Genomic DNA, 122,013 nt, shown 5'->3' with positions numbered 1-122,013 from the left:
ATCCCTCGACACCGCTGCGGATTGACCCGACTCCGAGGCACGATCGACGCCGACCTCGACGCCGACATCTCGACGCCGTGGATCCTCGTTTTCTTCGTTTCTCAAGGTACTGTACTTGTGGGGTCTGTTGCGACTCCAGGCTCGACGTAGCGCTCCTCGCGGTCGACGCCGAACCTTGGGAATCTTGTAGACTCGACGTCGTGTGACTCCTGTGGGGGTTACGTTGTTGCCAAAGAACTGTGCTCAGAAGAATACTTTGCTAAAGAACTATTTGCCAAGAAGAAACCTTACTTGAACTATTATTTTTCCTTCCAAAGAGTATTTATTAAGACTGTGGTATATTTTTGTCGTTATTTGGTCTTGTGCTAAGCCTTATATAAAAATACTATTTTTATAATAACTTCTGTGTCGTGTCCATCTGTAGGGTATTCACTTTATTACTGTATGTGGTCATAAATGCTTAACACACTGCCTCTGAGATAAGCCTGTCTGCTCTGCCAAGCTACCAAGGGGGTAGCAGGGGTTATCTGAGTGTGTAATCCCCTTTCCCTGACTAGAGTTGGTTGGTCCCTATTTGTCAGAAGTGTATACCTCTGCCAACTAGAGACCGCCGGTTCTAACATTGGTGGTCAGCGGTGAGGATTTGAACTTTGCATTTATGACTCATGTGCAGTGATTAGTGTACGCTACATAGTGAAAGCAGACCATAACGCAGCCACATTCGGTTTTGGTAGGATTGCCTATTTTTGTTCTCCGCTTTCCTGGATCTGATTTTTTTTAAACACTGCCAGTTTTGACCATGGAGAATGCCGGAGCTGCTACACCTGTGGAGAATGTTGTGGGGGAATTTGATAAGGAGAAGATAGATTCCTACACGCTAAAAGATCTAAAAGGATTTTGCAAGCAGTTTAAAGTTCCTACCACAGGTGTCTCAAAGAAAGAGGGCTTCCTCAAAGCGCTGAAGGCCTGGTTAGAGGCCAGAAATCCCTCTGATCCGGTGGTGGTACCGGAAGAGGAAGAAGAAGAGGAAGAGGAAGAGCCCACAGGTGGGCCAGTGTCATCTCCAGGCAGTAGTGCGTCCTCTAGGAGCCTTTCCCCCGAAGAATTAGAAGACAGGGAGAAGGAGAGGGGGTACAAGTTAGAAATGGCAAAACTTAAATTAGGAGGGCAGTTGGAATTAGAGAATGCAAGAAGCAAGAGAGAAGCTGAAATGGAGAGCAAAAGATTAGATTTTGAGAGAGAGAAATTAGCGTTTGAACGTGAGAAGATGGTGAGGGAGATGGAGCTTAAAACTAAGAGTTTAGAGTTGAATCCCTCTGGTGGCAGCACTCCATCTGTGCCTGCAGAAAGTAGGTTTTATTTTCCTAAAGATGTGATCAAGGATTACAGTAAGAATGAAGATATTAGCCAATGGTTTAAAGCATATGAGTTAGCATTGTTGGCCCACCGGGTCCCTGAGAAGGATTGGGGAACGGGGTTGTGGAGCCGCTTTACAAACGAGGGGAGAGATACCTTGTTGAGCCTTCCTGCTGAGGATAGGATGTCTTATACTCATATGAAAGATGCTTTAATGCTGAGATATGGCTTAACTCCAGAAAAGTACAGACAAACCTTTAGAGAATGTAAGAAGTTGCCTGGTACTACGTGGGTTGAATATGTGTCTTTTTTCTGCAGAACCATGGATGGTTGGATAAAGGGTAGCAAGGTTGATAGTTATGATGCTCTTTATGATTTGTTTGCTTGGGAGCACTTGTCTAATAACTGTTTTCCAGAGCTACGCCAGCACCTTGTTGATAGCAAGCTATCTAACCCTAGAAAACTTGCTGAGGAGGCGGACCGCTGGGTCAGTACCAGGGTCCACAAGGGTCCAGTGGGAGACTCAGCCAAGGGTGGGCAGGGTCCCCAGCAGAAGAGTGGGGGGGACAGGGGTAAACAGAGGGAGTTTCAGAAAGGGCCCCAAAGTAGTCCCCAAGGGAACCAAGGGAAGGGTTCCCAGCCTCCCCCTGTAAAGAAGCCAGAGGCCCCGACAGGTAAACCTGTTCACAGGGGCCCCATGACCTGCTATGCCTGTAAGCAGGTGGGACACCGTTATTATGATCCCCAGTGTCCCATGAAGGATTCGAATGCACCGCCGCGTGCACCCCCTCGTCAGGTAGCGAGTGTAGCCCTGGGAGGGGATGAGATGGGTGCCCCCGGTGGGTGGGGTCCCGCAGAAATGTCCCTGGTCTCTTTAGGAGACGTGGAAATGGTCCCTCCAACCCCTCTGCCTAGTAACACTAAGAAATATAGGCAGTGGGTGACCATTAATGGCCATAGGGTGGAAGCTCTCAGAGACACCGGAGCGAGTGTGACAGCTGTCAAGTGTCACTTGGTGTCCAGAGAGCAGGTGGTCCCTCATGCATTCTACCCCGTTGTAGCTGCTGACAACTCACAGAGTCAGTGTGAGGTAGCTCAAGTTCCCTTTGAGTGGGGAGGGGTCTCGGGTACTCTTCAGGTTGCTGTGAGGCCCGCCATGCCTGTTGATTGTCTCTTGGGCAATGATTTGGAGGACTCCCCTTGGGCTAAGGTGGAGAGAAAAGCGCATCTGGAAATGTTGGGTCTGCCTGAGTGGGTGTGTGCGACCACCCGGTCCATGTCAGTCAGTAAGGGTGTTGATGGGGGCCCGGAGCCTGAAAGTATGGCCCAGGTCCCAACCGTGAAGAGAAGAGGCAGGGGGCGCGGGAAACCGTCCCCCATCGTTCCCGCGGTCCAGGAGGGAGCAGACCCTGAGGGGGATGCCCTGGAACCGACAGGAGAACAAGTGGCCGAACTGGGAGACCTGCCCGAGCTGACCCATTGGCAGCAGGATGGTGGTCCCTCCAGGGAGGAATTTTGTGCTGAACAGAAAGTGTGCCCTTCTCTTGTGGGTATGAGGCAGCAGGCCTCAGCCCAAACGACAGGTGATCAGTCAGGATCACATTGGGTCTACTGGGAGAACGGCCTCCTGTATAGCGAGCCTAAGGCTGCTGAGCCTGGGTCAGCCCGTGTGCTGGTGGTACCCCAGCGCTTCAGAGCCTTCCTACTGGGGTTGGCTCATGACGTTCCGTTAGCTGGACATCTGGGGCAGGACAAGACCTATGACAGGCTTGTCACCCATTTTTATTGGCCTCAGATGAGAAGGGATTCAGATATCCATTGTAGGACCTGTCAAACTTGCCAGGCAAGTGGGAAAAGTGGGCGGAAGCAGAAGGCTCCCCTCCAACCTTTTCCCGTCGTCAGTACCCCCTTTGAGCGAGTGGGAATTGACATTGTGGGGCCCCTGGACCCCAAGACAGCCATGGGCAACAGGTTTATCCTGGTCTTGGTGGACCATGCCACCCGGTACCCGGAAGCCATCCCTCTCCGAACAGTGACGGCCCCCGTGGTGGGACGGGCACTGATGGGTGTTTTCTCCCGCATGGGGTTCCCCAGAGAGGTGGTGTCAGACCGGGGCACCAACTTCATTTCGAATTATATGAAGTCTCTGTGGAAGGAGTGTGGGGTAACCTACAAGTTTACCACTCCTTACCACCCTCAAGGTAATGGGCTGGTTGAGAGATTCAACCGGACCCTAAAAGGCATGATCATGGGTCTTGAAGAACCAATGAGTCGTAAATGGGACGTCCTCTTGCCATGCCTGCTGTTTGCTTACCGTGAGGTGCCACAGAAGTCTCTAGGGTTCAGCCCCTTTGAGCTTTTGTATGGTCACCCGGTAAGAGGACCTTTGAGTCTGGTCAAAGAAGGCTGGGAGCAATCTCCCAGGAAACCTCCCCAGGATGTATATAGTTACATGCTGGCCTTTAGGAACCAGACTCGGCGCTTCAGAGATCTTGCTCAGGCAAATCTGGAGGCCAGCCAGGAAGAGATGAAGCGGTGGTACGATCAGAATGCCACTCTGGTTGAGCTTCAACCTGGTCAGAAAGTTTGGGTCATGGCCCCTGTGGAACCTTGTGCGCTCAAGGACAGGTGGACTGGACCATTTGAGGTTGTGGAGAAAAAGAGCGATGTCACCTACTTGGTGGACTTGAAGTCTCCCAGGAACCCCTTAAGGGTCCTGCATGTCAACCGGTTAAAGCCCCACTTAGAAAGGTCCGAAGTGGGCATGCTCCTTGCCACAGATGCTGGGATGGAGGAGGAGAGTGAGCCTCTTCCTGACCTCCTGTGTGCAAAAGAAAAAGATGGGTCAGTGGATGGTGTTGTCCTCTCTGACACACTGACCCCTGAGCAGCAGCAAGATTGTCGCCATCTGTTGGTACAGTTCCCTGATCTGTTCTCCTTAATCCCTGGTGTCACTCAGTGGTGTGTCCATGATGTGGACACTGGGGACAGCACTCCTGTGAGGCACAAGGCCTACAGGGTGACTGAAAAGGTCAGAGCATATATCAAGGAGGAGGTCTCCAAGATGTTTGCCTTAGGGGTGGTTGAGTCCTCTAGCAGTCCTTGGGCCAGCCCAGTGGTCTTGGTCCCAAAGGCTGCAGCGCCTGGTGCTTCACCAGAACTTCGGTTCTGTGTGGATTACCGAGGACTCAATTCGGTCACCAAGACTGACGCGCACCCCATCCCCAGAGCTGATGAGCTCATCGATCGGTTGGGAGCTGCCCGGTACCTTAGTACGTTTGATCTAACGTCTGGGTACTGGCAGATCGCCTTGACTGATGGGGCAAAAGAGAGGTCTGCATTCTCCACACCAGATGGGCACTACCAGTTCCGTGTGATGCCCTTTGGGATGAAGAATGCCCCTGCCACATTCCAGAGGTTGGTTAACCAGGTATTGGCCGGGCTGGAAGATTTCAGCGCCGCCTACCTGGACGATATAGCAGTGTTCAGCGCCAGCTGGGAGGAACACTTGCGCCACCTCCAGGAAGTGTTGTTGGCCCTGCGCAGAGCCGGCCTCACAATCAAGGCTAGTAAGTGCCAGATTGGGCAGGGTTCAGTGGTGTACTTGGGGCACCAAGTAGGGAGCGGCAAGGTGGCCCCCCTGCAACCCAAGATAGATACCATCCTGGCTTGGGAACCGCCCAAAACCCAGACTCAGGTGAGAGCCTTCTTGGGTCTCACGGGTTACTACAGGAGGTTTGTCAAGGGGTATGGCAACATTGTGCACCCCTTGACCTCGCTGACTTCCAGGAAGCAGCCGAGACTTGTGATCTGGACTGACGCCTGTCAGAAAGCCTTTGACACCCTGAAAACTGCAATGTGTACAGCACCGGTCCTCCAGGCACCCGACTTTTCAAAAGAATTCATTGTCCAGACGGACGCTTCAGAGCATGGTGTGGGGGCTGTTCTAGCACAGATGAATGAGGAGGGCCGAGACTTACCTGTAGCCTTCATCAGCCGGAGGTTACTTCCCAGGGAACAAAGGTGGAGTGCGATAGAGCGTGAGGCATTTGCTGTGGTCTGGGCGCTGAAGAAGCTAAGACCCTACTTGTTTGGGTCTCACTTCCGGGTTCAGACGGACCACAGGCCCCTCAGATGGTTAATGCAGATGAGGGGTGAGAACCCAAAGCTGTTGAGGTGGTCCATTTCCCTACAGGGGATGGACTTTACGGTGGAACACCGCCCTGGTACAGATCACGCCAATGCTGATGGTCTGTCCAGATTTTTCCGCCTTAGTGATGAGGACTCCCTGGGTGAAGGGTAGTTCTCCCCACATTTCAGCTGGAGGGGACACGTGTTAGACCTGGCATCATTGGCATGAGTCTCTCCTCCATTTTTTTCTGTTTGCCTCCTCTGTTTACGATGTTTTTGCTGGATTATTGCTTTGGGCACTGTGCCACTGCTGATCAGTGCCACAGTGCAAGTGCTCCCTATGTTAAATTGTTACATTGATTGGTGTTACCATGATTGGCTTGGTTGACTTACTGTTCAGACCCTAGTCTAGTGCACTGCGCGTGCCAAGGGCGTGTAAGTTAACTGCTGCTGGTGGGCTTGCAGCACTGGTTGTGCCACCCACAGAAGCAGCGTGCAAAATGTGTCTCAGGCCTGCCACCGCGGCGCCTGCGTGCAGTCCCCGACTGCCCTGTCGACTTGGTAAGGAAACCTACTTACCAGTCTCTAAAACCTTCACTTTGCCACATTTCAGACACCTCTATGGTAGGCCCTAGGGCAGGGTGCATTGTTGGTAAAAGGTAGGTCATGCCCTGATGTGTGTGGCATGACCTAATAGTGAATTACAGCCATTTTCGTTTTTCACTATTGAAGGGCTACCTGCCTCCAATAGGCCAGACTGGGCAGACTGATTATTAACTCCATTATAATCTATCTGACTCAGGGAGCATGGTAGCAAGTCGAGTTTAGTATCCCTGAACTCAGAATTTAATAACACACCCTTTAGGATGGATGGTTTTTAAATTCTATGTTTGAAAATAGCACTTTTAGAAAGCGGCTATTTTCTTGTCCAACTATCTACCGGTCTCTGCTGGTTTGGTGTGTGTCAGGGGCTGGGTGGCTCCAGAGGTCTGAGTGAGTCAGTGTGGGGTGAATGGGGCGTTTACACGTAGAGTGAGGGAAGAGTAGCCTGCCCTGCCTGACACAATACTGGCTCCGCCTCCTGCTGGGCGACTGATAGCCCTGCTCCTGCCAGTGACAATACTGGCTCCGCCTCCTGCTGGGCGGCTGAGGACTCTGCCCTGCTCAGTGAATAGGCCAGGTGCCTCTGCCTGGCAACACCCACAACAAACCTGAGATGGGGGGAATCGCCCTGCTTGGACAAAGGGAACAAAGGATAAAAGGGGTATAAGAGAAGGACCCCTGAACCAAGAACTGAGATCACTCCTGACAAGGAAACCTGTACCAAGGACAAGAAGCCTGCTGATCTAAGGACTTGCCTCCCCTTTCTGCCAGAGTGCTGTTTTGCTGTGGAGGAACCTGAAAGCTGCTTCTTTATTTTTGCCAAGGAACAAGGAGAGAGGAACTGGGTGTGTACTCTCTGAACACTTGCTAGGAAATCTCCAAGGACTGGAAGAGTGCCAGTCTCCTGTTGAAGTCACAGGGCCAAAGGACTTCACCATCTACTGAATTGCTGAATTACTGGAAAGTGTTGTTTCCAGTACACAAGGGAAAATCTGCAGTCTCGACGCCAGCAGCAACGCCAGTGAGCAGTGGGTATCGGCCCCGGCTCCAAGTGACCCCGTCTCGACGCCGGTATCGACGCCAGTGAGGAGTGAGTATCGGCTCTACCTCCAAGCGACCCCGTCCCGACGCCGCTGCTGATCGCATCGACTCGACGCCCTTCACGACGCCGTGAGCGCTGCTCCGGCCCGACATCCCTCGACACCGCTGCGGATTGACCCGACTCCGAGGCACGATCGACGCCGACCTCGACGCCGACATCTCGACGCCGTGGATCCTCGTTTTCTTCGTTTCTCAAGGTACTGTACTTGTGGGGTCTGTTGCGACTCCAGGCTCGACGTAGCGCTCCTCGCGGTCGACGCCGAACCTTGGGAATCTTGTAGACTCGACGTCGTGTGACTCCTGTGGGGGTTACGTTGTTGCCAAAGAACTGTGCTCAGAAGAATACTTTGCTAAAGAACTATTTGCCAAGAAGAAACCTTACTTGAACTATTATTTTTCCTTCCAAAGAGTATTTATTAAGACTGTGGTATATTTTTGTCGTTATTTGGTCTTGTGCTAAGCCTTATATAAAAATACTATTTTTATAATAACTTCTGTGTCGTGTCCATCTGTAGGGTATTCACTTTATTACTGTATGTGGTCATAAATGCTTAACACACTGCCTCTGAGATAAGCCTGTCTGCTCTGCCAAGCTACCAAGGGGGTAGCAGGGGTTATCTGAGTGTGTAATCCCCTTTCCCTGACTAGAGTTGGTTGGTCCCTATTTGTCAGAAGTGTATACCTCTGCCAACTAGAGACCGCCGGTTCTAACAGTAAGGAATTAAAATCAGGACCCTTATATAAAACTTAGGGTAAACGTAGTTTTACACTCTATGGTTTGAGGAAATATTTTTTTTTATTGGGCAAAGTGTAAAATGTTTAATTTTGCAAATGGCAAAAACAAAACAGAATGCCAAATATGTTTTCTAAAACGCATTGCGCGATATATAGAGGAGCCGAATCCCAGTGAAAATAACACAAGCTTTGTTTATTTAACCACCATAGTGCTGGGAAAGTTTCAGTAAGGTGGGGTCTAATGAGCTTTGTATACCAAACATGTTTTATGGCTGGCGTCCGCAAACTCTGCGAGCCGAACCCGTATTTGCAGTGACCAGGCCATCTTTAGAAGCACGTCTGCAGGTCTGGTTATGTGGCATATGGTTTACTATCGGCATGTCTCACCCAAATCTAGCCAGGTCCGGGACTTCACTGAAGCTCACAACAGCCACGATCGAGAATGGAAGTGCACACCAATTTCCAGGTAGACTTCTCGGCAGAACACAATCACAAAGTGGAGCTTTCTCTGCTTCCAAGAAATGCTCACCGCTGACATGGAGGTGCAGGAGAGGAAGGGGCAAGAGGACACGGGCTGCTACTGGCAGGAGCGGTGTGAATGCTGTCAGCAACAACAAGCACTGAAACACAAGCGCAGCCAAATTAAAGGGCAGGAGAAAAACATGAACGGAACCTGTTACCACTACTGGGGAGTCTTTATGAGGTCACGGAAGTCAAAAGCTATTCCACAGGCAAGTTTCAGAGGGGTACTGAGTCGAGATGAGGCTGCTGGGGTAGGGATGCAATTTGAACAAGCATTGGCTGCGCGGCCGTGAAAGTGACGCGGCCGCGAAAGTGAACGCAAGGGTGCCCGCGAGGGATGCAAATTCAACGCGCGAAAGTGAAAGCAGCTGCAGCGAGTGGTGTGCGATGTGCGTGCACCATGACGAGAGAGGAAAGCCAGATGGTGCCTCTGCTCATCATTGTGCGCGTAACCGCACGCTCTATGCCACCCAAAAAGCTGTGGTAGGACTTTTAAAAGCCCACACACTAAATGTCTTGCAGAGCAGCGCATGCTCTTGCGAGACCTAATGAGGCTTACACAGCTGCAGAGGTCCTTGGGGACCGGACTGTGGGAATTGACCTAATTTGCACTAAAGGATCTTCCATCCATGAGTCTCCAATTGCAGTAGATTATATTCAAGGATGGTCATGTGGGTTTATAGCCACATGTGAAAAACTCTTTCAAAATTTGCTGTGCTTAAACCATGTCCCCTTGAGCCTCAACTGTGCAGATTTCTTCATGGAGATTTTAATTTGGCCATATTGAATTACCTTTTCTTTCAGGATCATATACACACCACTATGGAGGAGCTGGGACATAATCTGGCGAGAGGCATTGAAAGCATACACGTAGGGTGTGGGGAGTTCTGTATCTATTATTAAGCAGATCAATAAGAACACTTGCTGCAAAAGAATAGACAACAAATGACTTTCAAGTGACACATGCAAGGCCCGATGAGTGTTGGATAGGACAATGGCACTCCCAAAAGAAATAATGGCAGCCGGGATGGAATATTAGATGTTGAAAAGTACACAGTCATTCTTTGAAGGGGGAGATAGGCCCATGAGACTGTTGTACTCTCTCAAGGGTCTGCAGCAAGCTAGGCTTATTCACTGCATCCTAATTCCATTGGGAAAAACTGTCACGTATGGACAAAATACTAATTTGTATGTTGTTTATTAGAATCTTCATACAGAACCCACACTCGTACACCCATTAGCTAAGGAGAAAGTCTTGGGTAGTAGTGACCTACACCGACTAACAGAAGAGAATAATAACATTCTAAATGCCCCTATAACAACCATTGATTTTATGGTGGCATTAGAACGCTTACAGAAAGGAACCACTTGGGCCACATGGCATCCCAGTGGGCTTTTTCAATAAATTCATGGAGGTTCTTGTCCCAAAACGTGAGCAGGTATTTAATGCAGTGAGACATACCCACATCAATGTATGAAGCTACACTGACTGCATTCCATAATCAGGGTAAGGACAAAATGTAATTTTGCTTCAAATGGACAATGTTACAAATTACAGATGCAAACATCTTGGCAAAATGTCTTGCTTTTGGATTAGACAAGACATTGCACTGGTCTAATGCATGAAGACCAGCCTGGATTTGTTCAGGGTGGACAATCTACGGATAATATTCGGACATTCCTCGACCCGTTATCAAAATATGGTGACTGTCTCTCGATGTTGATAAATCATTTGATAGGGCAAAATTGAACTTTGGGTTTAAAGGTGAATCCAGAAAGTTGGTCAGGGTGCTGTATGCATTTCTTACAGCAATGATGCTGACTAAATGGGACATGCCTGCTTCATTCCAGATTAAAAGGGGCACCAGTTAAAGTGTCCATTATTCAAGTCATAGGACCACTCGTGTAGTATTGGGCACAATTACGAAATTGAAGGTATACAAATTAGAGACCATAATAAGATTTCCTTATAAGTAGATGATGCTTTGCCTTTTAATACCAAGCCAGAGACAATTCCTTAATTATGCAAAGAAATGGATATCTAGGCGAATGTTGCTAGGTACAGGATACTATGCCAGAAATCTAATTTATACCTGTGGTGATGATGTTCCAGCAGGAACATTTCTGGACATGCTCCTGCATTTCACGAACTCGAGGTAAGATATTTGCATATCAATCTAGAAAATAATGCCCAAACTAGGGTTAAACAACCAATGTTGTTGCCCACATCATCAAAGCTGACCTCATCAGGGAATTCTACCAGAATAAATGCCATTATCAGTGCTGGCTGTTCACCCCCTGAGACGTGATGGCATTTAGTTCTCATGCCTGGTGATGGACAGTTAGAGTGACCATTTAATAGAATTGGACTCCATGTTCTGCTCTCCACTGAGTGAGCTATTTGTGCTGCCCTTCGAAGCCCAAGGAGTCGTCCTTAGACTTCATTACTTTCTCTGATTGACAGTCATTTTGATTGTTGTTCCACAGCTGGATCTTGGTGGTGTTATTAGGAAAGTTGAATCAGTTTCTGTTCGGAATTCTGGGCTAATTAAATCCTTTGTCTGGGATGGCACCAGGCATGATTACTGCTTATTGATGAGAAGCCCATGTTATTGAAGTGGGCTTACATATCCTCCTAATATCGCTGGATTACTGACAGATGGGAGCATGGACCAGCTGCCTAAGTAGCTTGCACCAAGAACCCTTTTTAAATGTAGAAAGCCACTTCCCTGACTAATTCCACTTCTTGGTCTGTTGCTGCTAGAAGTTCAGAACAGACTGCTTCCTACATGGATGGGTGAGGTCCTCTGGATCACTCCATTCCCTCGTGATGATATCCTGCAGCAACCAATGAACCGACAGCGGAGAGGGGGAGGAACAGTTTAGGAAATTGTCCTTTTTGGGCTCATTTTCTACTGGTCAAAGTTGAGTCTCGCATTCTATCTGAGACACTATAACACTTGTACTCATTACCTTGCCTTTTGCCACTTCTCATCCAGATACAAAATAAGGGGATTAAGCACATTGCCTGCAAAACATTTTCCTATGTCACGTTTCGAGGCGCTTATACCTGAAGAATAGACCACACAGCACTGATGTCTGCACCCTGCACGTAGACACACCCATCACCGAGCATCACTGTACCGCTCTTCTCTACTACTAGACTGCCCTTCAGCCAGGGGCGTATTGAAGAGGGAAATTACAATATGGACAGTGTGTATATCTTTTCATTTTGTGGCAATAAAGTGCCTGTATGTGTTACTTATAGGTAGTGTTTTTGATATGACGAGGCAGGCACATTTCTTTGCGTCCAGATGAACGGATGATCTATGGAAATAGGGGTCCAACAGCATAAAAGAAATCACCAGCGGCTGGTAAAATGGTTCCCATTTGTCATAATACAAGATAGAGGTGCTCAATTGTTCTACATCTCAGAGCATACATTTCTTTAAGGTGACCGCATCTTTTACTTTAGTGAGAGCCAGGTAGGTGAGCATCTGTTAACACACACATAAACATACACACAAAATGTATGTCTATTATGAATTTCAACAGTGCATAGATTTATGTTGGTGATGCATAACGCCCTATACGCTTGATCAATGTCACTAACATTTACGAAATAAAGCCTGCTTACTTTAAATTTATTGGCAAGTTTAAAGAACAATAGCTCAAGGGTGCCAATAAATATTGGATGGAGGAGAAGTTGTGCCACAGTATTGTTTCCAATTAAAACCACCATAAACCTCAAATTGTGAGGAGTAATTTTTGAGATATTTAACAAATATTACTATCTTATTTGATGCATCTTAATCAGCAATTATTTCCCTGGCCTATTCTATACTTGTAACCAAGATTGCAGCAGGTGTCTATAGAACAAATGATCTTAAATTACATTTTTAAGCAATTGAAGCAACTTAACTGCCACGTTGGGTACACCACACCCATCCGTAAAACAGCAGTGATTTGTCACAGATCCACCGTTATGTAGGAGGGGTTTGACATAGGTTAGGAGGTATCGTCACAGGTGTACTCCAGGTCTTTTGAGGTTTTGCAATCTCATATTTTTAAACGTAATCATTAATGTTTCTTTAATTTAATTATACTGATATTTATTTATTTCTGGTAAATATTCTTCTAATTGCACATTGTGGGATTGTCTTTCAGAGCCTCAACATGACCTTTGGAATGACACTTCATATGCCTTTAAATTTTAACACGGATTCAAGTAAAAATTGAAAATATTTTTATTATCAGCTATTCTCTTTCTGTTATTTTTGGCTACAAAATGTGACAATAAAAACTTTTGCAAAGGAGACTGTGAGAGAGAAGACAGCCCAGAATGTTGTATAAAATCATCCCACTCCCCATAAAAACTTCCTAGTCCAGAAGATGGAGAAAATTAGCAGAAGAGTCACACTGAGGATTGTTGCCATCACGTATGCAAAGAGGTGGAACTGAGGGTTGCGAAAGCAGTTGTGGTCTGAGGACTCACTCGGGATGCTGGGGATCTGGGGCTGCTCCGTGTTGTTGGGGGTCTCCACCCTGCTCCCTGGTTCCATCCCTAGTGTGAGTGTATACACTGTGGGCGGGCGTGAATGGAACCGGGATTTGCGCTCATCCTTGAAGCAGAGCTGCCGGCCTTCTAGGATTATCTGGTTGGGCTCCAGTCTCAAGTGGTTGAGGACCGCCTCGTTGTGGGGCAGGTCGGTGATGAGCTGGTCCGGCTGGAGCACTGTCTGGTGGCGGCATAGTGGGCACTGCAATCGGTTCCTGAATTGTGATAATAGGCTTAACCTGGCCAGGCATTCCAGGCAGAAGGAGTGTTGGCAGTCGAGCAGTTTTGGGATACGAAAAGTGTTGTTGAAAGGGTTCCAGCAGACGGGACAGTCTAATTCCGGCTCCCTCATTGTCACTTCTTCTTCCATTGTGTAAAAATGAGTGGTTATCAGTCCTCAAGTCTGAGAGTCAGGGACTCTGAGGAATAACAGCACCATATTCCAGGGGGTCGATAAACAAATCAGCTCTTGCCATGACAGAACATATCCTATCCCTGGAAGAACAAAAAACAGGAGTTGTTAGCAGATTAATAAATGTATTGCTGAATGTGACGTGTTCTCTCACACAAGTAAACTCTTGACCTTGAGGAATTTTAAGCATGTAAATCAAACAACTGGCCACATGGTAATCAGGTACTACCCAAGTGTTAGGTTGTGAGAAACCTATATTCACCCATAATCACCTATCGTTTGCTGCAGTTCCCACATTGTGCCACTGGAGGACACTTGCTAACATTGACATAATCCCTGGAAACACATCATCACTCCCATGTCACTGCCATCATCACTTCCATGTTGGACCACAACATCGAAGTTTTAGTATTGAACTGCACTTATATCGACTTCTCAAAATTAATCTCTCTATAATATCAAGGTAATCACATGTGAATTAGTATAGTAAATGTATTCTTCCCTATAAATGCTTTTCTTGACAATATAGCGGTAGTCAGTATTGTGAGCTCGCATATGAGAAGGTTAATATTACTGACCTCATTATTATGAGGGTTACTTGAGTCTTAATTGCAGAAAAACATTTTCTTTAAACAGAAGTCTGAGGTGTGTGTAAGAATGGTATAGAGCACCTCTTTCTGATGTGTCGGCCTCGAGGAATGCTTCACGCATAAGGTGGGTATGCTGTAGCTCACTGTGCTCAGGAGAGGAACTCGACCAGGGCTCTTCATCCCACATTTCTGCATCCTTTTCTAGACCCCTCACTCCCCTGGAACTCATTTTCTATGATGGTAGGGCTTTTGCACACTTGTGGCCAGGCTCCAGATCGAACTCTCCATGAGTGTGGGATTCACAGCCATTGTAGATCTAGGAATGGACAGTCTAGCTGAGGGTCCTGGAACACTAATGAACAGTCTGGGAAATCTGTGGAATGGATAGTCTGGGAGAGCTGAGGAAGACAAAGGCTCTTTGAGTGAGAGAGCTACATACCGTGGATGGGCTATGCCTTCATGCCCTTGTAATCGGCACAGATCACCTCACCTGGCAATGGTGCACCTCCAGCGCCACTTTATCGGTTGTACTGAGGTCATGATTTGAGAATGACAGGGAGAAAATGTGGGTCTTAAGATATACAGGTGGATTGGTTTTCTTCCCCAGAGTGCCTGAGGCATTTGAGTGACAGGAAGTGGCAACAAATGGATTTGTTGTTCATGATCTGAGCTCTTCAATTTGTTTATGGATGTGCTGCTAGTGTGGCCAGAAGACTCATCTCTGTGTTTCATTACAATTAGGACTCTCCTTCAAGTACTTCTTGAAAAGTCTTCAGTGTACAGTGACCACGAGGATCAAAGTAGTATTGGTGCTGCGAGAGTTTGTACTTTAAAGTCATTGTTGCAATCAACAGTAAACCCTCCCTCACACAGGCTTCAGTCTGCTTTTATCTGACAACAGATCTACAGCATCACAGAGATTTAAACTTTATTCTGTTAGTGACTGACCATCCCACCCATTCAAAGCCACACCGTTGAGCTCTTCTGCATTTATTTGTTGACCTGCCTGGTCAATGATCCAAAAGTAAATATCACTCGGCAAGCTCACTCATAGTTCAGAGTGGACACGGGCAAATTCAACACCGCGTGGAGGGCTCCAGCACAAGGGCATCAGTAATTCCTCAGTTACTGGAATTAGTAAACCAGTGTACCGGGGGATATTAACATGACCCTAGATGACCTAAGGCCAGGCACTCCATGCCACTCATTGCATCTATAGTTAATCTGATTGTACTCTCACTTCATTCAACCGGGTCACACAAGCAATCTATCCACAGAGCACAGACCTCTCACCATACAACCCTCACATATTACCCCACAGCTACGTGCTGTGCGCCATACTGGAGTGTGGAATGTATATTTGAACCCTTTAGCCGAAAAATGTTTGTCCCCGTGACTCCACCCCTGGATCTATTCATGGGTCCTCTTCATTACTTCAAAATGGTGGAACCCTCCTATGTTTTTTCCATATGCAGCAATGTTTCCACAGTGTTCTCTAAAACTAGCACATTTCTCAGTATACCTACGAAAACGTTTTCCTGTGGTATCTAGTTTGACTGGCACCCAACATATGCCTTTTTTAAGTGGTAACACATTATTTTTAAACAAATGTAATTATATACAGGGCACTTTTTAAAAAATGTGTCAAGTATTAAAATACAGAAACAGAAATTATACTATACAAAGGAACACTTTGGAATGTCATACATAGATAATTACGTCTGTGTAAACACATTTTAGGAAGTAAACAAATTAAGGCCATTGACCACCACAACAATAACCGTTATCATATGGATTATTCCAGCTTTTCCAAGACAATGAACTGCCTTTCAATTATACATGTTTGACAATCAGCCCTTAGAGTTTTCTAAAATAACTTCTTGGCCCTGGGTCTTGAAGGTAACTCAGTCCACAGTACTTAGCCATTTTAGGTAACACATCTATTGTATTGTAATTGCATTTATATAGCGCTTACTACCCTGGACGAGATGTTTAAATTTAAATGTAGAATTCCATTCACAAATAATTAATTTGTTGAGCTGTACTTTCCGAATCCCATTATAACGTGTTGTCTTTCTGCAGCCTGACAGATCACTGAATAACAAGCTAGCAGGGTCTTTACTAATCTCATAACCGCAGACTAATGGAATTCTTCACAACACATTTACACGGACTCATCATATGAAAGGGGGCCCTTTTGGGTATTTACACTTTTAGCATAGGTTAGCTAACAGGACTTTTAAAATATCGACTTCTCAAAATACATATCTATTGTTCTGAAATACCAAATTCTGTAATTGTGGTGCCTGCCGGAATTCTCTCCCAATGTTTCTGATTCAAATCACACTTCTGTTGCTCCTTCCAGTCATTCAGACATTTCGAGAAAGGAATAATCGACTTTGGAGTTTTAAAATTCACATGCTTTACTCACATCATTCACATGCAGAATAGATTTACATTCTTATTTAAGTGATGATGACATACTGCCCATTGATCACCTAAGCTTTACATGAGAAGAGTTTTCAGAGTCTTCCAAGCCATGCTTTTGCTTGAAGAAATTAAAGAGATATTAAGCCTTTGCATCTTACCGCCTGAAACCTATTTAGTCCAACATTTAGATGCAAATTTGTCATCCTTGTGTAAGCAAAGGATTATATCAGATTGTTGTTCATTTTTCTAGCACAGGATATATTTCCAGAGGAAATAGACTTCCTACTGCCATGTTGAGAAACAAAAAGAAAAAGACATCAACTGAGACCCCATACAAAGAAGAGCTCTCCATTTCCACTCAACTAGGTGACCACTTTCCAAAATGTTTCAAATCTTAAGTAGAATTTACCAACACAAAACTTTCAAGAGAAGCCTTAAATTTAGGTGCCTGTTGAGTTTGCAAACTATTAAACAAATATATAGTTTTATTATCTTCCCACAGACACATGTACATTTTTGCCCTGCACACATTTAACTTTGCCCACAAACTCAACATTAAGGGGTTCTATCTGCCAGTATCTAAATTACTTATGATCATATTCTCCTCTTTTGTAAAATAGATCACTACGTATATGCATTTTCTCCCACTCTGAAAGATTACAGATACTATCCCCCCTTAAAATGACCATCAAACTAGTTTGTGCAAATTAACGTTATATTCTCCCACTTGCACAAAGTTTTCAATTGCCCACGTAGTACCATTTTCAGGGTCTGTTAGCGTCATCATCACATCATTAGCATAAAGCTGCATTTTATGAAATGTGATTTATATAGTATCCATTATATATTATAAACTCTCTCAGAATTAACAATGAACAATTTACTTAAATTTGAGTCTTGCAACATCAGAGAGGGCCAGTGGTCCAGTTATGGATTTAGACCTGAACCCTGTTTTTTTCCAATATATGTTCTAAGAATTTGTAATTAACATTATCAAAACTCACCATTAGTGTCCAAAAAGTTTGCAAATTCTTCCTTCCTACCAGCATGTGTGAAAATATTACCTCTAGTATTGCTATCGTATTGGCAACCTTTAATAACAAAGAAATTTGTTCTACATCAACAGCTTATAAACATTGATGAATTATATAGGCCTATAATCTCCTCATTATAGTGGTCTTAATGTTATGGTTACACATGCGGTTCAGGTCTCACCATAATTTTTAGTTGAGGAAAAACAATATAAATGCGCAAAATGTTCTCTCTCTTTAGGAGAAAATAAATGCCTTCATTTGCAAGAGGGCCTTTATCCCAAACTCAAGGAGCAGGTTTGAAGCGGAACAAAGGTCAAGTAGGACCAACAGCTACGAAATAAATCTAATTTTATCATTTGCAGGGGAAGACCCTGAAACATTTTTAATTAAACCAACATAGATGCCTTTTTTAGGTCTCGCATAGGCAGCGCATGCTCTGCCTCTACGATGCATGAAGTAATCTACATGTGTTGGCAAGCAGCCGGTAGTTTCTCCTGCCGCTTGCCATTTGGTGAATGTTGGCACAGCTCCTGTTAGCTGGCTTTTTACTGGCTGTTGATGACAAACTGACTTTCGTGTAGTCCGGAAGCAGCGGTCACTAACTACCGTTTCCGTCCGCGAGATCGCACTTTTTTTGTCGCGCATCTCTGCCTGACGTAAACATGGCAGCGGCGCATGCGCAAGGCTGCAGCAGGAGCCGGTGTGCGCGAGGGGTGGGCAGCACATGCTGCTCATTTTTTATGCAGATTTCTATAGCTCGAATTCTAGCTGAAGGTATTGGAGCGCTTTACATGAGCTCTGCTTACGTTACACAAGGGCACATTCAGGCACGGGGAGATTATGTGATCGGCAGGCAGGGCTCCTCGGGAAGAGCAGGCTGGCACTGTTTTTTTTCTTATGTATGGCGCCGCCCCTAACTCCTTTGGAGACCTCATCTCCAGACCTTCTTCGTGACAGTGGAATCCACTCTAATTCTCAGGTGTGAACAGCATGAGACTTGCCTCAATTTGGGACCTTCATGCCACAGCTTTAGATCATCAGCGTGCAACTTAGCCTCCCCAAGTTGATGCGCTTAAACTTTTTTTATTCATTGCTTCTCCTTTCGACCTCGTTGTTTGCGTCTCACGTTCCTGACTTATATTTCAAAACTAAATTGTGTGTCCCGTATATCGTGTAGAATCTGCATTCAGGACCTGGACACTGTAACCGTGACCAATAGGAACAATCATTAAAAATGCAATAGGTCTCACCTTTCATTAAGTTAAAGCCATTTGCTTTGCTATACAATACCATTAGCAAAGCAAATTACTTTAACTTTATCAAAGGCGAGACCTATTGCATTTCTAATGCTTGTTTAAATTTGTCATGCTGCATTCAGAGTGGTTAAAAACATATTCTAGCTGTTCAGTCAACCAGTACACAGAGGGTCTGAGCTCTTACTGTGAGAAGTAAACCTCATTCACCATTGGAAATTAACAGTATATTACCCTTCCATTTGTAGAATACGGCCGGCAATCATTACCCTCCACTCCATGATGCTCTGTCACACTGGTCAAAGAGCAAAAGGTAGATTCAGGAAGGAAAAGCGCTCTACTCACCAGCCGCGGCCCGTGCAGGCAAGAGTGGTGGGGGCAGTGGGGCCAGGTGGGGGGAGGTGATTTCGACAGTAGACGACGAGGGAAAATGAATTATTTATTTAATTTTCCCTCATGGTCATCTGTCGAATTCCCCCTCCAACCCGGCCCCACCGCTCTTACCTGCACGGGCCGCTCCTGCTACTCACTAGTCCAACATGGCTGTTCTCGTTCTCTCTGTCCTGTGGTAATCAACTCAACAAATTAATCCTTCTAAGCAATGAGAGATCTGCTCGAAGTCAAGATTCTGCTATCCTACTCTTGGAAGAGACAGACCACCCAGATTCTTGCCTAGAACACAAAATAATTTTGGGGCCAAACTCCTTGTTAAAAAGAAGAAAAAGTGGCTGACTTGCATTCAAAGTATGGACATCATGATGAGTTTGGGCGGTCTTCCTAAACATACCGGAAGAACACACAAATTGTGAACCAGAGGCAGAGCTGGTCTTTTCTTTTCTTGCAATAATTAATGAACACTACAATTTCCTGCCACTGTTAATTAGTTAAACCCCACTATTGCAAGGGCCCTGCTCTGTAGAGGGAGAAACAACAGAAGGCCAGATTCTACTCGAAATTCCGTGGGTCTCAGCTGTGACACCATTTCTTTCTCCAGATGGAAAGAGGATTTCAGGTATGAGGTTTGAGAGGAAAAAGTTAAGTTCGTTTCTCCATTGGTAAGAACTCACCATGGTGGCTCATCCTTCAGTTTTTGTTTGTTATGTAACCCAGTAGTAGTAAATGTCTACTTTACATCCTTTTTAACCCCATGTTATTCGCACCAATGCATTTTAGTCAACCATGCTTAAGAATACACATTGTAAGTATAAACACTTTCTATGATGGGGAGACCAGGAACTGATCTAGGAAGAACTGAACAAGCTAAAAACAATTGAACGGTACAGAGGGAGAAGGAAGGCAACTACACTGGGGCAGGTAACATACAAACAATAGAACAGAGAACTCCATAGGTACCAGGATAAGAAGACAATTACATGGTGATAGCTGAAACATTTAATAACTGTGAGCGAGAACTCAACGTCAGTGGGGTGTGGACAATGTATACACTGGTGCAGTACTCACACACTCAAAGCATCAGTGACTCAACACTCTGGCACAGATGTATGAAACTCTGTGTCGCCATTGTGTCACGCAAGGGCTTAAATGACATTTACTAAGCCACGAAAAGCCACCTTGTGTGGCTCTGCATGGCTTAGTAAATCTATGGTAACGCAAGGCAGCGCAAGTCACTGCCTTGCATTACCCTGCCCTGGGAAGGCGTTTCAGGGGTGGAGCGTGGGTTTTCCCACGCATCCACCCACAGATTTTGGCGCATTCCCAGACTTACTAAGAATAGTAAACCTGGAAATGCGTCAAAAGGGAACGTCATCCCAACAGAGGCACAGCAAACATGTTTATCGCACGCTGAAAGAGGAAAATGTCTCAGGATTGTTTTTGTGCAGGAAGGTGGCCCTTCCGGCACAAAAACAATCTTGCCTGTATCGCACAAACCTTTGCACCACGACACAAGGGTGCCTACATTGGCACTAGGCTGCACTATGTGCACCAGCGCAGAAAGAGAGAGCAGGAATGCGCCATATCTTAGGACATGTGGCTCATTCCTGCTCTCTCCATTTGACGCAGCAAGTGGTGTGGTTGCGTTGAGCTGCATCAAATGCTAGTATGTTTGGTTCTCTGGGTTAGATGAAGTGTTGCATAAGTGCAGTTATTCTTTTGGAATAGGAGCATTCTATGGTAATCAGTTACAAATTGAGCATTAGCTTTCTCTGAACCTTCTCAGGTTTACTACATATAAAAAATCCCAAATCCGAGAGTCATCATCACCTGGGCCAAGACTTTTCTCTGAATTAATTTAGGTATTGTATAACAGCGGTTCCTAATCATTTGACTTCTGTGGACCACCCTAAATCTTTACTGGAAGCCAAGGAACCCATCCTAAGCATCTTTTGCCATCTGAATCTCAAAACAATACAGATAAATACAGCAAAAAGAAAATATACAACAATTGAAATTTTAATAGGAAGGTTGGAGCGGTTTTAAATGTGGTTTAATTTCTAAAAGAAGCAATGTTCTAGCTATATCACTTTGTAATTGTTGTTCCTAATGCATGCCCTTTTTAGTCCGTGTATACAGTGCTTCAATTGAGTCTCCTAAACATCTATACTCGATTATATTTGCTCTCCCTACGCTGCTCCCACAAATCAGGAGAAGGATACCAACTTAAGGGGCATATTTACTAAATGTTCATGCAACACAGGACACCAAGCAAAGTTGCTGCGCTGCGTGACTGGGCGAGAGCTAAGCTCGACGCTCTACCTACACTGGCGCACTTCAGCCTGTCTAGCATCAACATAGACACCCATGTTCCGTGCTGCAAGGGAGCCTCTGCTACAGGCAGAATCGTTCTTGTACCAGAAGGTATACCTTCCTCTACAAAAAGAATGCTAAGAGGCAACTTCCTCTTCCTATGCTTGAAGCAGAATGCATCATGCATAGAGAGAGAAAGCTACAAGGAGATATAAACATATTTCGCCTCCTTAGGCCTCACTGTGGTAGGCGCACCATTTTGGTGCAATCAGTGCTTTAAATGGGCGGTACTCACAAGTACTGAGTACCAGCACTTCTTATTTTTATCACTCTGAGTACCGGCACTTCTCTGCTGCCAAGGAGAGTACCGGTACTCATAAACAGTAGGCGCATTGGCTGCTAGCGCTGGTGACCTGTCTGACAGCCAAGGCACTTCTGTATCAGTGACTGGTGAGCTGGGTCCCCGCTGAACTATTCAGCATAGGCTCATTGCATAACGTCTGGTGTTCACCTTCATGCTGCGTTGCAAACACAGGATCGAGGCAGCCATGTGACAGTGCAATTAAGAAAGCAAAAGAAGGTAACCAGGTTAAAATGGCTTTAAGCTTTCCTGAGTCTTTTGCATGAGTGTCTTCTTATGTTTGCCTGTTTGCCTGTGGGCGTTTTTGTGTGAGGGAAAAAGTGGGAGAGAGGGAGAGAGATTCGAGACACTCTTGGGAGGTATATTAAAGAAAATGTCTGGAATGCTTTGTGTGTGCACGTCTGCTTGTGCCTTTCTGTGTGTGTGTGTGCACACTCGAGTGTATATATAGTGTTGTGCCAAGCAACAGCAAGTACCAGTATGGAAACTTCAAATATTCTAAAACAAGGAAATGTTAAAACATCACCGCGTTTGGCTTTTGTTTTGTTTAATGGGTTAACTTGTTTTGTTTATAGAAACGCATTTCTCATGTGTTTTGGTATGTACTGTAACTAGTACTGAAGTCAATAAGTATCAGCATGTCTTACTTGTAGTCCCACCCCTAGCCCGCCCACTCGCCCCATTTAAATGAGTAGCTGCACTATTTTTCCCCATTTAAAGCACTGGGTGCAATTGCAGGTTTACTACCACCCATGGAACTCCCACCACAAAGAAATGCAGCGTAAGGCAGCACAAGCCGATGTGTTGCATTTCTTTACAAAGTCACGCAAGGCAGCACAAGCAGGCCCGTGCGTGGCTTTGTAAATTCCATTGAAGGACTTGTGTTGCCTTGCGACAACATATGTCACACAAGGACGACGCAAGTCTTCAATAAATCTGGGCCTTACTCTTTAGCCACCCACTTCAAATTCCTTCACATTTACTCAGCATTTCAACATTTTTATTTTTGATTTTTTATGTATATATAGTTTATTAACTTCTTTTTTTTTTAGGTTTCTAAACAGGCACGTGTGTATGACCACATATTGTGATTTGAGACCTCCTGCAACACAGATGATGAAGTTCACTGACAGCTCCCAAGAAAAAACAGACTTTTCTTGTGGAGGTATAGCTTAAAAGATCAAGCTTCCAGGCAGGCACAGTTGTTCCTTGCACTTCTGGATTTCTGTTATTTGCATTAACATTTAGGAAAAACATTTGGTACATAGTATCCATAAAAAAAATTAAATGATCTGCCACTTTATTTTGACAGTTAAGAAAGCTAAGCAAAATGCATAGGTCAAGCTCTAAACTGTATATAATTTATATATGACCTTTTGATAGCAGATTAGTCACTGTGCCTCTTATGGTGTTCATAAATACATATAGCCACACCAATCTGTCGGCATAACGTTATTTAAAGCTACTATTTTTATAAAATCAGATTTTTCTGTGTTGGACTCGTTTATATTATAAAAACATTTTAGGAATAGGAATATCCCTAGGACACACTTGTATTTGTTCAATTAACTCAGAATTGGTTTGAGGCTTCTTGTTGCCAAGTGTTTATTCTGCAGCAGCCCAGACTGTTAAAGAGAAGGTAAATGAGGGCGCGGCTACGACGCACAGGGGATATTACGCGCTCTCGCGGGACCTCCATAAGCAAGCAGTGTTAGGTAGGCCTCAGGTGAACGGCGTGGAGCCTGTGCTGGGCGTTTGTACGGGCAAAATGTGGTTTATAAAGGCCTTGGCTGCGTTTAATATGTGTAAAGACTATTCGGAGGCTGGAGGTAGGTTCAAAGTCTTTATTCAATAGTATGCCACTGACACCAAGGGCACGTCTTCAACAGCTAGTAACCGCAACTGCCACTCCAACCGTCGCCCATAGAACATAAGGACGTCATAGATCACTTGGGCATAGGCACGCGGCAGGAGAAGCAGCGCGAGGACAGAGCACAATAAAGGACAAAGCGTAACAGAAAACAAAGAGCATAAAGGATGTGTAGTAAAGTTGTTAAGGTAAATAAGGCCTCCGACACAATTTACGTTACATGCACGTTTATTTCTATCCCGAGCGCCGGGAATGCGTCCACTCGTTAACATTCCCCAGCGGCATCTAAAATGGCCGCTCGCATTCCCGACAGCCTCAACGCGCTAAAACAACTAGAGCGCATCACCACATATCTCCCCCCTTTGGACACCCACCAATTAACAAGTAAAGAACAGTGCGCATAATTACTTTACAGTCTTACTTGACTCTCATTTCCACGTCTTCAAACCTCTTGGGCACTTTGACCAGTCTGTCCAGCCTTGTTCGGGAGTGTATAGGGAGGATGGCCGCGCTCTGATCACCTACTGGAAGTCCTCCTCCTACCTTTGCTTCTCCTTGCGGCTCTCTCTCACTCATTCTGCCGTATGGGTTCCTCGGTGTGAGCTGACTCATTGTTTCTATGCCTCCACTCTCCCCTGGAGGTGTATTGGTCTTCACAACCTCTTTTTGGAGTGGTGTTCCCTTGCACTGTGTGCAGTACTTCCAGGATGACATCCTCATCATGGGAAAATCAAAGGAAGACCCTGATGCAAAGCTGCACACGGTTCTGACCATACTGGCACAAAATGGTCTCACCGCAGAATGGGAAAAGTGCAGGTTCGGCGTGGAAGCGATGACCTACTTAGGCCACGAGATCAGCGGAAAGGGATTGTGAGAAGTTGGCCTGGCATATGCTGTTCCTAGTTATAGGGACACCTTGCACCAGTCCAATTTGACTCCTATTGATGGTAGGTTTAAGACAACCTTTAAAGAAAGCTATCCTAGTGGTAGCTGTGGAGAGCAGCCTTCAGGCTAAGTCTTGAAGGAGTGTTAAGCTTATTGTTTCACCATAATAACCTCTTGAATAACCAAATGAAAGAGTAGCCCACACAGGTATATATATAAAATATATGTATTTATTCTAGACAGAATCCCACAGTCACTTTATGTGGCTAGTGGCAAAGTTACACTTCAAACAAGCATTTATAAACACAATAAATAGCACAGAAATCAATGGGCCCCAGGGGGGGACCAAACCATATACTAAAATAGTGGTATAAGAACCACGACAATTCTACAGGCAATGCCTAGGGCATTCAGGATCGCTGGCCCCTTCAGAATCCACCCACAGTTAAGAGGAAGGGGACCCACGGGAGGCGTGTGCAGTGCGAGAAGTTGCTATCGGGATCGCAATGTTAGCCTATGGAGAATGTCGCGGTTGAATAATTAAGGTTTAAGGACACTTCTAACAACAGTACAAAGTTAAGGCTTAAGACTTAAGGCTTTGGAGAGCCCACCACCACGGAGGTACCGAAGTACCACTGTTACCTGCCCCAGGGAAGCCGGGTGCATAGGTCGATTCTGGTGTCGGGTTGCGGGCTGATTTTCTATGGAAAAGTAGTCCAAACTGCTGCTAGCTGAAAGTGTAGTTGAAGTCGTGAAGATTAAAGTTGAAGAGAAGACAAAGATGAACCTGAAAGCAGAGGGGACAGAGTCTGGGTCACAGCACAGTGACCAGGGAGCTCACAGGAAGGAACTCGTGGATGTCGGGTGCTTCAGGTGTGGAAGGTACAGCTGGGCTCTGCAGTCACGGGCTCCGGGAGGCTTCAAGGAAGGCCAGCTTCTGGAGGGCGACTGTCCCACGTCGGCTGAGGGTCGCTGCGGTGTTAGTGTCCCGATTGGATCCACTAAGCATTGGCAACCGCAACCCACGCAAGATGAACAAAGCAGCTGCTGGTGCAGACCCACGAGGTCTGAGGGTGCTCTCCTTTGCAGGGAGCGTAGAGCAGGCCTGGAGCAACCAGGGGAACTCTTGGAAACGAAGATTGTCCTCCGTCAGGGCCCACAAGTCGAGAGACAAGGGACCGCGGAAGGCAGCAAAATGGAGTGCATAAAAGGGCTCCCACGGGCCACCGGAGCGGGCCAGGGAGCTGAGGGTCGGCACAAATGCTGCTTGATGGTTGGCTCAAGAATGGGCCAAAGCACAACTTCCCCACTGGTCGGGGTCGTGTGCTGGACAAGAGGTGGCCGGTGTCTCGGGGTATGCGGGGATCTCGACACCCACGTGGTCCAGGGTGCTCAGACTTGCTGGGCACACTCACAGGACGCTGGGATGCACTGGAGACCCACCTCGAGGTTGCTGGAAGGCGTCGAAGGTTGTGAGAGCAACGAAGTTCCAACCGGGTATCTTGTAGTCTTTTAGGTGCCTGCCAAGCAGGGGGATAACTCCTTTATCCCAAGGGAGATTTCTTCAGTCAGCTGGGCAGCAGCTCGTCGAAGGTCAGTTCTGTGAAGTCCTGTACGAATCTAAGGCTCTAGGGCAAAGTTATTCCCATATATCCCCAAGATTAGGGGATGGTCCAAAAGAGAGCCTACCAATCAGAGTAGAGGCGGGAAAGGGTGGCTACACCCACTCCCCTTTGTGTGTTTCCCGCCTGGGCGAGGGGCAGGACGCCCCTGAACCGGTTCCAGGCGGTGTATGCAGAATTGGGGCTCTGCAGCTGCATACGTGCAACTCTGAAAGGACATTTGGTGCACCCACCCTGTTCCAATCCACATATCCTGTCTGGGGAGGTGCTGGCACCTCCCTGCCACAGGAGCCCTATTGTCCAGATGGCGAGGCTGGGGTTTTCCCCAGCAACAGCCAGCCAGAGTCGTGTAGGTGGCGAACAGTAGCCATTTTGTGGTACATGTGCACTTTTAAATTGGTGTCCAAATTCTACCGCTTTTCCCATATCACCCTCCTAGCAAGGGGGAATCGTGCCCCCATGCCCATGGCTGGACTGGCGGTATGATTCCTTCATGTTTGACACCAAACACGATATGGTTCTGTGTAGCCATTCCTAAGTTACAGCGATGACGCAATAACTTATAATGCGGTTAAGAGTATATGGTATGGCTACACTACAAACAACCCAGTAACGATTTTACGAAGGTTGCAGAGAGGTCCTACTCACGTAGGGGTCCCCCCTCACACATACCTCAGCACCCAGCCCTGTAGGATTACCAGGGCCTGCTATAGGGGTGACCTATGAGAGTATATGTGTTGTATGGTATGGGACATAGGGTACCTACATCCCTGTAAGGGGTGCTAGCACCACCATACCCAGGCTACAGTAGTGGCCTGGTGGTGTCAGTTTGGGTGGCTGTCCCAGGGTGGCACAAGAAGTGCTGCAGCCCTGGTAGGCCTACTGGGGGACCCATGCCCTGGGTACCTAGGGTACCATCTACAAGGGACTGGTAGGGCATGCCCAGCATCCAATTATGTTTGTACCTAGAGTACTCACAACAGTTTTAGGGAGAAAGCAGATAGGCTGGGGTCCTGGATAGCAGTATCCCAGCCAGACTAGTCAAAAACCACTTAAATACCAGGCAAAAAGTTGGGGGCAACCATTAGTCAGATTCCACTCTCCTACACAACCCCCCCCCCCCCCAAACGAAAGGAGATAAGGCAAACCTTGTCCAGATAAGCCTTTATTTCCTGAGTGGCCATATAAGGAAGAACCTGTACTAACATGGTTGCTCCCTGTGTCATGGTCCACTTGGGAAATCCTACCCCAAGGGGTTCTAGAGTTTCTCCAAAGTCTAGGGAAATTACCTGTATTGGTTTTTGGGTCATAGGTGGGCTGGTGGGGTGTCTGAGTCTGGAAGTGAGACCCTACTTGGGTTGGTCTCAACCTCCTCAGATCACTGGCCACTATGGAAGCCTTTCTGCCCATGACTGTGTCATATCTGGCCCTAAGGGTCAACCTCTGGCTGCCTACAGCTGGGGGTTGGATCCCTTTGGCTGGAATAGTGGAGGGCACTGGAAGGTTTGGGGCAGCTAGGCCCCAGGTTTCCCTGTGCTCAACAACATCCATTTGAGGGGTGCCTATACCTAGTGGTAAGGGGGATCCCTCCGTTTGTAGAGGAATATTCACCTGGCTGAAACTACTCTGCTGGGTGTCCCTAATCTGTTGATGAGGGGGTTCCTCTGGGCAGGGGCCCAATAAGGGTCCACTGACCTCCCTGACCTCTGCAGCCCTGGGCTGACTGAGGCAGGGTAGAGAGGGGCAGGATACCTGCTCCAGACTGGGTACCACCTTGGAAGGATCCCCTGCCATCAGAGAGGTGGGCAGGTCAGGCCTGTCCACTTCTGGGGCAGTTACTTCACAAGGGGCAGGATCAGTTCCCTGAGAAACTTGACCCTTACCTGTAGTCTGGTGGGGGAGGACTGTTCCTCTTCCCCTATGCTCTCTGTTTGGGTAGAGTGATCCATAGTTTCAGGCTTCACTCTTTCTATTTCCTCCTGGGGTGGAGGTGAGGCCCTCAGGGTCTCATCCACTTTCTCAGGGATTCCTACCATTTTCAAATGGGCCTTGTGGTCAACCTCAGCCCAGGCTGAGATTTCTAGATCATTCCCCAGTAGACAATCTACAGGCAAGTTTGGGGACACTGCCACTCTCTTGGGGCCAGTGACCCCTTCCCAGCTGAGATTTATCACTGCCATGGGATGATCTGTCCTGATTCCATCTATGTTGGTCACCTGGTAGCTAAACCCAGGTAAAAGCTGATCTAGGGGCACTAGCCTCTTGGTCACCATGGTGACACTGGCCCCTGTGTCCTTATAGGCCACAGCCTTCTGACCATTGATTATTGGTTCTTGTCTGTACCTGCCCAGAATACTGGGGCTCATGGTAAAGTTGGCAAACCCCATGCCACCATCACAGACCATAGTTGCTTGAGTAGGGGACCTGGATAGGCCAGAGTCCCCCTGTGTTCCCCAAGAAATCCCAACTAAGTTTTTGGGTGCACTCCCACCACCTGGGGGATTACTACTAGTAGTAACAGGAGGTGTTGGAGCTGATTTTGGAGGAACATTCTCTTTATTGCCATTCTTTGGACAGCTGGAGTCAGTTTTCCAGTGGCCAGGTTCCTAACACATGGCAATATGGTTTCTTGTTATTAGAGGAAGTATTTTGGGACCCACCCCCAGCACTGGGTTTTTGGGGCCCTTCAGAGGACTTTTCTTGTTTATCATCCCCACCTTTCTCTTTGGGCTTAGTGGAATCCTTCTTCTGGTCACCAACTTGGTTCTTAGGCCTAATCCTGGTTCTGACCCATTTGTCTGCCTTCTTTCCCAATTCTTGGGGAGAGGTCAGATCAGAGTCCACCAGGTGCTGGTGTAAAAGTTGGTTCTGACAATTATTAAGAATCTGCTCCCTCATTATGAGATTATACAACCCTTGATAATCATTAACTTTACTGCCATTTAACCAACCTTCCAGTGCCTTGGTTGCACAATCCACAAAGTCTACCCAATCTTGATTCTGTGCTTTCTGGGTGTCTCTGAACTTAAGTCTGTATTGATCAGTGGTTAAGCCAAACCCATCTATTAAAGCAGCTTTCAAGATATAATAATCATCAGCATCCTCTTCTCTTACAGAGAGGAGCTTGTCTCTTCCTTTATCTGAAAAGGAGAGCCACAGGATTGCTGCCCACTGCTCTACTGGGACCCTCTGTACTCTACAGGCCCTTTCAAGAGCAGATATCCATTTGTGGATATCATCCCCATTCTGATAGGGGGGCACAATCTTGTGGAGGTTCCTATTGTCAGGGACTTTCTCTCTAACTCTAGGGGTTTCATTACTGCCACCAGGGATCTCTAGACCCCACTTTCTTGAAGCTTTCTGAAGCTCCAGGGTTTCCCTGTCCAATGCTAACTGTTCTCTTTTAAGCTCAAGCTTAGCCTGCTCAAATTTGATCAGTCTGCATTTCCTCTCATGAGAGGATTCTCTTCTCTGAGAAGAGGCAGAGGACCCTTTGGATCTCCTAGAATGGTTGGATCCCACTGAGGGGGATCTGTTCCTTCTTGGATCCACCACTCTCCTTTTAAGGGTGGAGGGAGTGCCTCTTGAGCCATCACCTCCATGTTGTGAGTGGTTTGTTTCTTCCAGGTCAGGATTTTCATCCTCTTCCTGTTCCTCATCAGAGTCCACTCTGGGAGTGTCCTCTTCTGAAGGATGCCCACCCACTCTGTCTGTCCCTCTGGACCCTATGGATTCCATAAAGTCTGCTATGAGCAGGATTTCCCTGAGACGTTGTGTGTTGGCACCTTTGTTTGTCTTCAGTTTTCTAAGGGTGCACATTTCCCTGAGCTCTGCAAAGGAGAAATTATCATACTTATCTACTGGGACCCTCTTGGGTCCTTCCATAGCCTTAGTGGCACCTGCACCTGAAGACTTGTTTAGTGTAGTGATGTATCTACCTACACTAAGTGTGGCCTACTGAACCCTCTCTTGAGTTGTAGTCAAGGTGTGCTAAACCCTCTACACACAACTCCAAGTTCAGTAGAACTTATTGTATTCTAGCTTGAATTTATATGTACCTTTGGTACCTTGTGGCTTTCACTTTTAGAAATTCAATTTGTTATCTGGTAAAACAATGGCAAGCTTGAATCCAACCGCTGCACACCAATGTGAGAAGTTGGCCTGGCATATGCTGTTCCTAGTTATAGGGACACCTTGCACCAGTCCAATTCGACTCCTATTGATGGTAGGTTTAAGACAACCTTTAAAGAAAGCTATCCTAGTGGTAGCTGTGGAGAGCAGCCTTCAGGCTAAGTCTTGAAGGAGTGTTAAGCTTATTGTTTCACCATAATAACCTCTTGAATAACCAAATGAAAGAGTAGCCCACACAGGTATATATATAAAATATATGTATTTATTCTAGACAGAATCCCACAGTCACTTTATGTGGCTAGTGGCAAAGTTACACTTCAAACAAGCATTTATAAACACAATAAATAGCACAGAAATCAATGGGCCCCAGGGGGGGACCAAACCATATACTAAAATAGTGGTATAAGAACCACAACAATTCTACAGGCAATGCCTAGGGCATTCAGGATCGCTGGCCCCTTCAGAATCCACCCACAGTTAAGAGGAAGGGGACCCACGGGAGGCGTGTGCAGTGCGAGAAGTTGCTATCGGGATCGCAATGTTAGCCTATGGAGAATGTCGCGGTTGAATAATTAAGGTTTAAGGACACTTCTAACAACAGTACAAAGTTAAGGCTTAAGACTTAAGGCTTTGGAGAGCCCACCACCACGGAGGTACCGAAGTACCACTGTTACCTGCCCCAGGGAAGCCGGGTGCATAGGTCGATTCTGGTGTCGGGTCGCGGGCTGATTTTCTATGGAAAAGTAGTCCAAACTGCTGCTAGCTGAAAGTGTCGTTGAAGTCGTGAAGATTAAAGTTGAAGAGAAGACAAAGATGAACCTGAAAGCAGAGGGGACAGAGTCTGGGTCACAGCACAGTGACCAGGGAGCTCACAGGAAGGAACTCGTGGATGTCGGGTGCTTCAGGTGTGGAAGGTACAGCTGGGCTCTGCAGTCACGGGCTCCGGGAGGCTTCAAGGAAGGCCAGCTTCTGGAGGGCGACTGTCCCACGTCGGCTGAGGGTCGCAGCGGTGTTAGTGTCCCGATTGGATCCACTAAGCATTGGCAACCGCAACCCACGCAAGATGAACAAAGCAGCTGCTGGTGCAGACCCACGAGGTCTGAGGGTGCTCTCCTTTGCAGGGAGCGTAGAGCAGTCCTGGAGCAACCAGGGGAACTCTTGGAAACGAAGATTGTCCTCCGTCAGGGCCCACAAGTCGAGAGACAAGGGACCGCGGAAGGCAGCAAAATGGAGTGCATAAAAGGGCTCCCACGGGCCACCGGAGCGGGCCAGGGAGCTGAGGGTCGGCACAAATGCTGCTTGATGGTTGGCTCAAGAATGAGCCAAAGCACAACTTCCCCACTGGTCGGGGTCGTGTGCTGGACAAGAGGTGGCCGGTGTCTTGGGGTATGCGGGGATCTCGACACCCACGTGGTCCAGGGTGCTCAGACTTGCTGGGCACACTCACAGGATGCTGGGATGCACTGGAGACCCACCTCGAGGTTGCTGGAAGACGTCGAAGGTCGTGAGAGCAACGAAGTTCCAACCGGGTATCTTGTAGTCTTTTAGGTGCCTGCCAAGCAGGGGGATAACTCCTTTATCCCAAGGGAGATTTCTTCAGTCAGCTGGGCAGCAGCTTGTCGAAGGTCAGTTCTGTGAAGTCCTGTACGAATCTAAGGCTCTAGGGCAAAGTTATTCCCATATATCCCCAAGATTAGGGGATGGTCCAAAAGAGAGCCTACCAATCAGAGTAGAGGCGGGAAAGGGTGGCTACACCCACTCCCCTTTGTGTGTTTCCCGCCTGGGCGAGGGGCAGGACGCCCCTGAACCGGTTCCAGGCGGTGTATGCAGAATTGGGGCTCTGCAGCTGCATACGTGCAACTCTGAAAGGACATTTGGTGCACCCACCCTGTTCCAATCCACATATCCTGTCTGGGGAGGTGCTGGCACCTCCCTGCCACAGGAGCCCTATTGTCCAGATGGCGAGGCTGGGGTTTTCCCCAGCAACAGCCAGCCAGAGTCGTGTAGGTGGCGAACAGTAGCCATTTTGTGGTACATGTGCACTTTTAAATTGGTGTCCAAATTCTACCGCTTTTCCCATATCACCCTCCTAGCAAGGGGGAATCGTGCCCCCATGCCCATGGCTGGACTGGGGGTATGATTCCTTCATGTTTGACACCAAACATGATATGGTTCTGTGTAGCCATTCCTAAGTTACAGCGATGACGCAATAACTTATAATGCGGTTAAGAGTATATGGTATGGCTACACTACAAACAACCCAGTAACGATTTTACGAAGGTTGCGTAGGGGTCCCCCCTCACACATACCTCAGCACCCAGCCCTGTAGGATTACCAGGGCCTGCTATAGGGGTGACCTATGAGAGTATATGTGTTGTATGGTATGGGACATAGGGTACCTACATCCCTGTAAGGGGTGCTAGCACCACCTTACCCAGGCTACAGTAGTGGCCTGGTGGTGTCAGTTTGGGTGGCTGTCCCAGGGTGGCACAAGAAGTGCTGCAGCCCTGGTAGGCCTACTGGGGGACCCATGCCCTGGGTACCTAGGGTACCATCTACAAGGGACTGGTAGGGCATGCCCAGCATCCAATTATGTTTGTACCTAGAGTACTCACAACAGTTTTAGGGAGAAAGCAGATAGGCTGGGGTCCTGGATAGCAGGATCCCAGCCAGACTAGTCAAAAACCACTTAAATACCAGGCAAAAAGTTGGGGGCAACCATTAGTCAGATTCCACTCTCCTACAGGGATAGAACCGAAACGAGCCAACGTAGCCGCCATCAGAGAAGCACCTATGCCCAAAAGGAAGGAAGACGTCTGTTCCTTCTTAGGCATGGCGGAGTTTTACAGCAAATTTGTCCCTCACTTTGCGTCAAAAACACACCATTTGAGACAACTCTTGAAAGAAAAGAACACCTTCAAATGGACACATGAAGAGCAAAAGGAATTTGATCTGTTAAAGTAAGACATCTGTGCCGCCATCCCTCTCAAGGGGTTCGACCAAGCAGCCCTGTCCATACTAACCACTGATGCCAGCGACAAGGGACTGGGCGCGGTGCTAATGCAGAGATCCCAGGAGGGAGCAGTCACCACGATCAGCTTTGCCTCACAATCTCTAGCATCCAACGAGGAAAAATTCAGCGCGATAGAAAAGGAGATGTTAGCCAGTGTATGGGCAATGGAACGTTTCAGACAGTTTTTGTGGGGTTCGAAATTTCTACTCCGCACCGATCACAAACCATTGGTGAGAGTCCTGACATCTTGTGGACACGCACACGCGACCCCCCGCATAGCGAAGATGACCCTGAGACTACTTGATTACGTGTATGAAGTGAAATACATTCCCAGCACCAAAAACAAAGTCGCTGATTTTATAAGCAGAGCAGCCGCGATGGAGCCAGCAGCAAGTCAGGAGCCCTCAGAATGGGAAGACTACATGGTAGCACTCACACAAGACCACGAAGGAGTGATCAGTGCACAAGAGTGGGAGGAAGCGTACACTAAAGACAACACCTTGGAGGTTGTGAAGAGCTACGTAACGCAAGGGTGGCCGGACAAGAAGCATCTAGATAGCAATCTGAAGAAATTCTGGGAAGTCCGGGAGGAATTATCTGTCGGAGGCAACCCCACGTACCTACTAAGAGGGGACAAGGTGGTCCCTCCACTGCCTTTGGTGAATCATCTGCTAACCATCCTACATGAAGGGCACCTAGAGATCATGAAAACTAAGGCAAGAGCAAAACGGCCAAATAGAGAGAACCACTGGACTCCCTTAGTTTTCGCCAGCATCTCGTTTATCCTGGGCAATGGGAACTTGTCTACCACGATGTTTTTGTTGAGCTCCCTCAAGTCCACGCATAAACGCACCTTCCCATTGGGTTTCTGTGCGACCACTAACGGTGCGAGCCACTCTACACTTTCGATGGCTTCTATGATACCGTTTCTCTCCAGGCGTTGTAATTCTTCCTGGGCCGCCTCCCTGCTCTTGAAAGGAATGTTGCGAACTTTGTGGCTTACTGGTTTCGTCCCGGCCTTAAGGCATATCTTGCGCGTGAATTTAGTCAACCGCCCTATCGTCCCCTTGAAGACTTCTGGGTATTCCTTCTTCCACATGCTTTCTTCGTATGCTTGGGCCGCGTCCGTCATCAACACCTGTGTTATCCCGCCGGGATTGAGTTGAATTCCTAAAGCTCCTTGGTCCATTCACCCTAGAACCGAGGGGCCTTTCTCTGCTACATACAGCTTTCCTTCTCCGGTTCGTCCTTTGAATTCGAATTTCAACGGTCGATACCCCACCATGGGTATGGGTTCTCCCGTGAACGTGACCGGGTGTATGTCTGTGGGATGCAGGTCTGCGCCCACCCTGGGTTCAAAGACTCTTTCCCATATGGTCCGTTGAATAATGGTGTACGGGGAGCCGGAATCCGCCACCATGTCCACTTGTACCCCTCCGATCGACATCTGTAGTGCCGGTTTCTTGGACCTGGTGCAGTTTACTCCCAGAACTTGGTCGTCTATACACAAGACTTCATCCTCTTCGTCACCTCCTTCCTGGGCTTCCTCGTCTCCGTCCTCTTCCTGATTGACGTACTTCACTTCCATTCTACTCAGCTTACGTCGGCACACCTTTTCATAGCGTCCTATTATTCCGCAGAAAGAACACTTGGCCCTGAACGCCGGGCATGCTTTGTCGTTGCTCGGGTGGTTTTGGCTGCCACACCTGTAGCATGCGTGTCTGCCCTCTCCTTGAGGTCTCTGGGTTCTTGTGGACTTCTGAGGGTATTTCTTCTGGTACCTTGGGTTTGGGGGTGTGTGTTGCTGTGTTGTTTCAGGTCTATTTTTGTCTGATATCTTGCATACTTGAGTTCTGTTGGTGCTCTCCCTTTTTGCCGCTTCCGCGCACCTGTTCGACAGTTCGGCTTTCTTCACTAAAGCCACTACTTCTTTCAGGGGTGCATCTCCATTAACCCACAACTTCTCCTGAATCGCTGTATTGGCGGTATGCATTATGATCTGATCCCTGACGAGTTCGTCGTGCAGGGTGCCAAATTTGCACGTCACCGCCAACTTCTGTAGTGCTGCCACGTACTCGTCTATCGAATGTTCACTGCTTTGTTTCCTTTGGAAGAAATTGCATCTGTCTATGGCTGTGCACACTATTGGGCGATAGTGGGAATCTAGGTCTTCTAGCGCGTGTTGGAACTCATCAGTATCGTCTGGAGCTCTGGTCGTCTTCACTAGGTTGTCATACACTCTGATGCCTTCTGGGCCTAGGTTGTTTAGGAGTACCTTCTTCCTCCTTGAACTGGAGAACGCCCCTTCCCCTTTTTTCTCTAGGGCTGCTAAGTAGTTTAGAAAATACCGCTTCCAGTCTTCCCATGGCATTGCTGGCTCGCCCCTCTTGGGTAAGAAAGGGACTAGGTTGGTGAACGACGACGACTGTATGCACATTTTGCCCCTGTCGCGTTGGGCTGGGGCTTGTTGTGCGTCTACTCCTGGTGGGCTCCCTGGGGCTTGCCTCTCTCCTGACCCACCGGGTTGCGTAGGTGAAGGGTCTCCTCACCCTACTTGGGATGGACATGGGGCCTCCAGCGCTATGCTCCCCTTTTGCGTGTAGCTTGACTCTGTGGCCTCCCCTGGTTTGCATAGGATAGTGTGTCTATGGTATGCCGTGCTCTGCCGTGCTACTGGTTTCTCACTGCGAGGGAGTCCTGCTGGCCCTGGCCTTGGCTCCACAAAATGGTTCGACTGCGGCTTTTCCTCTCTCTGTGTATGCCAACTTGACCTCTGGTAGAGCCCCGGGACCTCACTCTCCTTAGCATTGACTGTTGGCTCTGCTGGCTGGCCTCCGTAACTCCTGGGCTGCAGTGGCACGTGCACGCTCTTGCTGTAATGGTAATATCGCCCTTTAGGGAGAGACAGCGCCTGTGCCTCGCACTCGTGGTTCCCCCTTGCTTGGTGTGACGTGCTCCGCTGCTGCGCTCGGGACTGTGGTGAGGCTCGATGGGTTTCGGGCTCGTGTAGATGATCCCGCCTCGTCGGCTCTTTATGTAGTAAAGTTTTCAGGTAAATAAGGCCTCCGACACAATTTACGTTACATGCACGTTTATTTCTAGCGTCCGCTCGTTAACTTTCCCCAGCGGTATCTAAAATGGCCGCTCGCATTCCCGGCAGCCTCAGGGCGCTCAAAGAACTAGAGCGCATCACCACAGGATGTACAACTTAACAATATGGACATTAAAATGCCCAACCGCACAGGATCGGTTGTAACCAAACAGTGGTAGGTTTATGGAATTCAAAATTACTAATTTGCAGGACGATTATATCACCAGAAAGGACGTCACATCTCATGACCTCTGCCCTCATACTGACATTACAGGTTTTAACCAAACAGTGGTAGGTTTATGGGTTTCAAAATTACTAATTTGCAGGACGATTATATCGCCAGAAATGATGTCTACCCTCATATTGACATCACAGGAAATGAGATGACGTCACTCAGGAGGGAGCAGGAAGGGCCTTTATCCACTGCCTGTAGGTCATTGCCAGGCCGTGTGCTCAGTGTCCACTGCGACCACGATCTTCTGCGTTGCTAGGCATGAAGCCACACTAAATGTTAGCCTTGCAAACAAAACCTAACTGATGTAAAACCATTCTATGTAAAAGTACGATAAAATAACATCCCAGAAATGGTGGCAGATCCGTGGACATCCAAGAAGTGGCTGCGTGTCTGCCATATCCCGACGCCAGAAAACACTGAACATTATCTACTCTCCAGAAGAGTTTGCACCTCAAATTATGTACACCCGGTAAGTGTGGAGGCCTTCCTGTAATATTAATTATTATTATTTATAGCTATGCTAGTTACTTTACTTAATGCACAATCTTAAAGTCTCTTTCATGTCAGAAACTGCTTCTTTCCTGCTTCATGTATGGCCCAAAGGTACACGATTTACAAGGAGGCCTTAGACACAGTACCGCACTTGTTATGTTATTGAGGTTTAGTTAATTCGCTGCAATGATCATGGGATAAAGACCTCCTTTTTCCCAAAATAGTGAATACATTTCACATATACAATTACAGCAAGATGATCAGCACACACTATATTCACAGACACGAATTAAATCATAAGAATCATTATTCTCATTGCAATCAGTGTCAAGAAATTTCATCGAGACATATCATCACATTTTCGATAATCCTTTATTCTTTTTTAAATTCTTTGGTGTGAAGAATTTAAAAAAGAATAAAGGATTATCGAAAATGTGATTATATGTCTCCATGAGATTTCTTGAAACTGATTGCAATGAGAATAATGATTCTTATGATTTAATTCGTGTCTGTGAATATAGTGTGTGCTGATCATCTTGCTGTGATTGTACGGCCCAAAGGTGCCTGTGGTGTGTGAAGTCATCAAACGAAGGTTCGCCAGGAGTTTTCAGCAGATTTGTTTACAAATTATAGTCTATCAATTGCAGCGCAGTATTCATCGTCAAGGTGCCCAAGTTTGAATGGGCCGAGGCTGCAGGATACAACACCGTGCAGTTTACACAGGATATCGAGGGCTGTCAGCGCTTGTGTAGATATGGCTGAAGAGGGCAAGTCTCAGGGGCGCATCCTCGCTGGCTCTCTGGAGAAAGCGATCAGATCACAGTCCTTACACAGCTGGAGGAGTGCCAATCAAAGTCAGTAGGCCCTTCCCCGATGCAACGTCCACCGAAAACGGAACAAGCCTCAAGATGGAGGCTGCAGCACTAAGGTGGCAGCACCCTTTGCCCTGCCATACACTAATGCTCCCTATTGCCACATCACACGCACAGCGGTGCTGGCTATTTGTAGGCGCTACAAACCGCATCAACTGAATAGCAAACAGTTCAGGCAGAAGGATGTTGGTTTGCCCAGAAGTCACTAAGAGTTGTGCAGCGCAGCAATGCCAGACCCTGGCTGGGTCTGCACAAGCATCCATGGTGGGTTATGTTGCATAAGCCAGGAAGAGCAGCAGAGTGGTGACCCTGCAGCTGTTTTGGAAGAAGCTGATGAAAGGATGTCAAAGGGGCTGCTTGATAAGCAGTGTTGGTGCTAGCAGGGCCGGCCTTGGCGTAGAGCGCGCCCTGGGTGAAATCAAATATGGCACTCCCCCCTCCCCCCCCACCCCCAATTTATCGTGGGAGAATACTCCACCTACCTGCACAAATGTATGTACAATTATTATTGACAACATGACAAATGCGGACAGGCATTTCCTTTTATAATGCAGGCTTTGAAACCAAAAGATTTCTATACACATGAAAAACAGCTATGAGAACTGCAAAGATGTTCAAGAATGATTTACTGTTTTCATTTTGAGACCAGATAACCACCATAAATAAAAGAATAATAATATACTTTTACAAAAAGAGTATGTCAATCGTTCTGTTTGCTTACGGGGAATGATCATTTTGTACGGGCATTTTTCTCTGAAGTGCACATGCACCATTGAAATTTGAATTTTTAGGCCTTTTTTGTAAGCATCAGAAGGGAAATATCTATATCTTACATTATGTCATTTTCAAAGGTGAGTGTTGCCACTGACACCAAACTCTCTCTGCTCATGTGTGAGCACAAATAGGTTTCAATTAGCTTCAATGTGGAGAAGCTTCTTTCGCCACTGGCAACAGAGACTGGTATAATCCGAAAAATTAATAAAACAACCCAGGGACTGGGGAAAGCATCCTTCAGATTGCAGCAATGAAGGAATTGAAGTACACCAAGTTGTTCTCAATGCCTTCAAGGAAGCATGTCCTTAAGACCATGAAGCTCATCTTTGAGGCCCACTGCATCCCTGGCAGAGGTTAGTGCCACCACTAAATTACTGTATCGTCCAAAAAGTGGGCACCATCAAGAGGCTCTTTTTTGTTATACAAGACACCCTATATATATTGTGTCATGTTGCTTCATTTGTTTGAACCGTTCTTGGATGGAATTCATTGCTGTAGCTACTAAATCACTGAAAAGGTAAAACCGTAATTTATCTTTAGATCTTGGGGTGTATCATCCTGACATTTCTAATCAAATTAGGCTTTCTTATGTTGCTTCCTTGCACAGTCTTTGAAGACCGCTTTGACTTCAATCGCAGTAGCCATAGTTTTTGCTGTTACGTGAGCTTTGTTGAATCCCTTTTCTCTTTAGTTTAGTAAAAATTTGTTGCACGACTGACAGATAGGCAGCAGCAGAAAGGTTCAGTGACCTGGACTGCATGGATTTGATTAGTAAATTCACTCTGAGCAGCATCTCATACCACACAACCAAAGCAATGAGAAATTCATAATTTAGTTTTAAGATCAACTAGAGTGCCTGCTTCATGACTACAGAAGGCATAAGCATTTCTGTCGTCTTCAAGTTCAGGAAGAGCACTAGTTCCCGACACCTACTATTTGCTATTGAACATCTTTTACACCTCTATCTTGTACTTTCACTGTGTATCACAAAGTGATTTAGGGCTAACCCTTTCCAATGCAATACTGAATAAGAGAACAGGGCATACATTCTCTGTAACATTCCAAAAAGCACACCAGCATTTTGTAGATTTGACTGCACTTCCCAGCACCAGATTAAGAGAATGACAACCACATGGTATAAAGAAAGTCTTAAAATGAATACCCAGGACATGCATTTGTACTCCTTTTACTTTTCCCTTGATATTTGCCCCATTATAATATCCTTGTCCCCCGTAATCATCAATATCCAGATTACAGTCTCTAAATTCTTGAAGTAAAAATGTGTAAGTCCTTCTCCAGTGGCATCATCAACTGGCTCGAACCCTTGATAGTGTTCTTTCATGCAAATGGTGGGTGTTCTAATGTCCACAAATGTTAAGGTGAAGGAAATTTGATGAGCAGAATTCTCAAGTTGAGAGAGAATGTGCGATAGCAGCTTCCAGTCCCTACTCCCGCCTTCATTTAGATTATCCTTAATGTTAGTCAGACCAAATAATTTGCCCAGAAACAAAACACAGTCGCTGCCGACAGGGTAAACCAACCATCGGTGATTGAGAACTTACCCTTTCCTCGCCCTACTTTTTAAGTGAACGCTTGAGAAATGGGGACCTAAAGTGCCTTTTGGAAAATGCACGTCAATGTGTTTGTGGGACCCATAACAATTGTAGGCCATTGTGCTGGATCTGAAAAGTCACATTCATGAGGAATTAGTAGATCTTTAACAACATTTTGTCCACCAATGCTGGTGTCAAGATGGGGTTTTGGGTTGCAAAGGAAATTCCAGGAGTAGCAGGGGAAGCAGGGAGCAAGTTAGAGGTCGGAGCTGCGACCCCCGACTAGCTCCAAATGACGTCCATGAGTGTTGGTCCTCCAGGAATCGTTCCAGTTTCATGTTGTGTCTCCATAAAGGAAGAACATGGACCAGCAGAAGAAATGGCTGCGCATAGTCTTTTCAAATTATTCCAACCTTTACATTTTCTAGCTCCTGATTCTGTAGGTTTTTACGTTTCCCATTTTGTGAGTCAGATAGCTTGTATTTTAAAGACATTGCTTTAGTTATTTGCTAGCAAACAATGTTCTACCTCTTTCTAGCCCACCACTTGCAAGGTACTCTTTCTTTCTCTTGTGCAGTTTGGAACAGACAACATTTGCTCCTTGACTATCCTGGCTGAAGAGGGGTGAAACCCCGAAACCGGTTCCAGGATGCTTGTTTCCGGTCCAGGGAGGACCTGGCTTGGTAGTTCGGGTTGGACTGTTCCTAGGAGGCACAGGGTCAAGACTAATTTGCATATGGCCAGGTCTAAACTGGGGTGGCATGGTGAGCAAAAGAATGATGCATTTAACCCAGATCTCTTGACTGGGGTGAATGTTTTGAATTGTTCTGCATTCCGTCCATCAATTGTGTGTCATTTGCTTGACTAAGCCTGGCCTTCATGTTTAATTGATGCATCAGAAACATTGCCTAAATAGTGAAAACATAACTTGGATTAGGAGATTTTCAAGTGTAACTTGCTCCACTTGGCACTCCATTTGTGTAACATAGATTACCTAGCGGTATTGAAATTTGGGCAGTGTCATGTGCAACAATCTTGAGGCTTCAAATAATTATGTTTTTCGCTACAACAGCATTTAATGTTAGAGTGCATCAACATTCAAATGCTCTAAGAAGGACAAGAAGAAGAAGCCCCATATGAAGGACGTTATTATTGTATAATCCTCATTATTAAGCGATCAAGGCGTATCAAATTATTTCGTTTTTACTACAAACTGGGGCCATGACTGTTGCTTTACACCGATAGAAATCGTTAGAGCTAACGTTACAGATGACTCAAATGAGCTACCACGTTTACAGTGCCGAGGTTTCATTTAACCATAAAGTGCATGGAATTTGCAGATTTTTCAACTAATTCAATTTGACTAGGACATCCCATAACAATGAAATGTAGTGACACAAAATACATTTGCTAGATTTTCAAACAACATGTCAGAGACATAACTAATATGACGGCAGGTAGCTTCTATAGACTTAGCAATGCTACTGAGGTGAGGCTGGGTACTGGTTGGCGCTGGAACGACTGGTGGAGGGACAAGCTGCAGTCATAGAAAACACAACCTATCAATTTCTGCCCTTCTGACGCACTAGTAGAAATAGAGGAGAGCAAGGCATATCTCAAAGTGTGTTCCCTGTTAGGTGATTCCTACTTTGCCGTGGCTTTTTTAGTAATGTTAACAAATAATATTGTAAACCCCACACTGGTTTAGAGAGGAATAGCTACAAAGTGTGAATTCTTAGACAAAATATCTTCAGGTGTTAAAAACAAAATGTATATATATATGGATCTGACCATTTGCTAGCTTTCCAACATAAAACACCACGAAACAACACACCTAAAACCACCTTACATCGAACGTGGAACAAACTCAGTTTTGAATACTTAGAAACACAACTAACATCCAACACAGATCTAGACACAAATTCTGTTCAAAAGCTATATGAGTGGCTTCAGGAAGCTTTTGATATCCCAATACCACTCAGAACAATAAAACAGGACAAAAGAAAACAGGTATCTTTGAGAAATACAGAACTAAAACAGATAAAGCAACAAATCAGAAAGCTGCAACGCGCCTGGCTCAAAACTAACAGAAATCAAGACAAACCTCACCTACAGAAACTTAACAGATTATACAAGTCAGCAATCAAAAAAGCTAAAACAGTTACTATTCAGACAGAATTCAAAATGCTAAATGTGCAAATAAAGAATTTTATAAAATTCTCATCAAATTTTGAAAACCTAAATGCATAGAAGAAACTCATCCCATTACTCAAGATTTCATATACAAACTGTCAATAATTTCACAACCAAAGCTGACACGTTGGACTCATATTTAAAACAAAAGAAAACCAGTAGCGCCAACCCATTTCCAAAAATCCCCTCCAAGGGTAGGCTAACTCAGCCTCTGCATTCCTTCAAACAAATATCACAAAGTGAGTTTATGGATTTGGTAAAAGCAAGCAGGCCTGCCGGCAGCCATTCTGACCCTTGCCCATCATAAATATTCAAGAACATTCTTCTAACTACCTCTGCTGCCAGACCAGTAAGAAGAACCATTAATAATTCCTCAACTACGGGAAAACTTTCCAGAAGACCTAAAAAGGCATACATATGCCCAGTATTAAAGAAAACTAATGTGGACCCGCTTGACCCCAACAACTACAGACCGATTATAAATGCCCCTTTCCTGAGCAAAATGATAGGAAGAGCAGCATTTGCCCATACTCCATACTTTCCGACTTCCAAAAAGGATTCCGTCCAGGAACAGGCATAGGATCTGTCCTCATCAACATCTGAGAAGACCATATAAACACAGCACACCCGAACATAGTTGCTGCACTACTCCTCTTGGACCTCTCAGCTGCCTTTGACACATTTGACCATGACACTCTGATACAAAGACTATGAATCCAGCATAGAGGAGAATGCTCTTGATTGGATCACACCCTACCATCAAAAGAGAACAAATGTCCTCTATTCTCCACCTTTCTCATTCAAACAATACTTCACAAAAGCAGGGGTCCCTCATGGCTCTATCATCTCAACCATGGTTTTTAACATCTACCTGAAATCATTACCGGCAATGATCAATGAATTTCAGCTCCCATGCTATAACTGGGCAGATGACACACCAATAAATACTCCTTAATTTGGAAAGCCTCAAAGACATTGGAAACTCACACATTTTCAGTTGCCTCAGAGCTGCTGATAAGTGAATGACATGGAGCCATCTCAAACTGAATGCTTCCAAAATGGAAATACTCACATGTGGTGATTGAAAAAATTATGACCGACTCGCCTCCTGGCCTGACAATTTGGGGCCACTTTCTAAAGTATCTAAGCAAGTAAGAAACCTTGGAATTACCATGGACTCCATGCTATCAATGAATGCTCAAGTGGACAAATTAGCAAGATCAAGCTTCATTACTATGAAAACTCTGCGACACATTTCCCCCAACATGGGATTTCCACACAAGATCCAGGCTACTATTGCTCTAGTACTGTCTAAACTTGATTACGCCAATGGTCTCTACCACGAATCATCTTTATCACTATGAAAAGACTACAACGGATTCAGAACTCTGCTGCCAGACTACTTCTACATGGAAAGCCACAATCCCACAACTTCCCTGCCTTGAGGACCCTACATTAGTCACCGGTTATCAGAAGATCCACATTCAAGCTGCTTTGGATCACCCACATAGCAATACATGAAACAGAGCCGTTTTTTATCAGGAATAAAATCACCAATTGCATTCAACATAGGAACCTTCACTCCAGATTGGCACTTAGCCTCAGAATCCCACCATGCAAGAAAAAAACATAGGTAGCACATCCTTCTCTGTTCAAGCAGCCAAACTATGGCACTCTCTACCCCCAAACATAAGGTTCACAGATAACTATCTTATCTTCAGAAGACTACTCAAGAGTTGGCTTTTCCTTGCATAACCACCATACTCAAACACAAATGTACAGCATATCCCTGTGTATATAAGCATTTAATTGAATTATATGTATGTGGCTAGATATGTGTTCTTTGTATAAAAATAATAATAACGTTTATAAATATATAGATATTTTTTAGGTCTGCTTAATAAATGTACATATTACTTGTGGTTATATCATTCTATGCTTAACCTGCATATAGGTCTCTGCATAGTTTTCATATATGTTATTTGATTAGATGCTTATGGTTCTCCATTTATTTATCCATCACAATATGTGAATTTTATCATAACTATCTACAATTGCTTCACTATTGAATTATCAAAAAGGAATAAAATAGCACACAAATAAATTACCTTAAAGTACAGCAACACTTGAAAATCTGAGTTTATTAAATACAACTGAAATCTTGATATATTACTTTCCCTACACATGTGTACCTTCCATGTACTTATATGTCTATATATTTAATACTTTATTCCTACTGTAAAAAGAAATAACAAAAACACATTTGTGTCTCTCCAACGCACTAGCCTATGTTTCAGCCTATACCTCTCTCAATATATCCTCTACCTCCAGTCTGACTCATCCCAAACCTCATTCTGCTACTATGATCTCCAAAATAACCATGTCTAGACTCTTCCCTCCTCTATCCCTCCCTGCATCTTCCAAAATCTCCTTTTGCTACTAAGATCTCCCAAACAACCCTCATGTATCTCTCCTTAGACTCATCCGACACATCATTTTACTACTATGATCTCCCTAATCAATTTCTAGAGACTCTTCCCTCCTCCATTTCTCCTTTACTCATCCCAAACCTCCTACTACTACTATGATCTCCTGATAAATACTTTCAAGACTCTTTTCTCTTCTATCCCTCCATTCTCCTTTTCAATCCAACTAACAGACTCACATGTCCACCGCTCAAATTAATTCATATTTCCCTATACTAAGTCAACACTAATTCTTTTTGGGTTCCGGAGTAGAGTTCTACATACCAAAAAGTGCTTCGACGCTTTGTCACCTGTAGTAAGCACTATATAAATACAATTACCTAGAAAGAAAAGTTACTAGCTAAGCTTTTTTTTGACGGAGTGAAATCCTACCTTTCAAAATAACTAGCCCTGGAGGGACAGTGAACATAAAATAATACTGAACTTTATTTAAGAGAATTACCGAAGTGAGTTACATCTTCAAAACGCTAAACAAAGTCCTACAGAGGTGCGCCATTGTATACGTTCTTGGAATAAAGTTCCATAGGTGTAAAAAAAGCGGACTCGGTGTTCAAAACATCACCAGCAAAAAGTAATACACGGTTTTTAGAAAGAAAATAAACCTAGTCTCAAGGGAAGGGGTAGTGGTCTTCAGAGTGCCTATATTATTTCTGTTTCCCCTCACACTTCTTTACAACCTCTCACTCGGTTAGACAAGTATGTCTTTTTTCAGCTGAATATCTCACGTCGTCTTTCTCTTCCTTTTACTGTCCTCACACATATACTACATTGTGCACCTCCGCTTCATCAATCAATCAGGTGTTTATTAAGCGCGACTACTCACCCGTAAGGGTCTCAAGGCGCTGGGGGTGGGGGGTCGCAGGTTCCAGTCCATCAAGGAGGGGGTCTGTCGAAGAGCCAGGTTTTGAGGTTTCTTGCGAAGATGGGGATCTGTCTGAGGTGGAGCAGAAGGTCGTGCCAGGCTCTGGCCGCGTGGAAGGAGAAGGAGCGACCTCCCGATCTGGTCTTTCTGGTGCGGGGGACCACGACGTAGGAGAGCTGGGCTGATTGTAGGGTCCTTTGGGGTGCGTGGAATTTGAGTCGGCTGTTCAGGTATGCTGGTCCGTGTCGTGGAGGGCCTTGTGAGCGTGGGTTAGCATCTTGAAAGGTGACTCTAGCTTCGATGGGGAGCCAGTGGAGTGTACGCAGGTGCTGGGAGATGTGGCAGTTTCTTGGCAGGTTGCGGACCAGTCTTGTGGCGGCGTTTTGGATGTTCTGTAGCTTGCAGGTGAGGTTTCTGTTTATTACGGCATAGAGTGCGTTGCCGTAGTCGAGCCTGCTGGGGACCAGGGCGTGAGTGACGGTCTTTCTGTGTTTGAGGGGGATCCATTTGAAGGTCTTACGTAGGAGGCGGAGGGTGTGGAAGCAGGAGGATGAGACGGAGTTGATCTGGCGATCCCTTTTGAGCTCTGAGTCCAGGATGATTCCCTGGTTGCGTTCCGTGGTCTGTGGGGATGGGTGGGCTTCAGAGGGCAGGGGGCCACCAGGTGTCGGTCCAGACGTCGGAGTTTGGGCCCATGATGAATACTTCAGTTTTGTTGGTGTTTAGTTGTAGGCAGCTGTTTTTCATCCATTTGGCGTCGGCTTCCATGCCTTCTCGAAAATTGTGTCTGGCGGTGTTGGGTTCGTTGGATAGGGAGAGGATGAGTTGGGTGTCATCTGCGTATGACACAATGTTGAGTCTGTAGGTTCTGACAATGGGGACGAGTGGAGCCATGTAGATGTTGAAGAGCGTAGGCCAGAGGGAGGACCCCTGGGGGACTCGGTAGGTGTAGGGTCCGAGAGAAAAGGGGGGAGTCTGACCCACTGCGTTCTGCTGGAGAGGAAGGAGCGTATCCAGTCGAGGGCCTCGTCTTGGATCCCTGCGTCGTGGAGTCTGCGTATTAGGGTGCGGTGAGAGACTGTGTCGAATGCTGCTGAGAGGTCGAGGAGGATGAGGCTGCTGTATCTCCTTTGTCCAGTAAGGTACGCATGTCGTCTGATGCGGCGAGGAGGGCGGTTTCCGTACTGTGGTTTTTTCTGAAGCCGGATTGGGAGGAGTCGAGGATGTTGTGCTCTTCAATGAATGTGGCAAGTTGGCTGTTGATGGCTTTCTCAATGACTTTCGCTGGGAACGGGAGCAGGAAGATCATGCCCTCCCTCTCACAGAGCAATACATCCTCTCTCTTCATCTGTAAACATGCCATTCAGGGGCAGCTCCTCTGTTATGGCAGAGGAGCGTCGCACCCCCAGCAGATGCATAGGACAAAAATAAAATGATAATAAAACATTTATTATCATTTCATTTTTTGTCCTGCAGGCTGGAACTGCGAGCCGAGGGAGGGGTGTGGCCACCTACACCGATGCTGCAGTTGCAACACCAGGGAGAAGGGGGGAGTGGTGGGCACTGCCAAGTCCTGATGATGGTTTGGCCGGCCCTCTGGGGCCAGCGAAACTGTCATGCGCACCTGACCTTTCTCCATCTAGCTGCGTTGTACAGCTGGGTGGAGAAACAAACACGGGCTCCAAGTCAATGTCTGAGTGCCAGACCGAGGTGCTCAGACCAAGCCCAGCACTGCTCACATGCTGGAAATAGTTTTCCCAGGATGTGCACAGTGCTGGAATTGGGAGTTGAGAGCCTGCGTAGTGTGCAGAATTCCTGGACGTCCAGGCAGCGATTATCGGGAGGAAGGTGGAGGCCGTCAGAGCAGGTAAGTACATTTTTCTTTCTTTATAATTCTTTTTGTGTGTTCCCCTCACCCCCACCCCACCACTTTGCAATACGAGTGGCTGCTCCTGATGCCATTCTCTTTTTCCCTGGTGCTGTCAGCATTTCAACACAGTGTGTACCTCCTTCACACACTTTCACGTAAATGATAGTTATTTAGTATGAACACTCCTATCACATATTGACAGGCTCTGTGAGAAACTCACACTATCTTCAGTCCGTACTACATAGCTGTCAATTGTATCTAGTCATAAACACCCACCCAGACATCACTTAGACATCTAAAGGTGACTTAGTTCACACTACATGCTACACAAGACTCAAATGTTGCAATAAAATTAATGCAATATAACATCTGGCAAAATGAAACACGCTTCGGGGAATGTATGATGGAATAAAATATGTGCACTGAAAAACAAGCATTGCATCACAGACATGAATTATCTAAAAGTGTTTTATGGTCATTACTGAAAAATTGAACAGTGTTTTAGCAGCTGCAGCTCCTAGCAGAGGAGCGCCCCCCCTCTGGCTCAGAGCCAGCAGCTGAAAAATAAAACAATATTTTACTATCTTTTTTCCCAGCTGCTGGTTGAGCCAGCGTGTGCAGGGAGGGCCGAGGCCTGGCCATGGAAGGGCTGATACATGTACACTTTTAAGTGCGTATGTCAGTTTGGTCGGCCTAAGACAGCCGGCCAAACTGACATGCGCACCTAAACGTTAGGTGCACTTAGGTGTCTCCAACCCAGCTGTATTGCACAGGCGGGTTGGAGAGACAGGACAGACTCCCTGTGCCTGAGTGAGTGTTAATTCAGTCTGCTCAGGCCAATCCCCACGCTGCTCTCCTGCTTGAGAGCAGCGCAGGGATTGGATGGGGAGTTGCGATGCTGTCCAAGAGACTGCTGGGACCAGGAACTGGTAGCAGAGGAGCGTGAGGCGGCCAGCAGCACCAGGTAAGTGTTTCAATTTTTTTTTATTATTTAGCTCCCTGCTGCTCGTTCACCCCACACGCTTTCCACCGGGACAGCCCCCCTCCTCCGCCCGCCCCGCCGGTATTCATTTGGATCAGCCACCACTGTGTTTTTGTCTTTAAAGACAATGCCATGAATAACAGGGCTGGTATGGACATGTTTGAAAGTAAATCTTTATATACTGCTGGGTCAGAGCATTATACAAGTATGTCGCCTTAAGTGGGATGGGTATGCCCAGACGTGTGTCACATGCACACTGTGTCACTGGAACCAAGCCATAGCTGGCTGATGAGCCCTAACTAAGGCGAAACTGGTCCTGGGCTGCTTGTGTTCCGGTTCAGTGAGGGTCTGGCCTGGCAGTTCGGGCTGGACTGTTCCAACTGGAGCAGGGTCAAGACTGATTTGCATACAGCTGGGTCCAAACTGAGGTGGCATGGTGTGCACAAGAACAATGGACTGGAATGCAGCCCGAGTTATTACCAATGCCTGAGAATAATTCAAGCATTCCATTCAGCACTTTTTGTATAATTTTGTGCCTGAGTAATGGAAGGACCCACACCCTTTCAAGTTCTGCCACTGACTACAAACCTGAAGAATTGCTATATCCTGGCTTCTGGCTAGAGCCCGCCTTCAGCATGAGCGAAAAGGGCCTAGTATGCTGACAGATAGAGTGGGGATTGCATCTGTCTGCACACAGTTCATGCAGTAGTCTCTCTACCATCTAGTTGCAAAGAAAATTGTGTTTAAATACTATTTCTATAGGAAGACTAACACATGTGTTCATCTTGCAGCTCTACACTCAAGATTCGAAGAGTAAGATAGTTGTATGACACTCTTGCCTTCAAACCGAGCAAAGGGTGTGAGGAATATTTTTTCTGTGAAGCGTGGGGGAAACAAGGAGTACAAAATTGGATTTTGATTAGGGCACGGTTTGCACAAAAGCCATCCCTGCTTTTGCTGTTGAGAAGTTTGGGAAGGGTATTGATCGCTGTTGCAGGATGGTGGATAAGCTAATGGCTTTCCACTGAAGAAAGATGGGAGGCCCCACTTGGTGAATGCAGACTGATTCTGTTAGGGCTGAAGGGCTGGAGCACAGTCACCTCTGAAAGAATGGCTGGATAGTGACTCAGTCCAGTCTTACATTTCTGTTTGGTTCTGTAAAGGTGTAGGCTGAAACAGGTTTGCCCCTCAGCAGGGGAGTGCTGATAGGGAAACTGTTGTTCCCTTTGCTGGATGACTCCTCCGGTCACTCGTGACTGATGTGGCTTCTGCAATATTGTAAGCTCGATCCGGGTGAGCAATTACATTGATGATGTGGTGGTAAAAGAAGGGAACTCCCAGGTAAACTGTAGCTTATAAAGAGATTTCTCTTTGCGCCACTCCTCTGTTTCATTATTTTATTGCTGCATGGTAATGGGTGTGATCCATGCCCTGAGTGCCCAACTCTACTGATGTCTGGATCCCTAAAGCTAATTTTTTTTTGTCATAGGCAAACACAGATCATGCATGTGCGCCATGACATAGGCCTGTCTCATGGATTGCAGTCTTGTTGGATCAGGAAGGGCGCCCAAAGTTTTACCGTCAAAGTGATGGAAGGCTACTGCCTTCACCAGGAGTTAAGCAGCATGAGCGCAGTGGTGGCAGCATCCTGTGTAGCGATCCATAGGAGTGAACAAATCCCTTTTTAACCTGTGTCACTGGAGCGAGCCCTACAGGCTCACTCATCTGTTAAAGTTCCGCTTTTGTGTGCTTAATTCACCCTTGGCTACATCAGACTGAGGGAGCAGAGGAGCATACACTGCAATAAAAAGCAGAATGCCAAAATAAAATTTCAAAGACTCAAGACCCTAAATCATATTTGGTGTCTGGAAATGGACTATAAGAAGGGGAGTTTGAGACCCCCAAAAGTGTCATCTGCCAAGCAGCCAGATGGGCTGTGTTAAGAGGGGAAGCTCTGCAAGACTTTGCCTGTCACCAGCACTGGGGGCCAAAGCCTGCTAGTCTCCTAAACCACTTCCCTGGGGCCTGGAGCACCAGCACCTGCCTGCTAGCCAAGACCAGTGTGCCCTGTGAGGAAGCAAGGTCCAGTGGAGAGCCCTCTTCAGTGGACTCTGTTAGACCCAGCATCTTTGGTGTGGCTTCCCTATAACTTTTTCCTTCAAACCTACTGTTTTTACTGACTTTGTTTTTGCTGGCCCTCGGATTCTGTGCCCTTTACCACTGCTAACCAGTGCTAAAGTGCTTGTGGTCTCCTCTCAAAACATGGTAACATTGGCTTATACTCAATTGGCTATCTAATTTACTTATAAGTCCCTGGAAAAGAGCACTACATGTGCCCAGGGCCTGTAAATTAAATGCTACTAGTGAGCCTGCAGCACTGATTGTGCCCCCGCCCACTTAAGTAGCCCTTCATAAATGGCTTAGGCCTGCCATTGCAGAGCCTGTGTGTTCAGTTTTCTCCTGCCAGTTCGACCTGGCAAAATAAACATTTTGCCTGGACCAAGCCTTCCTTTTTAATACATGTACGTCACCCCTAAAGGAGGCCTTAGACAGACCCATGGGCAAGGTGCAGTGTACCTAAAAAATTGGCCATGTAGTTTTAAGTTGTACATGTCTTGATAGTGAAAAACCCTTACATTTGTTTGTCATTACTGTAAGGCCTATGCCTCCAATAGTATAACATTGGAGTTGCCCAAGTGTAATTTCCAAATGGAAGAGATAACTGGTTCATGTTTCGTATCTTTGGAATCCTAATTTAAAATCCTAAATTATGGTGAAGTCTGATTTTAAATTACAATACTGACAATGCCTCTTTTAGAAAGTTAATGAGACTAGAATAGCGAATGCACTCCTTCCCTTGTCTTCTTATTTTAGTATATGCTGAAACTGCCAGTATGCGTGCGTGCAAGCTGCACTGTGAACCGTCCCATCACAGCATGTCCAAGACACTGAAAAAAGGTGGCGCTTTTTCAGCGGCCCCAGCTGCTGCACTGCTTTAAAGAGAAAATTTTCCATGTACACCAAGTCTTCACTGTAAACCAAGTAATCCATATTAAACCAATCAACTTGTCATGTTATTTATCATAATCTCTATGTTTGTGTAGAATCAATCCGGAGACAGATAGATAACACTAAATACTTTATTCATGTATTTTCAAAACGCTTTCTGTTGCCAATCCAAGCTTTAACATGAGCGTGTGCAATCAATCGTATTTCACTGTAGGACTTTCAATATCACCCAATGCATTTCGAACCTGTCTGGTTCTTCGTCAGGGGTCGCTGTAAGAAATTAGAAAGATGCGCTTAGCCAACCACTCTGCAACATAACCTACCCAGTGCCTGAAAAAACGAAAGAATAATAATCCATGACCCAACAGAAAATCACCCCCCTTAACCACCCTCACTGTCACCCCACCAACTAAACAGCGTGAAACACATTTAAAAACAAAATGTAACTTACTCTGTCCTGCTTCTAATTCGTACCTCAAAACTTGTGCTACCCCTTAAACTACCCTTTATCCATTCACAACTAAAATAAAAACCCTAATCCATCACAGGAACCAATTTAACCCCTATTCATCTTGTGAAAGCCAAAACCGGCATTACGATCTTTTCGTGCTTCCCCTCGTGCTCCAAGAAATCAATCTCAATACTCACTCCCTCCCAACTCTTAAACCGCTCATACAAGTGTGCTGAATAAAACCATGTGACTACCTAAATTAAAGGAAAACAAACTCTTTGCTAAAACAAACATGTACTACAAAACCCATAATGCATTGCCCCTGCTAAACATTGTTTTTATTAACTTCTAGGCAATGTCATGGTTTACAAGCATGTTTTTTATGCTCTGTTGAACATTCAGGCGAATTTTTTATGCACATAGTCATTCATTCAGTTTTTGCACTATTAAGGATGAATTAGGTTCGGTTTATGTTTAGCAGGGGCAATGCATTATGGGTTTTGTAGTACATGTTTGTTTTAGCAAAGAGTTTGTTTTCCTTTAATTTAGGTAGTCACATGGTTTTATTCAACACACCTGTGTGAGCGGTTTAAGAGTTGGGAGGGAGTGAGTATTGAGATTGATTTCTTGGAGCACGAGTGGAAGCACGAAAAGATCGTAATGCTGGTTTTGGCTTTCACAAGATGAATAGGGGTTAAGTTGGTTCCTGTGATGGATTAGGGTTTTTATTTTAGTTGTGAATGGATAAGGGGTAGTTTAAGGGGTAGCACAAGTTTTGGGGTACGAATTAGAAGCAGGACATGAGAGTAAGTTAAATTTTGTTTTTAAATGTGTTTCACGCTGTTTAGTTGGTGGGGTGACAGTGAGGGTGGTTAAGGGGGGTGATTTTCTGTTGGGTCATGGGTTATTATTCTTTCGTTTTTTCAGGCACTGGGTAGGTTATGTTGCAGAGTGGTTGGCTAAGCGCATCTTTCTAATTTCTTACAGCGACCCCTGACGAAGAACCAGGCAGGTTCGAAATGCATTGGGTGATATTGAAAGTCCTACAGTGAAATACGATTGATTGCACACGCTCATGTTAAAGCTTGGATTGGCAACAGAAAGCGTTTTGAAAATGCATGAATAAAGTATTCAGTGTTATCTATCTCTGTCTCCGGATTGATTCTACACAAACATAGAGATTATGATAAATAACATGACAAATTGATTGGTTTAATATGGATTACTTGGTTTACAGTGAAGACTTGGCGTACATGGAAAATGTTCTCTTTAAAGCAGTGCAGCAGCTGGGGCCACTAAAAGCGGCACCTTTTTTCACTTTTAGAAAGTTGGCATGTTCCTGCCTTAGCCATTTGGTGCCTGCACCCCGTCTCTGGTCACATGATTAGGTGTAATTGGCAGTTGAGCTTTGTGTATTCCTCCTAGATAGCCACACACAATAGGAGCTTTAGTGTGACTGGATGGGCCATCACTGGCAGGGTGGGAGGAAGGAGCTGGGCCCAGCCTCACACCTGAATAGGCTGTGTCCTGTCTCTACAGGGGGTATGCAGCTCTTTGTGTGGTTAGTCTGGAGCCGGGAAGGGAGGGCATCTGCACTTAAAAGGCATGCATCTAGAAGCTTCTTCCAGTGGCACAACTGTGTATAAAAGAAGGACCTCAGTCACCACCACTTAAGTACACTTCTGGACCTGAGGATACTCTGCCAGGAAGAAGGACTGCTGCACTGCTGAAGGACTGCCACTCTGTTGGACTGCACTCTGCTGGACTCCTGCTTTGAAAATCTGCTGCCTACTGCCCTCTTGCCTGGGTGAGAAGGACTGGACATGCAGCTCCTCGACCTAGAACCCACAGTGACTCCATGGGCTAGTTGGCCAGTCTCCTGATCTGAAGCCTCAGGGACATAACAGGCTTCCATCAACCTTGCATCTGCACCTGGACTCTACCATCTGGGAGTCTACCCTGCTAAGTGGTGCCACCCCACTCCTGGAACCTTGGAAATGGGCCTAAGGTGCTCTGTCAGCCTCTGTGGTACTAGCCGAACCGGCACATCTCTTCTGCTGTGTGGCGCAAACCTGAGCAGAACTGATGCATCTTCGCAGCTGCGTGGATTGGACCTGTTGCAAAGACTGCCATCGCAGCCCGCATTGCCTGCACAAGGGCCACTGTGAATGCATCCTTGGCGGAGGCTGTCGCATCTCTTGTCAATGGCAGCCTCGATGGCAGACTCTGCATCGCTGCCTCGCAGCTCTACAGGAACTGACACATCAGCCCAAGTGCACGCCTCATCCCTGGGTCCACGTTTCGTACCACAAGCCTTTGTTGACGGGATCCTGGACGTCGACACAAGACAACCTTAAACCGCAGCCTCACCGCTTCTTGGAACCGATTGCATTGCCTCGGCTACGCGATGCATCTCTGACATGTATCCATGCAATGCTCCTCAAACCAGGAATTAAGTATTGCGATCAGCGGGCCTAACTGGGTCCCTGTAGGCGGCCCGCGCTCCAACATATGACAAAGGAGACTTTGGATGTTTACCTAGAGCGGTTGCTTTCCAAGAAAAGCTTTAAGTATTTGGGTCAAACCAGGAGGAACACGATGATCTAAAGGGAGTTCTACAAACACTAGATGGTTGTGGATTGACTCTAAGAAGCTCCAAGTGTGAGTTCAGTAGACAGGATGTGGACTATTTAGGTCACAGCTTTAGGAAAATTGTTTTATACCCAAAGAAGACTTGGTATAGTCTATAGTAGAAGCACCTGTATTTAAGGACCAATTGCTTTAGTTTCTAGGTCTCAGAGTTTTATTCCAAATTTGTTAACAACAAAGGACACAAAAAATGAACAATTAAGGAAACTTTTGAAGAAAAATGAAATATTTGAATGATAGAAACAACAGGAAGAGTCATTCTTATGTTTAAAAAAGAAATTGTACATGCTCCTGGTTTACACCCTTTGGTAATTAGGAAACCCTATATAATTATTGTGGATGCTAGGAATTATGGCTAAGGAGCAGTGTTGGTTTATCATGATAGGAGTAAAGAATTGGTGGCTGCATATGCATCAAAACCTTTGAGAGATTCAGAACAGAAGAATTCCATTATAGAAAGAGAACTGTTGACCTGTACTTGAGCAGCCAAATATTTTAGAATGTTCTTTTGGAGGACAAAATTTACTTTGAGTACCAACCACAAACAATTAGTGAATGTGTTATCTCCAGGCGGTGGATGTATTTTGACAGCCAGACTAGTTTCAAATGTACAAGATTTCTAGTATAGGGTGGAATTTGTACCCACAGAGAGAACTTTCATAAAAAATTGTATCTTTAGATTGCCTGTAAGCATTGAGGAAGGACTGCAAGTTCAAGAGGTGGCGTGTGAGGTATCTTATACCTATGGTGATACGGTTATGGGAAGTGACAGAAAGGACTGTAATGTAAGGAGGGAGTTGTCTTCTTTATGGAAAGTGCAGGATGAGTTGTTTGACAGTGGTGTATAAGTGAGATTTAATAGAATTGTACCACCAGCAGGAGTACGAAGGAAATGGTTTAGTTTGGTCCACAAAGGTCACCCTGGGATGTCTGTTATGAAAAGTAAAACACATGATTATTATTGGTGGCCTGCGATGGATTCTGTGATAGATGATTGGGTGTTATATGTCCTGCATGTTCATGCAGCAACAAATCTGTGAAAACATTGTTTTTATTAACTTCTAGGCAATGTCATGGTTTACAAGCATGTTTTTTATGCTCTGTTGAACATTCAGGCGAATTTTTTATGCACATAGTCATTCATTCAGTTTTTGCACTATTAAGGATGAATTAGGTTCGGTTTATGTTTAGCAGGGGCAATGCATTATGGGTTTTGTAGTACATGTTTGTTTTAGCAAAGAGTTTGTTTTCCTTTAATTTAGGTAGTCACATGGTTTTATTCAACACACCTGTGTGAGCGGTTTAAGAGTTGGGAGGGAGTGAGTATTGAGATTGATTTCTTGGAGCACGAGTGGAAGCACGAAAAGATCGTAATGCTGGTTTTGGCTTTCACAAGATGAATAGGGGTTAAGTTGGTTCCTGTGATGGATTAGGGTTTTTATTTTAGTTGTGAATGGATAAGGGGTAGTTTAAGGGGTAGCACAAGTTTTGGGGTACGAATTAGAAGCACTGGAGTTACCTAATGGTCTTTGTAGGAAACTAGGGATTGATGTCATCAGTCCTTTTGTAGTTTTACCAAGTCATTGGGCATTTAGTATTGTACTTATTGATTACTTCCCTAGATGTCCTGAAATCAGAATGGTGAGCAATATAACAACTGAGACTCCTGTTGGGTTTATTTTGTAGAGTGGGGATCTGTGAGAAGTTGGCCTGGTATATGCTGTTCACTAGTTCTAGTGACCACCTTGTACCATGCCAAGCAACCCTTATGGTGTGGTTGTAAGTCAACCTTTTTGGACTAGCTGCCCTAGTGGTAGCGTAGGCTAAGCAGTCTTTGAGGCTAAACTCGTGATGCGTGTTAAGCAAGCTGTTTTACCAATAGTAACCCCCTTTTATACCAATGAAAGGACACCACACAGATATATATTCAAAATATATATGTATTTATTTCTCAAAGTAACCCCTAGTCTCTTTATGAGCACAGGAGCACAAATCGTCAAACAAGATTATCACAGAATACACAGAAGTTGCACTTTATATGGATAGGCCCTGGTGGCCACTCGAACCATATACTAAAATAGTGGTATAAGTACCACGAACAGGAAAGGGAAAAGGCCTAGGGCCTCTAGAATCGCTGGGCCTACAAGGAGCTAACGTCAGTTAGTGACCAGGAGGTCCACGGGTGGCGTGTGCAGAGCAAATAGTCACACGCGGGCTCCCATAGGTTTCAATGGGTGCGTAAAAAGTACAAAGTTACTGCAAAAGGAATCTTCCGGATGACCTAGGAACTTAAGATTTGGAACACAGGCACTAGAGATGTATTACTACACATGGGCACCGGAGTACCAGCTTTACCTCACCCACAGGAAGCGGGTGCATAGGCCTCAAAGTGCGTCGGGTTTCTTCTATCTGTTCCGTTGAGCCTGGGACAAAGATGCTGCAGGCGGTCGGTCGGGAAGAGATGCAGTGGATCCAAGAGTGGATCGGAGATGTTGAAGACCTGTAAGCAGAGGGGACAGTGTTCACAGTCACTAGCCAGTGACCAGCGTGGCACCAGGTGGGTACCAGGCGATGTCGGGTGCAAACAGGTGATGAGGGGTAGCTTGTCTCCGCAGCCACGTGGTCCCTGAAGGTCGACGACGTCCAGGAGTCGGCTCACGAGCTGTCCCACGCAGGCTCTCGCTGTCGGCGGTGTCGGCGACTTGATCGAAGCAAACAAGCCTTGGCAAAAGCAATTGCAGGAGGATTCGGAAATCAGCTGTTGGTTCTGACCAGCCAGGTCAGAGGGATTGCTCCTTTGGAGGGGAGCAAGGGCCAGTCTGGAGCAACCAGACCAGCGGTGTTTGTCGTAGATTTCGTCGCCAAGATGGCCACTAGCCAGCGGGCCAGCAACCGGTTAGGCGCGTCGAGTGGCAAAATGCAGAAGGGCCCCACGCAGATCGTGGAGATGCTGGAGGGCTCACCTTTGGTGCAGATGCTGCTCGAGGGTTGGGCTTCTCAGGACCCAAAGCACAACTTGGAGGGAGCCTCGGTTGTTGCACTGGTCAGCTTGTCGTAGTCGTTCCAAGATGGCTGGCTCCACGTGTCTCGGTGCCTCCACGGGTCTCCTCTTTTCAGGGACTGTGGATCGGGCGGTGAGAGGTCTGGAGGTCCAGGTCTTGTCAGTCTCTGGGCTCGGGCTCCGGCGGGAGGCGGCGGCAAAGCAGACGGTGATTCGCTGGATGGTGCTTGCGTTAGCAAGGTGGTCACTCCCTGACCACAGGGGAGATTGGCTTCAGTCCTCTGTGCAGCAGAGCGTCGAAGTTCCCGTCTTCTTCTTAGTTTTAAGTTGATTCCAGGATGTCTGAAGTCTTAGGACACAGCTCCTACCTTTAAGCGGATTCTAGGGGCCGGACTACCTGCTAGGTCCCTCCCTATGGGTGGGACCAGGAAGGGGGGTGGTTACACCCCCAATCCTTTGTCCAGCTCGCCCCAGGCCCGGGACTGGTGTGCCCCAGGACCGGTTTGAACTGGCATATGCACCGAGGCTCCTTGTGAGCCACAGGCATGTCTGGTTTCTTTCAAGCCCTACCTGACCAATACACAAAATCCTGTCTGGGGTGGTGCACGCACCTCCCCTGGCAGGAAACCCTTTGTCCACACCTCCCAAGCTGGAAGGACTCCCAGCAGCAGGAGGGCAGACTTGTGTCTGTGGTGGCAGCATCCATTTTGTGGAGCTGAGGCTATGTCTGATTTTACCCGGGTTTCAGGTACTGTACATGTCGTGTCCCTCTAGAAGGGTGGAATGCTAACCCCGTCGCCAGAATTGGCGAGGGGTTAGTATTCCAATTCGTATGACACCTTACTCGACATGTTTTGATAAAGCCAAACCAAAGATAGCATTTAACCGCGAGGTTCATAATGCACTTAAGAGTATATGGTATGACGATATCTGGAAACAGTAGAAGGAAGTTGTTCCGACCACTGCAGACAGGCTCAGCTCATGCCAGAGCACCATCTCACATGGAACCAAGCACTCTGCCTTCAGGATGGTTAAGGCCTGCCATAGGAGTGACTTATAGGTTACCAGGTGTCCCATTTAAGGTTAGGTATAGGTATACTACACCTAAGTAAGAGGTGATTACACCAACTTACCCCAGCTGAGTGATCAGCCAGTTGTGTCAGATTGTTAGGCCAAGCCTGGGGTGGCATAATACATGCTGCAGCCCCTGGCAGGCCTTGGGTACACCAATGCCCTGGGTACCTAGTGTACACTGGTACAGGGGCTGACAGGGTGATCCACTTCCAATTGGTTATGCACCTAGGGTGCATAGTTTTAATTTAGTAGAGAGAACAGCAGGCTGGGGGTCTGATTGGCAGGCCCACAGCCTCAATATGTCAAAAACCAGTGAAGCAAAAAGCAAAAATTTGGGGTGACCATAGGATAGCAGACCCTACTCTCCTACACAACCCCCCCCCAAACGCTGGGACATTAAACTAGCCTTGACCAGTCTCGTCTTCATGTCCTAAGTGGAAGTACCTGGAGAGACCATCTGCATTCCCATGGTCAGTACCTGGCCGGTGCTCCACTGTAAAGTCCATCCCCTGTAGGGAAATGGACCACCTAAGCAGTTTGGGGTTTTCACCCTTCATCTGATTTAGCCACAAGAGGGGCTTATGGTCGGTCTGAATCTTGAAGTGAGTGCCAAACAAGTATGGCCTCAGCTTCTTCAGGGCCCACACCACAGCAAAGGCCTCCCTCTCAATAGCTGACCAATTCTTCTCTCTGGGGGTCAACCTTCTGCTAATAAAAGCAATGGGTTGGTCTTGACCATCTACATTAAGTTGTGACAGCACAGCTCCCACACCCAACTCAGAAGCATCTGTTTGGACAATAAACTCTTTGGAGTAGTCAGGACTTTTCAGGATAGGTGCAGAGCACATGGCCTCCTTCAGGTCATCAAATGCCTTTTGACAGCTTACTGTCCACTGAACCTTTTTGGGCATCTTCTTGGATGTCAGATCATTAAGAGGAGTCACAATGGACCCATAGTTCTTAACAAACTTCCTGTAATACCCAGTCAAGCCCAAGAAAGCTCGAACTTGAGTCTGGGTGGTTGGAGGGGACCAATCCTTGATGGACTGTATCTTACTCTCCAGTGGTTGAACTTGGCCCCCACCTACAAGGTGGCCCAAATACACAACCTTACTCTGCCCTATCTGGCACTTAGTAGCCTTGATAGTGAGGCCTGCCCTTTGCAGAGCCTCAAGAGCCTTCTTCAGGTGGATCAGGTGATCCTCCCAGGTGGAACTAAAGACAGCAATGTCATCAAGATATGCTGCGCAAAAGTCATCCAACCCAGTAAGGACTTGGTTCACCAGCCTTTGGAAGGTGGCAGGTGCATTCTTCAGACCAAAGGGCATCACCACAAACTGATAATGCCCACCTGGGGTTGAGAATGCTGTTTTGGCCTTAGACTCCTCAGCTAACCTGATTTGCCAATAGCCAGCTGTCAAGTCAAATGTGCTCAAAAACTTTGCAGAAGCTAGTTTGTCTATGAGCTCATCTGCCCTTGGAATAGGGTGTGCATCTGTCCTGGTGACAGCATTGAGTCCTCTGTAGTCCACACAGAACCTCATCTCTCTCTTGCCATCTTTGGTGTGAGGTTTGGGGACCAGAACCACTGGGCTAGCCCAGGGGCTCTCTGAGGGTTCAATGACACCTAATTCCAGCATTTTATGTACCTCAGCCTTTATACAGTCCCTGACGTGGTCAGGTTGTCTGTAAAGTTTGTTCTTTACAGGCAGACTGTCACCAGTGTCCACAACATGGGTACACCAGTCAGTTTGACTAGGTATCAAGGAAAACATATGTGAAAATGATTGTAGAACCTGTCTACATTCAGTCTGCTGATGGGCAGTGAGGTTGCCTCCAAGGGTCACTCCTTCAACTGAGCCATCTTCAGGGTTCTGAGACAACAGGTCTGGGAGAGGGTCACTCTCTTCCTCCTGTCCCTCATCTGTAGCCATGAGCAAGCCCATGTCTGCCCTGTCAACATATGCTTTAAGCCTGTTAACATGGAGTACCCTGTGGGGACTCCTGGGAGTTCCTAGGTCCACCAAGTAGGTGACCTCTCCCTTCTTTTCCAGGATTGTATGGGGTCCAGACCATTTGTCTTGGAGTGCTGCTGGGGCCACTGGCTCCAACACCCATACCTTCTGTCCTGGCTGATACTCAACCAAGACAGCCTTTTGGTCATGCCAAGCTTTCTGTAAGGCCTGGCTTGCCTCAAGGTTTTTAGATGCCTTCTCCATATACTCAGCCATCCTGGAGCGGAGACCAAGTACATAGTCCACTATGTCTAGCTTAGGCTTTTTGAGAGGTAACTCCCATCCTTCCTTCACCAAACACAGTGGGCCTCTCACAGGGTGCCCAAACAACAATTCAAAGGGGCTGTAGCCAACTCCTTTTTGTGGGACCTCTCTGTAAGCAAACAGAAGGCAGGGTAGAAGGATGTCCCATCTTCGCCTGAGCTTTTCAGGTAATCCTTTGATCATACCCTTTAGGGTCTTGTTGAATCTCTCAACAAGCCCATTGCATTGTGGGTGATAAGGGGTGGTGAACTTGTAGTTGACACCACATTCCTTCCACATAGCTGTTAAGTATCCTGACATAAAGTTGGTACCTCTGTCAGATACTACCTCCTTAGGAAACCCCACTCTGGAGAATACTCCCAGCAGGGCCCTGGCCACAACAGGTGCTGTAGTGGTCCTAAGGGGAATTGCCTCTGGATACCTGGTGGCATGATCCACTACCACCAGTATAAATCTGTGTCCAGATGCAGTGGGAGGATCCATGGGACCCACTATGTCTATTCCCACTCTTTCAAAGGGGACCCCCACCACAGGTAGTGGTATCAGGGGGGCCTTTGTTGTGCCACCTGATTTGCCACTGGCTTGGCAGGTAACACAGGAGCGACAAAACTCCTTTGTATCTTCATTCATATGGGGCCAGTGAAAGTGAGGGACAAGCCTGTCCCAAGTCTTGTTCTGGCCTAAGTGTCCTGCTAAAGGAATATCATGGGCCAAGGTAAGAAGGAAGCCCCTAAATTGCAGAGGTATAACCAACCTCCTGGTTGCACCAGGCTTGGGGTCTCTAGCCTCTGAATAAAGGAGCCCTTCATCCCAATACACTTTATGGGTACCTTGAGCATTCCCAGCAGCCTCAGCAGCAGCCAGCTGTCTGAGGGGTTCAAGAGAGGGACAGGATAACTGAGCCTGCCTCAAGTCAGCCCTTGAAGGTCCCCCTGTCCCCAGAAACTCAACCTGATCAGGTTCAAGCTCTTCAGGGACAGTTCCTTCAGGGTCCTCTAGATCAGCTTCCTGGGAAGGCTGATCATCACTCTGAGGCAGGGGGGAAGGCACAGCCTTGACCCTCCTGTTCTTCTTCTTGGTAGGTGCTTGGTCCATTGTTCCAGGATCCAAGACCTGAGGTTCAGTGAGGCACTTTTTGGCCTGTGACCTGGTCACAGCAAGGACATGTGATGATATACCTAACATCTCTGCATGAGTCCTGTACTCCACTTCTGACCATAGAGAACTCTCTAGGTCATTGCCCAACAAACATTCTACTGGGAGGTCTGCACTAACCACAACCCTTTTGAGGCCAGTTACCCCTCCCCATGAGAAGTTAACAACTGCCACACTGTGTGAAGTAGTGGCATTGCTGGCATTGGTCACCAGGTAGTTCTCACCTGGTATGTACTGTCCAGGGTCCACAAAGCCTGGTGTCACCATAGTGACACTGGCACATGTGTCCCTGTAGGCTTGAGCCACTTTGTCATTAATTAAAGGAGTCTGTCTGTACTTGCCCAGGTTACTGGGGCTCACAGTCAGGGACAAATCAATGTCCCCATCACAGATCAAGACTGCCTGTGTAAGGGTTCTGTCTAAGTCAGAATCTCCTTCAGTTCCCATAGTGATTCCCACTACACCCTTTGTCTGGGGACCAACACTGCTAACAGTAGTACTGGGAGCAGGTGCCTTAGGGGCAACAGTGTTGGGGGCTCCACCCTTTTTGCAATCACTAGTCCAGTGAGTTGTATTTTTACAATGATTGCACCAGGGTTTCTTCTGACCTTCTTTCTTCTTCTTGGACTGTTGGGACCCACCCTCCTTAGCAGTAGTTTGGGGCCCTGTTGAAGACTTCTGGTCTTTAGGTTTCTGATCTCCACCCTTTTGGTCTGTTTTCTTCTGATCACCCCCTTGGCCCTGGTTCTGGTTCTTTTGCTTAACCCTGGTTCTGACCCATTTGTCTGCCTTCTTTCCCAATTCTTGGGGAGAGGTCAGATCAGAGTCAACCAAGTGTTGATGCAGTTGCTGGTTTTGACAGTTATTTAAAATCTGTTCTCTCATCATCAAATTATACAATCCTGTAAAATCAGATACCTTACTTCCCAGCAACCAACCCTCCAAAGCCTTAGTGGCACATTCAATGTATTCAGACCAGTCCTGAGTCTGTGTCTTTTGGGTGTCTCTGAACATTAACCTGTACTGCTCAGTGGTTAAGCCTAACCCATCAACTAGAACACTCTTCAGGACTCTGTAGTTTCTGACATCCTCTTCTCTAACAGTGAGGAGTCTGTCTCTGCCTCTTCCTTCAAAGGAGAGCCAGAGGATTGCTGCCCACTGATCTTCAGGAACCTGCTGTACTTTGCAGGCTCTCTCAAGAGCAGTTATCCACTTGTGGATGTCATCCCCACTTTTGTAGGGGGGCACAACCTTAGACAGGTTTCTATTGTCGAAAACCCTATCTTTGTCCTTAGGGACAATGCTGCCACCAGTGGGTATAGACCCACTCTCTTTATGCTGTCTAGCCTTGCTAAGTTTCTCTTCCATCAGGGCTACTTCTAGCTCCTGCTTCCTGATCCTCAGCTGAGCCTCTTGCATCTTGGCCTCATGTTCCCTCCTCTGAGGGGTGGTCATCCTTCTCCTGGAGTGACCTTGAGAGCCTCTAGAGCCATGGGAAGCATTGGAGTCACCTGAGCGATTCCTTTGCCTTCCAAGCCCTGTGTTAAGTCCACTGGGGAGATCCAGTGGGTTGAACCCACTGTCAGTCCCCAATAGCCTTGGTTTAGCTGGGCCAAGTATAATACTTGGCACTGGGCTAGTTCTCCCTTCATCCTCACTACTGTCAGTATCCTTTTCACTCTCATCCTCTGTGGTAGGCATCCCATCTAAGGGGTGACTATTGGGAAGGGGTACTTCAGTGGCATCTTTAGAAGGGGGGCCTCCTGTTCCTGTCCCTAAGGGGGCTAACTGGGAAGCTTTCTTGAGTGCTCTCTGATTCTCATCATTCTGTAAGAGCTCTCTGAGCTCAGCAGAGTTTGGGTTCTTGGGCTGTTTAAGGCCTCTAAGAGTTGCCAAATGCCTGAGCTCATTCTGATTAAGGGTAGCAAAGCTGGATGGTGCCCTCTGGGGGTCACTCTCAACAGAGATGGGTACAGTGGACCCCTCTGCCCCGGCCATTGCTCTTAAGTGTGGGTGGATGTGTTGCAATCTACCTACACTTGGGTTTACCTACTAAACCTATCTAGTAGTTGTAGTCAGGGTGTGCTACTCCCTTTGCTCTACAACAACTAAGTTCAGTAGAACTTAAGTATATCTAATCTTGTTTTATATGTACCTACAGGTACCTATGTGATCTTTCAATTGGTAACCAAGAGATTACAATGGTAAAACACAGCAAGCTCAAATCCAACCGCTGCTCACCAATGTGAGAAGTTGGCCTGGTATATGCTGTTCACTAGTTCTAGTGACCACCTTGTACCATGCCAAGCAACCCTTATGGTGTGGTTGTAAGTCAACCTTTTTGGACTAGCTGCCCTAGTGGTAGCGTAGGCTAAGCAGTCTTTGAGGCTAAACTCGTGATGCGTGTTAAGCAAGCTGTTTTACCAATAGTAACCCCCTTTTATACCAATGAAAGGACACCACACAGATATATATTCAAAATATATATGTATTTATTTCTCAAAGTAACCCCTAGTCTCTTTATGAGCACAGGAGCACAAATCGTCAAACAAGATTATCACAGAATACACAGAAGTTGCACTTTATATGGATAGGCCCTGGTGGCCACTCGAACCATATACTAAAATAGTGGTATAAGTACCACGAACAGGAAAGGGAAAAGGCCTAGGGCCTCTAGAATCGCTGGGCCTACAAGGAGCTAACGTCAGTTAGTGACCAGGAGGTCCACGGGTGGCGTGTGCAGAGCAAATAGTCACACGCGGGCTCCCATAGGTTTCAATGGGTGCGTAAAAAGTACAAAGTTACTGCAAAAGGAATCTTCCGGATGACCTAGGAACTTAAGATTTGGAACACAGGCACTAGAGATGTATTACTACACATGGGCACCGGAGTACCAGCTTTACCTCACCCACAGGAAGCGGGTGCATAGGCCTCAAAGTGCGTCGGGTTTCTTCTATCTGTTCCGTTGAGCCTGGGACAAAGATGCTGCAGGCGGTCGGTCGGGAAGAGATGCAGTGGATCCAAGAGTGGATCGGAGATGTTGAAGACCTGTAAGCAGAGGGGACAGTGTTCACAGTCACTAGCCAGTGACCAGCGTGGCACCAGGTGGGTACCAGGCGATGTCGGGTGCAAACAGGTGATGAGGGGTAGCTTGTCTCCGCAGCCACGTGGTCCCTGAAGGTCGACGACGTCCAGGAGTCGGCTCACGAGCTGTCCCACGCAGGCTCTCGCTGTCGGCGGTGTCGGCGACTTGATCGAAGCAAACAAGCCTTGGCAAAAGCAATTGCAGGAGGATTCGGAAATCAGCTGTTGGTTCTGACCAGCCAGGTCAGAGGGATTGCTCCTTTGGAGGGGAGCAAGGGCCAGTCTGGAGCAACCAGACCAGCGGTGTTTGTCGTAGATTTCGTCGCCAAGATGGCCACTAGCCAGCGGGCCAGCAACCGGTTAGGCGCGTCGAGTGGCAAAATGCAGAAGGGCCCCACGCAGATCGTGGAGATGCTGGAGGGCTCACCTTTGGTGCAGATGCTGCTCGAGGGTTGGGCTTCTCAGGACCCAAAGCACAACTTGGAGGGAGCCTCGGTTGTTGCACTGGTCAGCTTGTCGTAGTCGTTCCAAGATGGCTGGCTCCACGTGTCTCGGTGCCTCCACGGGTCTCCTCTTTTCAGGGACTGTGGATCGGGCGGTGAGAGGTCTGGAGGTCCAGGTCTTGTCAGTCTCTGGGCTCGGGCTCCGGCGGGAGGCGGCGGCAAAGCAGACGGTGATTCGCTGGATGGTGCTTGCGTTAGCAAGGTGGTCACTCCCTGACCACAGGGGAGATTGGCTTCAGTCCTCTGTGCAGCAGAGCGTCGAAGTTCCCGTCTTCTTCTTAGTTTTAAGTTGATTCCAGGATGTCTGAAGTCTTAGGACACAGCTCCTACCTTTAAGCGGATTCTAGGGGCCGGACTACCTGCTAGGTCCCTCCCTATGGGTGGGACCAGGAAGGGGGGTGGTTACACCCCCAATCCTTTGTCCAGCTCGCCCCAGGCCCGGGACTGGTGTGCCCCAGGACCGGTTTGAACTGGCATATGCACCGAGGCTCCTTGTGAGCCACAGGCATGTCTGGTTTCTTTCAAGCCCTACCTGACCAATACACAAAATCCTGTCTGGGGTGGTGCACGCACCTCCCCTGGCAGGAAACCCTTTGTCCACACCTCCCAAGCTGGAAGGACTCCCAGCAGCAGGAGGGCAGACTTGTGTCTGTGGTGGCAGCATCCATTTTGTGGAGCTGAGGCTATGTCTGATTTTACCCGGGTTTCAGGTACTGTACATGTCGTGTCCCTCTAGAAGGGTGGAATGCTAACCCCGTCGCCAGAATTGGCGAGGGGTTAGTATTCCAATTCGTATGACACCTTACTCGACATGTTTTGATAAAGCCAAACCAAAGATAGCATTTAACCGCGAGGTTCATAATGCACTTAAGAGTATATGGTATGACGATATCTGGAAACAGTAGAAGGAAGTTGTTCCGACCACTGCAGACAGGCTCAGCTCATGCCAGAGCACCATCTCACATGGAACCAAGCACTCTGCCTTCAGGATGGTTAAGGCCTGCCATAGGAGTGACTTATAGGTTACCAGGTGTCCCATTTAAGGTTAGGTATAGGTATACTACACCTAAGTAAGAGGTGATTACACCAACTTACCCCAGCTGAGTGATCAGCCAGTTGTGTCAGATTGTTAGGCCAAGCCTGGGGTGGCATAATACATGCTGCAGCCCCTGGCAGGCCTTGGGTACACCAATGCCCTGGGTACCTAGTGTACACTGGTACAGGGGCTGACAGGGTGATCCACTTCCAATTGGTTATGCACCTAGGGTGCATAGTTTTAATTTAGTAGAGAGAACAGCAGGCTGGGGGTCTGATTGGCAGGCCCACAGCCTCAATATGTCAAAAACCAGTGAAGCAAAAAGCAAAAATTTGGGGTGACCATAGGATAGCAGACCCTACTCTCCTACAGGATCCCATAGGAATTAGTGTTCAATGAGTTTCACTGAGGGACCTCACCGTGAAATGTCGTCTTTTTGATGCTCTCAACGTTGTCATGTTGTGTTTGAAGAAATCAAATCTTGCATCACGCGTGTAATTAACTAGACTTTTGAGCTCTAGATCTGTATACCAAAAGAGATAACTGTTACACCAGACCCTATATTGATCAAAAAGACTCTGACGCATCCAGACTTATCAACCTGTGCCAACAGAAGCCTGACAAACCCTGAAAGGCATACTCTCAACTGAGAAGGGTGTGTTGACACACATATCAAATCAACAATAGCAGGACTGATTCAGACAGGTAAGTTACACATTTTATTAAGTTACTCTTTGTAGTAAGTTTACTTATTTTGGAATTCACAAACACCTAGTGTAAACTTACTATAAAAATGTATGTTACATGTCTCCACCCAAAGAGTAATGCAACTGGCTTTCTCTTGTGTGTGATGTGCCTCCCTATACCTTTCCCAGACCATCCCATACCTTTCCTAGACCATCCCTAAACCCCTCTTACTCCTGCCTAATCCCATCCCCTTTAGTAGTAAATCTGCCACTCCTGTGTCCCTCCTCCATTTACAACTAAAATCTATTCTTACATGTGCAGTCTCCCCATATTCTGGGCAGAAAACACGAAACATCCATGATTTGTCCTACGTTTTGTAGTACAATATTGCCACAAAATAAACTACAAAGTGCAGTTTGTTAATCAGGCCAACTATGTTACATAAATGTGTCAAAAATATTGTCACTACAACAACATTGCAGGATAAACTATAGATGGTTAGAATCTTTTTTTTGTAATTAATGTTTTTAAAAATATTGCTTTACAGAATATTGCTTACTTTAATATAGTTTTTGTAGGAACCTGGGTTCACCAGGCCCTAAGGGCGGTAACGTGGCGCGAGCCGGTCAGGCAATCAGAGGGTTATGTGTTAAGCAACCATACACCACACGCTTCTCATGGACTAGAGTCACACACAATAAGGGACGCCACACCGTTTAAATTATGCAAATACTTCAAGTTTATCCAAGTATAGCTGGTCAGTTGCAGTTCAGGAAATAACAAGGTAATACATGAATCATAATACCATCGTTCAGTACATGCGACACTCTTGGTGATATCTATGCAGTGCCTAACCTCGTTCATGTACCCACGCCCGCGGGTTAAATGCGGGAGATTCTAGCGCTGTGCGCGCTTATGTAAAGTCTTTCCCTGAACAGGCCGTCTAACACAGCGGACTACTTGTAAGGGGGAACATTGGGTTCATCAACATGGCGCCCGTCGAACTGAGCGCTCCTCGTGACCACTGGCCCCTAGTACTGTGAAGCAAAGCATATAAAACACAGCACTACGCGCAATCAGTTGCATATGGAAACGTTTGCGTAGAACAGTTATCACAATGCGTTACTCGTAATCAGTTGCATATCATTACCTTCGAGCAGAGCATATAACACAGTGCGCTACTCGCGTTCCTGGGCAGGTAATTAATTTCGAGCAGAGCATATAACACAGTGCGCTACTCGCATTCCTTGGCATGTAATTTACTTTCGAGCAGAGCATATAACACAGTGCGCTACTCGCATTCCTTGGCATGTAATTTACTTTCGAGCAGAGCATATAACACAGTGCGCTACTCGCATTCCTTGGCATGTAATCTACTTTCGAACAGAGCATATAACACAGTGGGTTACTCGCAGTCCCGGTCTCTCCGGCTGGGGAAGCAGGGTCGGTGGCGTGAAGCGCCACACGAGGGTAATGTCAGTCAGTTCTTTGGGCGGCTTCCAGCGGGGAGGGTGACCGGACTTGAGGAGCGGGTCCCTATGCTCCGGTGCAGTTCACAGAGCACCGCGCTCAGTATTACCAAAGGGGGGACACGGACAGGATCCCTCGGCGGGGTCTCTCCGTCGCGCAGGCAGGGGAGGGGACTCCCACGGAGGGGACAACCCGGGCCAAGTGCGGTGTGGTTTCCAGACCAGCAGGGGGCGCACCAGGGGGGATCTCGGCCTCCGGGCTTACCTCCGACTCGGCGTCAGCAGGCGTCCGTCCTCACGACGTTGGGGGAACTCGGCCCCGACCTTGCGCACCTCCTCACACGGCTGCGACGGCAGCGACGGGGCCCCGGGCTTCGCCTGGGCCTCGCGACACAGCAGGGCACTCCTCCAGGCCTCCAGGCCGCGGCGGTGAGCGCGCTGGCTTCGTCGTCGCAGGGGGGGGGGCTCAAATTAAGGATGGGGTAAAGTGCTCAGCGGAGCACGCTGCAGGGGGTCCCAGACCAGGGCAGGGAGCGCGGGGGTCACAGCGCTAGTACCTGGTCGATCCCCAGTGGCTTGGCAATCGGTTTAGCAATTAGTTCAATAGGTTAGCTTGGACACGCAGTCTCAGCTCTGGCATTCAAGGCTTACAGCTCGCTCTTGTCATGCAGTCTCAGTTCTTAAAGTTAGGTTTCAGTTCTCAGTTGACAGATGAAGTCTTTTGGCGCAGATATATCTGGCGCCCTTAAGGGGTCCTGTTACAGGGGTAGGGATGGAGAGGGCGAATAGGTCCTTCCTAGTCAGGCTGGCAGAGAGTCTCTGGGTCCTTCTACTACTGGGCAAGATCAGTGGGATTCACAGGGCACCTCACTCACTTAAGAGGCAGTATCTAAATCCTGTCACTCTCAGAGGCATAAGTCCCTGGCTAGGCCCTACCGCCTACACTCCTGGTGGATTCTTCCAGCTCTGCTTCACCCCAATGGCCAACTCCCCACAAAAGTTTCCCTCCCACTCTTAAGTAGCCCTAGGTCAGGTGACCTCTAGCCAAGGCGGCAAAAGTATAACCCCACCTCCCTTCTAGAAGGTTCCAGCTTCTTCCAGGAGCTTCCCCACTCTAACTATGGGACAAAAAGGCGGGCTTGTATCGCAACATTGTTGTGGGTCCCAGCCAGCTCCTGGCAGCTAGGGTGCTACTATGAAAAACGACCACCCTGCAGTAGCAGGGGTCTGTGGCAGCCATCTTGGGAGAAGGGAGCACCTGCACCTTAACACTGCCTGGCAATGAAAAGGCGCCCGGAGACCTAGTCCAACATAAAAATGAGGGTGGAAAAAATGAGGCACGATACAAAAATAGAAGGGGAGACCACCCTAGGGCTGACAGGTCCAACAGTTTTAAAAATATTGCTTGTAATGAATTTGATATATATTATTTTAGGTCTTAATATTAATAAACAAATTACATGTTTTGTAGTATAATTTGTAATCTGTAACATGTAATTACATTTTTTACTTTATAATGTAGTTGTGCATAGTTCGGTTTGAAGGAGAATAGGATGGGAAGTTATTTCAATTATAAATTGTTTTCTATTTAAAACATTTTTTTTACTAAGGTTGCCAACTATGGAACAGGGGAACCAACTTTGAGTCCAAGCATCGGCTCAACAACCTGTGATTCTGGGAAAATCGTTTAATCTCCCAATACCTAAAAAAATGAATCTGACTTTGTGAAATACAATTTGGTAATTGGGTGGCCATAAAAACCACTCCAATGTCCTGGGACAGAGTTTGCACAATAAATTGCCCCACACCCATAAAGCATTAGCAAAGCCAATTTTCTGGTGTTTACCTCCAACCTTTTTGCAATTCTTGTTTTATCATGTTTTTTTGCAAAACTTTAATGTTTAAGAAGCTGCTGGGTGTTCATTAAGCTAAACAAATATACTAAAGGCAAACATGTTTTTTGGTCTCCAAAAAGCACACATTACCATAGTACTCCCTGGCACCAAAGGCAACTACTTTGTGTATGAATGTGCTCATTGTCAAAGAGCAGCATGGCGTAACTCAGTAAAGTCAGCCAATAGCTGAAGTGTTCTGACACATTGCCCCTTGAAGCATGCTTGCATGGGTTGGAGAAAAATGGAATGACAACCACAGACAGATGGATATAGTGTGGCTGAAAACTCTGATATATAATTGTTATACACATAATTTTAGTAAATTTAAATGGTTTTGGCTTACACAGACTTTAAAAATCCAAGTAGTTCTGCCATTGGCAGCAAGCCTCTTCGATTGGAGAAAGAAGGAAAGCAAGAAGGCAAGAAGGAAAGATGGAAAAAAAGAAAATGGTAAGATGGAAAGAAAAAAATAAGCAAGACAGAACAAAAGAAAGGACAAAAAAGAAGGAAAACAAAGCAAAAGGAAGGAAGAAGAAAATATACTTGAAGGAGTGTGACAAGTGTTTCAAATTAAACACGATAAAGGCTGGCTTTCTTCCTGACTGAATTTCCTCAAAAAACTCTTGGTGAAATAGAGACAAGAATAAATGTGTTCTTAAGAATTGCCCACCTATGAATTCACATGTATAATATTGAAGATTTCGGTTTAAGTTCTGTAATAAAAAGAGAATAACTCAATAGAAAACAGTTTCAAATGGACTTGAAATTCTAGCAGTCAGATAAACAAAGGACTCCTCCAAATGAATTTTCAACAGCATTGGCAGGAGACTGGAAACAATAAAGCTGGGATGTAGCCTGTGCTCTCATCTGGTAGAAAGCATCCTGCTATCAACCTCAGACTCTAAACACAAGGGCACCACTAAAGTAATTCTAAAGTAAAAACAAAAACAGTGACAGTGAAGGGAACTACCTAGTGTGTGGATACCCTCATTGTGAAAAGGCAAAATGCAGCTCGCTCAAAGTAAAGTTAACCAGTCCCTTAAGTATGCTGACCCATTCCCCCATGCCTTATGCTGTAGTGGGCAGGAGCAAAATGTGAATGACACAACAACAGACTAATGGATGAAGAGAGGTGGATGAAAGCCCCGTTCATTAAGCATATTGTATATATAAAAAGTTTGAAAAATCAAAAAGCCTTGGCTAATGGCAGACAAAAAAATCAAAAGGTCTTGGCTAAAGCTAGACCTTAAAAGACCATTGCACGAGTGTTGACACTCCGTGCATGCTATGGAAATTGCCCATGGGAAGTGCAGGAGAGTGGCCATGGCAAACAGACCAGCTACCAAAAGGAAGGGATGCTGTTCCTGTGCTCTGTGAACATCTCATCTCACATGCTTAATCTTGAACCCCAGACTGAAAGCGTCATGGCAAGCAGGAAATACACTTCCATGCTTTTATGTCTTGGCAATGAAGAGCGCATGACGGACATGCAGTCTGTAAAATTAAACACGGCACGGCTCCCACAATAAGTGAACCAAGAGGCAAACCATAGTAGTACGTAAGTACTAGGCTAGTAGGTAAGTGGCAGTCAGTAATCAAAAGCAATGTGGAGCTTATGCTCCAGCAGACTAAACCTGACGAAAGTGACTCCAAACGAGACTGCATGTGAATTCACGACCTCTGACCTCCATGCGCCTATACAGAGGCAATGTACATCTGTGAGGACCAAACTGCGCCCTTGGTTCACAAATGAGCTTCAGGTGGCCAAACTCAAACTAAGACAGTGAGAGCGCCAGTGTCATATATCAAGCATGAGGAAGAATTTGAGGTACAATATACGGACGAGTTGGCAAAATGTAAAACGTTGTAAACTTTAAGTAGATCAAAGTACTACACCAGCGGGATATGGAAGCCTATAAAGAAACAGGGAGAAACCTTTACATTTCTCAAAGAACTGTCCTCCCCTGAAACGGCAAGGGCTAAAGCGACCATTTCTCAGGAAATCCGTGATGAACTTGATTTTTTTTTTGTTGCATCTTTTATATAGCGCGAACTCGACCCGAAGGTATTGGAGCGCTGTACATGAGCACGGTATTTACATTACATATTCAGGCACGGGGGGATTAGGTGACGCGACCTCGAGGCTCGAACCCTGGTTTCCAGCACCAAAGTCGGCATTTTAGCCGACGGACCACATCCTCTCCCCTCTAATAACGGTTTCTGTAATAAAATTCAAAACATGAGAGCATTTCCAAGGTGCTCTTTAATAGCAGAGGAGCTAAACAGTGAAAGGACTAAGGGAACCATATTAAACTTCCCTCAAATTATTGAGGGCAGATTAGGACTCTTATCTGCATAAGTAACAAGCATTTGCAAAGCGATTGGTCCGCATTTTTGAAAGTTAGAGCTATTGGCTTTGTAAATGACAATGTTTTACTTTTGTTTTTTTGTTTGCAGTGGAGTGTGTACATAGCGCTATTGCCACTTGTATGACCTTGCAGTGCTGGAGAACCAGAAAATGAGCAACAGGTTACGAGGGAGGCGGAATATAAATGACACCAATGGAAAAAGGAATTAGAGAAATAGAGAAATAGGGAAAGAATTGTTGGAAGTTAAGAAAATAAGCGTCTTTCCCATATACTTTCGGGAAGGCTGGTCTGAATGGTCAAAGGGTTGAACTCAGAAAGGGTTGCTTGGGAGAACCCTGGCCGATTGGAAAGTTAGCTTAACACAAAGTAAACCACTAGCTAAAGGCTTATAGAATATATCTGATCAGTCCCAACTAAAAGCACTCAAGTCACACTGTATTCTTTTTTTTAATGAGGCAAGAAGCCCATGGAATTCATTTAAAACAGAACATTTTGAAAGGTCCAACTTCTGGGGCAGCACAGTGAATAGGCAAACCCCCCATGACCCATGGCCCTTTTCAATTAGCAGCTCTGGTCCATCCAACAAAACCCCCCTCCCCTCCCCCCCTCCCTTTATTTTCCAGCTATACTTTTGTGAGTTACCTCTAGCTACTCTTCAGTTGTATCACACCCACTGTCAGCGGCACTTGCTGCAAGGCACATCTTTGAGGAACTAGAAAGCACAACCAGGAAAGCGACCCGGGCAGGCGGATAACCCCGCGCTCCACAGTAACCGCTTTCCAGCAATCTGCGCTGCCCAGCTGAACAATACCCCCTGCGAAGGACCGCAAATCCATGTTACATGGAAACAAATCCCGGGCCCTACTGCAGACAGCAAAACAAGTAGTGTGGCTGCACACAAATCTATGTGCACAAGGAATGTGTGCAGATAATTTCCAAAACACTGAACACATGCTTAACACTACCAGGCAATTGTAAGACTGACTAGCTGGTTTCTTTAGGGCTTAAAACCCCAACATAAATCCATTCACGGCATAGGTTGGAAAGTGTGCAAAAACAAAAGTAGGTAAATAATTAACGGGCACTCAGTGCGACCGGAGAAGTGTAGCAATACAGTGCCCAACACCCAACAAAGGCATAAAGTCTACTCTGGGTGTATTTTACTGCATCCCATTGTTAGAACAATGAAAGAGATCCCTGCTCTGAGACCAGAGGAGGAGGCACTGATCCAGGAGCAGGGCGGGCAGGCACGGAGCAGTGCTTGGGGGTCAAAGGGCTATAGGAAAACAAGCACTTGCAATGCAATAGGTCTCGCATTGACATTAGTTTGAGGTATTGACATTGTAAATGACAATGATTTTTTTTTTGTTTTTCTTTTTAAAACTATCCACTGTTTGCATGTCTCCAATTCAGCACGCGCGTCTTGTGTGTTTGTAGGTCTGTGATCGGCTCTCTGGACCTGTGTGAACCAACCTGTGGGTTCGTGTTTGTTTGAATGTTTTCTGTCTGATTGCATACTTGTGTAAAATAACATCGATAGATGTTTCGCAGATACCGTGTAACTAGCCACATCAACTCAGTCACCTCTAAGCGCTTTAATCGCAGTTGTAAATTCGGCAGCCCAGAAAGTCAAAAACATTCTACTAGGGGGAACCCCCGCCCACCCCTCTCAAGCGAGGAGTACGATGTCTTGTAAGCTTTGAAAGTCTCTGCGTTATTATATGTCGGGAACTCTTCAGGTTTTAAGTTGCCGGAACGGAATGTCACAGAACGCGTTAAAGTAAAACAAAATGTAGTATTTTTATTTTGCATGAGAATGATTTGGCTAATGTGCGCATTAACTATTTGTTGTCCTTCTGAAAATACATTACAGTTAACACCGCAGAACACCAGGTAGCCGGGTTTCTTTTTAAGCGTCAGGTTTATTTTTCTTTATTTAAATATGCTTGTTTTTACAGATTCGTTGGAGCACTTAGCTGTGAACTTCCGATGAACAAATAAACACCTTGGAACTTCATCAGACCCAAATTTGCTTCGTTGACAGTCACAATGGATGTGTTGAAATTCTGGATGGATTTTGCCGCGGACTGACTCCCCTGGTTCTTCTCCAGTATTTATAGCGTGCTGTGCAGCGCTACGGCTCGACATGGATACATCGAAGCGCTCCATTCGGGTTTTCTGTTTTGGAGCCATTTTAAAGTGAAAGAGGGTCGAAATACAAATTTCGTCCAGCTGGATTTTTCCTAGTAATAATCTGAACAGTCACCACGGCACACTAAAACCGGATTGACTCAGTCCAGGCGATTAATGATGTGCGAGCTCTAATTAGTTTTTATCAATCTTGCAATGATGAAAGGTGGACTCATAAAGCCGCTGCACGGGACGAGGGCAGGCCCGTTTGAGCCCGTTCGAGACAGTGTTGTGTATCCAGGCTTGACCACCCACCCTATCCCTTATCATGAATTTGCGGGATGGAAGATCAACAAAACATCATGCGGGAGGGAGTGTTACGGGGACCTTGGATAACTTTATAGTAAGGGCAGCTTCCCTATTAGAACGGGAAATTACTTTAACCGAGCGGTGGTTGTCCCTGGACCCCCAAGGTAATAGAAGATCTTCCTTGGGTCCTTTAACGACTGTTAGAACTCCCAAAAGGGCACCTGCTTTAATTCCAGGAACAGCCTATCTTTCCTCAGGAGTTGGTGTAACTCCCGCATTGCACTCTCCTCGTTTTGAAGCGGGGGATCTGGTTATTGTTCCCAGTTCAGATGTAAGAGCATTATCACCTAGGAATCTTGAACTATCATCTGCCCAAACGCTGTCCTTGAGGTCTACGTCTCAAAAAAAGACTGTGCCATTAAGTTTATGTAAGGACACTGTCAATGTTAAAAGGAAACGCGGGGGGGCGCAACTTTCAGGAAAATCCGCAAAAATTTATAGGTCCGCAAAAACTGTAGTTGAAACTACTCTGCCTCCTTCCTCTCCCTTGGTAGCTGATAGTCCTTATGTGACAATCAACAACCCTGAACCTCCCTTGTTGAGTACCATTCCGTCAAGTATCAATGGGGAGCACCTTTTATTAAAACGAAGGGAAATGTTAACTCTCACGTTGAATCCGATCTTGGATAGATTGGTTCAGATTGAGCATAAACTTTTGCTTTGTGATCAATGCGCTAAGGTTAAGATAACATCTGGGGCTGTAAAATCAGTGGGTCTTCAAACTATCCCAGAGTCTCCTCTTGTCCCTATTAATAGTTCTTCTGGTGGAATTGTTTTGCCCAACCCTTCTGTTCCGTTACCTTTTGTTGCTTCTTCATTGCCGAGTAACCTGCTGGAGGGTTCGGGTTTGTGTTCCTTAGCTGGTTGTGTACAGGATGGGGGTGCAGACCCGGTGGATTTGTCGGGGGAGTCGGCGCTGTTTGTACCTTGTTCTCCCCCAAAGGTTGTGGATGATCGTTCGAGTGGGCCAATGGGAGATCATGATGCCAGGCAACCACGGATAAGGGGAAACATCGTTCAAGCATGTATGTCTCATAATCTGGGTCAAGCTAGGTTTGTCCGTGGTTCTGGGCCGGGAGTTATTGATTTGCCCCCGGCAGCAGCCCCGCTGGTGGTAATACTTAGACAAGTTCCCCCAGTACAAGAGGGACAAAGTGAAACGACGGATCAGTTAATGCTGAAGGTGATGCATTGGCTTAACACCCAAATGAAAAAAAGAGTAAGTCCGGAGTGGGATATTAGTGAGCATCTTATTATGGCGAGGCGGTGCTCATGGTTGGGCCTGACTGCCAAAACTGAGAGTGGTGACTGTGTTGTGGCTAATTTTAATAATTCCGGTGTAGCCAGTATGATATTAGACTATTTGAGTAACAACACAGGGGGCAGCTATTCATCTAAAATTACCGTTTGCCCCTTAAGCTCCTTTTATAACTCCCATAGTAAATTTACGTCAAGTTATAGAAGGCAGGGTGTTCACATAAGAGACAGAGGGGTGTTACAGGTAGGACCCCTTGGGGTCCCAACCACAAACCGGTTTGCACCACTATCTGGGCTCGAAGATTGTGACTGACTTTCGCAGGAGGGTCGGGGAGTTGCGAAGTTAAAGCCGTTATCCATCTTTCAGGGAGAATCCATTGAGATCACTGCTGCTAACTATGTCAACCTTAATGTTCCTCTAGTTGCTGAGAGAGCTGGTAACCTGGGTCATCTAGTCTATCTGAGCCTAGCCCACTTAAAATACTTTCTTGGAATATAGCGGGTTTAGGTTCTAAAGTTGCCTCAGAGGATTGGTCTTCCTTTATAGAAGAGGCCGATATAATATTGTTTCAAGAAACCTGGGCAAGGGAAATGTATTTCAGGCCAGGCTTCCTGTCTTCCCGTCTTTTTGGAAACTAGCTACCTCAGCACCTAGTAACAAGGGTATATCCTTGGGAGGTCTTTTAATTTGGGTAAGACAACGGGCTGATATTGTAGTCAAGGAGGTGGAAATAGTAGATTTGGATATTTTGGCTCTTTCTATTTCCGTTGGATATGGTCTGAACGTTTACGCCAGAGGTCAGGTGGGCGGAAGAATTTCACCCACAGTGGTTGCTCTTGATATCTTTTTGCAGTCCCAAAAAAATCCAATGAATATTATTATTGCTGGAGATTTCAATTGCACCTACGAACCCCTTGGTTTTGAAGATGGAAATCTCACGTGTGAGAAGGATTCAGTTTGGGGTATCCCGACCCTGTCATTAGATCCTGTTAAAAATTGGTCGGCAGCCGCACTTCAGCTAAAGGCACTTACAATGGAGTTTGGGCTCCGGGTAGTTAACGGTAGGTCTAAATCAGACCCTCAGGGTATGAATGAATGAATGAAATGAAATTTATAAACGCGCAACTAAGCCCGAAGGCATCAAGGCGCCTAACCAAAGAAAATCATAAAAGGCAAATCCAGAACTAAGGGTAGGCTTTAGCAAATAGCCACGCCTTGAGAGCCCTCCGAAAGGCTTGCTTTGAGGGAAGGGATTTGATCTCAGCCGGCAGAATATTCCACAGCTTTGGAGCCAAAGTTGAAAAAGCTCTGCCACCCCACTTGGCTCTACGAACACGGGGGACTGATAACAAGGATTTATTGGCGGAGCGCAGATTCTGGAAGGTGTATAAGGGGCCAACAGGTCCCTTAGGCCTCCAGATCTATTAGTAGCCAAAGCCCCATAAATCAAACATAGGGACTTAAAAGAAATCCTGGCCTCCATTGGAAGCCCGTGCAGTGTCTTTCTAGCAGCCAAAGCAGAAGCCCGCTTAGGTAGATCCAATACAAACTTGGCGGCGGCATTCTGCACCATTTGAAGTCGCATTAACAGGCCCTTGTTAATGCCTAAATATAAGGCATTACAGTAGTCAAGTCTTGAGCCTATTAATGCAATTACAATTTGCTTTCTGGCTTGAAGGGACAGATAATGTTTGATCTTCCGCAAGATGTTTAGTAAGCCCCAACATGTGGAGATAGTCCTCTTTACTTGCTGACCCATCCCCAGGGTAGGGTCAATCATGACTCCTAAGTTCCTGGCCAAGGTAGTGGGTGTCGGATACACGCCCAACGATGTGGGCCACCATTCCGCCGACCAAATGTCCTCCTTTCCTCCGAACACCAGAAATTCTGTCTTTTCGCCATTAAGCTTCAATGAATTGCAAATCATCCATTGAGCAACTGCCTCCATACAGTGTCTAAAATTGGAGGCAGCGGAGATGACAGGTTGGGCGAGAGACATCAATATCTGCGTGTCGTCGGCATAGGAGACTACCTCCAGAAAGTTTCCAGAAAGGCTGCAAGATGCTGGTTGAGATGGGTTTCCAGCATCTTTGCAGGGGCTGGGAGCAGCGAAATGGGGCGGAAGTTTTTGAGAACCCCCGGGTCTAATGTGGGCTTTTTTAACAAAGGTTTAACCACCGCTCTTTTCCATTGTGAGGGGAAAGTCCCATCCCTCATTGCCCTGTTCATGATATCTAACAACGGAGGCAGAAGAATCTCCTTACATTGTTTAAGGAGTTTCAAGGGGCAAGGGTCTAGAGGAGACCCCGACCTAGTCTTGATCAGGAGGACTTCAAGTTCCTGAAGGGAGAGGGGTGGAAAGATGGACAAACACCCTGAAAACACCTCCTCGGGTGATGTTAGAGATGAGACAGGTAAGCATGTAGAGGTAGATAGTGCCGACCTCTGAAGCTCTAGTGCCGAATATATGTCCACAATTTTAGATTGAAAAAATTGTGCAACATCATTGCAGAGCTGCTGTGAGCTGACAACGGGATCAGGCACCTTCAATGATGTAAGCGTGTCTACGATCTTGAACAGCTCTTTCGGCGAAGAGAGTGAGGAGGTAAGAGAAGTAAAATACTCTTGCTTAGTTCTTATCACCTCCGTCTTATAGTCCTTAGGAGTATTTTATGACTATCCCTCTCACGCAAATCCCAACTAGTCCTCCGGAGACGTTCCTGTCTCCGTACTCCCTGCCTAAGAAGTCTTAACGATACCGAGAACCACGGGGCCGATGGACTTTTCCTCGCGGAGTAGCGCAATGAGGCTGGAGCCAGTTCGTCAATAGCTGTTTTGATGGCCCTATCCATCCTCCCTACTGCAGAGCTTACGTCCTCCTCTGGGGAGATCGCCAAACTGGGCAATCTGGGGGCGAGCACGTCATTGGTTATGTTTTTGAGGTTACGTCTCAATTCCATTTTACTTGGCTCGTTCCCCTTGCTACTAACAGTAGCGATCATTAATTCTATAGGGATCGTATAATGGTCCGACCAAGAGAGAGGGATGGGAGTCTCAATGGTCAGCCGAGTGTCATTAGAAAAGACCCCATCCAGCGTATGGCCCGCCTGATGGGTGGGACCCTTGACTAGCTGTTTCATCCCACAGCCAGAGAAAATATCTAATAGGGATAGAGTTTCAATTGACTCCAAATTTTCCAAATGAAAATTCAGTTCCCCCAGAACAGTAAAGTGCTCACAGCCAAAATGTGGCTCTAAAATATTAAGCATGGATAACCAAAATCTGTTCTGGTCCCCGGAGGTCTATAAATGAGAAAGCCAGTAAACGGAACTACATATGATCCGTTGATGGAGAACTGAAGGGCCTGAAAGGTGTCTAGAGGTTCAGATAGTGGGATAATATGGCAGGAAAGGCAGTCTCTATGAAGGATACCCAGCCCTCCCCCCATACGTCCCACTCTGTCCTCCCTCACCAGCATGTAGCCTTCTGGTACCGCCTCAACCAAATCAGGTCCCGAGGAGTCCTTGGCCCAAGTTTCCGTAATGAAGACCCAGGCGGGTTTTCTCGCCAGTACGAAATCCTTAAATGCGAGATTGTTCTTAATTAATGACCTCGCATTTACGAGAAACCCCTTATCACTCCTCAGGCTAGTTCCGGATTTAAAACTCGGACCTACAGGTGTAGCGACAGCAACAGGAGCCGACACCATAGAAGAGGACCGAAAACAGTGGCAGCCGGGGGAGGTCTGAAGCGCCTCCGGGGCATTCCTATAGTGGCAAGGCAGCTTAGAAGGCTTAAGAGTGAGCAAGTCCTGCCAAGAATAACTGATCCCTATGTACTCACCATCGGTATATCCAGTCTCCCAGCCATCCAGCCCGTCCTTAGCGCGGACGGGCGCAGACGGGCTGGACTCCGGCGTGACTCCGGCGTGACTCCGGAGTGACTCCGGCGTGACTCCGGCGTGACTCCGGCGTGACTCCGGCGTTACTGCGGCACACATGCCGCGCGCACACGCTGCGCGACTGCATGTTAAGCCTATATAGGGCTCTAGCGAGTCAGCCTGACTGCTAGAGCGCTACCTGGACTGGCGTCCTGTCAGTGTCCCCTACCTACACCCAAGATGGCGCCGATATTCCCAGAAAGCGCGAAACACGCTAGGAAGGACCCGCTGAAGCCGCGGTGAAGGGCACAATTATGGTGCAAGTAAGTGACAGTGATTTTTAAAAACAGGGGAAGTGTTTAAGATAAATTTAACTAAGAAGACAAAAACGGGGTATTTTTAAAATAAAGCACAGCGCCTAAATGCCACAGCGCAGCGCACAGCAATGGAAAGCCTTAACAGGCAGACCCACCTTCCACTGCCCCTTAAGTACTTTTCGATTGTGAATGCCTCTAGCCAGTCAGCCTGACTGCTGGAGCACTACCTGGACTGGCGTCCTGTCAGCGTCCCCTACCTACCCCCAAGATGGCGCCGATATTCCCAGAAAGCGCGAAACGCGCTAGGAAGGAGCCGCTGAAGCCGCGGTGAAGGGCACAATTATGGTGCAAGTAAGTGACAGTGATTTTTAACTAAGAAGACAAAAACGGGGTATTTTTAAAATAAAGCACAGCGCCTAAATGCCGCAGCGCACAGCAATGGAAAGCCTTAACAGGGTAAACCTACTTATAACATGGGTACAAAGCATAGCAGGATAGATTATTTTAAATATTGAACTGTGGTCTAAATTGATTGATATGGAGGTACGAGCTAGGACAGAGAGTGATCACGACCCACTTTTAGTTCAGTTGGAAGTTTCCACGGAAGAGAGAGTAGTAACTGAGAAAGTTGGTGTTCCGTCCTCTATTTTAGTCTCTAATAATAGTCGAAGAGTTAAGTGGGACCACATTGTAAATGATGAAGTAAAATGCTCTATGATGAGGCAAATTTTATCGGACACCCTTGCTGCTGTTACCCAGTTAAATCTAGACGATGTAGGAGTCAATGTTCAAGGGTTAACAGCACTCCATTTAGTAATGGTCAAGAAGCTGAGGTCAATCCTTTTTCAATCAGGCCCAAACCCCAATTGTGTCAATAAAAATAAAATATATAAGTCGGCTAAGTGGTACAATGGGGACTGTAAGAGGGCTTTCAGGGCTTTATCTTGTGCAATTAAAGTGGGGCAAGTTCCAGAAATTAGGAGATGTCGTGTGGCATATAAGCAAACCCAACATTTAGCGAAAAGGATGTTTGACAAGTCACGTTGGAGGGATTTGTTGTCATCATGTTGGGATAGGAACTGGAGTAAATTCTGGAACCTCATCAAATGGGGAAGTGGTATTGATAACCCTAATCCGGTGAATCATGTATCCCCTGACGACTGGGTTATCTTTTTTGAGACCCAGTTCGCCTGCACTAATCTGATGATCCCGTTTTCCTCTTTGCCCTACCCAAGAGTGGGAGCATTATCATTTTCTTACGCAGAGGTGGAGCATGTAATGGAGGGTCTACTGGCCGGGAAAGCACCAGGCCCGGATGGGATCCCCTCCGATATTTTTAAAATTGATCGTGTAAATTGGGTTAAATATATCCAAATATTGATTAATGGTATTGCAGGAGGTGCCCCCATACCCGATTCATGGCGGGGGGCTGAAATCATCCCTATATATAAAAAGGGCGATCGGGGCCTGCCATCCAACTATAGGCCTATCAGCCTGATTGATACTACCCAGAAGCTGGTGGCCAAAATTGTACTTAATCGGGTAGCAGAGTGGATGGATGAAAATGATATATTATCAAATTATCAGGCGAGTTTCCGGAGCCATGTCAGCACTATTGACCAGGTATTCCGTTTTATGATGCTGTATTGGAATACAGTAGTGCTGGGTGGCGGTGTCCTATATGCAGCATTTGTGGACCTTAAATCCGCCTTTGATTTGGTTCCACGGAACAAGCTTTGGGAATCTTTGGAGAGGGCTGGGATGCCATTAGAGATTTTATCATTTATTATCAGGCTTCATGAAGATAACTCTGCTTGTGTGAGATGGGGAGGGCAAGGGGAGACCACAAATAGTTTTAAAGTGGTTAAAGGTGTGCGTCAGGGGTGCTTGCTTGCCCCCACCTTATTCTCCCTTTATATTAACAATGTCGTCCCCTATTTCACTGATTACCCCACGGATGCCCCCACACTTGCTGGGTCAAGAATACCGATTTTAATGTTTGCGGACGATACTCTTTTATTGTCCAAAACTAAAAATGGCCTTCAACGTGCTCTGAATTGCTTCCAACTCTTTTGTAGTGATAATGAGTTGGAGGTTAATGTTGGGAAGACAAAATTTATGGTCCTACATAAGAGGAAAAAAATTAGAATATCGCTCAGAATGAATAATGCCCCTATCGAACAAACAGATTTTTTTTTACATATTTAGGGGTGACTCTGGGACGGAGACTTAATTGGAACCATCAGTTGGATCTCTCGGTAATCAAACACAATCAACTAGCGGGAGCACTCCTAAAAGAACATAGATGCTCTATAACAAAACCTATAGCTCCAGTAATGAAGTTGTATCATGGGAAGGTTAGAGCGCCAGTACTTTATGGTGCGGAACTTTGGGGATTTGAAAACCTGCAACCCTTGGTACTTGCTCAAAATAAGTTTCTGCGATCCTTAACTGGTCTACCCCAATCTACACCCCTAAAACCACTGATGCAGGGTCTGGGGAGTGTATCATTTGAAGAGATAGCAGGGTATAGACCTTTGGCTTATTGGAAACGCTTGTGGACCACCCCAGAGTTAGCACCCTATGCTTTGGCTCTTAAACATCTTATAGGGGTGGATAAGTCCCGCCAAATCCCTTGGCTCTATAAAATCAAAGCTGTCCTTATGGCTATGAACCTAGGACAACTTTGGTTAGATCCAGAAGGGAATCCCTTCCCGTCAAAGATAGAGCTAAAGATACTGTATGTTGAGATGTCCCAATCTAAATCTTACGCTCAGGTCCCTGGGGGCTCACTAACTGATCTCTTTATGGACCATAAGGTGGTTTCTCACTGGAACCCTATTGGGATACTATTATTGGAACTGGAGACAGGAAGTTGTACCACCAATTTAGAGTTGGATGCTTACCTTTAAAATCATTTACTAAAAATTGGGGTCATAATCAGGGTTCAAATATGGATACTTCCTGTCACTGTTGCCCAGGGATTCCAGAGACCATTCCACATGTGCTATTTGTTTGCCCAGCGTATAGAGTACCCCGTATGAAGTGGATTAAGCCCCTGTGCAAACAGTTAGGTATATGTTCTGCGCAAACAGCTCTGCGCATTTTTAAGTGCGACACAAAGGAGGTTATTGTAGTTGCCATGGCGAAGTTCTGGTCCTCGTGTTGGGTCATAAGAAGGAAATATTCGCAGACTTAAAATTTATCATTGTGTTGTATGTTTTCTGGATTATTGCTTTGTATTGATTCATTGTCATTATATTAGTCTTGGTATATTTAATATTTTTTTATGTCATTTATTGATGTGGGCTTTGTATACTGTTGATACTGTGTCTTTTATGATTTTTAATCGAATAAAGACTAATGAAATGAAATGAAATGACTCATAAAGCCTTTCCCAATTAAGTTCTGAGCACGCACATTGTGACACTCGTTCACTGCTGCTGCCGTCTCTTTGCTGCACTCAGAGCCGCCCGCTAGGTGTGTGTATGGGCGATCTTTGTAACCCTATGTCTGAATCCCAAGGCGTAGACTCCACTTTTTATCCTTTAGCGGTTTAAAGATGAGAAGCGATTTTACATAACGTGGTGTAGGCGCATTTCATCAGTTCAACAAACAATGAACCGTGCTGCAGTACCGCTGTGACACAGTGCACAGCACGGCTGGGTTGTGTTGTAGAATAGTAGAGGTTGTGGAACCAAGACGGGTTGGGGGGTGGGGGGGGGGGGGTTTAGGAGTGGGATTGTAGGACTCAGCGGGCTTGTGGGACAGTGCGAGGTTTAGCGCTCGGGCTCTGTGACAGCCAGGCTGTGGGACAGTGGAGCTGCAGCAGTGAAGAGGGCCTGTGTGGGGGTACAGCGCCCCGTCTGTGTGACAGTACAGCACACAGATTTCCTGTGGGACAGTGCGTGCTATAGCGCTCTGTCTCTGTGCAGCTGCTGTGTGATCGCGCGGGTCTTGGGACAGTCAGCGCTGCAGAAGGGCATTGCGGGGTATAGCGCTGTTGCACGGTGAGTGTGCAGGGTGCAGCTGCGGTGCTGATGCTGGGGTACTGTGCCCAGGATATAGAGCCCTAGCTGTGTGACGGTGCAATGTGCAGCTGCGTTGTGGATGGTAAGGGGCTGTGATACAGTACCCTGGCTGTGACAGCTGTGGTGTGGTTGTGTGACAGTGCGAAGCACAACTAATGTGGCCTAATGGCCAGAGCTACCAATTTTGGCGCTGGGTAACCAGGTTCGAGTCTCGGATTCCACCGTCCCTATGCTGCTGGAGACCGGACAGAGTGCGGCAGTAACACAATGTAACAATTTAAATTTAAAAAGCAGACACATTGAGAAAGTTCTGCCTCGCAAGTAGAGCATCATGCAGCAGTGGCACCGGCGCCTATAAAGCCCAACTGCAGAGCGTGACGTCTATCTTAGAGCCTGACGTTGAGGCTCACCTCACTGCCATCCAGGTTCTCTACGGCCATCTTCTGCCAGGGATCAGCAAGCTGTGCCAGCAGCATCTTCTAAACCAAACAGGATGAACACAATCTCCGGGAATGGAGCTACGTGCAGGGTTTCTTCACCCCCCCCCCCCACTCTTCAAGAGACCGACCAAGCCCCTCCTGTGCGAGACGCTCTTGCGAAGGAAGAAGGAACTGAGAAAACAAGCGTTCGCCATTGCGGGTAGGCAGGGGGCCATCTGTTTTCACTCAGCCGTGTTTATATTTGCATCACGAGGCTGAGTGAAAACAGATGGCCCCCGAGAAAGATAAGAAAATGCTTTGCGACAGCCGCAAAGCAGACGAGACAGTATGGATGGGACGGACAAAAAGGCGAAAGGGCGGAAACAAAAATACCTCATTTCCAATGGCAGGCCACCGTTTTAGCATAAACGGTGAGCAAAGCCAATGGAAATGAGGGGTGGGGCTTCTAGCCCCCTTCTGACATATGCTCTCTCACAAAATCTCTCGCCGAGCGAGCAACGCTTTGCGCTGCAAAGCCAGGCGAGACCTAAAAATAACAGGCCACTGCTCCCCCGCTTCCTGCCTGCCACGCCAGGAAGCAGCAACAAGCATTGGCAATTCATGCTTTAACAAGTGTGCTGCTTCATTAACAAAGTTATTGCGTCCCTTCAAAGTTGCTCAACGCCCTTTGTTCCCACTTCTTCCAGCTGCTCTGGTAAGCTACATGGAGGCAATGTGGTTAGTAAAGTCAAAGGAGCATCCCAGTCTTACGGTATGTTGCTGGCTAAGATGGGCCTGCAATGGTTCTCATATATCCTTGCTCTGCTGCCATGCATGGTGGAATTAGCCACCTTGCCGCATCTCTGTGCCGGAGTTCCGATGTATAGGATAGCATTATAGACAGCAGTGCTTGCAGAAAAAAAGAAAGGCGCGCAGCCGCAATGGTAAAAAAAAACACGGCGGCTGTCGTTCTGACTGTAATTAAAATGTATTATGCTGGCGCAAAGAGCTCTGAAGAGCTGTACTGATTTTTTTTTTTTAAAGTCCCTGAGCAGAAAGTAAATAGAGACAAGTGGAAGAGGACAAGTCCTGGGGAAGATTCATGGGAATCAACAATTGAGGAAAAAGGTGAGACAAGCTGGAACCATTATTCAATTAAGCCCCCTGACGGAATACAGCATGTCAAGAGACAGCGCATGTGCTGCCTAGGCACAACCAAACAAATGGGATCTGCTAAGTACCCTTGTCCTCCGGATGTGTTAAAGAATTTCAAGGATATAGTTTATCCTCCTTTGTTAAATCTCCTAATTCGTCACTTCCATAAAATGCATTTTCATGCTGTTTTACACATGCAGAAGTTATTCATCTATTGAAAAAGAAGGGATTGAAACAGACTGTTCTAAAAAAAAAAGCCTACAGGCCTATATCTCTGCTCCCCCCCACCTTCCCAGCTAAACTGTTAGACGCCCATGTTGTTTCCGAACTGAGTAAACATTTACAGGATGCAGAAATTCTGCATCCTGTTCAAGCTGGTTTCTGTCCCTTACACAATACAGAGTCTATGATACTGGCTGTAATAGAGGACTTAAGATGGAAAGAAGACCTGGGGAAACATGCTGCGCTGGTTCTGCTTGATCTGTCTGCAGCCTTTGAAACGGTCCATCGGGTGAAGGAGTCAGGGATACATGGCAGTGCACACCTCTGGATTGTATCATTTCTTGTGGATCGAGCACAATCTGTCAGATTGGGGCCTTTTACATCTCTGGCAAAAAAGTTGGAATGTGGGGTCCCTCAAGGATCCTCTCACTGTCACCCCATTCATTTAAGTTTTACACAAGGCCTCTCATCATGGAAATGATTAAGAGAGATTGTAATGTTTACAACTATACTGATGATTCCCAGTTAGTGTTTCATCGGGATGGTACTTATACTGCATATGCGCACTTTCAGGATACCATGAGATATATTTCTGGTTGGATGAAATGAGTGTTGTGGTCATGCACACTCCCTCTTTTTCTCTATGTAGGCTGCTGCATGCAGCCTACATAGAGAAAATGGCCCGGGATGGGCGCTCTCCGCTGCGCCTTACCAATCACAACCTGCCACTGCAGCGTTGTGATTGGCTTAGGGGAGGTGAGGGAGGCTGCCTGTGGCTGCTTCCTGTTGGGACCCCGCCACTACCAGGAGCTGATGCGGCGTGGGACTCAGGACCCAGACACTTAAGGTACTTTTTTTTTTATTAGAACCCCCCCCTCCCCTGACCCCTACCCGCGACTGCCATGTTCCACCGGCCGCGACAGTGAGGGCAGCCCGTGACAGGTAGGAGGCAGGGGAAATGCGCGGGGGTCGCAGGAATAGGGCTGACAGGGGAGCAGATCTCGTGGTAACGGAAGAAACAGTGGTGGGAGGAAGTTGTTGGAAACGTAGCAAGGGACATAGTGAAAGGCATCAGGCCAGAGAATGGTGTGAGGGAAGGAAGCAGCACAAGGGACACAGGTAGGAAAGATGCAGGACAGAGATGCCACTGACAGCAAAGTGAGCAAAGCGAGTTTTAGGGCACATTCATAGAGGAACTGCGGGGACAAGGTAAAGAGAATGATGTATGAAACTTAGCGACAGAATTTGCATAGAAGTGGCGCTAGGAAAGGGGTACACAAGGCACTCTGTGGTGGAAAAGCAGGCTAGAGGTTTAATATGTGTTTCTGTCACGGACGAGGGTTGGACGGGGTGCAAGAGGTGAGAACATAGAAGGGAGGAAGGCGAAGAGATGGAGTAAGGGGGTAGATGGAGCGGAAATGGGTAGAAGGGAAGAGGCAGTTGAAGGTGAGCGGGGGGTGGTGAAAGGGTGACCAGTGTGAAGAGGCAGGGACAACGATGTGTGAGCAAGAGTCTAGGACGCCTGTCATGCGAGGCCTATACCTCAGTGTAGAATGGCGGTTACGGGGTCCATTTTGTGTTTACCGCACGCCTCAGTGCCGTGGGAGGCCCACACAACGCCGTAAAACTGGTGAACATCGTGGCGTATGTTGTGCATTTTGTCTGATAGTATGACGTGTGCATGTTGTGCAGCGCGGCACACGTCACCTGCAAAGAACACTTGCGAGGCTGAATGCTCAGCAAGATTAGCCGAGAGAGGGCTCCTTCTAGATTAGCGCCAAACTGCATATCTGTGTCATTTAATTTGGCAATATGCAAAATAACCATTGGCAGGCATAATTAATACTGCTACAGGATTGCATGAAATCTTCTGCAAGCGCGATGAAAAGCCGCGTTTAGCGTTTTACTGATAGCGCGGCGTTCCTGTGCAAGTCCGTGTTACATACGTTCTGACATTCCAAGCACCTGCTTTGGATTTTATTTCCGGCAGATTAGGTTTTCATTTTCTGGCGCCAGTTTTTGATGAAGTATGGTGCGTGCCGGAAAAACTGCTAGTGAACTGTTTTTTTTCTACTGGTGAGACGGATATGTAGCTGGCAGCATCGGAAAAGGAAAACCCATTTCTGAGCTGTGAAGGGTATTTTCAGTTAATGTACTTTAATCCGGATGAGACTTGGAAATGCCATTCACAGTGGAGGGAGTGGGCCTTAATGTTGCGAGCAATCAGAAAGTGTTTTACATGTTTACGTTATATATTCTTTTTTCACCTTGTCATTCATATTGATCCAAACGTGTTTAAAAGGAATGCATTGCATATTGAAAAGGAGAAATATCCTTGGCACATCTGTTTTTAAAAAGATATATAGCTTGTAAAAAGCCAACGTATGCAAATTCACAATGCCAGGGAAATAAAAATAAGGTCTAGCGAGGCAACTTCACTGCAGGACTTGATTTTTTTACGCCTCACCGCTTTCAAAGCTCACCAGCCACCACTGGAGCCGCCCAATGGGAAAGCAGGTAGTGGATGAGCAAAGAAAGGTAAAGGGGGGGCACAGGGCTCCCTGGGTCACACAACTAACCTCACCAGAGAAACCCACTCGCACCAGAAATAAGGCAGTCGCAGACGTGAAGGCAGTAGGCAAGGCGGAGGCAGCACAGAAAGGTACCCACGGAAAAGAGTAACTTTGATAGAAGAGCTGCTCAAACAGTGTCCTTGGGATGCCTAACGGTAGGGGCATGGGTGAGCAGGCAACAGCACACAAAGAAAGCCAGAATAGAAGAGCTGCTCAGACAGTGTCCTTGGGATGCCATATTGCAGGGGCACAGTGAGCAGGCGAGTGTCAGCAAGGGTCTAGGGCAAGTGGAACGGCACTTGCAGCCCGGGCCAGGTCTGATGCCTGCCCACGAGGTCTGTAGCAAGGGAAGCCTAGAACCGTAAACACCGAGATACCTGCGGAACGGGCCACCGCACAAGATTAGTGCTGTCAGCGAGAAATGGGAACAAAACAAGAGGGTGCAATATTACTAAGAGATGCGAAGTACAACAAGCAAACATGGGTGGCGAATGACCAACCAATATGTAGTGAAATGTATCATCCATGTTGTGTTTTGGAATAATAAACTGCAGCCTTCATACACCATAAACTTGTGTCCTCCAAATGATGTGAAGGAAAGGGTGTGTAAAGAATGGGGCCTTGGAAAAGAAAATGGGAGAGAACTTGCAGGCCTGGGAGGGTTGTGGTAATGGTGCTCTAGTGTGCAACAGTCTTTCACAATTTTCCACTTGGTGTGCAGTTTGGAAACTGCTGAACGAGGATTCAACCATCCTAATCCACAGAGACGAGACAAAGCCTAATCAGCCATGACAGTTTGCCACGGTGAGCAACTGTTTTAGGGGGAGATGTTAATCTCAGTCAGATTGTGGCTCAGGCAGGTCTCCCTCACCAGTATTGTAAGACTGCAGTATTTCCAACACAAATGTTAGCAAAGAAGCTGTGTAAGAGTTACTTTGTTGTCTATGGCAAGAATTCCCATATTGTTTCCAGCCTTTTCGCTCTAATATGAGCCCTGAGGCCAATGAGATTTTAGATAAAGATTACTTATTTTTCTAAACTGGTGTTGTGTCCATTTGTAGTGTTTTCACTGTATGTGTTCACATATGCTTTACACACTACCTCTGAAATAAGCTTATCTGCTCGTGCCAAGCTACCAAGGGGGTAGGCAGGGGTTATTTTAGGAGTGTATCCCCCTTACCCGGACTAGAAGCAAGGGTCCCTATTTGGACAAAGGTACCTACCTCTGCCAACTAGAGACCCCCATTTCTAACAGTCCCTCTTTCTTGCTTCCAAATGTTGGCATTATGCCATATATGGTGTTTTACTTCCCTGTGCACAAGGAGAGAGCAGGCCTATCTTGAAATGTGTGTGTACTGAAAGAAATGTGTACTGGAAGTACCTATGATTCAAGTACAAATGTCAATTCTTAAGAACACTTTCCAGATAACTTGTATTGGTGTAAAATGCATTTAGAAAAAAACTATTAACGAGTCTAACAAAATAAATCAGGCATCTTCCGCTTACTTTGGGAGTGTTGGAACGTGGGGATCCAGTGAAATATGGAGGTCCTCTCCCTCGACATGCCATCAATTAAGCACATTGTTTACAGCTTTAGGCATGTCACTTACAAATCATCAACATCATGCTTTTAAGTCTAATTAGTTTATCTGAAGCCAACAGACCCTTCAACATTAAATGCATTAAAGTGCTTGGTTTGCGGCTCCCCGGGCTAGGTTTGATGGCTCCCCAGGGAGCCACGGCGCACAGTTTGGGAACCACTGTGCTACGTTAACCTTTGTTTTTTTCCATTGAATTTCTCTTTTTTGTTTTTTAACATAAAGTAATGCTCATTGCCATACGTAAATGCACCCCTGCAGCGCACAGTCTTTAGCCAGGAGTTTGGGTGCAGGGCATGGCCAACCTCCCCTCTATACAGCCAAACTCACATTGCGCATGGGCTTCAACCATGTGCAGTAGTGGGTTGTCTATAGGCCTGGCCCTGGGCACCTCATCCCCAAGGGGCAGGAGGGCTGAGCTGCCCCCTCCCCAAGCCGTATCGGACCCATGGACCCTCATACTCCCTACATAGGGATGGGGGCATACGTGACCCCCCCCCCCCCCATCTCCCCCAAGGCCGAATTCGGCCCCGGACCCCGTCCCCCGGGTTCTGCGATTGTAAGAAAGATGAGACATATTATTGCAATAAGCATTAATAGGATTGTAAAAAAATACAAACAACTCAACCATGGTAATTGTTCATAATGTTACTAATGTAACTCCTATCTATTGCTAGCTTCTATGCTAAAGAGAGCATATTGGGAGCATAAATCTACATGGTCTGTTGGAATGACCAAACCCTTGATAATGTATGTCAGGAAGCTAGAATCAGTGCATCCACAGATGCTCCTCCAAGGGTACAGCTATCTTCCTTCTCAGGATAAAGGTCAGGGACAGCGGGCCTGTATCTCAACAGCATTCCGTGATGACTCTGGGCAGAAGTTAACATCTCACTAAGTTCAGCACTGAAGTGGTTTAAATAATAAAACAGCCGGCTAATCAAATGGTGTCAAAGTTGTAGGACAGTGTTTCAATCCTTCCTCTCCGGCAGAACTCGGAGCGTCCGCCTCCCCCCCTTCTGCTCCAATGCCACCGAAATCATCTGCGGCGTACGCCAGGGCTCTTCCTTCAGCTGTTCAACATCTACATGGCACCCCTCGCCCGACAGCACGACCTCAACATCATTTCCTACGCCGACGACACCCAGCTGATCCTCTCCCTCACCAAAGACCCTCACACCGCCAAAACCAACCTCCACGAAGGAATGAAGGCCGTCGCCGAATGGATGAGGAACAGTCGACTGAAGCTGAACTCGGACAAGACGGAGGTCCTCATCTTCGGCCCCACCCCTTCAGCCTGGGACGACTCTTGGTGGCCGACAACACTAGGAACAGCCCCGACACCCACCGACCATGCACACGCAACCTAGGGGTCATCCTTGACTCCACCCTCTCCATGACTAAGCAGGTCAAAGGCGTCTCCTCATCCTGCTTCAACACCCTCCGAATGCTCCGCAGGATCTTCAAGTGGATACCCACCGAAACGAGAAGAACGGTCACCCAGGCCCTCGTCACCAGCAGGCTGGACTACGGAAACGCACTCTACGCAGGAACGTCGGCCAAGCTCCTGAAACGACTGCAACGCATCCAGAACACCTCGGCACGACTGATCCTCGACATCCCCCGCCGCAGCCACATCTCACCCCACCCGAGAGACCTGCACTGGCTCCCCATCAACAAGAGGATAACCTTCAAGCTCCTCATCCACGCAAACAAAGCTCTCCACAACACCGGCCCAGCATACCTCAACAGACGACTCAGCTTCTACGCCCCCCACCCGCCAGCTCTGCTCCACCGGCCTCACCCTCGCCACAGTCCACTGCATCCGAAGAACGACCGCCGGCGGCAGATCTTTCTCCCACCTCGCCGCCAAGACCTGGAACACCCTCCCCACCAACCTACGGCAGACCCAAGACCTACTGACCTTCAGAAGACTCCTCAAGACCTGGCTCTTCGATCAGTTGCAGTGCCCCCCCCCCCGCCCCCAGCGCCTTGAGACCCTCACAGGATGTAGTGCGCTTTACAAGTGTCTTGATTGATTGATTGATCTGAAGAGTTGGTGCTTTGCGAGCACAGAAAATAAAACAATGCCTCATGTTCTGAATTTGTGAGACCCTCGAACTAACTGTGCCGACTACCACTACCGACTAACAATTGTCGTACATGCACTGTGGCGAGCGAGCGTAGCGAGCGGGCCTGAACCACCTATGGGTGGTTTGGGGGGGTTCTTCCCCGAGAAAAGTTTGATAAAAGAGAGGGCAAATAGTGCATTTTCAAGCAAATTTGAGAAAGCAGAAAGGTGTCAACCACTCTGAGGTCTGATGACCCGTCCTGTCCCCGGCCTGGCCCCTCCTCTAAAACCAACTGCTGTACAAATAGAGGGCCACGTACCAGGGGCAGTGCTGGAAATGAAAACAAATATAGACGTGCAGGGACTACTTGCCCCAGAGTATCTGTTTACTACTGATAAGTACGTGCATGTTGTCTCCCATAAAAGCACTGGAGCAGTGCTGAGAAGTGCCGGTACTGTTCCTTCCAAATGAAAGAAGTGCAGGTGATGAGTACCGGATAGCACCGGGCCATTTAAAGCACTCACCGGGGGGCACACTGGTTAAATACCGTAAACCACCCAGCATATTCAGGGACGGGGGAGGAGGGGAGATTATATAACTAAACTACTGAGCACACACAATGATGAAAGGTGTATAAGCCCAAACATTCTGCACATGTAACGGGTGAATACACCAATTGTCCGAGTGTATGAAGTCAATCGCCACCCTAAACCGGCCAATGAATTGAGGTACATCTCTTTCAAAGCAGCCACTGTATAAAGAACACTGTGTAAATACCATTAGACACGGGTGCAAGAGAGCACCAGGCAAGGACTCTCAACCACACAGTGCATGCGAGGTGGAAGTGAGTATATAACTACAAGTGAAAGTCAGGCTTAACGAATACCCCTGAATCACCCAAAATACAAAGACCACAATTTGCAAAATACCTTAACCATATGCAGTTCAAGAGCCCAACTTGGCAAACACAACCAAAAATCCAATTGCAAGAGGGATACAAACCACCATATCACCGAGTGCACAGAGACCAATTTAATAAACACCAATATTTACAGTAGGCTAATACTTAGGACCACCCACTGCACACGCTACCAATCCCACAAGATACCCGTATGTTATGTCACCCAGAGATCTGTAATAGTCATCATGGGCCGGGTCCTTTACCTTTCTGACAACAATTCGGCGGTTTATCGCCCCTTTGTCTATCCCAGGCCCCACCCGCCAATCAGTAAAGCCCCTTACACGAGCATCAGTCACCAGCCTGGTCACTTCCCCACCTACCCATCACTCTTAATGTGCAGGCTCATTAATACAACAATCCCACGTCCACCCCTCGCCTGGGAGAATTACACCTGACCAAATGGGGCTTTTCAATTACCCACATCCCTGACTACAGGTCCAGTGCAATCACCACACTCCCACCTTAAAGTACCAACAACCTCGCACCACCTCCACGGTTCTCTCTCCCAGTCTCATTAATTATCGCATACATTATCCCGCTCTGGATACCCCGGTTCATCACGAACTCCTTCAGCGTGACCAAGATCTAGGCATGCACAGGTCAGTCGCGACAGGCAAAACGGGCGGGTGTGTTTGCGCAAGGAGGGGTAGGGGGGCTGACGGTAATCAATAAAAATATAAAACAATAAACTTACCTTAGTTCCTCGCGACCGCATCACGCTCCACCGCCTCTGCTGCTCTTGGCGCATTTTAGGCAGCCTCCCTCCTCCTGCATCCCTAAGCCAATCACACACAAACCATTTTCACCTCTTCACACTCTCTTTACTGGACAAAAATTTTCATTCTATATAAGAAAGTTACAGATGATGATAAAAGCTTGGGCAAGCTGGTGAGAACCTGCCAGTAGCTCCTCTGGTGTTGCGCACGTGAGGTACATTTTCATTTCTACACACATTTCCTCTGTGGTACACATACACTTATCTGTTGAGAGTATGTTTGTGGCGAGTGATCTGACTTACATTCTTTTCTCTTTTTTATAAAGTAATTAAAATAGTGGGTAAAGAGGATTGGATTAGACAGTGCAATTGGCGAAACAGTTGTTGGGTCGAGGTGGATCCCCCCCTACACCAGTCCTACTCAAAGTAAATGGATATTTTGCCCGGTATAGCCAGATTTTTGTTGTTTGAAAGAACTTTGGCTCATACCCAATTGGTATATTTAATTTACTCATATGTCCTTATTAAAGTGCACTACAGGTGCCCCAGGCCTGTAAATTAAATGCTACTAGTTGGTCTGCAGCACTGCATGTGCCACCTACATAATTAGCCCTCTAACCATGTCTCAGGCCTGCCTCAGCAGTGCCTTTGTTCTGTTTACTGCCACTTCAACTTGGCATTTAAAGCTACTTGCCAAGCCTTAAACTCCGCTTTTATTTCATACAAGTCAACCCAAGGCAGGCCCTTGGTAATCCAAAGGGCACAGGGTGCTATGTAAGTAAAAGTTAGGACCTCTACTTTTATGTTTTACATGTCCTGGTAGTGAAAAGCAGCCCATTTAGTTTTCACTACTGTGAGGCCTACTCCCCTCATAGACTAAGCATTGGGAAATCCCTTACAGACTTCTAAAAATTCCTGATCCCAGGGGAGTTGGTTTATAATGTTTGGTATGAGTGGAATAGTAGTGATAAATGTGCCTTACTGGTAAGGTTGGATTTAACACTACTAATGCAGAAATGCAGCTTTTAAAAAGTGGGCATTTTTCTGCTCTTAACTTTGCTCTCTGTGCTTTAGCCTGTCTCCAGTATACAGCTGGATGGGGGAACAGTTCCCATTCGTGCATTCCTTCCAGATGGCCATAAATGCAGGAAGGCCAGTGGTGGCTGCATCCATACGCATCCATCTGCATTCCGATGGCCGGCCTGGGCAGACGGGAGGAAAGGTGGCTCACACTTGGACCTCAAAGAATAATGATCTGACCCCACACAAATGGCTGGTGATCCCTGTAGGTAACCTGGCAGACAGGACTGTTTTGAAAGGGGTACCCGTGCACTTCATAACCACACTTTGAAGTTTCCCCCACATCAAAGGCACATTTGGGTACAAGTACTGGGTCTCTGACCCTCCCAAATCAGACACTTTTGGACTTACACTGAACCTCTGTCAGAAGAACAGCAGTGATGCGCAAAGGACTCAACTGGACTGTATTTCTGGAAGGACTGCGTTTCTGCTTGTTGCCTGGTGGCCTGCTGCTCTCTGATTCTGCTGGAAGGAGAGCCAGACTCTGCCTTCCCTCCAAAGTGATTTCGAAAGGCTTGTTAGCTTGCCTCCTGTTTATGAAGCCTCAGGGACACAAAAGACTTTCTGCAGTTCTGCTGGTGCTGCCGGATTCTGCTTTCTGTGAGTCTTACCTTTGCCTGAGGTGCCTACTCCAAGTTCTGGGCCTCAGAAGTGGGTTCTGCAGCTGAGTTTCTGCTAAGCAGCGTGAAGGCCAGCAAAGCCTCGACGCACAGCTGACAGCTCTCGGAACCAATGCCGGACAATGCAAGCCTCGCCATGCAGCCTCTCGGAACTGATGCCGGATGATGCAAATCCTTGCTGCGCAAACTGCACCCCAAGGTGGGTCCCTGTAGCCGGCCCACATTCCATCGCAGCTGGCCTGAACTTTGGATTTGCACCGGCCCATTGCAACCTGAAGTAACCTTTTAGCACTACCTGCTTCTAAGCGCTTTATTGACTTTATTTCTTCGACATTTATTAACTTGACTTCTACTTGATGGATGTTGCTTGTTTTGGACTTGTTTTACTCAGAGAGATATTCTCTAGTATTCTAAAGTGTTGTGGAGTCTTTTTTGTGGTGCATTTACTGCGTTGTTGTATGAGTTATTGCACAAATACTTTAGACATGGTCTTCTAAGTTAAGCCTGCCAGCTCTGTGCCAAGGTACCAGGGGATGAGCGCAGGATAATTTAGGATTGTGTTGAGATTTACCATGACTAGGATATTGTGGTTCCTACTTGGATAGGGTGCATACCTCTGCCAACTAGAGACCCGATTTTTTTAAAGGATTTGCAAACAAAAAGACCATAACATATGTATTTATTTTTAATCAAATCAGTAAGCGAATCTTGTACAGGAAAGAACTCATACATGACACAAAAGGGTGAAAACTTAAAAATATCAATAAATCCATAGATAATGCCATCCATAATGCTGTGAAATGAGAACATCTTATAAATACGGAGGATAAGAAATAGCAAAGTTCACTGGAGGAGGCATTGAATAGAGCATGTGTTTGAAAATTGGAACTGTGTCTACTGGAATCGATGCCTCAAAGCAAGAAAAAGAGGTTAGGGAAGATATTCCTCAAAATTCCTGGACTTATAGCTGGTACTAGCTATAAAATGTATAGCACAGTCTAGTCTAGGAAGTCAGCTAGAGAGCCAGGGTAGCGATAATGGGTAAGAGGTATGCCGTATTAGAATGAAAGAGGACAGGTCATTTGGTCAGAGAACTCCAGTAGAGTACGAATGTGACCCGTTAGGGTATCAGAGTGCTTTATAGAGATAACAAGCTAAATTCAAAGATTAGGAGCAAACGATCATGAATACACTTAAGGGAGAAAATACAAGCAGGAGCAAGGGAGGACTGCACAATAGCAACCTCTGCCCAATAAAGTTACAGAGAGGTACCAAATATGGTGTAATATAAACATTGTCCATGATACCAGAATCACATAGGTTACATCTGCGAAGTCTAGTGAGACTTAAAGTGGGTAGCGTAAGATAAATAGCAGTAAAATGTCACTAAGCCGCTGATTCCGTAGATGCTCCGAGAGAGCTTATGGCAGGAATTTGCCCATTAGAAACGTCTTGGCTTCCTTCTTGAATCTTGCCAGAGATGTTATTCTTCTGATGATTGGTGGCAGCGAGTACCAGATTCTAGGTGTGGCCCCAGAGAAAGCTCTGTTGTAAGCTTTCTTCTTCCAGAAGAAGGGAGGTTTCAGCATAAGATCCCTGGCACTCTGGGAGTGCCTGCCTCCTCCGGATACTTTAATTTTATGAGCAAGGTACGAAAGTGACTTAGAGTGTAGTACTTTTTGTGTGATACAGGCCAGTTTGAGTTGGATTGTGGCTTCCTAAGGAAGCCAAATCAGGGCCTTCATGTGCGGTGAGATGTAATCGAATTTTCTCGAGCCTGTTAATAGTCTTGCAGCTGCGTTGAGGCAGGCTTTTAGGGGAAACGTTGAGATCTTGGGCAGACCGTTCGAAACACCATAGCAGATGTCAGACCATCTTGTATGAGGTGGAGCCCAATCAGTCCTGCCTTTGGAAGGCAGGAGAGTACAAATGTGCAGGGGACAACAGCACCCTAACCATGGCAACATTTGGGATCATGCTGACACTCCCACCATCTCTTTAGTCTTCAGAAGTAACCCTGGGCGGAGCTGGTGTAGCGGGACTACGTGGAGGTCCACGGAGTTGGGCCCAAAATCCATGGAACTCCGCTCCACTCCGCCACCCGCCTCCACACCCCTATTAACAATTAATTAGACATTAATTAAAACCAAACCAAAAAACACTTACCTGTATTGCGGCATCCCCGGGCTGCCCTCCTCCTCTTCCTCGCCGTCTCATTGCGAAAACTGAGTATGCACGCGCGCATGTGCATTTCTTGCATGAAATACGCATGCGTGCGTTTTTGCAATGATCACCCAGAGACGGCGAGGAGGAGGGCAGCACAGGGGGGTGGAGGCGGAGAACGCGGAGTAGGCAAATCGCCGCACACTCCGCGGGCGGAGCGGAATTCTCCGCCTGCGCCTATTCAGAAGTTAACTATTCATGTCGGCACCATTGGTCTTTCACCCAACAGCTGACCCTTAAATGCCCACTCATGTTAAAGTGATAAAAGTTTTGGAGAGAATCTAACATGACACATTTGCGGAGTATATGCAAGAAAACTGAATAAGCATTAATGTCAGTTGCATGAAAATGATGACTATTGAAGTTATTTCTGAGCAGATATTTTTGGAGATGTCTGGCACTAGAATCTCAAAAAGCCCAATGAAAACAGAAAAAAATAAGAGGAGGAGATATAAACCATGTGACTAGAAACATATTTCACACTTTTAAGAAAAGGTCTTCCTTGCATTGAGAGCACCAAAAGGTTATGTCCTTATCGAAGGTGATGGATGACTGGGAAGGGGCACAAATGAAGTCCTTTCAAGAGCTCCAAGTGGAATTTGATTTACACAAATCCCAGTGCTAACTCTATGTACAGTTGCGCCACGCTATCACATACCACTAGGAGTTTCTCTCAGATATACCTGAATGCAGTCTACTTGAGACACAGATGTTTATGGGCCCTCTAGGGAAAGGGGGGGGGGGGATAATCTCAGATTTACAAATTGCTGGCTAACAAACTCGCCTAATCTTCTCTTGGCACTGAAGGCACACTAGGAGGGGTGGCTGGGCTCACTGGATGGTAGCGACTGGAGAGACACCTGCATGGCCCTAAGTATCCATGTCAGTCCAGCTAGACTGCAACTTCATCAGCTCAAATACCTCCATCTTACCTACCTTACGCCCGTGGCTGGTCCACAAACTCCCTGAACTCAAATGCTTCTGCCAACCTGAAGACAATGGGAATTTTTGATATATGGTTAGAGGCTTTTCAGTTATAACAGTGTATTGGCAAGGAATTTTCACCATTCTGTCTGGATTCCTTGGGAGAGTGATAGACCCTTTGCTGCAAATTACACTCTTAGGTTTTCTTGATGATTTGGGGAGTGCCTGTGGAGCTCACAACCTGGTTGTGATTGGAACTAGGATTGTGAAGAGAGACATTGCTAATCACTGGAACTCTGCAGGTCCTTCCTCCTTACCTGAATGCGTAATGAAATCGATAGATGTGCAAAACATACGGAGCAAGGGAATGTTCTCAGATGCATGTCAAAAGATGTGGGAAATGGCAAACTTACTATGGCCTGGGATAAGGTGCACTGAAAACTATAATGTATGTCAACGACGGTGCTTAATTGGAGCCAGTGGTTGCAGGTAGGTCCTACTGCAATCATTTTTGGGCACCAGCACTTAATTTTCCTCAACAGACTGATTCAGGGCAAAAGACAGAAAAACACAAAAAGGAGAGAAGCAAAAGAAAAGACAGAGGAGAAAGACGGAAAAATGCTGACAATGGGAGAAAACAGGGATGAGTGATTGAGATAAAGAGGCTGGGAGTGCCTGGTAGTCGATTAAAGAGACATGAGGTTAAAGCAAGACAGCACAGCCATGGTATATGGCACCTCAATTTTTAATTACACCAGTCGGGCACTGCTAAGCAAAACTTTAGGGCCCGACACTTATTCTTTACAAATTAAGCACTGGCTAACTATGTAAACAACTCTGCCATGGCGGGTCCCAAGTCCAGCTACGAAAGGATAATGGTTATGCGTGGGGCTAGCTACCCCACTATGTAAAAACATCCTAGCTCCATAAACGTCAACCAAAATACATCCTTGCCATGGGGGAAGAGAGAAATCTCCTTCACTGAGAGCTTTGATGCCTTGTGGTGGAAGTCAAAGATCTCTGGAAGCCACAAAGCCGATCCACCTGCTTTTCACCAAGACCATCAGCATTGGGATATGAAATGTGAGGACCAAATACGAGTCAGGCAAGACAGTCCAAGTGGCAGCGGACATGAAAAAATACAACCTTGCATTGCTTGGCATCAGCTTGACTAGATGGACACAGTCTGGACAGAAAAGATTGGCTCCAGAAGGAATGCTGCTGTATTCTTAATACAAGGAAGAGAACGCCCCACATACTCAGAGAGAAGTAGGACTGATGCTAACGCCAGCAGCCAACAAAGCTCTGATTGGATGGGAAGCTCATGGTCCCAGAATCATCACAGCTACCTTCAGCATTTAGAAAAAGAGGAACAACATCAATGTTATCCAGTGCTATGCACCTACAAATAACAGCAAAGAAAAAGAACAGTTTTACAACGGACTCCAGCCCATCCTGGAGAAATGTCTTGAGAGAAACTTCACAATACTGATGAGGGACCTCAATGTCAAGATTGGAAGTGACAACACTGGGTATGAAGAAGTTATGGGCATCATGGCCTTTGAGACATGAACAAGAATGGTGAAAGGCTTGCATATCTCTGTGCGCTGAACATTATGGTGAGAAGTGGTAGTATATTCCCACACAAAAGAATACAAAATGCAACGTGGGTGTCACCAGACCATTCAACAGATTCAGACCGACTAGGTCTGCATTGCCAAGAAGTTCTGGAGGTCCCTGCAGGATGTAGGTGGGATGAGAGGAGTGGATGTGTAGTCAGACCATCACCTTGTCGTGGCCATGCTAAAACTGAAGAAGGCATGGATGGAACCGACAAACCAACAGCAGCGATATAACACCACCCTCCTCAAAGATGCACAAACAAGAAGTGAATATTCAGTAATCCTCGGTATCAAGTCCTGCAAGAACTAGAGGATGACAGAGACCCAGTAGAATGTAAGTGGGAGAAGATCAAAGAAACAGTGACACAGAGTACCAAGAAACACCGGCATAAAGAATGAATCTTCACCAAGACTCTCCACAAAATCCAAGAAAGAAGAAAAGAAAGCTGCAGTTAACAGCAGCCGAACAAGAGCAGAAAAAGTGAAAGCTCAAAGCATATACACCAAAACCAACAAGGAAACAAAGAGAAGATTAAGAGCAGCCAAGCGAAGATTCATCGATGGTCTTGTCACAGAAGCCCAGAAAGCAGCAAGCCATGGAAACTTAAAAGAACTCTATGACATAACACTGTAACTCTCTGGCAGATACAGGAAGCCAGAAACACCTGTTAAAGACAAAGCTAAGAAGACAATCAAGGGTAACGAAGGCCAACAACGAAGAGGGGTGGAGCACTTTGAAGAACTGCTGAATCAGCCCATACCACAGTCTCCACCAGAGATACAGCCAGCTGACATGCCAATCGACTGCAGCAGATCAAACAAGGAAGAATTATGTCAAGCCATCAAACATCTGAGGAATGAGAAGGCAGCAGGACCTGACAAAATTCCTGCAGGGGCACAGAAGGCAGACATTTAAACATTAGTAAACATGCTTTACCCCATGTTTGGAAGAACCTGGGAAGAGTAAAAGATGCCATCCGACTGGAAGGAGGGGTAACTCGTCAAGATACCCAAGAAAGGTGACCTGAGTAACAGCACAAACAACAGAGTGATAACTCTTCTATCAACCCCAGGCAAAGTGTTCAACTGAGTCATCCTGAACAGAATGAAGGAACAAGTCGACGTTCAGACCAGCAAGCTGGCTTCCGCAAACGCAGTTCCTGCACAGACCAGATTGCAACTCTACAAATCATCATTGAGCAGTCGATGGACTGGAACTCCCCCCTCTATGTCACCTTCAATGACTATGAGAAGGCACTTGACAGCGTGGGCAGAGAGACTCTTTGGAAACTCCTCAGCCACCACGGTGTGCCAGCTAAACGTGTAAGAATCATGAGGAACTCTTACAAGGGAATGACCTGCAAGACAGTCCAATGAGGACAACTCACGGAAGCCTTCCAAGTGAGGACCGGAGTCTGCCAGAGTTGTTTGCTCTCGAGGGGGCAGGCAGGAGGAGAGTAGCTTTGACAACCTTAATGAGGCTCAAGAGGGAGGGGGGACTGGCGGTGCCGTATTTTGAATACTACTACATAGCAGCTGAACTGCAATGGCTGACAAAATGGGTGTATGGGGAACAATACAGAGAGGCGATGGATGCCCTGCTCCAGATCTCCTTTCCAGAATAGTATTAAAACTACCTATATCAGAACGAGAGATGAGCGCGGAGGCACCCAAATGTGCCAGAGATACCATTAAAATATTGCATGGCATTACCTCATAGAGCGGACTGGACGAAACTAGGGACATGGGAAGATGCTGGGGTACTTACCATAGGGCAACTATATCAAGACGGCGAGTTACTACCATTCGCAGACTTTAGTGAGCAAAATGGAATATCGGGGGTGATTTCTTGCTGCATGCGGCCTTAACCACAGCAATACGTAAGCATTGGGGGATGGGCCTAATTGAACCTGGTTTAGATGAAGGATGCCAATACGTGGTAATGGCAGCGGGGACGTTTAAGGCGGTCACCTGCTTATATAGAAAACTGAACAGTGCAGTTATTCTTCCACTTTGTGAACTACAACAGAAATGGGAGGAGGACTTAGGAGAACCCTTGGAGGATAAGACATGGGGAGAGTTCACAGAGAGGGTCGGTAGAGTCACCAGAAAGGCCCGATTTCAGCTGGTTCATTTTTATATATACCATAGGGCGTATCTTACCCCTGGGCGCATTAACAAGTATTTTCACACGGCCATGTGCTCCCGGTGTGGTGAAGTAGGTGCGGAATTTCTCCATATCTTCTGGAGTTGCCCGGAAATAGAGAAGTATTGGCAGGAGGTGACAGAACTTTTTGCAGAAACTACTGAGAAAGAAGTGATTCAGTCAGCAGGATATTACTTGCTACACAGATTCCCACATACGTCTAAGAACAAAATTACCAGCAAATTCCAAGACCTGGGCCTAGTAATAGCAAAATGAGATATCACCAGTCATTGGAAATGGAGGAGGGGTCCCAGTAGATGGAGAAGAGAATTCGAGCGTTGGGCAGGTAGCGAAGGTTAGGTCCGCTTACAAAATGTTAGGAGAAGTGGGAGTGAGAAGGCACTAGAGTCAGCCAGGGTTTGGGAGGCTTTAACGCTGCAATTGAAACTGCTAAATGACATTTCACAAGAATGAGACCGAGAATAACCGGGGGCGGATGAATGATTTTATGCACTACGACGCATGGGGGGAGTGACGGAAGGGCTGCGGAATAGGCTCCCAGTGAAAGTTTAAGTTGAACTTTCAGAACACAACAGGTTTGGACAGGAGTAATTGGGCGACATCCTGAGGTGGAATGCAAGGACGTCATACCATTAGACACGCCTGGGGGGTGGGAAGGGAGGTAGAGGCAGGGAGGAGTTATTGATTAGAGTGGGGAGGGGGGTTGCATTATTTAGTTATTAGTTTATTTGAAGGTACGTGCTTAGCCAACATCTAATAATGTAGCTCCTGAGGAGGTGGAGCTAGATCATAGACATTTATATAGCAATATTGAACTGTATGTGTATCAGAGATGTATATCAGATGGTTAACCCGGCGGAACCAGCACATATTTTGTATGATGCCTCATTGTTCAACTGATCAATAGTTTGTTTACAAAAAAAAAAAAGTTGTTGGCTCTCGCTTTTTCTCTTTCTGCTGCCATCAGACTTGACCATGAAGGCGTTCACAGCAAGGAGAAAAGATGGGATCCAGTGGACACCTTATATGCAATTCGATGACCTAAACTTTGCAGATTACCTGGCCCTACTATTCCATAACCATCTGCAGATGCAAGAGAAGAACAATAATGTGGCAGCCACGTTAGCACAACATGGCCTCAAAATCCACAGGGGAAAAACAAGATCCTGAAGGCTAATTCGGCCAGTACAACTGCAGTCACTCTTGCAGTCGAAGCACTGGAAGAGGTTGAGGGCTTCATTTACCTGGGCAGTGTCACAGACAAGCAGAACGGTACAGACATTGACATCAAGGCATGATTGGAAAAGCAAGGGCTGCCTTCATCCAGCAATGGAAGATTTGGAGCCCCAAGGACCTAACGCTGCAAACCAAGACCAGGCTTTTTAACACAAATGTAAAATCATTCCTTCTGTATGGAGTAGAAACCTGAAGGATAACAGTGACAACACCAGCAAAGTCCTAACCTTTATCAACACATGTCTGAGGAAAATCCTCCAAATCTGCTGGTCAAACACCATCAGCAACAACCACCAATGACAGCAGACTTTCCAACTCCCTGCTCATGAAGAAATCATGAAAAGACACTGGTGCTGGATAGGTCACACCCTCTACAAGCCTGCATCAAACACCACCAAGCAAGCCCTGACCAGGAACCCTCAAGGGAAAAGGTAAAGAGGGAGGCCAAGAAACACCTCTGAAGCTGAGGCCTCGAGGCGAACTGCAAGGTGAAACTGCAAGGTGATGGATTACACCTTGAGTCAGATTGAAAGAAAAGCCCAGAACACAGATGGCTGGAGAGTTCAGATTCATGGCCTATGCCCCAGGAGAGGTAGTAAGTAAGTATGTAAATAGAGGATGCTATATAACTATGCCATTGTGTGTACGGTTTTGTTTGGAGAAAAATAACAATAAGATTTGATATGAAAAAAGTTCTTTTCAGGTGCGTTGCTGATGTAATTTGTAGTGACAAGTCAAGGAGAGGTACAGGGGTGAGGGTGGTAAGTGGGCTGGAGGAGCTGTGGAGCAGCAGTAAGAGGATGGGGGAGAGATGAGAGTGAAAGGCTCGTCTTCTAGCTCCAAGATATTTAGGGGAGATTTGCAAGAGGTATTAGAAGGCATGAAGGATTGTGTTAATGACGAGAGGAGGAGAGTGGTGGGAAATAAAGTATAGGGCTGCAAGTAGCGTCTTTTTGACTGGGAAAGTGAGAAAACATATCTAATGTGACTTGTATCGCTCACTGTCAGGAATAATTGAAATTTGCAATGGACTTAATCAGGGACATGTACCCACTGCTTTGTTGTTCTCTTTATTTTTTTATCTGATCTGTCACCTTTTTGTAGATACGGAGATGTTTTTCCCCTAAAGCAAAACAACCTTGTCACTATTTTGCCTCATGTACATCATCTTGCTGTATGCGCCCGACCGAAACTGGACTACAGAGGCAGATCGACTGTTTAGCAAAGTTACTGAAAACAAGATCGGGCAGAGCACTGAACAAATCACAAACACACTGGCATGCCAAGAGGATTGTAAGCGACTATGCAACTGTGGGTTTGATTTAAAAAGCAATCTATCCCATTAACTTCTCAAGTTCCTTATTTGAAAAATTAAGAAGGTTGTACCTATGTCCTGTTTTATCAGAAAGTGGACTTTGACAGACACTAACACCTACTGGTTTTCTATTTTCCCCAGAAAATCCTTCCACACCAGTAGGAAATGGCTGTGTAATGTTGTGTAATCTTTTTTAAAGGCGAGTCAAATATGTTAAGGGAATGACATCCATTTGTGAGGAATGCAATACATGTTTGGTAATTATGATATTCTGTTTCTACAATACCTGGTTATAAGGGGTAGATGGCCCAATAAATTATAAAATAAATAAATAATAACAAAAAGGGATGGGGCTTGATGGGGAAAGAAGGGAGAAATATTATTCCATGGAGACTATTCCAATATCGCCTTCAATTGAGGTATCAAAGTTTACCTACCAGGTTTAGTCACTGATAAGCCATCTCCCAAGCCCCCTCTCATGAGTACCTGTCAAATGACCCTTGGATGTTTACCATCCCCATTAAGATGGCAATGCATGTTAACGCTTCCCTCAAACTAGACGGTGAAAGCAGTGTAAGAAGAGGTTTTGCCAAGTTACAGTACTTTGGAATGAATATGACCTTCACAGCTTTAACGCACTCAGTCCATATGATTTCAAGCTTTCCCCATCTATAAAAGTCTTTGAATAACGCGTTTAAAAGAGTGTGGGCATAATGCCTATAGAATGTTTGGTGTGGCTTTGTCTGAAATACCTCAAGATATTGATTGTTGCCTTTGTCACAGTTTCGACCAGCTTTGTAGGTGGCACTTCAATTGAAGAATATAAAAAGCCTTGGACTTTAAGATTCACTTTGAATCCAGAAATATTTCAGATACGTTACTTTCAACATCAATGTGTCAAAATGTAGAGTCTGGACGACTCGTGAGACAAATCTTGTCATCTGCATACAAGGCCAGTTTCACTTGTGAGCCAGTTAGTGACTGGCCTTGAATGTGGAGGTTCTCATGTATAGACTGGACTAAAACAGCAAAAGACAATGGGAGAGTGAGAGGCGAGATGATCCCTGATGAGGTCCTCTTGACAGGTGAATCTTGGCTGACAAATGTTTGCGGACTCGTATACGAGTCGTAGGTATACCCTGGTTTGCAAATGCCATCCTAATTAAATTGGGACTAAAGCTGAATTTACACATTAACCCACGTTCATAGCACCAATTACCAGACACTCTTTCTGCATCCAGAGAAGAGCGATAGGGCTCTATTTGCGAAGTCTGTTACATTCATGGCTCTTCGGATGTGGTCTAAAGATCCTTGGGCCTTGATAAAATGTGTTTGAACTGAATTCATCAGGAGGAGAATCTGGTTCTCCATCTGGGAGGCGAGGATTCTAGAGAATACTTTAGCGTCATAATTTATTATAGGGACTGGCTCGTAATCGCTGCCTATGAAAGAGTCTTTTACCAGTTTTTGTAACAAAGTGACTGCGAACTCGAGCAAATTTGGGGTGACCATGCCCGTGATCAGAAAAGAATTACACACAGCGATATAACACAAAATGACCCCACCCCCTGCAGAATGTGATGATGGGCCCCGGAGCTGCCCACATTCCACATATTTTCATTGGCCTTGGATTCAATGCTGCCCACCTCGATGGTTGGGGGCCCCTGCGCTGCACATGCCTGCATTACACCCTAGACTATTTGGTAAAGCTGTGGGGGGGGGGGGTCTACAATTTTTAAGAACACCTCATAAAAAGAAGCAGGAAAACAATAAGGGCACTTTGTCAGGCGAGATTGTCTGTGCGAATATCTTGGAAGTGTGACCGTATCGAATGAGGTGGCCCAATTCTGGTGTACTAGGCTCCCTGTGGCAAATAAGGCACTATAGAAGTTCTTGAAAACAATCTTCATCCCAATCTCCCAGGTGAGCAAATTAGCCACAAAATCTTAGGACATCTGATTCCTGATGTAATTCCAGGTTTGAATTTTACAGTTTTTATAGTCTGATATCTTTGTTACACAGTAACTGTGATTAGTATTTATGACAAAACATTCTTCATTTTCAGTATTAAGAGCTACTAAATGGACCGTGACATGTTGTAGGTGTCTCAGTGAAGGGGTGCGTTGGCTCTCTTCATGCTTACATTCTAGCTAATGGAGCTCTTCCTCTAAGGTCAGCCACCTGGAGAAGGCAGGCATCAAATGGGCTGAGGAAAGCACCAAGCACTTGCTACTTATAACAGCCTTCAATATTTCCCATAGAATCTTCCATGATGTATCATATGGATCACTGAGTGAAAAGTATTTTTTGTTGCTTCTACAATATTAAGACTCAATGATGGGTCGGATAGCAATTAGTAGACATTGTCAGTGAAAGGTTAGATCAGAGAGGAGAGTCTAGTGCAGTCATGACCAGGGCATTATAGATGATAGCCCATTTCAGAGGACAGGACAGAATCTGGTTAATGAAAAAAATGTCCTAGGATAACTCTGGTATACACGGGGATAGTGTGTGTAATCGCTCTCCTTGCGATGATGTTGTCTACAAAGGTCTGTGAGGGGTAAGTCCTAGAGACCTAGACTTTGTCTAGTAGGCATTTTGGGGACTGGTAACAGGCAGCAATGCACATCAGTTTTGCACTCATTTTTGCAATTCCGTGTGTCCATATTCTGAGAGTCATAATGTGAAATTTAGAATTGCAAATACCTTTTTGAGCACCTACATTCCAATAAGCTGCGCAAAAACGTTTATGAACCAGGTCACTTTTTTTTTTATTAACTAAAACATTCTTACTGTAATAACAGGTGAGATACACAAAATATTTCAATCTGTAAGGGGCAAGAAAACAAATGGATTATAATAATATATTGATAACGTAATAAAACTGCTAAAATGATTTGACGGAATTAAGTGGCAGGTGTCCTAGAAATAAATAGTGACTTAAGCTTGCACGTAGCATTGGTGGTTCAGCTGACCTGGTCTAATGCAATCAGTAGACAATCCTGAGCACAATGCACTATATCAAATACAGGAAGTCATCACAAAACCTGTGATTTGCTTTGTTAAGCACATTGTGTGACTGCTTTAGTTCTAATATACTTCAAATAAAATGTAATGCTGACAATCCAGGCTCCAATTCTCCTATATATCAGGTGCCAGTCTCTGTTTCTTTGTGGAGCTAATAAAAAGTCCCAGAGCAATATTTTCGCACCCTTAACTACGACCACCAGCAATAATATATGTTTGTGGCAGATCCAGTCTTCATAGCTCTCTATAAGTAGACATAACTACAGCCACCTCCATGATCTTGGGTATACATGCCATCTATCATGAAACAAAATCAGTGCTTGAAAAGATGGCAGGAAGGATAGGAAAAACGTATGGAGAAAGGAGTGAAGCGAAGGACAAAATGAGAAAGAGAATCAAAGGACAAATGGGAAAGAAGGAAAATAAAAAGAGAAAAGGGCAAAAGAAACAAAGGCTAGAAGCAGAGACGAAATTGGGGAAAGCAAAAAGGGGGAAAACAAGCAATTGGAAAAAAGAGCAAGAGAAATATTAGAGAAGGAAAAGATGAGAAAATCTGGTGAGTTAAAATGAAAGGAGACACCGAGTAGAAAAGGTGAAAAGGGATGGAAAGAATTAAAATAAGAAAGGAAGAAGAAGGAAGAAAATGGAGATGGAGTAAGAGAAGAAACAGACTGAAAAGAAAGAAGAAAATGAGGTGGTGAATAAGAGAAAGTAAGAAGAAAAGAGAAAGGAATAAGATTGAAATAAGAAGGAATGGTGAAAAACAGAATGAAGGTAAAAGGAGATAAGGAAAGAAGGAGATAAGGAAAGGAGAGCAGAAAAGGAGGAGAGCGGAAAAGAAGGAGAGCGGAAAAGGAGGAGAGCAGGAAAGGAGGAGAGCATGAAAGGAGGAGAGCAGGAAAGGAGGAGAGCAGGAAAGGGGGAGAACAGGGAAGGGGGAGAACAGGGAAGGGGGAGAACAGGGAAGGGGGAGAACAGGGAAGGGGGAGAGCAGGGAAGAGGGAGAGCAGGGAAGGGGGAGAGCAGGGAAGGGGGAGAGCAGGGAAGGGGGAGAGCAGGAAAGAAGGAGAGCAGGAAAGAAGGAGAGCAGGAAAGAAGGAGAGCAGGAAAGAAGGAGAGCACGAAAGAAGGAGAGCACGAAAAGAAACTTGAGTGAAGGAAACGAGAAAGGAGGGCATGAATGAGAAGTAAAGAAGAAGGGAGAAAGAAATGGCACAAAAGGAGAAGAGAAACCGAAAAACGAAATAAAGGAAAGGAGAACCAGAAGAGAAAGAAAAAAGAAACGAATGAGAGCAGAAAAACAGGAAAAAAAGGAGAGGGGAAAAGAGAAGGAGAATAAAGGGTAGCAGGAAATAAAAAAGGAGGGAAGACATAAGAGAGGGAATTGTGAATAGTTGAAAGGTAAAGAGAAAGGCGAAAAAGCAGAAGAGAATGAAAAAAGGAACTGCAAGAAGCAAAAAAGTTAAAAGAGATTAGAAGGAAAAGAGAAAAGGAAGAAGAGTAGTGAAAAGACTGTTGAAAAGGAGAGAGGAGAGAAAGGAGAAAAAGTAGAGAACTAACGGAAGTAAAGAAGAGCTAGATAAAAGAAATAAATGCAGCCACAGCTCTGCGTGCAGGTGCACTGACAACAATCCATACAATCTGAACGTATTTCACATTAGCTTTTTCATCCTTAGTGCAGGCTAAGTTCTAGCTGCAACTATGAATGAAAAAGCTAATGTAGGATGAGTCTTCACTAAAGCCGGTGCTGAACAGGCCTGCACGGATAGCTTGCCCAGCCTCATAGAACCTAAAACATATGTTTATAAAGTGGCGCCTTAACATTAGGGCAACTGCATCACCCAAGTGGACTGGCAGGCAGGCAGTTTAGATTTGTGCGCTGGTCAGAGGTAGCCAGAGAGCCACTGGTAGCTCGCCATCGACCTGTTGGAGACGCCTGCAGCAGGGCGTCCTACCAACTCATACTATCTGAGGAAATGGCCTCTATCAGTTGTGGTGGGTGAAGAATGAGGAAGGTGGTGAGGATAAGGAAAGAGTTCTTAAATGGCAACTCGATGGATATTAGACTTCAGGCTGGGAGCATGGAGTAAATGGCTGTAAGAGGCGTAGTACTAGCATGGCACTGCTTTATGCACCTTTGCATGCCTTTGGGAATTGGACCCAAAACAGCTACAACGTGAATAAAATGGGAATATTCATATACAAATTTGTGCAAATAGAAAGGACTGTGCCCTATGCACTTTTACTAACAGGGAGTTGGACGCCTCGGGGCAGATTCACGATGGCACGCAAAAATACGTAAAAGAGTGCTCGTGCAGTACTCCTCCTCCTAAAATGCTTTTGTGGTCAGTTACAATTTATCCAAAGGACAAGATCAGTGTAGCATACGACATCTGGCGTCATCTGTTTCCATAATGGGACTGGATTACTTGAAGGGATTATTTGAAAAAGAGATTCTCTGGGAGGCAAGAAGAATACCATACAAGAACCCCATGATGATCATAACAAATGGAAGAAAGACATTACTTTAAATAAAATTATTTTCAAGGAAGAAATTATGTATATAAAGATAAATTGGTTTTAGATTTCGTTTACCCAATTCTCAAGAATCTGAGATTTTTTTTAGTCTGTGAAAGATTAAATATGTTATACTAAAATTAACTAGTTCCAGTTAGTCTACAAGGATCTGGGAAATGGATGTAACCAGAAAAGGGCCAATCGAAATAACTCCCAAGGCACGGGAACTAAAGTGAAGAACAAAATGTATTTATTAGTAACAAACTTAATTAGCACGTGTTCAGAAAGAACCTGAAAACCCTCTTATTTTAAGCACTCATCGGCAGCCTACAGATCTAACCCCAGTCGACCCCATCAAACTCTTCCCCCCTTGCCCCAAATGTGGGAGCCTCAGATACTCAGAGAAGTCTTGTGCTCCGGGAAGTAATGTGTGTTTTGGTTTTACAGTAAAATACTTTTGTTGAAAGCTAAGAAATAAATCAAGTCAAAAAAGTTAAGGCACATGCAGAACTCACCTTCGTTCCATTACTCAAATTCTCTTCATCAGCGTGTGTCCTCGAGCCGGGTAAACACACTCCTTCTGTCCAGGCGTTTTGAGCTGCCCAGCAGAGAGCGTAAAATGCACAGATGGAGGACGAAAGAGAAAATGAGGAGAAGCCATATCATTCACGAAAGAGCAGGGTTACAAAAAGTGACCATACGTGGCCACCCATGTCCACGAAGGTCGGACTACGCGGTGCCCGTGATATCCGTTTCGCACTCACGCTCAGCACAGCCCTGTATTGTCTTGCCAAAGACGCATCCTTGTTACAGATGTCTGTTGTCACTTACACAGCGAACCCCGCCATCCTGATGAAAGTTGGAGCCCCGCCCCTTCCGCCCGCTTTGTACACAGGTGCCTCTTCAGGACTTTGCCCTCTGGGAGACCTGCAGGTGGCGCTGGATGTTTCCATGGTAACCGGGAGACGGCAGCTCCTGTCTGGCTGCTCCTGTTGTGTTCAGGTAGATGCGCCGTGCACGCACCTGGCACCTGAGCTTGAGGAGGGAAGTTGGACTTGAGCCAACAGGCTTCCGTAATGCTGCAAAAAGGGACAACTAAAGTACCCGGGCCAGTCGAGAAACTGCATGTGTGAGACGGGCCTCTCTGTGCTTCGAAGAAAACCTTCTGCATGTGGGCGTTTTGCTGCCTGGCCTTTCCCTGAATTTGAGATTATATGCTTTTTGCTCTCTTCACTAGAGGCGGTTATTAACCATGGTTTGTGCACTTGGCAGTGGTTTCGTACCTAGACAGCATCTACTGGTTGATATTCCAGTTCACCAGTTAAAAAGGTTTCCAGTTGACTCGTAATTTTTGTTAATACGTCATCATGGGCCATATGCATTAACATATTTTCCCATAGACACAGAATGGGCAAAACCCTTTGATGCATCTGGCCCCATGTGCCTTAGAGATTTTTCCAGTTGTGGCTTCTAATGGTGCTATTTTGCTCCACCTGGCCCTTTTAATTAATCAGTAAAACCTACCTTGTTACTAAGCACATGCATAGCCGCCATGTGGTCCTCCCCATCGTTTGCGTCTTCCCTGCCTGGTCCAGGCTTTCTAGCCAACAGGCAAAAAATAGCCCATGGCATGCTGGAATTGAAAAGCGTATAACTACACAGGTAAAGGAAAACTACAAGTTCCAGAACGCAAAATGCTATTGGCTAAAAAGTAAGGACAGCATCACTGTTGGCATAGGGGCACTATATAGTAGAGGTGGGCAAGCCAGCTAATTAACAGGGAGAGCCGAGCCTAGGCACGGATCTTTCAGCCTGTGCATGAGGCAGGTCCTAAAAATGTTTGCTGTGTAAATTATACAACAAACATTACGTAAAATATGATAAAGGTTCTGAAATAAAAAATGATGACCCTGAAATATAATATTTGCCAAAGATCACACAATTTAAGCAGGGAAGCCATGATTTATCCAGGGGTTTTGGTTTCACTTTGTACAAATCAGCCAGTAAACAGTTATCAATTTGTCTTTCATCACATTAATGCTTTGTTTTTTACTTGGTTGTGCATTTTTATGCAGTTTTATATAGGGCAATTTCGACCAGAAGGTGTTTGAGCTCTTTACGTGAGCACTAGTTACATTACACCAGGTCACATACATTGGTTAGAGGCATGGGGAGATTAAGTGATTTTGCCCAGAGTCACTGGATGCTGAGCAGTGGCGTAACACAAAATGATGGGGCCCGCTGCAGAATGGGCTCAATGGAGGCCCCCTGAATAGTTAGACCCCCCCCCCACTTCACTGCAGGGGCCTGATCAGTAGGCAGAGTGAATTTCCAGAACGTTTAACTGTCTTATTCCATGCCATTGCATGCCTTGCACACATTCTGCAAATGGTTCCCCAGTTTCAAAGTCGACAGCTCTCGCCATAATGCCCCATCCAGAGTGGAGGGAGGCAGCCATTCAGAAGCCTCATGATAGCTCAGTTTGTAATGGACTAGAGGTTCCAAGAGGACCTTGAACTGAGCCAGAGCCAGGCTTCAGGCTTGAGCCTTGCTGGACCTTTCAGTGGCTCTCCCACCTCTACTATATAGTACAAAGCCCCCAAACCTTTGTGCCTGATTTGGATCAAACAGAAAACACCTGCAACTGTTGGAGTATCCACCAGCATCTTTTTGCATCTCATACATTAGGTCTGGGCTCTTTCATTCTTAGCTGCGAGACTAAGACCCCAGGACATCGTTCATTCATCTGTCCTGTGGTCCAGAGCATCTCCTTTTGAGAAGAAGACCCTGCCTCGCTAGAATATCGTTTGCAAGTCTATCAAGATAAATCTAGCTAATTTAAAGATATGAAAAATATACTGAAGCCAGAGTCTTAGGACGCACCAATAGTCTGGAAGGGGGGTAGTGTCAGGCGACAGCCTGGGGACATTGTGCAAGGAAGGCCTTTTGGCTGAAATCTAGGAGATGCTGCTGTTTAACACTTCCCTCAGTTACTATTTCACATCAAAATAGATAATTATGGGTGTAATGTATGAAGGGTATTAGCATTCACAAAAAATCTGAAACAATAACAGCAAAGAGTTTGCAAATACTTAAACCATTTTTTCTATGTACTAAACAAATGTAGTAATTCGGAAAAGTGTTTGACTCGCTAAATTTGTTTTCGAAATGGATACCTAATTGGTATTTGGAAGTGGAGTATTTTAGGCATCCCTTCCAAACGCCGAATCGGTATGCTGGAATATCAACTTTTGTTACTGAAATCCAGTTGTATGACGTTGAAAAGTTACTGACTCCTCAAAGAAGGTGGTAACCCAATTGGTAGCCTCTTCGGAGTCCTTCACCTTTGTGAATGTTAAAAAAAGTTTGGGGGCATCAGGCTGTTGTTCACTGGACCTCGGTTTACTCTCAAACAAACAGAAAAAAGTAAAAAAAAAAAAATGTAAACACAATAATTTACTTTAAGGAAAACAATGATGATGATTGTGAACTCACAACAGATCAAAACCACACATCAATCGCACAGAGGCACTTTTGACAAACAGTGATCTCATGATTGATGGATGATGTCTTAGAAATTACAAAGGAACATTAGGTGTAGGCTATGTTGTATGCACCTTATAGGACTATTGAAAGTTGTTCTTTGTCTAATATTCACTCTGCTCAAGTGGCTGAATTGCTCTCACACGTGTGCATTTTAGCTACCGGAAATCTATAAAAATATTTTCTGGTTCCAAGTATACCTTCGGGATAGCTCAAGACTTTGGGGCTTCTCTGTATACACGAAGGAGCCCTTACTTCTGTATAAATCCAGATGAAAAACTGGTCCTCATGTAAAAGGCTTGCTTCACGGAGTCAGCTGACATCTACAATTGTTATTTATAAATGCGCTTCTCATAAGTCTGCACAAGATGAAGAGTCTAGAGGGAATGCCTTTGCTGATCAAGCCGCTAAAAGGACTGCTTTGTTTAACAGTTCTGAAATCACTATCTATGTGTACTGAATCCCTCCTGCCCTCTTCAAAGGTCCATGCTGAACTACAAGAATGTGCTCTAATGCTGAAACAGGACTGTAAAAGGGAACTTAGATGGAACCTGAACGGACAAGGAAGGAAGCTTGGTTGCCCTGACTTTATCGTGATGTAATCCATGTAAGTTGGGGTGGCATGATCGAGGCCACAGGCATTCACTTGTTTGCCCCTTTCTTCCTATTCCTCGCTGAACTGGATTGTCATTACTGTGACACTAGCCAAACCCACAACATTGTGGAGGGTGTCAAAACCCCACTTCCCGCCCACCTCCATAGAGACCCTTAGTCCACATTCAAATGGACTATATTTAAAACGCCTTCATGATGTTCTTATGTTTACATTTTAGGTCTTGTGTATTTGCTTTCTGGATGGATTGAAGCCTACCCATGGTCCTAATGCTTTCTTCATGAGTGGATACCTCATCTGAGCCTGGCTGCCCAGAAAGTAGTCTGTATCCTATTAACCAGCTCACTCTGCAAGAAAACCAGTTCCCTTCCTAAAAAGATAGTATAGAGACCTTTTACAAGCCTATCAAGTTATAGATATCATGTTTCCTAAGATTGGAATGGCACTGTACTCTGAGATACACCAAGCTGTTAGAACCTTGGAGGAGGTAGCAGACTCGATGAATTGTCATTGCCCTGGACTTAATTTCCAGCCAAACGAAGGCCAATCGAACTGTTACAGGATAGCTCTTCATTTTGTACATGCTGTCAAAGGTGGAGTTTGTACAATTATAGGTACAGAATGTTGCACTTTTATCCCAAATGTCTCTTTAATCATACAGAAACAGATTGCTCACATACATAAAGCATAAAGGGATTGCTTACTTTTGCTGAAGCAACAGTCTTCAAAAGTATTTGGTCATGGTTGAAGAGTGTTTTGGAAATAGAAAAATAGAGATTCTTGAGTTTTTTTATTCATTTTTATTGACCTTTTGCCGACGAATATCCTGGTTAAAGTTTAATTTGCATCCATCTCACACTTCAATAGATACAAAGAAACTGCCCCAAAGTTAGTCACTGGAAACACTGTACAGTGCTAATGGTTAGGAGGATCGCAAATATGATTATGCTTCCCTGATCGTATATGGTAATGACATGGATCAGGAAATAAATAGATTGATGAACATTGAGACATCTTAGGCTGAGTGAATAAAACCGTGCAATATGGAGGGATGGCAAATAAAACGGAAAATGTATATCCATGTGTTAGACCTGTCCGCCCTAGGGTGACCTTCCCTGTGTTTTTTCGCCCTTGCCTCATTTTTCCACCCTCTTTTTGGTTGGCTCTAGGTCTTCGGGCACCTTACCATTGCTGGTCAATGTTAAGGTGCAGGTGCTCTCTACCACTAAGATGGCTGCCACAGACCCCTGCTACTGCGGAGCGGTCTTTCAAGTAGCGCCCTAGTTGCCAGGAGCTGCCTAGAACCCTTAGGTATTGTGACATCACTAGCCTGGTTCCCCTGACCATCCCTAGAATGTAGAAGGCCCTGGAACCTTCCGGAATAGAGGGAGGTCACCTGACCTGGGAGTATAAATAGAAAGGGCGGGAAACTTTCTAGTGAGTTGATGAGGTACCACTGACCTGGGGGGGACCCTGTGCTGGAGTTTAGGCGGAAGGGGGAGGGGGCACCTATACCACTAGGGGTGACTAGGTCTAGGCCTTGCCCGCTAAGCTGCGTGAGGATACCTGACCAAACCCACTGACCTGGCCCAGTGTGAGGGAATCCCCTAGGGACCATCGGGAGAGGCCTAACTGGCAGCAGCCTCCTACTCAAACCCCCATCCCCCGAACTGACTAACTAACCCCTTGTCAGGAGAAAGGGCCGTGTACCATCAGCGCCATAAGGAATCATCAGCTATGAAGAACTCCTGAAGCGCTATGCCAGAAACCTCCTGAAGCGCTATGTCAGAAACCTCCTGAAGCGCTATGTCAGAAACCTCCTGAAGCGCTATGCCAGAAACCTCCTGAAGCGCTATACCTGAAGAGCGCCGTAACCCCCCTGAGGCGCTGACACCTGAGGCGCTAACTCTGAAGAGCGCCGTAACCTTCCTGAGGCGCTGAGCCCCGTCGAACTAACTCTTTGAAGCACCTACATCCCCCTAAGGCTGGGAAGCGCTAAGTGCCCCGATACACCGCCGCTGCCCGAGTCCTGCAGCACGAGAGCCAAGACGTAATCGGGTGCCCCAGACTCACCGCTGCTGCCCTAGGTGACTGCCACTGTCAGGAGGGCCGGCCGCCCCGCTCGAGGGCCCCGCGTCCGCTGAGGAGAAATAGGCGGTGTTATCCCCTGACGATCGCAGCCGTTCCCAGGAAACCCCCCCTCTATCACGTGACGAGAGCGCCGGCCGCGTCTCAGGCCTCGCCCCCGCTCCCGCCCACGTCCAGCCTCCACAGAGCGCCGTAAGCACTCCCTGCGAGCGGCACTGCAACGGCGGGGGTGAAGCGACTCCGGGACTTCCCTGACATCGTAGAGGCCTGCGCAAGGGCCCCGGAGGGCCGAAGAGAACAGGTAACATCCCCGGGGAGGGGGGCGGAGATCCCAACAGCGCGGGAGGGCTGCCGAGAAGTCTCCAGTCTCACCGGAGGCAGCCCCCGCATCCGCCCCTCCCCGGGAAAGTCTAAGACTGGGCCGAGGGTGCTGAGGACACGCCGGGAGAAGTGGGACATCCCGGGCCTTAGCACATCGAGTGTATGAGGTGGGGAAAGAGCCACTAGGACAGCGCCAATGTGCCATCTGGAACCCCCCTTTTCCACTGAGGTGACTGTAAGCCATACCAGATCGTTCCTGTTACAAGGGGATAAGAACCCCAGTTATCGTGTCACTAGAAGAGCGGGTTGAAGAGCTAGTGGATTGATGAATTAATGTTGATTTACGGCATAAGTTGTTCACAGATATTAATGATTTCATGCTGATTTCCTCTATATGATATACCTAATGGATTAATGAATTCATGTTGTTTTACTGCATAAGTTGTTCACAGACAGTAATGAATCCATGCTAATCTATTGCTTATGCTATTCGAAGATAGTAATGAGTTTATGCTAATGAATTACATATGTTATCCGCAGATAGTAATGATTCCATGCTAATTTTCTGAATAGGAGTTATTTATAGATACAAATGAATTTATGCTAAATCACTTCCTGCTACGACCTACTACATAAAAGGTTTTGTTTTTAAACCCAAGTGGTGTGGTGTGTTATCATTGCGTGCGTAACTCTGCTTGGTTGGATGTGCGTGCTGTACGACTACGTTACACCAGAGGCCTTCGGGAGCCTTCCTGCCACGAGCCAGGCTACCTTTGTGAATTGGCAACCCCAGTTCCAACATAATGTTATTATAATTGTAACAATAACAGCTATGTTTTTTGGTTTCTTGCTTTTGCCAACCATGCTGAAAGGTAGGGTCCATCTAGGACGTTTTGAGCCTCCATTTCACATTTTGGTCCAGAGACAAGAAAGTATTGATTAGTTTGGTCGGCTAAAACTTTTTGCATTTTTGTTCCATTTGAAAGCAGCGCCTATGTACTGCCTTTGTTTTACAACGTTATCTCATTTCCATTGAAACCTGTATGTGAAATCCTATATATTTGTGTCTTGCCTTTGTATAGGGCGATCCCTTATTTCATGGTTTCTGAGGGACCCTTAAGTTAGCCGAATCTGTGGTTCCCAAATACTTGGTTTTTCATTTGATAATAAGCCCTTTCAGATTTTGAATGGCATGTATACAGATTTGTTTAAACACTGTCCTCAGCTCTATTTCTATACTGTGCTGGATGAAAACATACAAAATTCAGTGACTTTAGAAGCCACTTCCCTTAGTTTCCAAAAACAATAACAAACAATTATATGTGAAACCCACCACAAGAACTGTAACAGGGGTTCTAAAAGATTTTGAGTCGACGGGAACATACACAGGATCAAGTCTCACACTGAACACAGGTTCAAGCAATAGGGACGGACGGTCAAGAGCAAACAGCAACATTAAACATCGTGGCTGGATCTTGAAACTTGAAGAATTATTCAGAGGGTCCCGAAAGCCAGTGTGTGCGGCCACATCACCCAAGGGCCCTCTGGAAATGGAAACTGGGAGATGTGAGCTTCTCTAGGTTTGGGTATGCTAATAGGTTGGTTTGGAGATAACTCGGGTTCCTCAGCCTTGCAGGCTTGGAACTGGTCTATGCATTGCCCTCCATAGGCTCCCGTTTATTATAAACCGGTTAAGCCAGTAAAGAACCATCACTAGCTGATGACATCACAGAGGCACTGAACAATTAACATAGAATCATATACAACCATCTGCCTTATTACAGAAAATTAAAAAGTCAGCTCTATTATTACACTCAGGGCTATACTCATCAATGTTATTTTATTGTGACAATTGTGATTCTGATCCTTGCTTCACTAGTGCAAAAAGACTGCATGGAGGTAATGAATTTCATTGTATTTTGTGAGGCCGAGCTACTGGCACTCGGATGTTTAGAATGTGTCTTAGGAACTAACTCAGAATACGACCCTCAGACTACACCACAGTATAGAATTACGCAAAGTCAGTGCCATGACACTGCTGCTGTATCCCAAGACATTGTACACAGGCAGATTTCACAATAGTAAATCATTGGGTTTTCTCTGGTAAGTGTTCTAGTTCAGTTTCCGTAGATTCCTAGTGCCCCAAGCCTGCAACTGGTAGTTCTAAACACATGCAAGCAATTCAGTGCCCTCTGACCTTGATAAATCCTGGGTGTAAGAGAATAATACATACTCTGGGATGGTATTACACTAGAATGTCATCTGCAAAAATGTTGTATTTATAGATCAGCATAGATTCACTATTCCTAACTCCACTTCTACGCACGTTGACGATACATATCTATCATTCATGTACGTAGATGTTGAGTTAAGAATGTAGAAGTGAAGTGAGGAGTAGTAAATCTCTATTTCCTCATATATACTTTCCATCACAATATTGTGGTAGTCAGTATTCTGGTTACAATATGTTTGCAGGATGATATTTTTGTACTCTATATTTTGATAGACAACCATGTGCGATTTATGAGCTCAACCAGTACAACTAATGCCTAGAACTGTACTGGGAAGGAACCATTTCACTTTTGTAGCATCCAGTATCCTTACAAAATCAGGCACTCACCTCTTAGAGTTTGAAACAATAGGAGGGTTATAAGTACAAGAACAAAATACAGGGAGAGAGGATCGGCAGGTTATAAAGCATACAATGGATCTCCATGAGGAACATGATTGTTTGTTTTGACAAAGTCTTGCAAGAGGTTACATTTCACCAAACCATGGTTCACTTTGGCCATATTCCGTCCTCCTGTTTGTTAATAACAGTAGGGAAACGAGGGCTGCACAGAACAGATATGGTGATACAGACTGGTCCAGAGAAAATGGAAACTTGGAGGAAATAAACTAAACACAATAATAAATAAATTCATCAATGAATAAATAATATGCTAGTCACCATCAGCTTCAAGAATCACTCCTTAATTGCTAACAACCAAGCCATCTCTTTGCGGACCAAGCTCCTATATGTGATACAACCCCATACTATGCCAACCACTCCTTGAGAGCCTTCCTCTGCTTCCTACATCTCTGCTTTCTTCCCTTGTCTGCCTGGAATTCTGGCTCAGCCTTCGACATTGTTCCTAGCATAGCTGTGGCTTAATGCATGATTATTGCCTTAAGCAGCGTTACCCTCATTACGAGTTATTGATGAAAATCAATGCAGACGATATCACCCTGGATTACCAATATCGCATGGTACAGTACTTACCAGGTATGGTGTTCCCCACCAGTATACATTTTCACTTATAGTATGGGTAATAGCTGCATGAATCAGTGTCTATGCAATAATTTCCACAGGTTTTAGGACATTTCAGAACTTTTCTTCATAAAAATTCTGCCATGCTTTAACTGGTGAAATATGTCCATGGAAAAAAAATAACATATGGGCTTTACTGCATAACTCACTATCCCTGTTTGGGTAAACATTTAATTTAACATTCCAAATTAGGACTTCCACCATACTAGTGACAAGAGTGTCAGTTTGCAAATGAAGCCACCCTTGGCTTTCTATTTTTCGATCCAGAACTTCACATAGGCAAACTCCAGACACCTTTTGTCTGTCAGAATCTTGAGCTGAGC

At 46.2% G+C, this 122,013-nt stretch overlaps 1 protein-coding gene across 2 annotated transcripts; it reads right to left on the bottom strand.

Moving 5' to 3' along the window:
• Positions 1-12,671: 12,671 nt before the first annotated feature.
• Positions 12,672-112,699, bottom strand: RNF183 (ring finger protein 183). Of its 2 annotated transcripts, XM_085615584.1 has the most exons (3): positions 112,331-112,466; positions 95,064-95,145; positions 12,672-13,501 (listed from the first exon to the last, which is right to left on the bottom strand). In XM_085615584.1, the coding sequence occupies exon 3, from the start codon at positions 13,374-13,376 to the stop codon at positions 12,804-12,806; it is 573 nt and encodes a 190-aa protein (XP_085471710.1). In that variant the 5' UTR covers positions 13,377-13,501; positions 95,064-95,145; positions 112,331-112,466; the 3' UTR covers positions 12,672-12,803. The 2 variants fall into 2 exon arrangements, 1 of the variants encoding a protein (XP_085471710.1); XR_014966258.1 differs by lacking the exon at positions 95,064-95,145 and having other exon boundaries at positions 112,331-112,699.
• Between the last annotated feature and the right edge of the window lie 9,314 nt (positions 112,700-122,013).

Source organism: Triturus cristatus, chromosome 1_2 (assembly GCF_964204655.1).
Source record: "Triturus cristatus chromosome 1_2, aTriCri1.1, whole genome shotgun sequence".
Lineage (NCBI taxonomy): Eukaryota > Metazoa > Chordata > Amphibia > Caudata > Salamandridae > Triturus > Triturus cristatus.
This window is presented reverse-complemented; position numbering and strand designations above follow the sequence as displayed.

Coding starts and splice junctions, on each gene's coding strand:
- RNF183 (XM_085615584.1), bottom strand. CDS start 13,376: ATGGAAGAAGAAGTGACAATGAGGGAGCCGGAATTAGACTGTCCCGTC.